The sequence below is a fragment of the Diospyros lotus genome, chromosome 7 (assembly GCF_014633365.1).
Source record: "Diospyros lotus cultivar Yz01 chromosome 7, ASM1463336v1, whole genome shotgun sequence".
NCBI classification, from domain to species: domain Eukaryota; kingdom Viridiplantae; phylum Streptophyta; class Magnoliopsida; order Ericales; family Ebenaceae; genus Diospyros; species Diospyros lotus.
This window is the reverse complement of record NC_068344.1, coordinates 10331493-10475671: the sequence shown is the minus strand read 5'-3', so window position 1 is coordinate 10475671 and position 144179 is coordinate 10331493. Positions and strand designations below refer to the sequence as shown.

The 144179-nt window shown below is 38.3% G+C and overlaps 2 protein-coding genes across 3 annotated transcripts; both read left to right on the top strand.

The window, feature by feature from the left end:
* Positions 1–23145: 23145 nt before the first annotated feature.
* LOC127806835 (uncharacterized) lies at positions 23146–130346 on the top strand. Its single transcript, XM_052344370.1, has 9 exons — positions 23146–23320; positions 28720–28868; positions 30821–30889; positions 56094–56123; positions 86429–86461; positions 89477–89547; positions 129018–129099; positions 129821–129912; positions 130047–130346. The coding sequence occupies exons 2-9, from the start codon at positions 28764–28766 to the stop codon at positions 130096–130098; spliced, it is 534 nt and encodes a 177-aa protein (XP_052200330.1). The 5' UTR covers positions 23146–23320; positions 28720–28763; the 3' UTR covers positions 130099–130346.
* Positions 123108–125713, top strand: LOC127806834 (histone chaperone ASF1-like). Of its 2 annotated transcripts, none has more exons than XM_052344369.1 (3): positions 123108–124792; positions 124886–125272; positions 125388–125713. In XM_052344369.1, the coding sequence occupies exons 1-3, from the start codon at positions 124567–124569 to the stop codon at positions 125570–125572; spliced, it is 798 nt and encodes a 265-aa protein (XP_052200329.1). In that variant the 5' UTR covers positions 123108–124566; the 3' UTR covers positions 125573–125713. Both variants share the same exon structure in this region; 1 of them encodes a protein (XP_052200329.1).
* Positions 130347–144179: the final 13833 nt, after the last annotated feature.

Genomic DNA, 144179 nt, shown 5'->3' with positions numbered 1-144179 from the left:
GCTTTGAAAGCATCACTTTTATTTCCAAAGAATAGCACCCATGTAAACCTTGAGAAACCATCTACTATAACTAGGGTATAGGATTTTTCTCCCAAACTTTGAGTTCTCCTAGGGCCAAACAAATCTAGATGAAGCAATTCTAAAGGTCTAGCTGTGTTAACTGAATTTATGGATTTAAATGAAGATCTGGTTCGTTTTCCTTCCATACACATATCACATACATGATCATTTTTAAAGTTGATGTTAGGTAAGCCTCTAACTAGTTGTTTTCTAGCCAATTTGTCACTTAAGCTCATGCTTGCATGTCCTAGTTTCTTATGCCATAACCAAGACAAGTTTGAATTTGATACTATAAGGCAATTTTCATGTTTAAGCACAACATCATCAAGCCAAATAACATATACATTTCCATGTTTATTTCTAGAAAAAATAAGTTCATTTCATTTCAAATCATAGACTTTGCATTTGCTTGATTTAAAAGTGACTCTATGTCCTTTATCACATAATTGGATTATACTTAACAAGTTGTGTTTTAAACCTTCAACTAGACATACATTTTCAACTTTTGTTCTACTTAAACCAACTGTACTATAGCCAAGGATTTTATCTTTTGAGTTGTCTCCATAGACAACATTACCTCCTTCTTTGTAAGGGGGAGAGACGAATTGATCCTTGTCTCCCGTCATGTGCTTAGTGCATCCACTATCAAGATACCACTTCTTCTTTCCTTCTTTGGATTCCAAGCTTACCTACAAGAAACACATCATATTGGTACTTTTGGTACCCAACTCTTTTTGGGTCCATCAATGTTAGTAAACACATCATTGTTAACTTTTGAAAACCAATTCAAATTTAATCTATGAGCATTCTTTCTATAAAAACATTGCTTGATATGTGCCCTTTCTTATTACAATAATGACAAGTTAAACTTGTTTTCCTATAGAGACCTTGATTATGCTGGACAACATGTTTTCTAAATGAATGGGGTTTGTTCAAAGCCTTTTCTTTAACAAACTTAGTTGTTGAGGTAGATGGTACATCATCTATATATCCAAGACCTCTTTTATCTCCAAATGATTTTTGATTTCCCAAAATCATTTCCAGTTTTTTCTTTCCATCTAATAATTTTCAAAAAAGTCTAATAGGTCATTGTTTTTCTTTTCTAATTATGAAAGTTTGATCTTTAAGTTTGTATTTTCATTTTTCTTTTGTTCAACAATTTGCTCTAAGTCATCATAAGCAATCTTAAGATCATTGCATTCTTTTTCTTTGATTGTTAAGACATTTTCAAAACTTTATTTTTAGCCAACACTTTGTTATATGTTTCTAAAAGTAAGTTGTATTCATCTTGTAAAGAACTAAATGAAATAGAATTGGTACTAGATGAACATGAAGTTACCTCTTCTTGTTGACTTGAATCGGAGGAGAGGGTTCTTCATTCAATGTAGCTAGTGACTTCTTCTTCTTGTTCTTTTTCAGCTTTTTGTACAGAGGGCAATCTGCCTTGATATGTCTTGGTTTCTTGCACTTAAAACATTTTAATTCATAAAGAGCATCTGATGTTCTACCCTTGTGTTTAGTTTTGATGAGAAAAACAATATCGTGTTTTATCCCCAAGTCATGAGTCAAGTTTATGGTTTTCAACAAAAATCAATTTCAAATACTTTGTTAAAATGAAAACCAAATGATTTATATTCTTATACATGGAGATGTGAATAAACATGTATTATGATAAAATCTCCTAAAATGTTTTTCGAATTAGCTTTGAAGTCGTTGGTCAACATAGAGCTAAAATTGTTCTAAGGCAAAAGACCAACTAGAAATTCAAATGAAAGGTTTTCAATATAAGTTTTTCATATTTTGAAACATGCATGAAAGGTTTTGGCTTGAAACTTAATCGTATGAAAAATCCTTTAGTTCATGCATCTTGTCTTGAAACTCATTTTGATATCGTTTCAATATTTTTCTAAGTCTGGAAAACTAGCACCTTATAAGGAGACATATATGAAAATGTTTTCTTTTTAGAAAACTAACTCCCGGTAATTCAATAACTAACATTCATTAGTGATAAAATGATTTTTAACGAATTTTTCAAGAAATGAAAAGTGTATATCTTGGAGGTGGTAAAATCGCAAAATCCTAAGTTTCTGCTAAAATCCAAATTCTACTTTTTTATTCTTATGGATTTTGATTTTTTTGATATTTTTATTGAATCGAAATGGGGGGTACTTCCTTATTTACATTTATGTATTAAAGTAAATGGAAGGTAAAATATAAATTAAACAAAATGAGGATACTGGTGATGTTTTGTATTAATCAAGTGTGCTTCTCATGTTATCTGTTAAGTTTCCAGATTTTCCAAGAAGATAGTCGACTATGTTGTTTAGTGCTGTCGATTATGTATAAGGATAGTCGACTATGCTGATTTGATCTGTCGACTATTTAAGGCTTCTGTCGACTATTTTTGTATCTGTCGACTTTCAAGTAAGGATAGTCGACTATGGTTTTTCATCTGTCGACTATTTTTGTTCATAAAATTCAAAATTTTCTTCACATTTTTACAATAGTCAACTATGCATATGTATCTGTCGACTATGAGATTTTTGTGTTATAAGATAGTCGACTATGCTTTTCTGTCTGTCGACTATGACTAGTTTTATTTGATAAAATAGTCGACTAACCTATTTTCTCTGTCGACTATGTGTTTCGCAGAAAGCTTCAAACGGCTATTTTTTAAAATCCCAACGGCTCCAAACGGCTATATTTCTCTTCAACTTTGTGGGACACTTATATATACATGTCATGGATGATCAAGAGAAGGCTAATGGATGGGAACGAGTTGATCTAAAGAGTTCAAATCATTTTTACTCGAAGCTTACAATCTTTGTGCTTTCACTATTGTATTTTCTCTCCAAGGCTTTGTTCTATCATTGTAAATCCATTCAATTAAGCCTTGTTTAATCTTGAGAGACATTGTAACTAAGAGATTCATCTCTTAGATTCTCTCATATTCTATATTTCTAAATTTTTCCTAGCTTTGTGCTAGAAGACTTGGTCGTTGAAGCAAGTGGCTGTTTTTCCTAGCTAGGTGCTAGAGGGCTTGCTTGTATGAGCAAGAGGTTGTATTTCCTAGTCTTGGACTAGAGGACCTACTTGGTTTAAGTAGGGGGTTTTAGTGGATGGTTTGAAAAATCCTTAGTGAGGAGCTAAGGTAGTGGATTAGGCTTGGTTAAGCCGAACCACTATAGATCCTTGTGTTTTCTTATGCTTGTGTACTTTGATATATTTATCATTGCTAGCATTTCATTATCCTCACTTGCATTGAATTTTTACTTTCAATCAAAAGGATTTCAAAGTTTTAAATCAGGTTTTTAAAATAACCAATTCACCCCCCCTCTTGGTGTGTGCCATAGAACCTACTGTTCTAACAGCATCTTTCGAAAATTTCTTGTTTTCATATGGTTTCTCTTGGGAAATTTTCCTTTTCTCGCAAACTAGTTAAAACGCTTTGTGAGTAGAGTAAGTTCTTCATTTTCATCACTTGTTTCACTTTCATCTTCTTCTTTGGCCCTGGATGCTAAGGATTTCATTTTGAGCTCTTTTGATTCTTTTCTATTTAAATTAATCTCATGAGTTAATAGTGAGCCTAATAAATCATCCATTATAAGTGTAAATGTGTCTCTAGCTTCTTCTATGGCTGTGACTTTAGGTTCCCAACAAGATGGTAAGCTTTCGAAGATCTTATGAACCTTTTCTTCAGTTGTTATTGTTTTTCCTAAAGCTTGTAAGTTCATTACAATGTCATTAAAGCTTGTAAGTTCATTACAATGTCATTAAACCTTGTGAACATCTCCTTAATGGATTCACTAGCATTCATTATGAAATTTTGATACTCACTAATGAGGATTGCAATTTTAGTGCTTTTCACTTTCTTGGTTCCTTCATGTGTTATTTCTAAGTGATCCCAAATTTCTTTTGCCATAGTACATGAAATTATTCTATTAAACTCAAGTGGACTTAATGCATAATGAAATCAACTGACAGCTTTAGCATTTATCTCATTAATGTGTTTTTGTTGTTCATTCCAAGTTTCCGTAGGAGGTTCTGGAAGTGTTACCTTACTAGATATACATGCATACAGTTCAGTATTTTGCATCAAGAAATACCTCATTCTTGTTTTCCAGTAGGTATAGTTCAAACCGTCAAAATAAGGTGGCCTTGAGGCTTTTTGTCCTTTCAACTTGAAGTCGGTGTCAAATGCTATTTGGATCTTTGCTCTTTGGTGGTTAAACCTACAAAACACTTACAGACCTTGCGCTCTGATACCAATTGCTAGTTCTATATAATGACAAATATATACTAAGATGGGGGGTGAATTGAGATTTAGGTAAATTTTTTATAATCAAAAAACTTTTGCTTGCAGGACATTATCGTTCGAAATCTGAGGAAGTATGTTCGAAACTAACTTTTCTATTAAGTATGTTTCGAAATCAAACTTACTGTCAGGTATGTTTCAAAACCTTACTCTCTAATTGTAAAATTTGAAACTCCTTTAGTTTTTCAAAACCAATTCTTTTGAAAGCATGAACAAAGATAACAAGAAGTAAGAATGAGAAATCAAGTACACATGAGATTTATAGTGGTTTGGCATCCACCTACTCCACTACCTTCAAGCTTACCCACTTGAAGGATTTGCAAACACAATCACTTTCACTAGCGATCAACGACACCAAGGGTTTTACCATGATTCACCCTAAAACCTTACACAATGAGTTTTTACTGGCTCAACTCAAACCTTACAACAAGATAAATAACACTTATCTTTTACAACCTAACAATTTGAATGTATTTAAACACCTTACCAAATAGTTATTACAAACCTATTGGTTTGGAGTGATGAGAGCTTAAAGGAATGATGGTTTCAGTTTACTTCTCTTCTTCACACCACAATGCACAGCAAGGAATAATTGAAGTGATATCCTTTGAGAGTTTGTTGAAAGAGCTTTGATTTCTTGTACTTGTGTATGTGGCAATATCTCTTGTAGATGTGTAAACTTGTGTATGCTTGTTAGAGATCAATCTTGTCTTCAAAGAACTGATATATATATATATATATCAAAGAGATAGATTTTTGGCTAATTATAACCATTAGATATAAGAGAATGAAGTAGGTTTTGAAACACACAATGTAGGTTCCGAAACACCACATTTTTACATAGAGGTTTCGAAACATACATACCATGTTTCGAAATATACAGTATTTACAGCTGGATATGCACCAAGAGACAAAATAAGTGGAATACATCTTTTAAAAACAAAATGATTTGGTTTTATTCTCCACTTAGAATTTATCTGAAATTAAAACATCAACGTATGGAGATTACTTAAAAAATAAGCCTTTTAAAATGGCTTTTGAAATAAAGTGCAAAAGCATGACAAATTTTCAAATATTTTTCTAATAGAGTATGATGTTTTGAAACATGAAATGAAGGTTTCAAAACATACTTCAGAAACTTGTTTCAAAACATGTTAAACGAAAATGTTAAATACACTACTGTCAGAGATGACAAAGGTTTCGAAACATACTATATATGTTTCGAAACATATGCTTAGCTTTCAAACAGGTTTCGAAATACAACATATAAACTTAGTAAAATTTGAAACCTTATCAAATTACATTTCGAAGCATGTATAGAAATATAATAGAATGATGTTTCGAAACATAGAAACTTACTTTTGAAACATGATGCATAAACATTGAATTTTCAAACATGACAAAGAACATTTTGAAATATGTATAGAAACACATCAGAAGTAAGTTTCGAAACATAGAAACATGGTTTCGAAACATGATACATGGACTTTGGATTTTTTAAACATTTGAACTTTCACGCCAAAATACTAATTGTGCATGTTTCGAAATATGAAAAACTTATTTTGAAATACTAGATTTTCATAAAAAAATTTCATTTTAAGGTTGGTTTTTCATCAAACACTTTTTCTCATATATCAAAAAATATGATACAATAGGCATAGTCCTCTACCTAGTTCCATTGACCTTACATTAAAAGCCCAACACAAAATAAAAGACTCTAGAATAACTAAAAAATTGTGATTTAGCATAAAAGGAAAATTCAAATGGCGAAAAAACATAATTAGTAGCTGCAACTTAGCTCTTTGCATCTGTCTCGTCGAGCTACCATAAAAGCATATATTATGAGCTGAAATCGAAGTCCGTTAGAGAATTCTATGCCCGTTTCTTCGAAGACGCACAATCGAACTTTTCCAAATACGCTAACATTGTTTCAATTTCATTCGTTGCCCGGGCCTCATCATATTATTAGAGCAACATGATCTCCTTTTTAAGAATTTAGTTGGATCTAATTTTGACTCTATCGAATAATTTCTCATGGTAAATGATTTGAAAGCTATCTTATTCATTTTCCTCTTCTTAAAATTAATTCTTCAATTGTGTATTGTATATATTGGAATTAGTGCTGTTGTGAATTAGTGGTAAGTGAATTGATGGTGGTTGAGATAAATAATGTAAAACAACAACAGCACAAAAGATGCAAGTATTGTCTTGGAACTGATATGCATTTTAACAAATCCTCTTACTTTTAAGATATCACCATCACTTTAATATCCATTTTTGAATATTCCCTTTATCTAATGATTTAATCAATAGCCTAACAAGCTTCAGTTTACCTTATTGGGATTTGAAGAAGAGGTTGAAAATGGTTGTGTTGCTTCAGTTCATTATTCCTGTCTTCAAATTTTTATTTCATTCATGTTAAATCTAATTGGTGGGAGTCCAATTCCTTGTGGAAAACCCAACCGAAAAACCACTTTCACTTGGTGATCTGACTGTTGTCGTGTGATTAGACAACATTTTGTCCAATTTGAAAGCCTAATATTATGGTCCTTACACTGCCTAAGAAGAAGAAAAGTGTCCATGGTACTGTGCATGTTCTTGATCTTAGTTACGTGCAGTTTACTTCTAGCAATTTTTGTTAATGTTTTTTTGCGTTTTTGTGAGTTAAAGTTAGGTTCGTTTTGGAATTTGCAAACACAGATTGTGTTTATGCTTTCTTTCTTTTTTTTGTTCTTTTTCTCCTCATTCTTTCTTCTCCTCATGCATTGCCACACTAACCGTCGGCCACCTCCTCATGTGCCACCGCCTGTCACTAACGTGGCCTCTGCTGGCTGCCGGCCACCTCTGCATACCATTGCGCACATGTTGTACCACTGTCGCAAGCCATCGCTAGCCGTCAACCTTCTGCCCACAGCAGTGCTGCCATGGTCGTTGTTGGTCGCCACATTCCCCCTTTTCTTTCATCTACCGATTTCATATCCAATTTCATCTCCAATTTATAGCAGTTCTCTGCCATGGCCATTACGCACCTATATGCATTTTATATTCCATATCTATATATATATATATAATATACTAGTAAAGAAAATTACCATTTAAATCTCAAATTCCCTCTTTACTTCATTTGGGTATTTCTTTAATTGCTACCACACCCTTAAACATTGCATTAATGTTTATTGAGATACTTAAAATTCAAAATTAATTACTCCAAATTACTCAATAACTATGTTTTTGCCCCAACGTCCTCACAGAACTATCGTTTCGTCTTAAAACCACTTCAGGGTTGATCCTTACATAAAATCAGAGCCTTCTTAAGGTTCCGTTGGCTTTTCGGAAGTCTCTTACGATCATTCAGTTTTTCAAATTGTATTGTTATTGTACCAAAAACTATCTTTGTTCTGATTTCTTTCAGCGTTATAAATTTTGTCTTGAGACGCTTGTCGATGACATACCCTTCTCTTTAGACATTTACATTCTAGGTACTTTTTTCCTTTTATTCAGTTGTTTATAATTATTAAACTGTATTCTAGATCCTTAAACTTGACTCTTCAAATATCACAAAATATGGGATATTCCGATATAATACTTATTTTTGATTTGGGGTATTACATTCTCCCCTTCTTATAAAAATGTCATCCTCAAAATTTGGCTTTTACTCATAACCTTAAAGAACTTTCATCCCAATTTCATATATCCTTCCTCAAATCCTATAAATGTTACTTCGCATCCTGAATTACCCTGTTATAGGCTGGTCATACTCATTTACTCATAGACTTATATGCCTCTTTTCTCTCTTTATTAGATTCAGCTGAACTATTAGGTTGACAATAAGGTCGGACAATCCTTTTAGCATTACTTTTATGATCAATAGGCTAAAAGCCTCTATCAGATGCCATTTACAGGCCATCAACCCGATCATATTAATATGCATGTTCCCACTTAATGCATCAACCACTTCATTGGGATGCTCCGAGTAACATAACATCATTATATTCCTTGAGGAAACTCCACCTACCATTGCTACCTCATATTCAACTCTTTAACCATCTTGTTACTTAGGTAAGGCTTTCACATATATTATCATTGCTAGCACTAGGTAGTTTTCCTCGTATCTTTTCCCTTTGACCATTATTGCCTTTTTGGCATGCCACTCATGTTGGATCACCTTTACCACATTGTTTTGGTTTCCTGGAAGTTGGATTCTTGCCTTAACATAATATCCACAGTGCTGCCCAAACTTCGGCACATAACCGTCTCCTACAACATACTATGCTGCTTCGCGAGCCAGCTTACAGTCCTTCTACTGTGGCTGCTTCAATCATCGTTCATCGCAAGCCAACCCCAGTCCTCTGCCCTGGTCCTTAGCCTCAGGCCCGTCGTTATAGATCATTCACTTATGGTGTTATCGATATGCTGAAACTCCTTGTTCTGTCCCTGAGAGCTATAGTGGTTTTACCAATACTAAGCCAAATCCCTAGAATCACGAACTTGATAATCTTCTCAAAATTCTCAGGTTCTATCTTTAGAATAATCCAAGTATGCTTATAGAACCATCCTAGGCTTGTTATCTTAGCTAGTATCTCTAGGATCCCTGATTTACACCAAATCATACCTACACTCAACCTTGATGATTCATATCATCTTATTCACAAACTTATCTTAGAACAACCTAAGAATGACTTACCGTTATGTAACTCAAAGCATTACTTCAAGTTCTCAAATGTATCTTTTTCCTTAAATTTTTCTATGCCTTACCTTAAGTCACCTCAAAAATTGAATCATTGCTTGATTTTACTGGTGCTAACCTATTCGAGGTTTCTTTCAGACTATTGCTTCCCCATACTTGTAGGTATTCATCACTTGATTTCACCACAAATTTCTGTCGATTGTCCATAATCGTTGTCATAATACTATTTCATCAAAAAACCCTAAATTCTTACCTCAAGATTTTTCCAAATTGATTTCTCAAAATAACATTCTTTGTAATCAAATTAATTTGTACATCATTTAATCCTCAATATTCAGCATCATCAAACTAATCCTCGCATCATTTAATCTTCAAAACGTCCCTCAATATCAATTGACTATCGTCATGTTTAATCCTCAAGGTAATATCTTATGTTAATGCTTAATCCTTAATTAATTTCTCAAAATTCTGTCCTCGAATCTCACTTTGCCTAGCTCTTTTGCGTGAGAAAATTTCATCCTCAAGTATTTTCATAACACCATCATTTCATGGCTTTGCCATTTCCTCATGCTAGTATGCTCAAGATCTTACTTAGGCTATTCATCATTTATTTCTAAGGATATTCTTCTTTCGATATCATTTCAATTTTTTGCTACAACTTGTATTTACTTATTAAGCGTGACTTTGAAACCTACGATAACCATTGGCTCAACAAATTCCATATGTCTTCTAATATTTTGCGATTGACTTCTTGTTTTTAATATTGACACAATGATGCCTGTTCTGCCATTTTTTTTTTCATGTCAACAATATAACCTACTGACCATTAACATGGATTTTGTGTCGTTCCTACTCTGTAACCTCCCATGATTATGATAATAACATTCTGACTCTATTTTACCATAACTATTGTTGATCTGACATCCAAACACCTTAGTATGTTGTCATCCAGTCATTTCTATCAATTGCGTATATCAATTGAATTTATCCTCGAGATCAGGTCTGATTCTTAATCATATCGACTTCCAAGACAATATCTATATAGGACGCAATCATAAGACCTTTTTTTTTTTCCATAACTAATCGTTCTGTACAAAGTCTGTTATCTTGACCGACTAACTATTATTTGTCATTAAGCATAATCGACACCTTTTATCCATCATAATAAGCGATTTCATTCCTTTGTCATCAATGTGCACTTCCTAAGTCCATACCCCAAGTTTAACTATGTACGTGCCATAATACTCTTCATTAGGGGTTCTTTTCTCCATTCATCAGAGATGCCATCTGTCAATCCATACTTATGAACTCTTATTGGCAATTTCTTCCAAACATTTTGTATCCAGTCCCAAATTCACAACCCATTTTGGATCTTTTTTCCACTTACCTAAGTGATTCTACCTTCAGCATAGTTTTGACTATAATCCGTAATCGTGATAGCTCGTAACTATCAGGCGATCATCTACCCATTGATCTTTTATTGACGAATCCTCAAGTTTGTCTACGATTGTCTAATTCATTTGTTTAGATCTGTGTTGCTAGACTTGCAAATACAATATTCCTCAAGACATGATCTCATCCTATTTGACTATAATCATCTTCGTGCCAATTGACCTTAATCATGCCAGCACTATGTCTCCAAATCTTGGATTATTTCTTTATGATTAATCTTACAGAATTCCAATTTTTCTCAAATTCCTTGTGTCTTTTACCTCTATTGAGCCTACATCATTTAGTCAGTAGCCACATTGGCTCTAAAGTCAGCATAGACTTACTAACCAATAACGTAGTCGTTAAATATACTAGCTATATCATTCATAGTTAGGTGGTCTAATTACCACCCAAATTATCTTTCAAATCACCTTAGCCTCAAATGTAAATTCCACAATTTTAGAACTCACGATTCCACTTCATGTCATAGGACTCATTTCCTTACTCATGGCATTCGCCATCACATTGGCTTTTGCTAGGGAGTACCTTACGATGGTTGTAATTTTTCTAAGAAATCCATCAACCGTTGCTTTCTCATAATCAGTTTTGCTTGGGGGAGTCATTTCAAGTTACATTGGAGTTGCTTATCCTTTATTCTCATCTTCGAAGTAATATTCATTTGAGTTGTATATCCCTATTCCAACCAACTATCTTTTGAGACTTGGATCACTTTATCAAAATTCATCCAATTTGATCTCCAGATATTGCTGAACTTTGAAGTTGGTGGTAGTCGCGGGAATCAACTAAGGTTTATGTTCACAGTCCTTGAGCCACATGCTCCCATTATTACTAGTATGGGTGTTAACAATTAATCATGTGTCATCAACTGAAGATCCATCATCAATTGCAAGTCCATCCAGTGTCATCAATTGGAAATCCATCATTACCAAAAATCTGTATCTATTGGAAATCCATCCAGCATTATCACACAATGACACATTTTCGATCCACACTTGACCATAACCCCTTACAGAATCCGTAACCTTGCCATATGCACATGTTCAGCCTATCACAATTCATATCACAACTTTTAGAGATCTCTACACACTTTTTAGCAATCTCAACTCAAGGTTAGCTTTTATCTCGTAAGTATCACCCTCCATGGCACTTACTTCCCAGATCATTTGACTTCATATTGGATCCATAATCTCAATTAATCAATTCTAACCTCTTGCTCCTCACAATCCATTCATACCCTTGATTAGGTTATCTTATCGGTATTCCCAACAAAATCTCGTGACTTGGGCGCCTACTTATCCTCAAGCAACATTATGAGTGTCTACTTATTTTTCATCTATCTATTTGGTGTTTAAGTCATCACATGAATGGTGGCTTAGTTTATCGTTTCTAATTCTATGACTTTCACACGTGTATCAATAGATGCTCAACTAATTATTTCCCCAAGTCTCCAAGTGGGGTTTTACCTTAACTCAATAGTCTCCTGACTCTCCAAATCAATAATCCTTTAGAAGCAGTTAGCCCCTCTAAGTCTCCAATTGGGGTTGTTCCCAACCATGCTTTCACCCAAGTAAAAGATCTAGTTAGAAACCTCAAGCTAGGACATGTGTTCTAGTTTCAAGCAACTGACTTCTTAGATTTAAGTTTGAATATTCTCAATCAACCTAGGACTAAAAGCTCTATCCTAAGTCTGTAATCAAACTTCCTAACTTAGCTTGCTCTGAATTCACAAACCCTAAGTCTCTGAGTAGAGTTTCGTTATATGAATCCTCAAACTGAGATAACAGTTAATCTCCAAGAGTACATGGAAATCTCTCCTAGTAGCATCTCATACACAAAATTTTCATAGCTCAAATCTGTGTCATTCTCCAAGATTTGTCCTAAATCACAAATCTCTGTCATCAGCAATCCTTAAGTCTCCAAATCAGATATTTTCTAAATCTCCAACTAGAATTTCACTTTAATACCAACTATAACACCCCGCTTTTTTAGACGTGTTATAACTTAGAAAATTTCGGGCTAAACTATTCCAACATAACACAAAACTCCCAAAATTTGCAACTATCATTCATCTACCTCGAATGAGAATCATCACAAACATCAAATGCAGAAGCTAATAATCAAACCTCAAAATAACATAGAATCATAACGATATTACATGATCATTTCTTAAACATAATTCGTATTGCATAACATTCTTTTATTTTACAAGACTATTCATCAAGCAAAGCATAAGTTTCTCAACATGACTAAAACATATCCAAATCTTCATGAAGAAGTAAAACACATGAACAACTTGCCAAACCCATCTAACATGACATCTCGTGCCGCCATATCTCAACCACTTCCTTGCCTTTGTTACAAGCCCCAATTGGAACGTTTGAATATTTCAGGGGTATAACCCAAGTTAGACATTGAATCATTTTAGTAAGGTTTTATTTAATAAAATCCCATGTATGACATGCCAAGTTCAAAATGCATCATATTTCATTTCATGCTAATTATCATTTATGCGACCCTACTTCCAAGGGCAGGATGTGCTTACAACATCCATGATAGATTAGTAATATCATCATTCCACATGCAATATATGCCAAGAAATATTAAGAATGTACATATGCATTACAACACATCATATGAATGCATTTCTAAATATATGAGGCATCACAACACATGACAATATGACAATTAAAGCATTTATGTATTATTTTAGAAAACAATCCTTACCTCAAAACGTGTGCCTAGACAATTTCCTGGCCTCGGGTAAGTTCCTCTAGCCCCAACTTAATTCCAAGAATTTATTTTTCTTTTTCTCCTCTTTCTTCATCATCATTCCTCCTTCTTCCTTCTCCTTCTCAAGCACTGCCATACCAACAGCCAACCACCTCTACGTGCCTGCTGAACCACTGTCGTATGTTGGAATACCCCATTTTAGCATAAGGTTTCCACGTAATTTAAGTGAGATTAAAATACCAAAAATTGGTATGATAGTAAAAATAAGTTGTCGAATCAACTATAGGGAATGCTCTGAAACTTAGATATCAAAGGAAAATGATATAGTATCAACACGCATCTCGAGACATAATTTTTAGCTTCAAAAGAAATTGAATCAGAAATGATTTCCGATACAACAAAAATACAGGTGTGATTTAGGCTAAAAAATTGAATAATTATAGGGGGCTTTCGGGAAGTCAATGGAACCTCAGGGAAGGTCATATTTCGTATGTAAAACAATTCTTCAGTGGTTTCAAGAAGAAACAAAAAGGTTTTCTGCCAAAGCGACGATTCAGGCTTAAGTATAATTTCTCAAATTTGCTCGAGGGAGGTCGAAATGAAAAATTTTTGGAGTCTTCAGGGATGAAATGAAGGTTTTAGAACATGAGGGTCTCAATGGAAATGATGAAAAACTCAAGGGCTGATGAAAATGGGCAAAGTGGAAAAAGTCAAAATTGGATGGGCAAAAGTGCAATAAACCAAAAGAGGAAGCTGCCATGGCCGACCAGCAGCTTTGCAGGCTGCCAATCGATGCCTCTGACCGCAAGGAACCTTAGGAGGTGGTCGGGGAAGCTTAAGGACTAAGCCCTGGCTGACGGCGAGCTCGAGAGTGCTTGGATTTCAAGATTTTCGATCGTGTCTTGGTCAGTAATGTTAGACCTTGTAAATGGGATTTCGGGTTAGTTGTTGGTGCTTTAGGATCATCCAAGTGGATCTTGAGGTGTTTAAGGCATCGGGTTATGCAGCCAAGGACGATTCGAGGAGCAATTTCTCCTCTAAATGGAGATCGAGTGGCTGAGGGTTTTGCAAGTTTGGAGCTTCAAATTGAGGGCATTAGAGGGTGAATCGGTCCGTAATTGAGGGCTTTTGATCTTGGGAGGCAGTAGATCAATTCTAGAGAGTTTGGTGATCAAATGAGAAGGATCGAGTGGGTTTCAAACCTCACCGAAGAATTGAGGCGGTTATACTAGCCAAGGCTTTAAGCCTCCGGTTGAGGGACTTCCGACCATCCTTTCAAGCGTCGGGGCACGCCATTAGGATTGACTAGGGGTGAGGATCATTGAGGTGCAAAGATCCAGCAATGCCGGTACGTCGTCGCCGGAGAATAAGGTCGGAGCGTGGCTTCACGCGCAAGTTGTTATGCACAGGAAGCGTAGAAGACACGTGGGGGCGCATGCTTATGAGGTATTTTCTGATTTTTTTTCTAAAATGCTTTGAATTTTTTTTAGATATTGTGGTGAAAAAATATTTGGAAAAAAGTTTGTGTAGATATTTATTTTAGAATATTAGTGAGGAAAAATGGGAGAAAAATAAAAAAAATGTGAGGAAATTAAGGAAAAAAATAGATTTTTGATGTTTATTGAATAAATATGATGATTTGGGTGCTTGAGGCTTAAGGTGAAGTGACTTGTGCAAATTTGGAGATTGACACAAAAATTGGGGTTGTGCACGCAAATCGAGGCATTCTGAAATTTTGTCAAGTGTGAGTTATTATCCCAAACTTGATTTATTGTGAGTGGTTCTTTCCCCAAACTTGATTTATTGCAAGTGTTCTAATTTAAAAACTTGGTTTACTGTGAGTATTTCTATCTGTTGTTACCAAAATACAAGAATTAAAATTTGTGAGGTGGGGTCCAGTCGAGCTCGGTGTCAGGTGAAGTTGGGTTGCCGTAAGAGATATCGCCTCAAGGGAGGTTGCCGTTAGGATGCTCACCGCAAGGATCCACCACTAGCTCTTGCCACTAGCTTTCGCCACAAGCTCTTGCCTCAAGCTCTCGCCATTAGCTTTCGCCATAAGCTCTTGCCGGAGGCTCTTGTCACTAGATCTCGCCACAAGGTCTTGCCTCAAGCTCTTGCCACTAGCTTTCGCCACAAGCTCTTGCCTCAAGCTTTCACTACTACCCTTCGCCACAAGTTCTCACCACTAGCTTTTGCCACAAGCTCTCGCCTCAAGCTCTCGCCACTAGTTCTTGCCACAAGCTCTTGCCTTAAGCTCTCGCCACTAGCTTTCTCCACAAGGTCTTGCCTCAAGGATTTGCCACTAGGTCTCACCGCTAGGATTTGCCACTAGGTCTCGCCACAAGGATTTAGCCCTGTTGCTGCTCAAAAAATGGGTTAGATGGCCCGCAGGAATCTTCCCCCGTGAAGACCCTCCGATGCCAAAGTCAGTCCCGAATCTCAATGACTATTTATGAAAATAGTAAGAGTGTATTCAAAGTTGGAAGTCCTCATTAATGTCTTGTAGCTTGGTATTTATAGGGCGTGATTTTCAAGGGTGGCTGGTGTCGACACGTGGCACTTGTCGAGTGGGACTCTTGGCTTTTTCGGAAGACGCATACTGCCGCAAGCCTTTGGGCATGCTGCATGGTCGGGTTGGCCACAAGGCCCATGTAGCCGGTTGGGGGAGCTCGTGGCAGCGTGCTGTGAGCTTGCGGCACACTACCCCCGAGCTCATACGGTCGGTTGGGGGAGCTTGCAGCACACTGCCACGAGCTTATGTGACTGGTTGAGGGGGCTTGCGGCACAATGTCACGAGCTTGGGCGAAAAACTTTATTTCTTTCTCCCATTTCTTTGGCACAACACTATCGAAAACTTGGTTTATTTTGGGTGGTTCGACCCTACACATGATTTATTTATACAAATGAGTTGACCTATGATAGGTTGTTTGCATGTGGATGGTTCATCCAAAGTGCTTATTTACATGTGCGTTGAATTTTATACTTTAAGTTATGTGCACGGAAATGTTGGTTTTTATACGATGCATGGTTGGTGATAGTGACATTGACATGTTTGTGTGATGTCCATGTGGGATGTGGGTTGTCAACCTATGAGTGGTACTTGAGTGATAGCACTCAGGATGCGTGCTAAGGATTAATGTTATGTGACCTACTTGGGACGGGGCTGAGACGGACTTTACCATACTGTGCTCAAGTGGCAGGGCTGAAAGTGGACACCACCCCGGTTGTTGGCTCAAGTGGTAGGGGCTTAGAGTGGACACCACCCCATGTGCTTTTGAGAAATAGCATTATTGCCTGGTAAGACGTTGATTCCAGGTTCTTGCATTGAGGTTGTCCCTCTTAAGTAGGATTGTATTTTGCCAATGTGTCGATGTGGTTGTGTTGCCTTTAGAGATATTGTATTTTCCCCGTTAGGGTTAAGTGTTGTGTGAGATTCTGTTGGGCTGGGACGTGTTGGGATTGTCGGTTTATTTCATAGTCTTCATATATTCACGAAAATGTTTTTGAACTCTCGTTTAGATGATTCATCATTTAATTTGGACTATGTCTCTGGAATATTCAACGTTTCAGGTGAAAGCAGCGGCATTAAAGGAAATGAGGTTCTCGAGATGCAGCCGTTAATTTCGTTGGCAATCATTAGGATATATTTTGTCTATGCTCGAGGTGTTAGTAGTTGTTGTTAAGAGATGAGACTCGATGTATTTAGTTTTGAAATGTCTTGTTAAACGATTTCTACGTTATGAATAAAGGGAATTCGATTATGTATTTTCAAGGTTTCGATTCTGCTTTCGCTAATATGATGTTATTACTAGTCTTAGCTTATTCTTTTAAGTTAATATGCTGAGATGGTAGATTGGGATTATCGGGGTTTAACTTACGCTAAGTGTATGTTGAAAAAAAATATCCCCGAAATTCTGAGTTAACGCCCCACTTGAGAAAACGAGGCGTTATACATGCCACAGTTAGCTGCCGGCCTTCCGCCCACTGTCACGCTACCATAGCCACTGCTCTCTCTCTCCCTTTCTTATTTCATCTACCACTTTCATATCCAATTTCATCTCCAATTTATAGCAATTCTCTACCTTGGCCATTACGTACCTATATGCATTCCATATTCCATATCTATATATCACACATATTGCAGATTCTTGGTTAAGAAATTTGAAGCATTCTTGGCCATCAAGTGCACGTGCACGCGCACACACACATATATATATATATTATAATATATATAATATACTAATATGAAAAATTACCCATTGAAATCCCAAATTCCCTCTTCACTTCATTTGGGTATTTCTTCAATTGTTACTTCACCCTTAAACATTGCATTAATGTTTATTGAGATACTTAAAATCCAAAATTAGTTACTCCAAGTTACTCGATAAGTATGTTTTTGACCCAGTGTCCTCACAAGACTATCGTTTCGTCTTAAAACCAATTTAGGGTTGATTCTTACATAAAATCGAAACATCCTCAGGTTTCATTGGCTTTCTAGAAGTCTCTTACGATCATTCAAATTTTCAGGCTATATTGTAGCTATACCAAAAACTATATCTGTTCTGATTTCTTTCAGTGTCATAAATCTTGTCTCGAGACGTTTGTCAATGACATACCCTTCTTTTCAGACATTTACATTTTGAGTACTCCCTTCTATTTATTCGGTTGTTTAGAATGATTAAACTATCTTCTAGGTCCTTAAACTTAACTATTCTAATATCACAAAATATGAGATATTCCGATATAATACTTATTTTGATTTGGGGTATTACAATGGTTCCTTTCCCGGAGTACGAAGCACTACAGCAGCAAGACGTTGAGGTGGTGCAAGCTCTTCGTGAAATGGCTGGAATTTTGCAAGGCTTTGTTCCTCATGGATCAATCCCAGCCACATTGAGAAAGTTTATACCAGAAACAACTCCGTCCAATAGGGCTTGACAGGGGGTACTAGAAAATGACTCATATCAAAGGCCACCCCCGAGACTCATGCTCGATTTGCCCCTCTTAGAAACAATCAACCAAGGTCTTCTAAGAGAGGGGCTCACACCCAAGCTTCTCCCCATCAAGGAAATCAAAAAGGGATTGATCGTCGAAGAGTAGATAAACGAAGCCCTCAAAGGGGGAGATACTCTGAAATAGTGGCTAGCACCCCCACAGAAGGAGGTTGAAATTCTCCTAAACCTGTAACAAGGCAGAATGATGAGTCTGACGATAACTCTATTGCCTTTAGTGCTCGAAAGGCAGCGAACATAAAGAAAATGATTGAGTGAGTGCTATAACAAAATAAGTTATTACTGGTTTCAAAAGAACAATCTCGATGGAGACTACCATTTGTGGCAAATGTAATGGAAAAGCCCTTGTCAATGAAATTTAAGATACCCTAAATAACCCCTTACTTAGGTAAGGACGATTCCTATGATCACGTTCAGAATTATGAGTCTTTAATGATGCGATGGGATGATGAGATAATGTGTAGGGCCTTCCCATTAACCTTAACTAAACATGCTCGGGCTTGGTTTAATAGTTTACCTGAAGCATCAATTTTCTCATTTGGGCAGCTAAATGCAACATTCATTAAAGTGTCCATTATTAATTGCCAAGGGAAGAAAGATGCAACATGTCTTCTTAGCATTTGACAAGGGAGCAAAGAGACCTTGCGCCATTATGTGGATAGGTTCCGGAATGCCATATTGGAGATTGGTAATCTATTAATTGAAATGACAGTGTTTGTTATGTTCCAAGGGACGCGACTAACTTTCTTCCAAGAATCCTTGTCTCTAAATCCCCCCAAAACCTTAGTAGACTTGTTTGTTAAAGCAAATAAATACATACATTATATAGAAATAATGAGGATCGTGACAATAGATGAGTACAAGAAGAGAAAAAGAAAAGAGCGGGATGTTAGAGAAGACCGTAATCGGCGACAAGAAAGCCTCGAAGGCTGAAGGATATCAAGCTCCAATTCAATCACTACATTCGACTCACCCAACCTCGATTTTCCATATCAGTACCCATAGAAGGATCGGGCCTCATCAAACTTTCGAAAATTGTGGATCAACCTATAGGGAAGAATCAAGATGAGTACTGTTGATGCCATAGAACTCATGACCATTCCATTGATCAATGTCGAGAGTTGAAAAATCAAATTGAGATGCTTATTTAAGAAGTAAACTACGAAGAATGGAAAAAAAACCTGAATGACAAGAGAGACATAATCAGAGACAGTAAAAGAGGGGCAACAACTATTGATAGAATTCCCTTCTAGAGAATGAACTGACACACTAAACTATACTCGTCATTTCGAGTGGCGAAATCCCACGTTGTATTGTCCCTCTTTATGAATTGCATGTTTGACAATTGTTAATAATATGAGCCCAATGCGAGACCGTGGAGGTAGGCACATTTGGCTGAACCGCGTCAAAGAAGAAATGCTTGTACTCTCTTGTGCAATACATTATCCTTATTATGTTTATTATAATTTGTCTTCATTTTTTCTAGATGAAATGAAAGATCAATCAAAAGTTCTTTTCAAAAAACTTGTTACCTTGCACATAGCCCAGCAATGAGGTAAAAACCAAAGACTCGTTGGCCCATTATCAAGCCGACAATGAGTAAGATAAGAAACTTGTTACCCCGCGCATAGCTTGGCAATGAGGAGAAAAGAAAAACACGTTGCCCTGCTCATAGCCCGGTAATGAGGAACATAACAAGCCCATTGTTTTAGACGTAGCCCCGCAATGGGGAAAAAAGACATTGTCCTATACGTAGCCCAAAAATGTATATTCTTTCTAATCACGGATGTATGCATTATGCTGAACCGCAAAAATAAAATATTGATGCTTTTTAATTGCGGACATAGGTGTCACATCGAACCTAAAAAATAAAATATCGATGTTTTTTCTAATTGCAGGCATAGGCATTACATCGAGTCCCGAGAACAAAATGTATTGCAAGTATAGACATTACACCCACAATACCGACAGGCGTATACACGCGAAACTAGGGAGTCGCGACATTATAACAAAAAAATACCCATTGCCTCACTCACAACCCGACAACGAGGAGACAAACACATCCCATTGTCTCGCATGTAGCCTAGCAATGGAGGAAAAATAAAACGGTTGTCCCGCGAGTAACTTGACGATGAGAAGGCATAAGTCGTTGTCCCACGATTAGCCATGCATCGAGGAAGCATAATACCAATGGCCTTGCAAGTGACTTACGCCGTTTCACCTAGTGACTGAATGGCGCAATAACCATTGTCTTACAAGAAGAGATGTCATATTCGTCATTCCGCAAGTAATCTGATAACCAAGAAATGGAACACCAATCATCATGAACACCCTCAGATTCGAAGAAAATTCCCCCAATATGCCAATACTTCTCTCAACGAAATGTAGATGCATATATGAGCCAATAATGACACGATTACTCTTGAGTTGATTTGAAGAGCTTTAAGGGGCCCCTCCATCTCGGGAGCTAAGAGCAGATGAAAGAATTGTGTATATGCTTCTTGAGGATGAAGAATTGAATACGCAAACCCCTGTTGTGAAGGTAAAAGCTTTAACACGTCATGCAAAACATTTGCCTCGTCATTTTTGCGCCATTGGCGCTTATGAGAAGTTGAAATACAAAAATGCCAAAACTACAAATGACACGTGGACTTTGAAAAATTGAGTGCATGGAGGAGAGCTAAAAGTGAAAGAAGTAAAAGGAAGGCATGTACGAGATTAATAAGGTAAGATACTCTTTCGTCCGAGGCACCTAGACAAAAGAGTAGTGAGCAATTGATGTGCCCTGTAAAAATAAATGGACGAAGTGGATTAGCGAAAGTAAATGAAAGAATTAAAAAAAATGTGATAGTGCCACATGTCTAGGTAGAAGCCCCCGCACGTATGGTCGCGACCCACCATGCAGCTGCTACAGCACCCCAGCGCACGCCCAATCCCCGCATAATCGTGCATGGCCCAGAACCCGCACCCCCCTGTGACCTTGTAGCCCTGCATGGCCTTTCGCGACCACGTGCTTGAGTGCCTCATTGCTCGCAACGGCACCCTCAAGTAACCTTACCCAAGGATGCCCTGCACACCACATCCCCGTGTGACCCTCACTCGGGGGTACCATAGGCGCACCCTCGTGCCTATGCCTGCGATTTGCATGCCATCACCATCATGAGACCTGATCAAAACTAGCTCTGAGTTACTCACTGAGAAATTTGGGTCACCTGACACCTGGTAGCCTATTCCATCACTATAAATATAGGGGTCTTCCCCCTCATTCAGTACGCGGTCTCTCACACTGGCGTTTCCTTCTTGCATTCGATTATTTTATATTTTCAAAAGGCTAACTTAGGCACTGGAGGGTTTGCGTGGGGATCCTTACCAGCGCCCTTAACCGATATTCTTTTTAGACAGATCATCCATCAATCACTCGGGGGAGGGGGTTCATCCATCACTCTCAATCTACCCAAGAGACTCGTCCATCGCTGTCACTACCCCTGGACGAGTCATCCATAGCTGGCGCTCCACCTCGAGAGACTCATCCATTACTCCCGATAGCCACCCATCATTCAGATAATCCACATGTGAGTAGTCCTAAGGTAATTTTTTATATATAAATTAATTGTTGTAATTGAGCAACAACAATATTTATTGATAAAAATTTATTGAATCTGAATTGCATGTGACTTATCTTGCAATTTTAGGGACAAGTTTTAATATTTTATCACTTTGCGGTCTTGGATTGTTGATACTCTAAAAAAAATAAAGAAAATTAGTATTTTTAGTGCATGGACAAGTCTTGTTTCTGGTAGCTATAGTACTCTTTAAACAGAGAGAAAATTAATATAAATACGAAAAATTTATTTTAATATTTATTTTTAATATTTTTAATGATATTATATATCAATATATTGTATATTTATATTAATGTGATATAAAATATAATATATTAATATATACATATCATTAAAATATCAAAAATATATATTCAAATAGCATTTTCAATATGCATAGGTTTTGAAGCACGAAAATGACTCAGAGATACCATTTCAGTATTTTTGAACCGTTTCTCATTTCGAAAATAGCAAAGACTGTCCCAAATGCTTTTCGAGCCGTTTTCTGTAATTTGTGAAACATTTCGAGAGCATTTAACAAATTACAGAAAGTGATTTCAAGAAATGAGTTATGGTTACAGTAAATGAACTATGATTTTCTCTCTTTCTCTCTCTACACACGCAATGACGGAGAAGTGGGCTATCTCTCTTTCTATATCTAAACCTAGATTTGGATTTCTTTATATATGCACATATACACTAAATGATAAATGGATGAAGAAGGAAGTGGGTATTTTCCAGACAAATATAAAATTTTTGATGAATTTTTGATGTCTAAGAAAATAAAAGAAATCTAAGTCTATCATTTTTTTTAAAAAAATTGAGCATATATTAGGAAAATCAACACCACTTTTAGTTTTTCTCTCCAATTTTTTAACAACTGGCAGTAAAATCAACAATGCTGCAAATTATATTTAATTTATTATTTTTTTATATTAAAAAATATATTTACAAAAAAAAAATACTTCTTGGAGAAATCTTTTTAGGACATAACAATAAAGTGTGCTAATAAAAAAAATTTAATAAAACAGAATTTTTGAATTATGACAAATCTATGAACTCAATAATTATATTTTTAAATAAATATTAATTTGATACAATAGTTTAATTTAATTTATTATTATATTTTAGATTATTAACATAAATTATTATTTAAATTATTTTATCAATTATAATAATATTAATTTTTTATTTATTAAATAATTATTAATATTATTTTCGTAAATTAATTTATTTTTTATTTAAAAAGTAAATATAAAAAAAAGCCAAAAACAATGGCGGGAGATGCCCGCCTCTTTCCCGCGGCCAAATCCCCAAATCCCCCCATTGTCTAGTGCCTTCGTCTCCCTCGCATACTTCCGCCTCCTCGCTGCCTCAACGCCGCCGCCGCCTCCAGCTCCATCGCAGCCTCCTCGCCGCCTCTGTTGAATCACCTCCGTCGCCTCAAATAACAGTTCACGTTGTAAGTTCATGAAACGCCTCTGTTTATTTTATTTGTTCCGAGTAAAGGTATCCCTGAATCGAAGAACTTGCCCTTCAAGGATGTTGACGAGGGAAGGGGAGGCTGGACCTCAGTGCTTGGCCGTCAATTTATACATATTGCTGCATTTTTACATAGTGCATATGTATAGATACAATAGTATATATTGCTGAGTAATGCTAGACGTATATAGTGATGGATTCAGTTTTCAGTTTAAAACAGGAACTGAATCGAATTGGATCAAAGATAGATTTTTAAAATTTTTCAAACTGAAGTTATACGATCTTAAATCACATCAGATTTTTTGATCTATAATCTAATTTTGTAACCTAAATCAAAATTTAAATCACATCAGATTTTTTCCAGTTCACGGTATATATGTATTTTGTGTGTGTGTGGGCCTCAATATATGTATTTTGTATATTTTTTGCGTGGGCTTCAATATATGTATTGCCTTCATCTCACGGTATATATATATGTATATATGCGTATTTTGTATCTCCCTTCCTTTGGCTTCAATATAATTAAATTTTACCACTCTATATATCCAAAGGTCTCCTCCTTCCTTTTAATTTATTGGGCTGTTTTATCTTTAATTCATAAAAGTTTAATCATTTTTCAAAAAATGTTTTAAAACCTGAAATTGATTTTTTCTTTTATAGAAATTTTGATGTGCAGTTTTAATTTGTGTTAATTTAATTTAAATTTTATTTGTGTTAATATATAAATAAATTATGAGAATTGGTTTCTTTGAACTATGATTTGATTGCTTCTTAAAACACACTAAAAAGAAACAAAAAATATATTAGATAATCATATGACATACTTCTTTTGGTAATGTCATTTGAATTTATATTTGCAAAGAAAATTAAAAACACCTTTTCATAAAATTATTAATAATTTCTCAAAAATTATAAAAACTTTTACTTTTGTAGAAGTGTTTAAAACTTTTGAAACAGTTGATAATTTTTTGAAAAAAGGTTGTTAATTTTTTGAGAAAGTGTTTATAATTTTTTGAGTATATAAACTTTGCATACAAATACTGTGTTTAAATAACATTGTTAGACAATTAAATTATATGGTTTTTATTAAGTTGATATTTTCTAAATAACATTGATGCTAATTTATTTTTAGTAACAATTACATATGCCCATACATCAACCAGGTATGTATCATGGGTTTCGTTGTTATTTTATTTTTATTATTTGACAATTTTAAATTGATTAATCTTTTTATTTAATTATTGTAAATATCCCTTTTCTAACAGCAATAGGTAAGTCCAAATCATTGGGAATAGAATTGGGAGGAGTAGGTGACTAGGGAATTTCAATACCTGGATTAGGAGCAGATGTTGGCCCAAGCTGGGAATCTGGAATAGGTTGAGATCTTTTCTTGGAGACATAGGGAGAGCCTTTAAATTTGACAGGGGGTGGCAGCAGTGGCTGTGCTGTAGGAGGGACCACCCTTCTCTTGTGTGTCCTGCTCACTAGAACCTGATTTTAAGGAATCAAGAATAGGTGAGTCAGGTTCAACTTGAGGTTCGGCTGTGGATGGCTTTGTTTCCATCTGTGTTGAAGGAGCCAAATCCAAAGTGGGAAGGTCCCCATTGACAATCTCCCCCGGGTGACCATGACGAGTAGATTCAAGAAAATGTTGAGTTTCAATAAAAGTGACATCCTTGGATACAAAATTTTCGAGAGGGAGGATAATAGCACTTGTAGTCCTTTTGGGTAAGAGAATAGCCAAGAAAGATGCACTTAAAGTGCCTGAGGATCAAGCTTGTCTCTGTGGTGTTCAGGAATATGAACAAAAGGCACATAGCCAAAAACTTAGAGGGGAAGAGAGGTATGAAGGTTGACATCTGGAAAATGTGGAGAAAGACACTACAATGAACTTTGGTTTTTGAGAAGTTTAGAGGGAACACGATTAATGAGGTAGGTAGCAGTTAAAACTGCTTCCCCCCAAAAATGTTTGGGAACATGATGATGATGTAGGAGGGCTTGAGTAACATTGAGTAAATGCCTCATTTTTCTTTCAGTAACCCTATTTTGTTGAGGGGTACCAATGCGAGGATTTATGAACAATGCCTTATTGCTAAAAGAAATGATGAAGGTGTTGATTGAAATAGTCCCTTACATTATTGGTACGAAACCTCCTAATAAGGGATCCAAATTGGGTAGAAATCATCTTGTAGAATAATGGCATAATTGTGCCAATGGCTGCCTTATCCTTTAAGAAATACACCTAAACCATCTGAGTATAATCATTAATAATGAAATGAGCCATCTAACCCCGAAAAAATTAGGAACCCTAGATGGTCCCTACACATCAGAGTGCACCAAAGAAAAAGGAATGGAAGAAAGTTTATTACTAATTGGATAGGACATTCGGTGATGTTTGTAGAATTCCCACACATCACAATGTAAGCTAGTAACATTTAAACCCTTAAACAAAGAAGGAAACATGGTTTGCAACAAACTAAAAGGAGGATGGCCTAACGAAAATGTTGGAGCCAGATTTCAGTCATGGTAGGAGTAGGTTGTGATGAGCAGGCAAGGATAGATTGATCCTCTTTAGGATTCTCACAGCTCCTCCTCAGATAGTATAGCCCATTCCGTTCCTTAGCAACACCAATCATCTTCCCCGAGTCCAGTTCCTGAAAAATACAAGCATGAGGAGAGAAAACAACACGACATTTAAGATCTTTGGTGAGCTGATGAACATAAATAAGGTTGGTGGAGAGGTGAGGGACATGAAGGACATGTTGAATAGGGAGTGATGGATTGAGAATAACTCTTCCCTGACCTGCTATAGGAACAATGTGATCATTGGCTACAATTATTCTTTTGGGACTAGTCATATGTTTATAGGTTTCAAAAACATTTGAGTCATAAGTCATGTGATCAGTAGTTCTTGAATCCAAAATCCATAAGCCATACTTACCTGTTTGTGAAGTAGTAAAAAATTTCAGAATTGAGACATGTACCTGTTTGTGCGAGAGAGTAAGATCCATTTTCAATAGTTTTCAGGAATGATTTTAGCTTACTATTTCTTCTACATTTAGTTCACCTAGCTCGGAAGTTGCAGTAGGATCTGTTTTTTCTGTAGTTCCCTCAAGTTCCTTGGTTGTGAGACGGGCTTGTGCTTGATTTATAGGCTGTAAATTCTGGAAGCCTCCCATCCTACTTAAAACAGCCTCCTTTCCATGCAACTTAAAACATGTCTCTCTATGGTTTCTTGCAATATGAACACCACAAACCTTCGCGGCTTCGTTACCTAGGGTGAGAGTCATTCCTTCCTTGCTGTGGCCTAGAATGTGAGACATCCATCTTGTTGGAAACCATGGCTGATCCCTCAAGATTAGGCTCATCAAACATAGCTATTCTTCTATGTTCCTCACTATGAATCATAGAAAACACCTCATTCAAGGATGGAAGTTTCTCCTTGCCAAGAATTTGAACCCTCACTTGATCATACTCGGGATTGAGACCAGCTAAGAATTCCATAATCCTGTCCCTTTCAAGTATGGAAGTGAGAGTGGCAACATCTTCACTGCATGCCATCTTTATGTCTTGATAGTGATCCAATTCAAGTCAATAACCATTCATCCTATTGTAATAATTAGTCACTGACAAGATCCTTGCTTGGTACTACTTATTTTAGTTTTAATATCAAAGATAACAGAGGCATTTTGCACTTTAGAGTAGGTTCTTTTAATTGTTTCCCAAATGTCTTTGGTTGTAGATAAAAACATGTAATTTCTACTTACCTCTGGCAGCATAGAACTCCAAAGCTAGGACATTAGCATTGAGTCCTCAACGTCCCATGTAGTGAATGCTAGATCGAAGGCCTGGGGTGCTAGTCTAGTTAAATGGGCTATCTTTCCTCGGCCCTTCAAAAACGTCCTCACCTGTTGAGACCATTGGATTTAGACGGTATGAATTGTGCATCCCTGGTAGCTCATTGATAGGAGTACTATCGGTTGGTTGTTCAAATGGAACAACATCTCCCGTAGCCGTAGGAGGTGTTGTTTCGGAAATTTCTGACATGGTACAAGGCAGTAACGGCAAAAAAAAAAAAGAGTAAAGCAATGAAGGCAACACTGTGGCGATGAAGACACATAGTAACCAGACAAGGCAATTGGGGAGAGGGAAAAACTAAGAAATTGATACCATGTGAGAATAAACTGTTTTTCAATTATTTACACGAGTGGTACAGCCCTATTTATAGGGTTGGAGATTACATCATAAGAAAGATTACTCTTGCTAAAACTAGGAAAGATAGGCTATAAAAAAATTAGGAAAGGTTGACTGCACAAAGGATAGGAAAGTATCCAAAAAACAGTCACTGAACAGTTTCTAAACTAGGGGTAGGATCAGTTTCTAAACTAGGGATGATTTGACCAATGAATCTCTTGAGATTTCAGTCAATTATTCCTCATCTTTTTACCCAGGAATCAGCAGAAATAAATTTTGTCACACTTACATAGGGACCCCCCCCCCCCCCCCCCCCCCCCAAAAAAAAAAAAAAAAAAAAAAAAAACCCATAGATTTAACAGAAGTAATTTGCTTACTTCCACGGGAGGAGGAGCATGATTCACTATATGAATAATGGATTACAATAGAGATAAACTATCTTACTCTCAACTCAAGATCTCATTCACCCAATCTCACAATTACACTTATCTCACTGAGATTTCTGTAATGCTCACAACTTTGCATTCTAATCTGCACACTGAATAATCTGCTATGCAGAGCTATTTCCAGAGAAAGGATAAGACAGATATCCCAAGTGTAGTGAGCTTTGAACTGGGTATATAAATCCTATCTCTATCATGGGTTGGGTAACCTGAATCAGAATTCGAAGCAATCTCAAAAGTAAAAAAACATATAAAATGTAAGGAACACTAAATTTATCCCAGAATCAAAATATATTGGCAGAATTGAATCCTAACTCGAATAGAGAAATTAATTGCAAAGTTGAAATTTCCTTAAAAAAATCCCAAAATTTGGCAGGGTCCTTAGCAAAGCATATTCCCAATTAAGTTATTAATTTTCATAGTATTCTGAGTTCAACTTTGTGAATTATACTGCCATGTTTCTCGTATCATTGTCCTAGCTGTAGAGAATTTCCCTTGAGTTTTTGTATATTCTCCCACCGTTGATTAAACTTGTTCATTTCTCCATTTTTGCTAGAAAGTTAAGGTGTTTGAACAACTCTCTTATTCAAAAGAAACACATCATTTTCTTTTTTAAGAGGCGCACTACTAAAACGTTAACTCCTGATTGGCATCTTAATGTCCCTCCTCCCCCCCCCCCCCCCCAAGGGGGCCGTTTGCATCTTATTGTGCATCTCTTAATATTGGAAATCCTTCATGACAGTTTTGCAGTTCTGATAGATATTCTGGCACCTTTTACTTTATGAAATGGAGAAAGGAGATCCACCTTCTCTTCCCGGATCACGTCAATTAAATTTGAAGAAGTCATTTAAGCTTGGCATTCGTTCTCTGCTAACGACATGTTCGAAGGAGGTGACTAGTGCAGGATATTAACTACTTTTCTTTTCCATTGTGTGTAAAGTTTATATTCAAAATGTTTGGCAGTGCATCAGTGGCCTGATCTATGGTTCTCTTTTCATGCCATGCTATGCTAAAGGACAGGATTTAGGAAAATTTACTGGATTTTGTCATGTATGGTACAAATTCCTTTTGAGTCAGCATATGGACTTGAGCAATTGCAGGATCTTAAAATTCAACTGTTTTCAGAGAATTTCTTACAATCACCTTTTATTTAGTTTGGCTTCAATGTGGGATTGATCGCTCGTTTAAGAAGAATCATCGTGTGAACTTTTGGTTATTCATTTAACACAGACAGAGAAAAAGAGAACTGAAAGTTAATTTTGTTTAGACATTTTATGAAGATTTTTTTTCTTCTTTCTCCATATGTCTCCCTCCCATTTGTTCTCCTTCCCCACTTGAAATAGCTGTTGAACGTTTAATAATATCTGCATCTAAAATTACCTATTGATACATGTCATTGATGTTGATTCAAATTTGGAAGCGTACTGGCTGCAATCCTTCAGCCAGGAGACACAGAAAGTGAATGAACAAGAGGAGAAAATTGGTCTCATAAAACTGTTCTCACTTGATGAGATGACTGGCCTCATTGGATCTATTATCTTATTTAGGCATTTTTCTAATAAATAAAGCTTTTCATTTTTGAAGTGTCTATAGTCCATTTGTTGCCTCCCCTCGAAGCATCTTAGTTGACTTGAAGCTTCTATATCTTGCTTTTCTTTAATCTGTATTGTTCCTTCTCTTCTTATCATTTTCTTTTTGAATGTCTACTCTAATTCTTTGAGATAATTGCATCCTATTAGGAAAATTGTCAATGGTGATGTCTTGCTAATAGGTAGGCCTGACCACGGTTCTGAAACTGGCAGTTCCGGTTTCACTTTCTGGTGGAACCGGAACTGAATTGTCTATAGATGGTTCTGGTTTTGGTTCCCTGACGGTTCAGTTTCGGTTTGAACTGATTTAATAAAAAGAAAAAAAATAGCTTGGACTTAATTTATATAAATCAAGTTGGCTACGTATCATTTTGGGGTTTAAAGGAATCAAAGCCCATGTACACATACCATTTGAATTTGTAACCCCTTTATCTTAATTAGAATTATTTTCATAAGTACTGGTCATTGTGCATTGTATTATATATTTTATATTTATTTAATTTATTTTTTTATGGTTTGAACTGGTTCCTGTTCCGGTTCCTTATTTTTAGGAACCGGAACTGAACTCTAAGTTTCGATTCCTGTTCCGGTTTTTGAACTGAAATTGAAAAGACGGTTTCGGTTCAGTTTTTAGAAGAACAGTTCTGGTTTGGTTCACGGTTCGAACCAAACCTTGGTCAGGCCTACTAATAGGCCAGTAAAGCAACATAAAGGCAATAGAAATCCTAAGTATGAGACAGGATAGGCAACCTATGATTGTGCAAACTGCAAAGGTTTTTACATCATTGATAACTGATGTTAAGAATACGTGTATAGCTGGCATTAATTAATTTCAAGTTCGAGGCATTGTCTAATTGAGTATGAATTTTTTTCATTTTAAATATTTTACATGATCTTAAGGGCAACATTAATTGAATGTTAAATAACATGCCAAGTAACTAAAAGAGGTTTGATGTCTTCTGTCTAGAAATTAGGTAAAAAATATTAATATAGTTGGACCTTGTTTACCAACATTCTACCGTAGGTATATCTTTTTAAGTGTCATACTGCTGTCTGTCATTTAAACTCTGGGCACCTTAATTGAGTGTCATATTGCTATCTGTATGACAATAAACAAGTAATATTTTGGCTAGACCTGATAACTGACATATTATACAGACCCATACGCATATAAATTCCTTGGCATATGTGTTATGGTAATACTTGATTTTAGAGCCAAAAACATAAAAGGATTAACTAGTGTTGTGCAAATAGGAAATCTTCAAAGCATTTGAGGGGTTTAGTAAAACCGAGCAAGAAGCTTTGCATCAGCTTTTTATTCAGGTACATATTTCATGTCCAGACTCTATTGAGCTTTTGTTATTCTTGGATGCTATTGTTGTTTTCTTCTGTTATGCTTGAGTTACTTTAAGAATTTTACTGGCATAAAAAATTATTTGGTATCTTTCCTATATAGCATGTTTAGTTTAATGATATGACCTCCAAATTTATGTTGAAGTCAAGTGATTACGTACATTGTTTGAAAAGAAGAATTCATGATAAGAAAAACAGAATCAAGAAAGAACCAGTTTGGAGTTCTTTTAAGGTTGCACCCATGGATTTAAATGGGTTCCCCAATTAAATTCATTTATATATGTGTTTTAATAAATGTTCAACTAAGCCTTATACCTATATCCTCCAATTACGAATTTTCATATGTTTTCAATTGGGGGATTTTAGATGAGGTAAATTGGGGACCCATTTACTTCCGTTGTTTCAATCAGGGGCAGATCTGGTCAAATTTTGATACTTCCAGACTGGTATTGCTTCCTTTACAAGTTTGAATTTATTCATGTTTTATCTGGTTTCTTAATTTTTCTGATAATTGAAAAATTGTTCAAATGGATTGTAATGGCCAAGTTTTGTACATGTTAAATAAAGGTTTTATTTAGCCAAAAAGGAAAAATACGTACTGTAGGAATTCTTGGAATTCTTGTATATTCACAACATAGATTTACAATCATACTTAAGGTGAATCTTGACACCTTCATAAGGAAACTACCAATCTATCTTCTAAGGAAACTAGCTATTAAGGAAACTTATACAATTAGGAAACTAACGAATTAGGCAGCTAATTAATACATAAAAAACTAACTGTACATTCCATATCTACATTAGAAAACATAATCTTCTTTATTCAATGGTGAGTGGATATTTTCCATTTCCAGCTTGCCAACAATCTCTTGAAACCTAGAAGTGGCTAACCCTTTGGTTAGAACATCAACCAATTTGTTTTTTGACGTCACATGAAAGGGATAGTAATAAGTCCATTATCAATTTTCTCTTTGATGAAGTGTTTGTCCATGTCTACATGTGTAACGCCCCACTTTTCCAAGTACATAACAATGTGAAATATAAGAAAACTTCACCTGCGGGCGTTATAGAAACCCTTATCAACGGAAACATTTGGATCGAACCTGAGAGCTTAACCAAAGCTAAATAAAGGGGTTTTTCACTATAGTTCCTTTACAAGTATGAGAAATGCTCACGACCTCCAATACTCCAAAAGACAATACATCACTGAAGGTACAATTACATGACACCCACACACACACTTCTTACAATCTTGAGTATCCTAGCTGCTATTCACAATGCATCATTCGAAAACTTCATAAATCCAACAAACAACTCTTACCATGTTCATAGTACATAGTAACCCCGACTTACACCCTCAACAACATATAAGGTGAATCCAAGCCTTACATAACCCTTTCTTATACAATTATAATACACAAGTCTCAAATAAATCCAAAGGTTACATAAGATCTATAGCACATGAATAACATGAAGTTAAACTAAACATCAGCCTCCTCGTAGCCTTTTCTCCTGCTTGTTTTCGGGGTACTTGGCATGCTAATATACCTGGGACATTGAATGTCCCAGGGGCATCAACCCAAGTTAGATATTGACATCTAAGTGAGTGCATCAAAGAAGGAAAGCGTGCATGTAAATGAGTTATGCAAATGATATGAAACCGCCCGTGTGGTAGTGACGCCGAGGTGTTGCAATCAGCCTCGCTGATCCATCATGTTTTCATATCTCCATGACTTTTCACCAGTCTAACATGAGATCTTGACTTCAATTAGCCACACACACCAAGTGATGCATGACAAAGAAAGAGAAAATGTTCGTTTTAAAGGAAAGTCATGCTTATGCAAGTAATTACCCTTACCCGTGTGAAGACAAAATGTTCGGTATGTAGCATAAGGATGCAAGAAGCACTCACCTTGCTAGTTTGGATGCGTTAGGGTATTGTTCACAGGGTTCGATAATGGTTTTATGCAAAAATTACATATTTTCGTAACTCAAACTTAGAATATTTTTATATAGGGTCTTAGGCAAGGTTGTTAAAATCGGGATTTTAAGTGGGATCGACAAATGGTTCATAAAATCGTATCGTAAAATCGAATCGTAAAATCGTAAGATTTTAGAGATAATTAAAAATACCCTTTAATTTTTGTAAATATATGTTTATAATAACATAATTTTGTAGAAAATGAATTAATATCATTTAATAACCTAATTATTCCTTATTATAATTCAAAAGATGATATTTCCAAAATATAGCTCAAAAACTAGCAGGTTGGTATAGGCAATTTAAAGGCAAAATATAGGTAATTTAGAGGTAAAATATAGTTTAAAATTCTTTAGAGGATGCTTCCAACGTCTTCCATTAGATTTAGATTGCAATTTTTTCTTGATTTAACATTGATTAAATCAAGTAATATCCCGATTTGGAGTTGGGTGGTCCATTAATTAATTACTTGTTTGTCTTAATTTACTTATGCAATCAATGTTAAATCAAGTAAAAATTATAATTTAAATCAAGTAAATTGGAACTTATACAATTAATGTTAGATGCTATGTGACATTGGAACTTATGCAATCAATGTTAAATCAAGTTCCAATTTAGAGGCAAAATATAACAATTCATTGCATAAGTTCCAATGTCAGATGCTATGTGACATTGAGACGTTGGAAGCATCCTCTAAATTACAACTTAAATCAATGGAGGTCTTTGAATCGTAAAATCGTTTGGGGATCTCTGAAGCGTAAAATCGTAAAATCGTACATGTAAAATCGAGATTTTATAGGATTTTATCCCAAATTGGATTTTACATGGGATTTGAATCGTTTGGGGGTCTTCGAATCGTAAAATCGTAAAATCGTACGCATAAAATCGGGATTTTAACAACAATGGTCTTAGGGATAAAAAAGAGAACCAAATCTGCAAAATTGTGGGCTAGGGGGGCCCCACACTCGCTAGGGGAAGGACCCCCACGCGCTGCACTTGCAGCAGGCAGGTGGCGCGTGAGCTGCACTCTCCGCCCCTCTCGTTTTGACCGCTTGCAGTTTTTTGGCCCGTTCTCCCTCGTCCGAACTCCGATTTGACCCCCGTTTGATTCCACACGACCCATATTCAATTCTCGATCAAACCATGGAAAGAAATTGGACTTATCTCACTGTTTTGATGTTGTTTCACTTCTTTTATGGTGGCGGTCCAAATTTTCCGGCAAAGTGTTTTTCCACCTCCTTTTTTGGCAAAGTTTCTCCTCTCAAACTCACCTTCTTTTTCCTCTCGTTTAATGGTGAGAATGTCCCTTCTAAAGGCTTAATATTTATAGGCATCCTTGGCCAATCTGGGTGTGCCATGTGTCGCTTGGATAAGTTAGGAAATCATTGCTTTCGTAGGATCGCGCCACGTGTCCCTAGAGATTTGTGCCATTTCATACGACAAGTGTCCATTGAGATATGTGCTACCACATGTTTAATTAGATTTTCAAGATTCCCCATCATTACATCTCACATGGTAAATTACATTTTCTACATTTCCCATCATTACACCTTTAATTAACAACTACATCTCACATGGTTAATTGCATTTTCCACATTTCCCATCATAAGACTTTAAATCTTATCTCCAAGTGGCTAATGAATGCTTGCCACATGCCCTTAAGGATAAGGTTTGGAGACTTTAGCAAACTTGGAGGCTAAGTAAGCTTTTCTTGACTAATCACGCGATGCCACCTCAGGGGGTCATTATGAGCCATCATGTGACCTTATCTTATCTTCCAAGTGGCCAATGGTTCATTGCCATGTGTTCTTGACGATAAGGTTTGGAGACTTTTGGAGGCTAAGTCTTGGATTTCAAAATGATCAAACAATGGATTAAATTTCATTTGAGATCCGCAATCATGACTTAAACTACATTGGAATAAGTTTGGAATCCGAAATCATTACTCCCAAATGGTTTAGTTGGCCCAGTTCAATATTCCAATGATCAAGCTACAGGTTTCAAGAACTACACCTTGGCTCGAACTTTTCGGGTAATTTGCACTTAGGCCCTTGCAACTTGGTCCCCGGTTCATTTTTAATTGCACTTTTTGGTCCCCAGAAAATGGATAAATTACGCTAATACCCCAAAGTTTTTAGGTAAATTATATTTTTATCCGAACTTCAGTATTTATGATTTTTCCACTGGCTCAAAAACTGAACCTTTGTCTCAAGGCTTCTATAATCCCTTGAAAGGATCTATTTTCTTTAGTATTAGAACCTAATAACCTCAGGTATTACATCATATTTGAGTTTGAAAATCCGGGATATTACAACATGCTTCATTCGATCTGTCAAGAATCAAGGCTGTGATTGTTGTCAAGAATCAAGGCTGAGAATTCTGGAATTAAGTATAGAGATTTAAGGCTAGAATTAAGGATGTAATTAGCCTCCTGTATATAGAATCTTACCTTAATTAGGTGATTAGGAAAATCTGCTCATTTTCCATATCTGTAAATTCTCTACTGTAAATTAATTGGATATACATAGGGTTAATCTTATGTTAGAGCCCGTGGCCCATGGCCCGTTTAGTATTTTGTATATATATATATATATATATATAGGTGTATAGTCTTTGAGTTTAATTAATTGGATATACATATTAAAAGCTAGGGTTTTCTTCCTAAGCTTCACAAGAACATCTTGCTGAATCGAGAGGATTCAACATAATGTAAGGGACTATTTTAACAATCACTCGCATCAGTTTTTCCAACAAGGGGGGATAATCCATGAATCTTCTTGCATGGATACTCCACAACAAAATGGAGTAGCTGAACGGAAGATGAGACATCTCCTTAATGTGGCAAGATCTCTTCTCCACCATCACCATGTCCCTAAACATTTTTTGGGGGAAGCTGTTTTGATAGCAACATATGTGATTAATAGGGTTTCCACTAGGGTCCTCAACAACCAAAGTCCTTTCCAATGCCTAGCTTTCTTTTTTCCAGATTTGAGTTTGCATTCTCCTTTACCTCTTAAGGTGTTTGGTTGTGTGTGTTTTGTTCACATTCCTATAGCCAATTGAGACTTAATCCTAGAGTTCATAGATGTGTCTTCCTTGGGTACTCTCCTACCCAAAAGAGCTATAAGTGTTACAACCCTATCTTGCGGAAGTTCTATGTCTCTAAAGATGTCACCTTCATTGAGTCTCAACCATATTTCAATTCTTCCCTAAGTTAGACTTTAGGGGGAGATTGTAGGAGGTGATGATCGTGACCCTAGGCATTTCTTTCCATCCCTAGAATCAACAACATCAAGCTCTACTGATACAAGTCCTAACCTCATTTTTGTTCTCTTTCCTCGACATATCTCTTTACCTAATTCCACTCCTCAAAGTGAAGGCTGCAATGAACAAGTAAATCTGAGGCTATTATCCCCCGTGAGATTTACAGGCTCTCCTTATGTATTTAAAAGAAGACAGCTTGGTGATGTACCTCGGCTAGCCTCACCATCAGCTCCTGACCCTGGACTAGAATTAACACCTCAAGTGGATGCCATTCCAACAATGCCTACCCCTGAGCCTACTGATCTAGACATACCCATTACGGTACGGAAAGGGGTCAGAACCTGCACCAAACACCCTCTAGCCAATTACCTATCTTACCATCACCTTTCCCACAACCATAAAAGTTTCCTCACATCCTTGGATACTATTGTTATTCCCAAATTCGTGGAGGAGGCTCTAAATGATCCAAAATGGAAGGAGGCTATGTTGGAGGAGATGGAAGCCTTAAATAAAAATCAAACATGGGAAGGTTAGACCTAAGGGAGTCAAACCAGTGGGTTGCAGGTGGATCTTCAATCTCAAATACAAAGTTGATGGCACCCTAGAGATGTACAAGGCATGGTTGGACGTCAAGGGCTATACTTAGTCTTATGGCATAGACTATCTGGTGACCTTTGCCTCCGTGGCAAAGATGACAACAGTTCGCATCCTTATATCCTTAGCAACTACGTTCGGGTGACAGTTGTAGCAATTAGATGTAAAAAAGGCCTTCTTACATGGAGATTTGGAGGAGGAGGTCTTTATAGAATTACCTCTAGGATTGCAATTAGGAGGAGTAAGGAAAATCTACAGGCTCAAGAAGGCTTTGTATGGACTCAAGTAGTCCCCTTTTGAGCCTGGTTTGGCTGGTTCTCTAAGGCCATGAGATCTATGGGGTACCATCAGAGTAGAGGGGATCATACCCTTTTTATCAAACACTTGGGAGAAAAGCTAACAGTCATACTAGTTTATGTAGATGATATTGTGGTGATAGGAAATAATGAAGAACAACACCTACTCAAGGAGAATTTAGCCAAGGAATTTGAAATTAAGGACCTTGATATGCAGAAATATTTTTTGGGCATCGAAGTAGTGTACTCTAAGATAGGGATTTTCTTGTCTCAATGAAAGTATGTATGTGATTTACTAGTTGAAATAGGTATGATAGGGGGCAAGGGTGTTGGCACACTAGTGGATCCAAACATTAAGTTGAAGGAGAACCATATTGGAGAGGCAATGGATAAGGGCAAATTAAAGGTTAGTAGGGAGTTGATATACCTCTCTCGCACTAGGCCTGACATAGCCTTTGCTGTCAGCCTAGTGAGTCAATTCATGCATAATCCCACAGAGGAACACATGCATGCTATGCGGAGGATCTTGAATTATCTAAAAGTTACACCAGGCAAAGGTTTCTCTTTACTCCAGGGACTGACTTACAACTTCATGGATATACAAATGTTAATTATGGAGGGTCCTTAGTTGATAAGAGATCCACAACATGTTATTGTGTGTTTTGAGGACGTAACTTGGTGTTTTGGAGAAGCTAGAAGCAGGGAGTAGTGGCTCGATCAAGTGTTGAGGCAGAATTCAGGGCTATGGCCCTTGGGTTGTGTGAGCTCTTATGGATAAAATCATCTTAGAAGACTTAAAGGTACAAGTGCAGAGACCTATTGAGCTATTGTGTGATAATCAATCAGCTCTTAGTATTGCCCAAAATCCTGTTTAATATGACAGGACCAAGCATGTAGAGATTGATCGCCATTTCATCAAGGAAAAGTTGGATTCAGGACTCATTCAGCTGTCCTATGTACCATCCAAATAGCAAGTGGCCGATATTCTTACTAAAGGCTTGGCACTCAATTAGTTTGAGGATTTAATTGGCAAGCTGAGAATGATCGACATTCATTTTCCAGCTTGAGGGGGAGTATTAATATTGTTGGAAAGATCCCACAATCTACGGGTGATTATTAGTCCCAATGATCCCACAATCAATGGGATTGATTATAATCAATCTTATCCCATAATCCATGGGATTGATTATAATCAACTTTAATTGTTGGGATTGATTGATTGATGTAAATTAATAGTTGATGTAATTAGGATTCCTTCATCTTTTCCTTTGTTATAGGGGTATGATTGTTTTCTTTCTCCTTTATATATTGTAATCAGTCCTAGTGAAGAGTAAGTGAGAAATATACCAAGTTTTTAGTCTTGTTCTACATTTTTTAGTTTTGTTCTACAGGTTAGATAATAAGCAGTTTCCTTGTGAGATTTGTGAACTTGCAAAGCACAAGCATGCTACTTTTCCTAGCAATAATACAAGATGTCGTTTTCCCTTTGAATTGATTCATAGTGATATATGGGGTACTTTAACCATTCCAAATATTTCTGGGGCACGATGGTTTGTTTCCTTTATTGATGATTGCATGAGAGTTACTTGGTTGTTTTTGCTTTAATCCAAATTTTATGTGAGTGATATCCTTCCCACCTTTTTTTCCATGATCCAAAACCAATTTTGGGTACACGTCAAATGGTTTAGGTCAGATAATGCCAAAGATTATTTCAACCAAAACTTTTTCCACATATTTTCACCAACATGGAGTTATTCATGAATCCTCCTGTATCTACACTCTACAACAAAATGGCGTTGCAGAGAGGAAAAATAGCCATCTCCTAAACACTACTCGAGCTTTGTTGCTTTAGAACAATGTGCGCAAACACTTCTAGGGGGAAGTAGTCCTTATAGCCACTCATGTCATAAACCGGTTACCATCCCGGGTGTCAAACTTCAGAGCCCCATGGAAGTCTTATCTCAGTTTTATCCCGATCTTAACATATCAAACCCTCTTACTCCCAGAGTCTTCGGGTGTGTTTCATTTGTTCATTTCCACAGTCACAATAGAGGGAAATTGGATCCTAGAGCTACCAAGTGTGCCTTTGTGGGATACTCTTCAACACAAAAAGGGTACAAATTCTATCATCCATCCACTAAAAAACTCCTTATCTCGCAGATGTTACCTTTGTTGAAATTGAAGCATATTTCACGCAACCTGTGTTTTAAAAATCGGCCTAGGCGGCCGCTAGTTGTTGCAATTATGGCCTAATCGGCCCCTTAGGCACTAGCCCGGCTAATTGGTACCAGGTAGCGCTTAGTTGGCTAAGGTGGCCGCCTAGCCGCATGAACCGCTTGGGCCGATTATGGCCTAACCGATCGCTTTACCCCTTATCTCTTTCTCGCACACCACTGCTAACCGTCTCTTGCAGAGTCGCTATCGTCGCTTGCCCTTTTTGTCTCAACCTCTCTCGTCGCACGTTGTTGCTGTCTCTTGCGGAGTCTCTCCAGCCGTCTCTCTTGGCCCCGATTTTCCTTGGCCGTCGCTGCCACCGCTCATCTCTCTTGTGTTCTTCCTCCTGAAGCGAGAGCTTTAAGATCGAACAAAAAGAAAACCGAGATGAAGAATATCTCGAGCAGATTGATATTAGGAAAATAGAAAGTTACAATCGCTAATGACAAAGGACTTAGAATGTCCTTATATACAAAATGAAAGACAAAAGCAACCGCCTAACAAAAAACAACATGACTTAACAAATAACAGAATTTTAGATAAGAAACAAATACAAGAAGCAATAGTAACTACTCTTCCACATTCCCCCTCAAATCAAGCTCCCTTGGTAACATCGAGCTTGTCAAACCATCTGCAGCTGTTGTAGACAACAACTGTATTTTAGAATTAGCACAATCAGCAGACTGAGTATAACTTATAGGTGACTGCTGAATCTGTAACTTATTACTCAAAAACAGAAACCAATCTCTTGACAAACCCTTTGTAAAGATGTCAGCCACCTGATGAAGAGTAGGAACATATCGAACTTCAACATCTCTGTTTTCAATTTTCTCACGAACAAAGTGCACATCAATCTCAATGTGCTTTGTTCTAGAATGGAAAACAGGATTTTCTGCCATACTCTTGGCTGCCAAGTTATCACACCACAAAATAGGAGTCTTCTCACAAGGATACCCCAGCTCTAACAATAGGGATTTCAACCATAAAATCTCTGTAACGCCTTGGGCCACTGCTCGGTATTCAACTTCCCCTACTGATCGAGCCACCACCGATTGCTTCCTAGAAGCCCAGACTAGTAAATTACATCCAAGAAACACACACAATCCACTAATATACTTGTGAGTCACCTTACACCCGGCATGATCCGGATCCATAAAAACAATGAGGGACATATCTTGAGGAGAAGGTGTAAATACCAATCCCAGATGAAGTGTACCCTTAAGATACCTCAATAATCGTTTGCAAGCCTGCCAGTGTTGAATTTTAGGAGTTAACAGAAATTGGCTCAAGTTATTGACTGTAAATGCAATATTTGGCCGAGTGTAAGTCAGATATTGTAAAGAGCCTATTATAGTTCGATAAAATGAAGGTTCAGAGAAGAGATCGCCATCATCAGTCAAAGACAAACCCGAAGTTATTGGTGTTGGACAAGATTTACAGTTAACCATATTTGCTTTCTTTAACAAATCCATAGCATACTTGGACTGTGTAAGATAAAGACCAGTGGAGTTTCTATATACTTCAAATCCAAGAAAGTAATTAACAGATCCAAGAGTTTTAAGAGCAAAATTCTTGTCCAAATCTTGAATACACCCATGAAGAGCCAAGGAATCCGAACCAATCACCAAAATATCATCAACATAGACTAAAACAAACAACACATAACTGGAAGTCTTTTTAATGAAAAGAGAGGCATCAGAAACTACCTTCTTAAAACCCCACTGCTGTAATGCTCCCTTTAGTTTATTATACCAAGCCCGAGGAGCATGCTACAGGCCATATAAGGATTTGTTCAATCTACAAACATGAGTAGGAAACTCAGAACTTACAAATCCTTCTGGTTGCTTCATAAAAACTGCCTCATCAAGATCACCATTCAGAAAAGCTTTATTGACATCAACCTACTGAATATCCCAACCAAAACTGACTGCCAAAGAGAATAAAACCCTAATGGTGGGAGCCTTAACCATTGGACTAAAGGTCTCACTATAATCAACACCAGGGTTTTGAAGAAAACCTCTTGCAACCAGCCGAGATTTATGTTTTAAAACAGAACCATTAGAATTATATCTCACCCGGAACACCCATTTGCAATCAATCAAATTCATATAAGAAGAGAATGGTACCAAACTCCACGTCTGATTGCGTTGAAGAGCAGTATATTCTTCATTCATAGCTCTAACCCACTTAGGATCTAAGAAAGCCTCTTGAACTGAGTTTGGTTCTGAGGTATTGACTAAAGCATATGGAGTGGAAGTAGAAAGATGTTTGGCTTTGGACTGGGTAATCATAGGATGAATGGAAGGAGTAGAAGCAGGTTTAGAAATCAATGGTTTAGAATGACCGGATAGAATAAAAGGTGAAGTCTGCCTCAAACATTCGGAAGATTGAGGTGAGGATTGAGTTGAAGGATTATTAGGTATGGGAGACAGAACAGTAGAGGACAAAGGAGAGATTGTGCTGCTTGAGAAGATAATGAGGGTAAGAAACTAACTGGAGAAGATGGAAGATTGTGAAGTGTTGCAGTAGATGGACCAGAACAATCATTAGAAACAGAAGACATAGAAGAACAACTTGAAGAAGAAGTCCACAACTTAGAATAAGGAAATTCTTCAGAATTAAACTTGACATGATGAGAAATATAAACTCTTCTTGAGGGATGTAGACACTTGAAACCAGCATGCACATGGCTATATCCTATAAATACACATTTGGAAAACAAGCAAATTTGTGCTTGTTATAGGGTCGAAGAAATAGAAAAGAAGCACAACCAAATGGTTGTAACTTCATATAATTAGGCTCTTTACAATAAAGAACTAAAAATGGTGACTGAAACTTTAAGGTAGAAGCTGGTAAAAGATTAATGATATGAACAACAGTAGCAAATGCTTCTACCCAAAACTTTAAGGGCATATGGACATGAGCTAATAAGGTAAGACCCATTTCAGCTATGTGGCGATGTTTACGTTCAACCACACCATTCTGTTGATGTGTATAGAGACAAGTAAATCTAGGTTGAATGACACAATCAGTCAAATAAGGTATGAAAGCTTTGAACTCACCACCATTATCAGTATGAAAGGCCTTGAGTTTGGTATTATACTAAAGTTCAACAAGCTTATGAAAGGTTTTGAAAATGGCTAAGGCATCAGACTTTAACTTCAAAGGATATAACCATGTGTACCTAGTGAATGCATTGACAAAAACAATATAATATCTAAATCCCTCAGTAGAAAGCATTGGTGCTGGTCCCCAAAGATCAAAATAAACAAGTTCGAGAGGAGTTTTAGCTGTAATCATGCAATCATCAAAAGGAAGTTGATGCATTTTGCCTATTTTGCAAGAATCCCATTTTGCAAGAATCCCAAAAAGATATATTTGAACTTGAACAAGGAAGACCAATTTTATTCAATACAAGTCGAAGTACATGTAAAGAAGGATGCCCTAATTTGGCATGCCACTGCTGACAAACTTTAGAAACATATGAAACAATAGGAACAGAAGACTCAACAGACAAAACTGGTCTTTTACATTTATTTGAAGATAGACAATCTACAGGCGAAGAAGCAACTTGAATCCTTGACAAGGAAGCTGTTGGTATACTTGACTTGAAAACAGACTTAGACACTGATTTAGAATAGGTAGAACTGGAAGCTAAAACAAAATGATATAATCCATCTCTAAGAATCCCTCGAAGCAGCACACGACCTGACTCCTTGTCCTTAACAAAACAAGAATCAGCATGAAATTCAATAATCAGATTATGATCCTTAGTCAATTGAGAAACGTTGATAGGATTTCGTTGCATAGAAGGAACATGCAACACATTAGATAAAGACAAGGAAGTTTGAGGAGAAGTTTGTGTGCGTAAGTGACTAGAGCCAACATGAAATATAGGTAACTTCTTACCGTTGCCAACTGCAACTCTATCATTGCCACCATAAGGAGAATGAATGGATAGGTTGTTTAAATTGGAAGTGATGTGATTTATAGCACTAGAGTCCACAATCCATGAAGCATTCCACAATCCATGAATCATCACCATGAGAGGATGATGTAGGAGAGAATTGAGGAGAAGAAAATGAAGAGGACATATCTGAAGATGATGGCAAACTGCCATAGTAAGTCTCATAATTATCAGCTAAGTAGGCTTCATTAGATCCAATGGGATGAGCCACGAATGATTGAGGATTGTGAACCAAAGCACCATTTCCTCTACCAAACTGAGAGGAACCAAAATTAGAATTCTGATTAGGAGATAATAAAGAGCTCCTTTGAAAATTTTGATCAAACCGATGATAACAACGGTAAGCCAAATGACCAGGCCGTCCACAAAGCTGACAATACATCCTTCGACCAAAGGACCGGCCACGTCCTCGTCCTCTATAATTTCCACCTCTATAATTTCCTCCTCTAGAGCTACTGCCACCTCTAGACGCTCTAGAATTGTCCTTTGTCCATTGTGAGGTTAAATTGACACTAGCAGATCCAATGTTATAGATGGAGGAAACACTAGAGGCATTCTTAACAGCAAGTTGTTGTTCATGCATTAATAAGAGATATTGCACTTTGTCTATATCGATATCATCCATCTAATATGTGATTAGACTTACAACAGTCTCAAAATCACTATCCAAGCCATGCAAAATGGCCATCAATTCTCTATCATTCAATGGTTCTCCAATAGCAGCTAAAGCATGTCTGATACTTCTAAGTTTCAGAATATAATCATTAACTGACAAATCATTCTTCTTCATAGATCTTAATTGTTGTTTTAATTGAAATGATTCTGCAACTGTTTGTTGTGAATATAAGTTTTCGAGAACACTCCAAACATCAGATGAAGACTCACAGTGTATGACTTGCACCAAAACATCCTTTTCCATAGTCGAAAATAACTAGCCTAAGAGGAGTTAATCTGACCTGATCCAACTGATATAGTTAGGATTCAACACCTGAGCATCACGATCTGGATTAGTTGGATTGCAAATGTATTACGCAGGTGTTGGAGCCTTGTTGATATATTGTTGTGAGTCAAACGCTCTAATCGTCGTTGAAATTTGAGCTTTCCAGAACAAATATATAAGAATAAGTTTTTATTTATATATATATATATATGTAAGTTTTGTAGAAGAGAATGTTGACTTAGAGTAGCTGTTATCATATTTCACTTTGTGTATTGTGTTGGTTATTTGTTGGTTGTATTATTTTGTTATGCTTATAGCTGTAGCTGATTGTATCTCAAGTGTTGTTGTATTAGCTGTGTGAGGAGCGGCTAGAGTTAGTATATAATCTAGCTCTATTTCTGTTTTGCTGTGAGGTTGAAATCATTTTAATCAAAGTCTTAGAATTCCTTTCCTTCTCTGTTTTCCTGTTCGACTTTATCTTTCGTTTCATGGTATCAGAGCCCTAGCGACTAACGTCCATGGCTTCTCGTGATTCAACCTCGTCTTCTTCTTCATTATCAACTGCGTCTTTGTCTGATTTTTCATCAGTCGCTAAGAATCTTAGTTTCACTCCTACAAAACTAGATTCGAACAATTATTTGTATTGGAAGGCGCAAGTTCTAGCCACAATTAGAGCATTTGATCTGTTGTCTTTTATTAATAAGACAGATCTTCCGTCAAAATACATCTCCTCTGACAATGATGAGCCTGTTGTCAATCCTGAATACTTAAAATGGATAAGATCTGACCAGCTCTTGCTAGGATGACTATTTTCGACTATCGACAAGGAGGTTCTTGGTTAGGTAATTCAATGTGAATCGGCAGCTGAGGTATAGACTACTCTTGAAAGTCTTTATTCTAGACAAACAGTTGCTAGAGCCTTTCAGTTGAAACAACAACTTAGATCTATTAGGAAAGATGACACTTCGGTGACTGATTATATTCTGAAGATTAAAACTATCAGTCATTCTCTGGTAGCAATTGGAGAACCTATAAATGATAAGGATCTGTTGATGTCTATTTTACATGGATTAGGTGAGGACTATGATACCGTTGTAAGCTTAATTACATATCAAATGGATGATATAAACCTAGAAAAGGTTCAGTATCTACTTTTGATGCATGAGCAGAGGTTAGCTGCGAAAGATGTGGTTAATATGTTGCTAGCTAATACATTTGATAATACTGCTGTGAATGTTAATTTTGCTTCACACGTAAATAAAAGCAGTAATGGAAACACTGGCTGAGGAGGTTTTCCTGGAAGAAATGGTGGAAACTTTAGAGGTAATGGTTTTCGAGGAAACAGAGGCAGAGGTAGATCTTATGGGAGAAGGATTTATTGCCAACTATGTGGGAAACCTGGACATCTTGTTGACAGATGCTACCATAGGTTTGACCAAAATTTTCAGAGATAGTCTTTTGGTCGTGGTGGTAATGATTTCCAATCTCAAGCTTTAATGGCTAATCATGAGGCTAATGGAGTTTTCTTAACAGATTTAGGGTTTACACCAGAGACTCACTATGGCTCCTCGACTCCATCTTTTGACAATCAATCTTATCATTCTTTAGTGTCCTATCCATCTTCATTCTATCAGTCTTCTTCTTCCTATCAACCTGGTGATAACTCTTGGTGTGTAGATTTAGGTGCTACAAATCATATCACCTCAAGTTTGAACAATCTTTCTGTTCATACTCCATATGGTGGCAATGATAAAGTGGCAGTAAGTAATGGTAAGATACTTCCTATTGCTAATATTGGTGTCAGTAAAATAGTTACTCAAACTTCTCCTACATCTGTCATGTCTTTACCTCAAGTTCTTCATGTTCCTAGCATGACAAAGAATTTAATTAGTGTATCTCAACTCACTAATGATCATAATGTCATTGCTGAATTTCATTCTACTTTTTGCTTGATTAAGGACAAGGATTCGGGCAAGGTGTTGCTACGAGGAATTCTTAAAAATGGCCTCTATCAGTTGGATCCAGCATTTGTGCATGCTGCATCATCAGCTGTTCCTACTTCTTCGTCTATGGTTTCCCCACCACAGTTTTCTAAGTCATTTGTAACTAGCCTAAATGTTTGTAATAGGCAGGTTTTGTCTTCATTTCATAAACCTAGCATGTAGTCAACTTGTATGGATAGAGTTTGTCAACAATGGCATGCTAGGTTGGGTCATCCTTCATTTCGTGTATTGCAACATGTTATGAATAAAATCAATCTTCCTTGTTCTTCTACTAATCTTTCTTTTTGCGAGTCTTGTAAGATGGGAAAAATGCATCAGCTTCCATTTCAAAATTGTCAAATTACAGCTTTACATCCCTTGGAGCTAGTGTATTCCGATTTATGGGGGCTTGCTCCTGTTCTTTTTAGTGAAGGTCATAGATATTACATTGTGTTTGTGGATGCTTATACTAGATATACATGGTTGTATCCAATGAAACTTAAATTTGTAGCCTTATCCATTTTTCAAACCTTTCATAAGTTTGCTGAGTTGCAATATCAGTCTAGACTTAAGGCTCTCCAAACTGACAATGGTGGAGAATTTAAGGCCTTTTTACCCTATTTACGCACTTGTGGCAGTCAACCTTGGTTTACTTGTCCATATACACACCAACAAAATGGTGTTGCCGAAAGAAAACATTGTCATATAGCTGAAATGGGCCTTACTCTTTTAGCTCATGCCAAAATGCCTTTAAAATTTTGGGTAGAGGCATTTCAAACAGCTGTTTATACTATAAATTTGCTGCCAGCCTCACCACTTCAATTTCTTTCTCCATTTGAGAAACTTTATAACAACCAGCCCAATTATATGACTTTACAGCCCTTTGGTTGTGCTTGTTTTCCTTATCTTAGACCCTACAACAAGCACAAGTTCAATTTTCATTCCATAAAGTGTGTGTTTCTTGGTTACAACCATATTCAAGCTGGGTACAACTTGTATGCATCCCTCAGGTCGGGTTTATGTGTCTAGACATGTTAGTTTTAATCCTGAGGAGTTTCCTTTTTCCAATTTATTTTCATCTATTCATACTTCTCAGTCTAAGTCTAGCATGGGTTTACCCATTGCTGTTTTGAACTCCTTTCCTTTTGCAGTAAAATCTGGTTGTTCACCTCCAGCAGCACCGACTGATTCCTTAGTCTCCTCTGCCACTAATTCAATTTCGTCTGCCACTAATTCAAGCTCTGCTCCCTTATCATTACCTGTATCTCATCCTGCTACTGTTCGAAATATTCCTGCACCTTCTATTCATCCTATGCTTACTAGATCTAAAGCTCGAGCGCTTTCTTTCACTTCTCCTCATGCCTTAGTGAGTTCTCTAGAGCCCAGTTCTGTTCAAGAAGCTCTCTTAGATTGCAATTGGATCAAAGCCATGGAAGAGGAATTTTCAGCCTTAAAGAGGAACCATGCCTGGGATCTTGTTCCTTTTTCTCCCGATATGAATTTAATTGATTGCAAATGGGTTTTCTTGGTGAAATATAAGTCTGATGGTTCTATCCTCAAATACAAGGCTCGGCTAGTTGCTAAGGGGTTTCTTCAAACACCAAGGATAGATTTTGCTGAAACCTTTAGTCCAGTTATTAAAGCACCTACCATTCGGGTGTTATTTTCCTTGGCTGTAACTTTTGGATGGGAAATTCAACAAGTTGATATGAATAATGCATTCTTGAATGGTGATCTAAATGAAGCAGTGTTTATGAAGCAACAAGAGGGCTTTGTTGATCAGTCTTTGTCTTCTCATGTGTGTCGGTTAAAGAAATCTCTCTATGGTTTAAAGCAGGCTCCAAGAGCCTGGTATACTAAGCTGATATTAGCCTTACAAGATTGGGGTTTCGTAAGAGCTGTGTTTGGTGCTTCTTTATTCATAAAACGAACCTCTACATTTGTGTTGTTTGTATTGGTGTATGTTGATGATATCCTGATTACTGGATCAAATTCTGCTGCTTTACATAAGTGCATTCGGCAGCTGGACACTCAGTTCTCTCTAAAAACTCTTGGTGCAGTGAATTATTTTCTAGGGTTTGAGGCTTATCGTGATTCTACAGGCCTCTATTTGACTCAATCTAAGTATACCCTAGATTTGTTGAAAAAGGCTGCCATGTCTGAGTGCAAACCGTGTGCTACTCCTATGAGTGCAGCCACTTCTCTAACTGATGATGGAAATCTGTTCTCTAATCCTTCTCTTTATCGAACTATTGTGGGCTCTCTTCAGTATCTCACCTATACTCGCCCTGATATATCATTTGTTGTGAACAAATGGAGTCAGTTTTTGTCCTCACCTAAGGATCAACATTGGCTGGCTTGTATACATTTACTACGGTATCTTAAAGGAACTATTTGGCTGGGTCTGATTTTTACTCCTTCATTTGATTTGCCATTGTCTGTGTGTACTGATGTTGATCATGCCGGCTATAGGGTTACAAGAAGATCTACGAGTGGTTTGTGTGTTTTTCTTGGCAATAATCTAATTGTTTGGAGTTCTAAGAAACAATCGGTTGTTGCACGATCTGTGGGTGAGGCTGAATATCGTGCTGTAGCTCAGGGTGTTTTCTGAGCTTGGATTTTCATGCTTACATACTCCTATTTTTAGCGGCAAAATGTATATAGCTGAAAATCCTGTATTTCGCTCAAGGACTAAACATATCGAGATTGATGTGCATTTTGTAAGAGAGAAGGTTGAAGCAGGTGCAGTTGATATTAGATATGTTCCTTCTTTGCATCAAGTTGCTGATATATTCACTAAAGGATTGCCCAAAGATAGGTTCTTATTTTTGTGTGATAAACTGAGTTTAAAAGTTCCTCCTATATCTCAGCAGTTACCAGTTACAACTCCTATCTTGGGGAAGTCCAAATTGAAGGGGCATGTAGAAGAGAATGTTGACTTAGAGTGGCTGTTATCATATTTCACTTTGTGTATTGTGTTGGATATTTGTTGGTTGTATTATTTTGTTATGCTTATAGCTGTAGCTGATTGTATCTCAAGTGTTGTTGTATTAGCTATGTGAGGAGCGACTAGAGTTAGTATATAATCTAGCTCTATTTCTGTTTTGCTGTGAGGTTGAAATCATTTTAATCAAAGTCGTAGAATTCCTTTCCTTCTCTGTTTTCTTGTTCGACTTTATCTTTCGTTTCAAGTTTTTGTTTATATAACAGATTTATTTATATATATAAATATATTGTTTATATATATAAATATATATAATTTTTTGATTTATATATATAAGTTTTATTTATCTTTTTAACTTTTATTTATCTGAAAATAATATCAAATTACATTAAAAACTAAAAGAAAAAAAAAAAAAAATCCGCTTAGGCCCCGCCTAGGCGTCCTAGGCGCTAGGCTCCAGTCTGATGCCCAACTAACGCCTAGCGCGTTTTAGAACACTGCACGCAACCTTATTTCTAGAGGGAGACATCATTTGTGGAAGATAAGGATCGTGATTTTTTCCTCCTTGACTTATCACCATCATCTCCTAAGCCTTGAACTTGCTACTACCCCAACACTTGCGCCCGAACCTGAACCTTCAGAATCCCAAAATGAGCTCTCCTTACAACTTGATTCTCAACCAGAAGGGGTAAAGATCATTACTAACAATCAGTTCTCACAAGTTTACTTAAGAAGGACAAATCCAGAGCCCGAACCATGGCCAGACCAGTCATCAGACCCAACTTCTGGAAATGAGATAATCTCCTTTAGCCCAACTTCTGGTTCCTTTTCTAACCTTGATTTGCCCATAGCACTCAGGAAGGGAACCAGAGAATGCTATGAATGTTGAAATGCATACCCCGGAGAAAAACAATACTTGGGAGATAATGGATTTGCCAAAAGGAAAGAAACCGGTGGGATGTAAATGGGTTTTCACTATCAAGTATAGAGTAGATGGGACACTTGAGAGGTACAGAGTTAGGTTGGTGGCTAAAGAGTACACTCAAATATATGGAATCGATTATCAAGAAACCTTTACCCTGGTTACCAAAATGAACATGATAAGAATCCTTTCGTCCTTAGCAGTTAAATTTGACTGGCCTTTGCAACAGTTCAATGTAAAAAATTCATTCTTGCATGGAGATCTTGAGGAGGAAATCTACATGGAAATACCCCAGGATTCAATAGCAACATAGCTGCAATTAAGGTTCACAAACTCAAGAAGGCACTATATGGCCTGAAACAGTCACCAAGAGATTGATTTGGGAGATTTTCCAAGGTAATGTATTTCATGGGGTGTAAGCAGAACTAGGGAATTTCTCTTTGATGAAGTGTTTGTCCACGTCTACATGCTTCATTCGATTTGTCAAGAATCAAGTTTGAGAATTTTGGAATTAAGTATGGAGATTTAAGGCTAGAATTAAGGATGTAATTAGCCTCCTGTATATAGAATCTTACCTTAATTAGGTGATTAGGAAAATCTGCTCCTTTTCCATATTTGTAAATTCTCTATTGTATATATATCTCCATTCCATTTAATGAAACATATAGAAGTTCTTACCCTAATTCTCCACATGATCATGTTGTACTGGGTTGTGTGCTATACTGACAGCTGATTTGTTATTACAGTATAGTTTCATCGATCCACTTTCAATCATCAAATCTTTTAGAATTATTTTGATCCATAGAAGTTCACAAACATCGAGAGCCATAGCACGAAATTCTACTTTTGCACTTGATTTGGCTATCACATTTTGCTTCTTGCTCGTCCAAGTAACCAAATTTCCTCCTATGCAAGTGCAATAGCTTGTAGTTGACCTCGTCTATAAGAGATCCTACATGGTCAGCATCGGTGTATGCCTCTACTTTCAGGTTACTTCCCTTTTTAACAAAATTATTTTTCCTAGAGTAGCTTTTAAGTACTTAAGAATTCTGTGAACTGTTTGTAGATGTTCTTCCTTAGGATCATGCATGAACTAACTAACTACTCTCACAACATAAGCAATGTCAGGTCTAGTGTGTGAGAGATAAATCAATGTTCCTACTAGCTTTTGATAACACCCTTTATCAATGATTCTTGTCTCGTGTCTTTGTTAGAAACTCATACCCATGTGTCACTAAACAAGAGCTTGAAGATGAATTCCATGTGTTTGGAGTTATGTGTAGTGTTTGGCTTGCAAATAGGTTGCCAGGTTATGCTTTTGTTGACTTTGGTGACCACAGGGATGCACATGATGCAATTTTTGAATTAGATGGTAAGAATGGGTAGTGAGTTGAGATGTCTCACAACTTTAGAGGTAGTGGTGGTTGCCATAGTAGTGGATGTGGTCATCCTCAGGTAACTAATACAACCCTTAGTAGGTCTTTTTTAGTGACTATCTCAAGGTAAGAGTATGCTTAGCTCTTTTAATTTTGTGCAACAGAGCACGACTCCTTCATTTATAGCATCTTTTGCTCACACCCGGTAGTCCCATTACTTGTTTTACCCAATCCTCTTCTCTCGATCCCTAAATTTTTGACTCAGGGGCTAGTAACATGTTTGGTAATAATTCTCTTTTCTCTCACATCCAATGTTCTGGATCTTTACGTATTGTTGCACTGGCTTATGGTTCTCAAGCATCAGTCAAGGGTTTCGGGAGTGCTAAACCCCTTTCTACTCCAGCCTTACTCTCTGTTCTACATTTGTTACAATGTCTTGTTTAATTTACTTTTTGTTAGTCATCTCACTCGTGATCTTAATTGTTCCATAACCTTTTTGTTTAATTTTGTCTTTGTTCAGGGTGGGAGGACTGGGTGGACAATTATCATGGAGTATGAGTCTTGGGGATTGTACTATCTCTCTCCGTTTACTCCATTTGTGGCTTGCACTACTAATGTTTCGCCCCTATGAGTACAAGTTGATTAGGACATCCATCTTGGTCTAGTCTAAAGAAGATGCTTCCCAATTTGTCCAGTCTTCCTATCATAGTGTGAGTCATGTCAACTTGGGAAACATAGTTAAGAGTTCATCCCCAAGTAGAGTCAATAACTATTCGAATTCTTCTTTTTGAATTATTCATTTTGATGTATGGGGTCCTAGTCGTGGTCCTTCAAAACAAGGATTTTGTTATTTTGTCACATTTTTTTTTTCTATAAGTTTTTTTGGTCACATTTATTGATGATTTTTCACACACTAGGGTGTCATGAAAAAAAAATATTTTAAATTATTTTCAATATTTGCCACCTTTTGTGCTACCTGTTGGAATCCGCACTCAATTTGATGTGCCAATTCGTGTTCCTTGTAATGATAATGCACTTGAATACTTGTCTACGCCTTATAAATCTTACATGGCATCCAAAGGGATTCTTCACCAAACTTCTTACTTTAGCACCCCATAACAAAATGGGATCACTGAAAGGAATAATAGTCATTTAATAGAAATTGCTGGCACTCTACTTATTCAAATGCATGCCCCTCTCTAATATTGGCAAGATGTTGTTTTAATAGTGTGTTATTTGATTAACTAGATGCCTTTATTTTCCCTTAATGACCAGATCACTTATTCTATTCTTTTTGCTTAGGTTGACATATACTCCGTTCCTCCTATATTTTGGTTAATCTCTCAAATGTGTTTTTATTGATTATTCATCTTCAGAAAAGTCATCAATGCTATTCTCCCAAGTTAGCTCGATATTTTGTCTTTGTTGATGTTACCTTTTTTGAGTCCTTATTCTTCCCCATTGTTTGAGTTGTCTAAGTTAGCGTCAGCTATACCTTTGATTATACCATTTCTTGATCTTCCATCTTATACTCCGCCTCCATCTTCATCTCGCCTTGATCATCCCAATCTTCAAACTTATTAGTGTCATCCTCGACATGCTAAGCTAGTAGCAGACAAACAATGGAGCAACTCACTGATTCATCCTCTGTGCCAGTTGAGCTTTCTCCCTTTGGTTCATCTCTCTCACCTCTTGATCCTGATCTACCTATAGCTCTTTGTGAAGGTACTTGATGTACTCAACATCCCTTTTCAAACTTTATTAGTTATCATTCTTTATCTTGAATTTATTGTTTTTTTCTTTTCTTTACTCTGTATTTATTCCTAAGATGATTATAGAAGCCCTTTGTCAACTAGGGTTGAGCTACTATGTTTAAAGAAATGTTTGCTTTACATTTCAATGGGACTTGGTATCTCTCCCTTTGACCAAGTTGATCACCTCAAGGCTCGCTTTGTTGCTAAAGGGTATACTTAGATTTTTTTCCTTGATTACGGGGACACATTTTCTTTCATTGCCAAGATATCCTTTGTTGAACTATTCTTGTCTCTAGTTGCCATGTTCCACTAGCCTCTCTATCAACTATATATTAAAAATGCCTTTCTTCATGGTGACTTATGGGGGGGAGTTTTTATGGAGTAACCCCTTGGTTTCATTGATCAAGGGGATTTGGGGATGGTGTGTTGCCTTTGAAAATCCCTATATTGCTTAAAATAGTCTCCTCAAGCTTGGTTTGGTAAACTCAATCAACTATCCTAGAGTTCTGGTTAACTCAAAGCAGCGATCCTAGAGTTTTGGTTAACTCAATCACCTATCCTATAGTTTTAAACCAAGGATTTTGGTCAACTAAAATATCTTCTAGGTATTGAGGTGGCACTATCAAAGCAAGGAATTTATATTTCTCAAAGGAACTAAGCTCTGGATAGGTTGGAAGAGACAAGGATGCTTGGGTTCAAGCTAGCAGATACCCTTATGTATCTAAATATCAAGTTGTTACTAGGATAGAACGAGTCTATTTTTGACCCTGGGTGCCATTAAGGTTTGGTTGGCAAAGTTAACTACCTCACAGTCACCTATCCAAATATTTCATTCATTGTGGGTGTGGTAAGTCAGTTTCTAGATTCACTCTGTAACATTCATTGACATGTAGTGATTCACATCCTTCAGTACATTAAGGGTGTCCGTAGTTGAGGTGTGTTATATCAAGATTATGGTCATAATCAAATTGTGGGATATATAGATGCTGATTGGGTAGGATCTTCTAACGATAGGCATCCGGATTTGGATATTGTGTATTTGTTGGTGGCAACTTAGTCTTTTGAAAAAGTAATAAACAAAGTGTTGTTGCCTGGCCCAATGCAGAGGTTAATATAGGGTAATGATCCTAACAACATGTGAGCTGATGTGAATTAAACAATTGATTGAGTTAGTAGTTAAATCAAGTCTATGAAGTTGATTTGTGACTATCAGCCTGCAATGCATATAGTTTCTAAACCAGTGTTTCATGAGAGAACCAAACATATTGAGATTGATTGTCATTTTGTTTGGAAAAAGTTGCTTTTTGGTGATATTGTCACAATGTTTGTGGTTCTAATGATTAGTTATCTGATTTATTCACCAAGCTTAGCTTGATCAACGTTTATGCTATAGCTTGAGAGGGAGTGTTAAGAGGATTATGATTTGATTATAATCTTCATATTAAGTAACTATATATATACTTAAGATGACTTGCCAATATCTTTAGAATTTATTGTTTCCTTAGAATAGGATGCATTTATACAAGTTTTAGAGAACCAAACATATTGAGATTGATTGTCATTTTGTTAAGGAGAAGTTGCTTTCTTAAGGTATTGTCATAGCGTTTGTGGGCTCTAATGATCAATTAGCTTATTTGTTCACTAAGTTGCTCAGAGGTCCTCGTGTGAGCTATAAATGCACCAAGCTTAGCATGATTGGCATTTATGCTCTAGCTTGAGGGGGGAGTGCTAAGAGGATTATGATTTGATTATAATCTTTATATTAAGTAACTATATATACATTAGAATAGGATGCATGTATATAAGTTCTTGTACACCTCATCTATGGAATAGATATACATTTTTCTCTTTACAAGGTCAAGCAAAAACAGGTACAGCCCTGAACTGGTGCTGAGCAGAAAGGGGAAACTTGGGATCTGGACTGGTTTAAGGGAGGTTTTGAGACAGCCAACTTCCAGGGCTGTTTTGATTTAAAGGTAGGAAAAATCTGGAAAAAAAATGGAAAATACTCTCATAGGGTATTGTGGTATGAGCTAGTAAAGTTTTTAAAAATCCTCAAAGAACAAACTACGAGGTGATCTGAAACTAGGTAAGAGGGTTTCCTTTGGTAACCAAAATTATAGTGCTGTGGAAACGTGAGTTGGCTCCCAAACTAAATTGGAAGAGACGTAATATGTGTGAAATGGCCATTATCTAATTTTGAAAATGAGTTGGGAGAGGTTTAAAAAAATAGATAATTACTTGTAGTAATGTCGTTACAGTAATGGCTTTGGGTCATACTTATATTTGGTGTTCAGTAGGTCCTGAAGTTTCCCATTTCAAGTCTTTATTTTAACTGAAATAGAATTCCAAGATCTTTGAATTGATTAATGTCAAACTTAACCTTAGAGGGCCGGACCTAACATATGCTAGGTGGGTTGTCCAGATTTTTTGTTTCCTCTCCTTTTTCATCTTCTTTCCATCATAAAGTAATGAAGTTACTTTGCACTGCTTAATGTTTAAAAACTCAGAATAGCCCCATCTTATATCCATTGTCAGCCCTGCTCCTCCTTTCCCTTCCTGGTTTTAATTTAGTATCTCAAGTCATCAATTACTTTTGGCAAGAATTTCCAGCAATCCTGGTTTTGGAACTCCTTCAAATCGAACCTCTTGAGCAAGCAAACTTTCTGTTACAATTTGTAACTATTGCAGATTTTCTCCTACCTCCTGAAATCCTAAACGCATAAGATTTCTGTAGGTGGAACCACAACAAAACCCAGCCATAGGTTGTGCTATGAAAAAGTTCACATAATTGTAATAATGACGGAAACAGAAAATTTCTACTGCTAGATTTTTTGCATTATGTTAATAAGGATAATTTTCATGATTGTCTATCTTGCAATTGTTTTCTACTCTCTTTAGAATTAATATTAATCTAATATTCCGTACTTTTTTTTTCAGGTTATTACTTCTTTACATGAAAATTTAAAGGTACATATTCTTCATTCCAGTCTCTATTTATTATATTTTTACTTCATTTTCTTAAAATATTTGTTTGCCATTAATTGTAAAACTGTGCATTTTTTTCTTTACTGTAGTTTGTGCTTCTTAGAAATAAAAAGCGGAGTAAACTGACCAGACACCTCTAAACTTTGGTCGTTTGGCCCAGACATCCCTTGAATTTTAAAATTTGTCCAATCAATCAGGGGGTGTACGATTTATTAACCCTAAAAAGTTAATGGCTAAGTAGCACGCTCACGTCTATGGCATCCAGAATCAATCTAGAATTGTCTTTAACTCATATTTTTATATTAATAATTCAAAACTTTTGACACATGACCTGAAATCAAAGGCTGTTTTGAAGTAATTCGCCAAATCTCATCTTATTCATAAGCTGTGATAAAATTTATAGCCAAAGGAAGACTATAAGTAAGGATTTGATTTAGGAAACAATAACTCCTCAATCTCTAAAATAGGAAACAACAGAAAAAAGGAAGCAAACTAGAGAAAGGAAACAACTGAAAACAAAAACAATTCTCTAATAATAATCCCTAAATCATGGGATATAAAAATCCTAGATTATTCAGAATCTTATTTTCCAACACTCCTCCTCAAGTTGGTGAATAGATGTCAATCATTCCTAGCTTGCTAACATTTGATTCAAAATCAGACTTCAACAGGGATTTTGTAAGAATGTCAACTTCTTGTAATTTTGTTGTCAATTTTTGACTTGATAACATTTTTGTCAATCCTCACATGCTTTTTCCTATTATGTTGAACAGGGTTATGAACTATGCTTATGGCAAATTTGTTATCTTCATATAACTTCATAGGTTCTTCCATTGGAATAAATAGATCTTGTAGCAACCTACTTATCCAAATTAGTTCACGCGCTCCTTGAGCAATTGCCCTATATTCTGCAACGTCTGTTTCTTACTTCTCGAGATCACCACATTTCCCTATACCTTTTTGCAATGCCCAATGGTGGATTTTTTTATCTTCAACTAAGCCTGCCCTATCTGCATCTACATAGCACTCAACACTCCAGTGGTAATTTTTCTTGAATAGTAAACCTTTCCCTAGAGTACTCTTTAGGTAACGTTAATGAAGAATCTGACTCATTGCTTCTAAATGTCTCTTTGTGGGAGAGTGCATGAATTGACTTATCACACTGGCACTATAAGCAATATCAGGTTTGGTGAGAGATAAGTAGATCGACTTCCCTACTAGATGTTGATATCTCTCTTTCAACTAGTGGATCCTTTTCAGTAATTTTGTGCTTCCAATTTTGGTCTAGGGGTGCTCCTACAGGTCTGCACCCCAGTTTCCCTATCTCCTTCAGCATATCAAGGATGTACTTTCTTTGGGAAATAAAAATGCCCTTCTTGCTCTTAGCTATCGCCATCCCAAGAAAGTATTGTAGGTGCCTAAGGTCTTTTACTTTAAATTCTGCCTACAGTTTGTTGAATCCTTTGGATTCAGCAAAGTGTTCTCTCGTTTTGTAGAGAGAACTTGGTGGGAATTATGTAGGGGAGAAATGAATTAGAGAAAGAGGGGGGAAAACTAGAAGATGAAACGAGAGAGAGAAAGAGAATTGAGAGGGAAATATGTAACACCCCATCTCGCCAGGCGTGTCACTATAAGGGTATCCCCGGGATTTTTTTTTAAGCTCAACACGTGCAGTGTATCAAGAACTATCTTCACATGCAGATACAAACCCCGAGAACCCCAGCCTTGCCCGTTTAACTATCAAGATCAATAATCTTAAACTAAACGAGACATAATACAATGCAGCGGATATATTAACATCAAATACCGTAGTTCTTACATGGTATTCTCTTAACAACATACGTAATACAGATCTGATGACAACTTTGCTACTACACAACTGTTCATTTACAACCTGAAATACATTCTGAAGCCTCCAAACGTTACAACGACTATCAAACTAAGCACCATAGGCCCCCAACCGGCCACATCCTAGCCCTCGCAGCAGTCTCTGGCTGGAACATTAAACGTTCCAGGGGCATAGCCCATGTTAGATGATAAAACATCTAAGTGACGGTATGAAACAGTTTATGTAATGCATGAGAGACACACGAGCATGGCATACTCAGAGAAGTGACAACATGCAAGACACGTCTAACTTGAGAAGTTTCCCTGACATATTTAATCCCTCGAATGCCCCACTGTGACACCCGTTCACCTGGTCTAACGTTAATCCCTCGAGTGCACCGTCGTGACACCCGTTCACCTGGTTTAACATTGTTCCCTCGAGTGCCCCAGTGTGACACCCGTTCACCTGGATTATCATTGTCCCACTCTCAAGTAGACTTCATCCTGACCCACACGGACACAACATCGACACGAAATATCAATACCCCGATGATATGAAAATCACAAGCCATGCACCGACTCTTTTATAAGTAAAAACAGTTGATGCAATATACCACATGTTCAATATGCAAATGATGCCACAAATACATAAGTAAAATGCTTTTGCAAAACAACCCAAATTCCGGAGGGTAAAACCGCTCACTAGAATTGGTCCCAATTGCGTGTAACCTAAGTTCGGGAGGGTAACACTGCCCACCAGAACCCACTTCACACCTTCCAACATATTTTTAAGATAAGGTAAAACTAGAGCCAAACCACTCACCTCGAACGTATTCAGAACACCTCGAATCTTGTGCCCAACCTCAATTTTCATGCAACTCCTCAAGTCTTTTAACCAAACCACCTCCTTACACGTCCTCACGCACTGCCCAGGTGCTCTGCGCGTGTGATGCTTCGCGTATGCTTAAAAATCCCTCTATCCACTAAACCCGAAGCACTCTTGTCCAACACGAACTTCTCATAATTTCGAATGAGAGAATCCTTAGCCATGAACCCCTATTTATAGTTTTTGGAAACTTAGCCACCAAGAAACATATATTCTGCAATCATTTCAAATCTTCCAAAATCTTTTCCAATCATTTCAAATCTTCTAAAGATCTTCTGCAATCATTGTAAATCTTATAAGATTTTCTATAATCATTTCAAATCTTCTAATATCTTTTGCAATCATTGTAAATCTTCAAAGATATTATATAATCATTACCAAATCTTCTAAGATATTCTGCAATCATTCTAAATCTTCTAATATCTTTTGCAATCATTGTAAATCTTCAAAGATATTATATAATCATTACCAAATCTTTTAAGATATTCTGCAATCATTCTAAATCTTCTAAGATTTTATATAATCATTGTTATCCAAATCAAATCTTATTCAAATCATATCCAATAAAATCTTATCCAAATCTTATCTTATCCAATCAAATCTTATCTTATCCAATCAAATCTTATCCTAAAAGTTATCATGAGCCTTCATCTTATCTCTAACGTCATCATAAGGCTTCATCTTATCTCTAATATCATCATGAAACTTCATCTTTATCATTAAAGTCATTTATGAGGCTTTTTCCTGAATTTTCCAAATGCCCCTAGTAAAAAGGTTTCAATAATTACACTTTGATCCGAACTTTTGGGTAATTGCATTTTAACCCTTTTCAACATGGTCCCTGAACTAATTTTTAATTGCATTTTAGTCCCTAAAAAAATGGACTAATTACGCTAATGCCCCTAATTTTACACTTTTACCCCAACCTCAAAAATTACGATTTTGCCCCTGGCTCAAAAACTAAACTTCTCTTTAAAGACCTTTATAACTCTTTGAAATATCTTAAAACATTCTCTTTAAAATTCCAAAAAAATATCGTTTCGACCTCCCTCTATCAATTTCGGAAAACTGCACTTAGTCCCGAATCTTCGTTTTGGCTACAAACCCTTTTGTTTCTTCCAAAAACTACTGAAGGGTTACTCTACATGCCAAATATGAATTTCCTCGGGGTTCCATTGACTTCCTGGATGCCCCGTACGATAATTCGGTATTTCAGCCTAAATCACAATTGCCTTTTTAGCTGTACCGGGAATCGTTCCCGATCCAACTTCTTTTGATGCCTAAAATCATAATTCGAATCACTTGTCGATACTATACAATTTTCTTTGGCTATCTAAGGTCCGGGTTACTCCCTCTGACTGATTTGATCGTCTAAAACTGCGTTAGTGTGTCATATAGCCTTATTCTTTTGATAATTCCAGTTATACCCTTTATTAAAAATCATTTATACTTTTAATAACTTCCCGGGTATTACAAAATAGAACAAGAAATTTTTCAAATGATATTCGATATCTTCACAAGGAGGCAGGCCGAGCTTATATACTCGTCCCTAGCGGAAGTTGGTGCCAGAAACGGTTGCCACTTCCGCATGTAAATGTCTAAATTCCTCACAATTACAATTACCTACCAGCCTTTATTGTTTATTACAATTATTCCCCCTTAGGTACACAACAACTCCTCTCCCCTTAAGCTAATTCTTGTCCTCAAGAATGCTGAACAAGTTGGCTACATTTGGGAATTGTTGGAGGAACTATGGCAGGTATTCCCAAGTATTATTGTCGGAGTGCAGTAAGGACCACTGCACTAGCACTTGGGTGATTGGGGCTCCTTTCTGAAAAATCACTCTTTTGTCCAAGATGGCTACTGTGGTGATTGCTAGTTCTTCCTCCCTGAATGGAATGGGAATGGTTTGACTGGTAGTTTGGTTCCCAGTTGCTCCCCTGAGTAAGGACACGTGGAACACAGGGTGAATGTGTGTTCCCTCGGGCAGTTGTAGCTTGTAGTCTACTGGTACCACCTTGGCAGTAATGGCATACGGTTCAAAAAACTTGAGGCTTAGTTTAGTAACAGGCTGCCTCGAAAGAGTTCTCAGATGGGGCTGACTGAGTTTGAGGTACACCTTTTCTCCTACCTCAAACGTTCTCTCACTCCTCTTTTTATCCGTTAGTCGTTTCATCCAGTTTTGAGCCTTGGCCAACTCAGTTTTCAAGGTGTAGAATCTCCTGCCTGTTTTGTAGATAGGTATCTGCGGCTGCCATCGACATTGGCTCCCACATAGATGGTAATAGACTAGGCTTGTATCCATATAACGCCTCAAATGGGGTCATTCTAATGGATCGGTGGTGGCTAGAATTGTACCACCATCACGCCAAGGACAACCACTTGTGCCACTCTTTGGGCTACATAAAGCAGAAACACCTCAGGTAAGTCTTGAGGCATTGATTAAGTCTCTCCAATTGGCCGTCAGTTTCTGGGTGGTAAGCTGTGGACATGTGGAGCTTAGAGCCCAAAGATTTCAGTAAACCTTGCTAAAATAAACTAGTAAACAGCTTGTCCCTGTCTGAAATAATCGTTTGAGGCACCCCATGTAACTTCACTACATTGTTTAGAAACATTCTAGCCACCTCTTGTGCCCTGAATGGGTGGGACAAGCTGATGAAGTGGCTGTACTTGGTTAATTGATCCACCACGACTAGGACACTGTTCCTCCCCTCTTACCGTGGCAAGCCTTCGACAAAATCCATAGTTATATTAGCTCATGCTTGATCTAGAACCCCTAATGGCTGCAGGAGTCCAGGCTTAGCTACTGATTCATGTTTACGCCTCTTACAAGTGTCACATTGCATCACGAACTCTGTTATTGATTTCTTTAATCCTGGCCAATAAAACACTTGTTTCACCTTGTGGTAAGTGTTTTGGATGCCTGAGTGTCCCCTTAAGGCCGAGTTGTGCATGGTTTGGAGAATTCTTTTCTTCAAGATCTCGCAGTCTCCTATCACCAATTGCCCCCGATACCTCATCAGGCCATTGCATATAGTGTACCCCTACCTGCTGTTGCTGTCCAGACTCAGCTGCTCTAGTAACTCTCGTGTCCAAGCTCCTTTATCATAGCTTGCTGTCACCTCCTGGTACTAGTGTTGTAATGGCTGTACAGTCTCCCTCCTCATAACGCCTTAATAAGGCATCCGCAGCCACGTTTTCTTTTCCTCTTCTATACTGAATCACAAAATCCAGTCCCATCAGCTTTGCCATCCCCTTTTTCTACAAATTAGTGTGCAACTTTTGTTGGGTAAGGAACTTGAGACTCTCATGATCTGTTTTGATTATAAATTGTCCCCTTTCCAAATAGTGTCTCCATTTTTCCACTGCCATCAGCACAACCAATAACTCCTTGTCATATGTGCTGAGCCCTTGATGTCTTGAGGCTAAAGCTTGACTCATGAAAGCTAAGGGTCGGCCCTCTTGAGATAACACAACTCCTACCTCGGTTCCACATGTGTTGGTCTCTAAGAAGAACGACTTACTAAAATCAGGAATCCTCAACACTGGCACTTCGCACATGGCTTGCTTCAACTGCCCAAATGCATTTTCTGCCTCTTCATTCCATCTGAAGTTATATTTTTTTAATAATTTTGTCAGTGGCTTGCTTGTCACTCCATAGTTTTTCACAAAATGCCTATAGTAACCCGTTAGCCCCAAGAACCCCCTTAAGGACTTGATGTTCTCTAGTTTAGGCCATGTTACCATAGCTGAAATCTTCTTGGGATCAGTGCTAACTCCAACACTGGAAATCACATGCCCCAAATACTCCACCTGCTTCTGGGCGAAGTCACATTTGGACCTTTTGATGCATAGCCGATTGAGTTTAAGGATGCTAAATGCAATTTTAAGGTGTTCTAGGTGTTTAGAAAAAGTTGGGCTATAGATCAATATGTCATCAAAAAATACTAACACAAATTTTCGAAGATAAGGTTCAAAGATGTGGTTTATTAGTGCTTGAAATGTTGCTGGTGCATTAGTTAATCCGAAAGGCATTACTGTAAACTCATAATGCCCATGGTGGGTTCTAAAGGTTATTTTGGGTATATCAGTTGGGTTCATTCGGATTTGATGATAGCCCGATCTTAGGTTTAAGTTTAGAGAAAACGGATGCATGGTTTAGTTCATCTAGGAGTTCTTCAATGATGGGAATGAGAAATTTGTCTTTAATTGTGATGTGGTTAAGTTGGCGCTAGTTGACAAAAACGCCAGGTTCGATCCTTGTTTTTAACTAAAAGGACGAGGGATGCAAATGGGCTTTTGCTGGCTCTGATTCTAGAATTGTCCAACATTTCTCTTACTAATTTCTCAATTTCAGTTTTGAGCTTTGGTGGGTATCTATAGGATCTTATATTAACTGGTTTGGCATTTGGTTGTAAAGGGATAGAGTGATCAAATGGTCTTTTGGGGGGCAGGTCCTTAAGTTATGCAAATAGATCCCTAAACTCAATAAGTAATGCATCAAGGGAGGCCAGCTCATGTACCTACCATAGGTTTGTGGTTGGCTTGCAGGTAGTTATTGAACATTGGCCCTCTTGTTCTCCTTGTTTCGCAGTCTCCTCACTGGTCTCAATCGAGAATAATTGAGCCACTTGGGAAAACTTACTCTTGAGCAATTTGTGCAGCCTCTTTCCCTTGATCAGCTTGCAGGACCCTGTTTCTATATTTCCTTGAAGTGTAACTCTCCTGCCTCCCTTTTCCAACGTAACCTCCATCTTATTAAAGTCGAAGTTGATAGGACTTACCCCTCTCATCCAATCAACTCCCAAGACTATTTGGCACCCCCCCTAGCTTCAGCAGCCTAAGGTTGGCTTCAAATGTCTCCCCTTGCATTGTCCAACAAAACCCCATGCATGCTGATCTGCTTAACACCATGCTTCCATTAGCCATAGTCACTGCTAAAGGTTGAGTGTTAGATAACTCACATTTCATGTTTTTAGCTGTCCCTTCATCAATAAAGCTGTGGGTACTCTCACTGTCAATTAGGACCATGAGTGTTCCTTCTTGCACCGTTCCTTCAACCTTGATAATCTTGTTACTAGCCACTCCTTTTATGGCATGGAGGGATATTGCACCATTGTCTTGCTCCTCCCAATCTTCCCCTACCACCATTGCTTCTTCTCCTGCATCTTCCTCAACCTCACCTCCTTCCAACAGGAGCAATTGCCTCCTGCATTGGTGTTCGGGGAAGTACCTATCCCCACACCTGTAACATGACCCTGAGGGTCTCTTTTGTTTGTTCCTTCTGCTTCCTTATTGCCCCATGCTAGTAGGTGGTAGTAGTGTGTTAGGCCGCCGATACTGCAAACATACCAAAGGCGCAACAAGAATCAAGGGAATATTGGGGACACCGCGAGAGGGCGTAACGGCCAGCATGTGCGCTAGGGGTAGAGTAGGCATTTGGCTGGTTTGTGTAACAAACCAGCATGTGCATGGGCATAATCAAATACGGTTATGGTGGAGGGATAACAACCTATAAAAAGGAGGTTAGAAGAGAGAGAAGGTGTGAAGAATTTAGAGTTTTCTTGCAGGAGAGTCCTGGGCCTCTCGAATGCCCAGCTTTGTTGCTTGTTTACATTGTTTTTTCTTGTAATTGAGAGTTGTAATACAACCGAAACTCACCTTATTCACTGGAAATCCTACCTATTGTGTTGAATCCCATCAATTTTGGTATCAGAGCATTCGTCGATCACCATGGTAAACCTAACCGAGAGAGTGGGGGACCTGGAGGAGAAGGCCGACACGATGAGGGGAGAGATTCAAACCATAAACCGGAACGTAGCAGAAATGCTCGAACAGTTCGCCATCATGCGAACAAGGTGGGACGAACAGGAACGGGAGAGGAAAGCTAAGGCCCATGGGAGCGAATGGCCAACGGAGTTTACCCCAGATTCCGAAGTGACATCGGGGTGCGGCATGAACCAAAGAATGGAGGGAGTCATGAGCGCTGCATCGCGACAGGAAGGGAGAGGTCAGCGACTGGAAATGCCAACCTTCGTGGGAGACAACTTGGACGATTGGATTTTCAGGGCGGAGAGGTACTTCACGATCAACTAGTTGTCCGATGATGAGAAGATCGAGTCCGCAGCGTTGTGCTTCGAGGCAGGGGCCCTCGCTTGGTTCCAGTGGGAGTCTAGGCGTAGGGGGATCTGCAGTTGGGGAGGGCTCAAGCAGGGAATTCTCAACCGATTCTGTCCAACTCAAGAGGGGTCGCTAGAGGAGAGGTTCCTAGCTCTACGACAAGATGGTATTGTCAAGGATTACTGGATGATGTTTGAGACTTTGGCCGTGCCAGTGTTGGACGTCTCTGAGGCATTCTTGGAGGGCCATTTCATCAACGGCCTTAAGCCAGAAATCAAGGCTGAGATTAGGGTACTACAACCTAGGGGGTTGGATCGGATCATGACGATGGCGCAGTGTATCGAGGATAAAAATGTAGCCATGCTCAACTGCTGTAGGGCGTTCGGACCAGCGAGGAGTAATTTCCCTACCCATTCTACAACCAATGTTGTTCGACCCCCTCCCATACAATCAAAAAGCTCGACTCCGCTTTCGAGAGTCTTTGGTCAGGTGAGCAACAAGCTGCCAGTGGCTGGTAGTGGCAGCAATGGCTCTTTTAAACGACTCAGTGAGGCTGAGTGGAAAGCTAAAAGGGAGAAGTGATTATGCTTTCGATGTGATGAGAAATATTTAGTTGGCCACAGGTGCAAGAACAAGGAGTTGCATGTTATGATGATTTATGATGAAGAAAGGAAAGAGGAAGGAGTCGAGGGGGAAACAGGAGAAGGAAGGGAAGTAGAAGAGGAAGTGGGGCAAGGCAGCGAGGTCATTGAACTCTCCTTGAATTCAGTGGTGGGGTTGACAACACCGCAAACAATGAAGTTGCAAGGGGATATAGAAGGGCAACCAGTGGTGGTACTTATTGATGGAGGGGCGACCCACAATTTTATAGCAGCAGAACTGGTGCAACGGTTGGGGCTGCCACGAGCAGAAACTACCGGATATGGGGTGATTATGGGGACAGGAATGGCGGTGCAAGCGGCCGGCATTTGCAAGGGGGTGAAATTGCACCTACAAAACTTACAAATCGTGGAGGATTTTCTGCCCTTGGAGTTGGGTAGTTCTGATGTAATCCTTGGGATGAAGTGGCTGGCAACAGTGGGGAAGATGAGAGTGGATTGGAAGGCTTTAACTATGAAGTTTCAGGTTGGGGGATTGGCCGTGACCTTGCAAGGAGATCCTAGCTTGAGCAAAAGCTTGGTATCCTTAAAGGCTATGATGAAGGCCTTCAAGGAGAATGGAGAAGGAATGTTGCTTGAGCTGGGAACGATGGCAGCTAAATACAATGACAGCCAGGTAGAGGTTCCACCATTCCTAAAAGAGGTGTTAGCTGAGTTTGAGGAGGTGTTCACAACACCTGAAGGGCTGCCTCCTTCCAGAAAAAGGGATCATGCAATCAACCTACTACCAGGCACGGTACCGGTTAGTGTTTGGCCCTATCGTTATCCTTACCTCCAGAAAAACGAGATTGAGAAGATGGTAGGAGAGATGCTAGCGGTGGGGATTAAACAGCCTAGTTCCAGCCCTTTTTCATATCACTGAAAGTAAAGCAAGATCGCTACGGGGCAAACAGCATAGTTCAAAAATTTGAACTTACCCCGATCCCGGCAATTGGATCAACGTCGAAGTCAAATCATTCACAAACAAATAAATAAATCTAACCTTTAGATTATCGAGTCGTTCGCGGATTCGAGCCGTCCAAGCGTCCGGCCTCTAACTCGTGATACGCGGCACGCATCCGTTGGCAATGAGAGCGGAATATGAGTGCTAGCTCCTTCTCCTTTGCGCGGCTTGTGTATGGACGGTAAAAGAACACCCACGTTTCAAATCGATGCAAAAAGAAAACAGGGAGAGTGAACGGCAATACGTTTTTCAACTCTTGAAAAACGACACCAAAAACACTTCAATTATGGGCAACCTATAAAAGGATATTTATAGAGAAGCAACCTCCTAGGGTTTCCCAAACCCTAATGGACATGGATTGGGCTAGCCCATTGATCCTAGTCCAACTAGAAATTAAAGTGGCCCAAATCCATTTATAAAATATGTGGCCCAAATCTAATTCAAACCAAATATTTAATATTTAATATTTGGCACAAATCTTATTTAGCCAAAATATAATATTTATTATTTAATATTTGACCCAAATCTAATTTAGCCCAAATATTTAATTTAATTTAATATTTGGCCCAAATACTTTATTTAGCCCAAGTATTAAATTAAGCCCAAATTATTAAATTAAAAACTTCTTTCTAATTTAATCATTAAGTTAGAAACTACTTTCTAATTTAATGAATTGCTATTTTAGAAAACATTTTCCTTTATGACGACCCCTCGTTATATCGACGTCATTACGTTTGTTTGTTATTTTCCTGTGAGAACCTATGACGGCACAACTTCTTGCCAAAGTGTCCCACTTAACCATACGTCCGCTTTCCTGGTTTAAGCCAGGGACCGTGCCTATTGCGTATGACTCATTAGGCTCCCGAATATGTTGGCAATGTGTCGGTACGAACACATAAGACAAGATTGGCCTCTAGCAAGGCATCATGCCTACCCAATTATTCAGAAGGATTCATAATCCGCAAATAACCTTTCACGAGCATGGTTACCGTGTAATTCGATCCTCTCGTCAATGTATCTTATGTGATCTCAAGTATGACGATGTGTTGCTTGATAGCGATCACATGAGTTTTCTTCGGTCTTTCGGATATCTTCACTTAATTAGAAAGTAAATCAATAACTCCTTATTGATCTCTTTCACCATGGCCATGGATTTAAAGTGAATAACCACCGAAGGCGCCTTAGATACATCATCCTCTATCAAGGGATAGACGAGTCCCATCTTGGCTATGCACCCATCTCTATAAGTCTCACGATATACCCAACGATCGCCCACGTGCAGCCTTTGTCTAGGCCCATCGAAACGATGTCAAAGCATACCGGTCTTCTTATGAGATGACCGTGATAACCTCAGGTCCAAAGATTAGTTACACCCATCTCGTATGAGAATACCATCAACATATAACCAAAATGGATTCTCATGACGAGTCATGTCCAGTGACATGTTCTCCAACATTGGTCACCTATGTACTTGTCTAGGCATCCCCATGCCTATGGGTGTGAGACCCCCATTGCCATCACATAGCAAAAACATAGCACATACAAGTTTTACCGCAATTGTCAATGTCCATTCTTGACATTGCTACTACTTGGGACGTTTAATGATGTCTAGAAACTGTGATGCATCATCTCACATCTTTATAGATTATTCACAGTACACATCATATGGACTTTTATCTAGTTTCATTCGGTTATTACAATAATAACAAGAAACTAATAGAATGACTTCTTGTGAATTTGAATAACTCTTTATTCAAATAATAATATGATTACAATTGTCAGTGTACAACATGCCCAATTTGATTGGGTCTAGAGCACCTACACTAACAATCTCCCACTTGCACTAGAGCCAATCATTCATGTATCTTATACCTGATGATCGAACATGACTTTCATGTTTCTCCTGGGACAGAGCTTTAGTCAAGGGATTTACGACGTTGTCATCTATCGATACTTTCTCTACATATGTCATTGTCAAGAAGAAGGATGGAGGGTGGCGTTTTTGTGTGGACTATAGGGCTTTGAATAAGGTGACTGTGCCTGACAAGTTTCCAATTCCAGTGATCGAGGAGTTGTTGGATGAGCTTCATGGGGCCAAGGTCTTTTCCAAACTCGACCTTAAATCTGGGTATCATCAAATTCGCATTAGGGCTGAGGATATTCCAAAGACAGCCTTCCGGACGCATGGAGGCCATTACGAGTTCCTCGTAATGCCTTTCGGATTGACTAACGCGCCAGCCACGTTTCAGTCATTGATGAATGACATCTTTAGGGAGCAAATGAGGCGATTTGTGTTAGTCTTTTTTGATGACGTATTGGTTTTCAGCAAGGATTTTGAACAACATGCACAACACTTATGTTGTGTTCTGGAGGTGCTGGCAGCTAACCAACTATTTGCGAATAGGAAGAAGTGTTTGTTTGGACAACTGGAACTGGAGTACTTAGGCCACATTATATCGCAACAAGGGGTTTCAGCTGATTGTAGCAAGATAAAAGCTATGTTAGATTGGCCCACTCCTACCACATTGAAGGAATTGCGTGGTTTCCTCGGTCTCACGGGATATTATAGGCGCTTTGTTAAGGATTATGGCCGGTTAGCATGGCCTCTCACGGAGCGACTTCGAAAGAACAATTTTTTTTGGGATGAGACAGCTGAGCAAGCTTTCCAACGGCTCAAGGCTGCCATGGTATCGTTGTCTGTTTTGGCTTTGCCGAATTTTGACAAGCCATTTGTGGTTGAAACGGATGCGTCTGGACAAGGTATGGGGGTTGTTTTAATGCAAGATCATAGACCTATTGCTTATTTCAGTCATGCCTTTAATCAGTTGGGAAGGAGTAAATCAGTTTATGAGAGAGAGTTGATGGCCATTGTGTTTGCGGTGCAAAAGTGGCGGCATTATTTGTTGGGGCAGAAGTTTGTGGTCATGACTGACCAAAAGAATCTCAAGTTTCTGATGGAGCAAAGGTTGGTGAGCCCAGAATATCAGAAGTGGATGATCAAGTTAATGGGATTTCAGTTCGAAATTCAATATAGGCCTGGACTGGAAAACAAGGCAGCAGATGGATTGTCCCTCATTAGCCACTCTGCTGCCCTCTTAGCCTTAACCGTCCCTCAGGTTCTCCAACTTGATCAGCTGGTTCGGGAAGTAGAAGAAAATGAGTGGCTGCAAAGTGTGGTCAAGGATCTCCAGCTTGATCCTACTTCCTGACCCTATTTCCAGTTGGTGGACAGCCACCTCCTCTACAAGGGTAGGTTGTACCTATCGAAAGGCTCTTCTCTCATTCCATTGCTTTTACATGAGGGACATGATGGGAATGTGGGAGGACACTCGGGATTCTTGAAAACCTACAAGAGGATGTAGCCAATGTATATTGGCCAGGTATGAAGAGGGACATCCATAGGTATTTGATGGTAGTGGATAGACTCAGTAAGTATGGGCATTTCATCGGGCTTAAACACCCTTTTACAGCTGGAGAGGTGGCAGGAATTTTCATAAAGGAAGTGGTGAGGCTTCATGGTTTACCATGGTCCATTGTATCCGATAGGGACAAGATCTTCATGAGCAAATTTTGGGAGGAATTGTTCCGCCTCCAAGGCACCAAGCTCCACCGCAGCATAGTTTACCATCCACAAACGGATGGTCAAATAGAGGTGCTGAATAGGACATTGGAGACATACCTTCGCTGTTTTGCTTCCTTTAAACCTAAAGCTTGGTTTGTGTGGCTGCCCTGGGCTGAACTTTGGTACAACACTTCGTACCACACAGCCTCGAGAATTACACCATTCCAGGCAGTTTATGGGCAAGAACCGCCAACAATATTGAGGGTTGAAAGGGGATCCACTCATGTTTCAGTAGTGGAGCATCAGCTGATTGAAAGAGATCACATTTTGGAGGAACTTAAGGCACAACTACTAAGAGCTCAAGCAGTAATGAAGATGGGGGCTGATATGAAAAGAAGAGCAATGAAGTTTAAGGTTGGGGACTTAGTTTACTTGAAACTAAGACCCTATCGTAGAAAGACATTGGTTGGTCGTTCTAATGAGAAGTTGGCTCCTAGATTCTATGGTCCATTTGAAGTTGAAAAGGAAATTGGGCCTGTCGCTTACAAGTTAAAGCTGCCTTCACACTGTAGCATTCACCCAGTCTTCCATGTGTCCCAACTATGAGAAGCCAAGGGTGCTTTGCAAGCCACTGTGGAGATTCCTAATCAGTTAAGTGCAGATTTGGAGATGTTGGTTGAACCGGAGGCAGTGTTGTGGGTCAGGCCAGGAACAAGGAGTAATTTACAGGGATTGGATGTCCTACTTCAATGGAAGCGGTTACCTCCTTTGGAAGCCACTTGGGAGCCTTATAGCCTAATTCAGTAGCAATTTCCCTCTTTTCACCTTGAGGACAAGGTGAAAGTTGGGGAGGGGAGTAATGTTAGGCCGCCGATACTGCAAACATACCAAAGGCGCAACAAGAATCAAGGGAATACTGGGGACACTGCGAGAGGGCGTAACGGCCAGCATGTGCGCCAGGAGTAGGGTAGGCATTTGGCTGGTTTGTGTAACAAACCAGCATGTGCATGGGCATAACCAAATACGATTATGGTGTAGGGATAACAACCTATAAAAAGGAGGTTAGAAGAGAGAGAAGGTGTGAAGAATTTAGAGTTTTCTTGCAGGAGAGTCCTGGGCCTCTCGAATGCCCAGCTTTGTTGCTTGTTTACATTGTTTTTTCTTGTAATTGAGAGTTGCAATATAGCCGAAACTCACCTTATTCACTGGAAATCCTACCTATTGTGTTGAATCCCATCATAGTGCTGGTGGCTTTGGCATTGCGCCAACCTTGTACATCTCCCTTCCTGGCAGTGAGGAACCCAAGCTGTTTCCCCTACTTTGATTCCTCTGTTTCTTTATCAGTGCTTCCACATTTAATTCCTGGAGTAGAGCACTTTCCACTGCTTCCTGGACCGTCCTTGGCCTTATCATCTTGATTGCGGATTTGAGTTCCTCACCCAGTCCGCTGATAAAACTCGACACGAAATAGTCTTCGGTCAAGTGTGGATTCCTATTGAGCATAAGAGATTTTAGCTCCTCAAATCGGAGCTGATACTCCTGCATTGATCCACTCTATTTCATTTTGTTGAACTCCTCAACTATATCCATAGTCCTCCTTTCGCTGAACCTCTCACATAATCCCTTCACAAAGTCATCCCAGTTACATTCTTCTCTCACTCTTGACCATCCTTGATACCATACATTTCCTATGTCGTTCAAGTAGGCCACTGCCAGATTAATCTTCTGCTCCTTGGCCACTTGATGTATTTTGAACAACTTCTCACATCGTCGGATCCACCATCGTGGCTTAGCCTCATCAAACACTGGTAGTTCCAATTTTGGAACTGGAAAGTTATGATGGGTAGAATTGACCTGGATCTCCTGTCTCCTATCCACTTCGTTGTTCCCCATTGCCATTGGATCAATCTCCACCTCTGATGATCCCACCATCCTCTGACCAGTGTCGATTCCCGGCAATATTGGCTTTGATCTCTCTCACGAGGGAAAATCAAGAGGCATTCTCATCTGCGCTTGGCTAAAAAACATGAGCATAAACTGTTGCATCTGATCACGTAGCATATTGCTTTGTTCTCTCATCTCATCTCTGATTTGATTGTGCATATCCTTGCGCAATTGTTCTGAGGCTTTCTCCATCTTTCTGTCCACCACCACTTCAATAGAGTCCTCTATCGATCTGACTCTAGCCTGCACGTCCATCACCGTGGTCGTCACCTGCTGAAGTTGCAGTTCCATCTGCTTCATACGAGTGCCATCTGCCATTGTATAACTTGTCAAAGTTCTGGGGCCAAGATCATTGCTCTGATACCAATTGTTGAATCCTCTGGATTCAGCAAAGTGTTCTCTCATTTTGTAGAGAGAACTTGGTGGGAATTATATAGGGGAGAGATGAATTAGAGAAAGGGGGGGAAATTAGAAGATGAAACGAGAGAGAGAAAGAGAATTGAGAAGGAAATAGAATAGGAAATTGTTCAAATGATATTCGATATCTTCATAAGGAGGCAGGCCGAGCTTATATACTCGTCCCTAGCAGAAGTTGACACCAGAAACGGTTGCCACTTCTGCATGTAAATGTCTAAATTCCTCACAATTACAATTACCTACCAGTCTTTATTGTTTATTACAATTATTCCCCCTTAGGTACACGACACAATTTACTTTTAAGTATGATAATTTCTTAAGTATCATCACTAATAATAACCATATAATCCACATAGACTATAAGTATAGCCCTTTTTCATCCTTAGACTTCTTCACAACTAGAATGTGGTTAGCCTAACTTTGTGTGTAATCGAATTGCTTCATAGTTGTACTAAATCGGGTAAACCACACTCTAGGGGACTGCTTCAGTCCATATAAAGATTTCTTTAGCTTACACGCCATGCCAACTTTGCCTTTTTCAAATCCCGGAGGCAGTTTCATATATAATTCTTATTCCAAGCTTGCATTCTTCATATATAGTTGGTATAGTTCCTAGTCTAGATTGGCAGCAAGAGAAATAAGAAATCTAATGGAATTCAGCTTGGTAACAGGAGCAAAGATTTCCTCATAATCTATACCATAAATTTGAGTGTACCCCTGAGCAACTAGCCTTACCTTTTATCTATCTATATTCCCATTAGCATCCAGTTTTGTGATAAATATCCATTTGCACCCTACATCCTTATTTCCTTCGAGAAGAGTAACAATATCCCAAGTTTTCTTATCATTCAATGCTGTCATTTCCTCCATTATAGTTACTCTCCATTTTTTTTATCCTGGATTGCTTCATAAACATTATTAGAATCTCCACGTGATCAAATTTTGAAGTAAATGCCTTGTACTTTGGAGAGCTTAGAATAAGTAAGATAACTGGATATGGGGTGTTGAGTGCAAAACCTTACTCATTTCCTAAGGGCAACAGGCGCATCAAGATCATCAACTGTACACTTACCTTCCCAGACTGTGTCTCTTCCACTAGATTTGGCTTCGGATCCAGTTGTTAGCTTTGTAGAGGAACTCACCGTCTTCTATAGTAAACTATTAGTTCTTCTCGGGATTTTTTCTCAGATTCTCCCCCTTAACCAGCCCCTTATATGGGTTCAGATTCAAATTGTTGGTCATGGATTTCCTTTTGTGCTGGGATGGACAACAGATGTGAGATTGGAAGGGAAATAGATGGATTCCAATTATTTTCTTTGGTTGAGTTCTCCCCCAAAAGAGAAGCATTGGGAAAGAAGGGTTGATTTTCTAGGAAGGTGGTATCATAGGAGATGTAGAACCTTCTGAAAGTATGGCAATATCATTTGTATCCTTTTTGAGTAGGAGAATAGTTAAGGAAAATACATTTATGAGCCTTCGGATCAAGTTTTCCTTGTGTGAGACTGGAGTTATGGACAAAGACAATGCACCCAAAAATTTTTAGGGGAAGAGAATCAAGAATCCTAATAGAAGGAAACACTTGCCTCAAACAACTGAGAGGAGTTTGGAAATGAAGGGTTTTGGATGGAAGTTGATTGATAAGGCAAGTAACAATTAAAATAGCTTCTCCCCAAAAATGGTTTGGAACGTTAATGGTAAACATAAGAGAGCAGGCAACTTCAAGAATATGCTGATTTTTCTGCTCAATAATACCATTATGTTGAGGAGTATGAGTACAAGAACTCCGATAAAAAATACCATTTTCAACCAGATAGTTATTAAACTCATGTGAGAAATACTCCTTGCCATTGTCAATATGGAGAATTTGCATAGATGACTAAAAATCCAACACACACATGTATGGTCATCTATAAAGGTAATAAACCATCGAGCTCCAGTAATATCTGGGAATCGACCAAATGTCATTGTGGATGAGATGAAATGGTTTGGATGCTTGATAAGAATGATCTAGATGATGTTTCTAAGATTGTTTAGCAAAAATACAATGTTCACAATTGAAAGTAGAAACATCTTTGTTGATAAATAAGTCTGGGTACAAGTATTTCAAATAACTAAAATTAGGATGACCAAGATGGTTATTGTCACGACAACCATTCATATTAGCAATCATTTTTATTTTTGCCGCAATTTGTAACTATTTACTGTTTGCATTTACTAGTTATTGCTATAATTTCTAGAGAAGTTGTTAGTTGTTTGTTAGCCATAAATTGCCACATGTAAAGGGGCTTGAATAGGTCAAATTATATTGTTACAATCATTGGACAGGAGGGAATCCCCTGTGGCAATGCCTATCCTACTGAGTATATCACCTTCCAAGTCTCTCTTGGAACGACAACTTGAATGACTATTAAATTTCTAAATTCCTCCCTACATCTCTCTCTCTCTTTCTAAATTCTTTTAGCTATCTCTCTTTCTTCTCTCCGTTTTCTCTGTAAACTCGATTGCATCTTCCTAATACTCACTAAATTTGGAGTGCGATCCTCTTGTCACCTCATTTTCGTGACAAATTGGTATCAGAGCATCGGTTCTTGGCCGAAGCTGCTAGGTGGTCGCGATGGCGGAAGGAACCTATATGAAAAACTTCGAGACAGTTGCAGTGAGTTAGCTCAACTGTGTCGGATGTCCAGAGTAGGATTGACCAACTGGAGATTGGGGGAGAAAGAAATCATGAGGCAATCATGGCGATGGATTGCAAGCTAGAAAGTTCGTTGGAGGGAATGAAACAAAGACTAGAAGGGTCCATGGCCAAGCTGCGAGAAGACATGGGGGCGTAGATGCAACAATTCATGATCATGTTTACTCGCCAAAACGTGGTAAGAATGGCTCCTAATTTTCCTCCACGTGAAAGAGACGATCCCATATTATTGAGGAATAGAATGAATAGGATGGAAGGGACCTCGGAGATTGAGGTAGATCTTGAGGAAGGATTGGACAGAGCTATGGGCGGAGAAAGGAATGAGCAGCCTCATGCCCATCCCTTGGGGTTTCCCATGCCTCGAATGGAGATATTGACATTCGAAGGGGTTAACCCCCGGTGGTGGTTGAGGAAATGCGATAGGATATTCAATTGGCACAACATACCTAGAGGGAAAAGGGTGACGTTGGCCACTGCTTACTTCAATGAAGCAGTTGATGCTTGGTTCCTGGGGTGCCTTAGCGTGAGGGAAGATTACACATGGGAAGAGTTTTCTAAAAAATTGTGTGAGCGATTTGGGGAGTGGAGTATGGTGGATATGAGAGAAGAGTTTAATAAGCTTAAGCAAACAAGGAGCGTTGGGGCTTATTTGCAAAAGTTTGAGGAATTAAGATTGTTCACGATTTGCCACAATCCTCACTTATCAGAAGCTTACTTTGTGTCAAGCTTCATGAGTGGCCTAAGTGAGGAGTTATAACCAATGGTAAAGATGATGAGACCAAGGACGGTGGAGAAAGCCTCTGAAAGTGCTCGACCACAAGAAATGTCGGTAGAAGCATTAATGAGGAAGCAAAGACAACAACATAGAGGAGTAGTGTTGGAGACAAGCCTTGTTCCCTACGGGGAGCAGTTAAGAGAGCAAAGGAGATTGGCTAGTCTTTGTTTTCGATGTGGTGACAAGTACCACCTTGGGCATCAATGTAAGAGGCAGATTCTGCTACTGGAAGGGGATGAAAAGGAGGACCTCGAGGAAGCAGAGAGAGAGGACACTGGGGAGGATGGAGAGGAAGATAATGGGGAGATCTCAATTCATGCTCTGAAGGGGGTAACTAACAATAAAATCATCAAGGTAGAGGGATAAACTAACAGATGTAATTTGATGATTTTAATTGATAGTGGGAGTACCCACAGCTTTCTTGATGAAAGCATGACCGAAAGACTCAAGTGTTAGCTCACGGGAACCCCACCCTTGAGCGTGACAGTGGCCAATGGAAGTTGGGTGATGAGTAATTCAGCTTGTAATGGCTTTGGGTGGGAGATGCAAGGGGAAAGGTTTGAGGCAGACCTGAGACTGCTGTAGCTAGGGGGTTGTGATGTAGTGCTTGGCGTAGATTGGATGAAAGGGGTGAGCCCCATTAGCTTTAACTTCAATTAGATGGAGGTCTTCTTTGAGAGGGAAGGGAGGAAGACGAAGTTGACAGGAGGAAAAGAAATGGGGGCGTGCAAAATGATTTCAGGGAAAAGATTGCAAAAGGTGATCAGAGGGAAGTGGAGTCAATTGGAAAATCTATTCTCAATTGTGGCCCTAGAGGATAGCCATGTCGAACCAAGGGGGCGAGGAGACGTATTCCTGACTGTCGGCACACCCCAAGGTATGTCTGACCAGGTACATCCCTTAGATTCTCTTAATACATTGCTGGAAGTTTATGAGGATTTGTTTGTTGAACCCACATCCCTTCCTCTTACCTGAGTTTTTGACCACACTATAAACCTAAAGCCAAACATAGAACCTGTTAACATTAGGTCTTATCGATATTCCCCAATTCAAAAGAGTGAGATTGAGAAAATGGTTAGGGATATGCTTTAACAGTCTATTATCCGCCTGAGCCAAAGCCCTTTTGGCTCCCTTGTTTTACTAGTTAAAAAGAAAGATGGATCATGGTGATTTTGTGTGGATTATCGCCAACTCAATGCCATGACCATCAAAGATAAGTTTCCTATACCCCTTGTTGAGGACCTTTTAGATGAATTACACAATGCCCAATTCTTTTCTAAGCTTGACCTACGCTCGAGTTATCACCAAATTAGAATGAGGCTCGAGGACATACCAAAAACAGCCTTTAGAACCCACCATGGGCACTTTGAATTCTTGGTGATGCCATTTAGGCTCACCAATGCCCCAACTACTTTTCAATCCCTCATGAATAGAATTTTTAAACCCTACCTTTGAAAATTTATATTGGTATTCTTTTATGATATACTATTCTATAGCCTTACTTTTGATTAACACCTATCCCACCTAAAGACTTCCCTTGAAATTCTCAGGTCGAACCAGCTCTTTATTAAGAAATCTAAGTGTGTTTTTGGTTAAGGGCATGTTGAGTATTTGGGTCATATCATATCCCGAGAAAGTGTTAGCATGGACCCAAGAAAAGTAGAGGCCTACAACGATGAGAGGGCTAAGAGGATTTTTAGGATTAACCGGTTACTACTGTTGGTTTGTGAACGACTATGGGGCCATCAGTAAGCCCCTAACAGACCTCTTGAAGAAATGGGGGATTCAATTGGGGCCCTTTGGCTAAAGAGGCCTTTAAGAAGCTGAAGGGGGCCATGAACAGAGTGTTGGTCCTAGGGCTGCCCGACTTCACAAAATCTTTTGTTCGAGAAACTGATGCAAGTGGCACGGGCATTGGGGCGGTGTTGGTACCATTATCATTTTTGAGCCAAGTCTTGAGCCCTAAGCATTTGGGACTTAGTATCTATGAAAAGGAATTGATAGCGGTGTTGATGGCTGTTAATAAGTGGAGGCATTATTTGGAAGGGGGTAGATTCATAATTAGGATTGATCATGAAAGCTTAAAGTTTCTGGTACAACAGAAACTACATACTTAGCTATAGAAGAAAGGCATGTCTAAACTGATGAGCCTCGATTATACCATATAGTATAGGAAGAGGGAAGATAAAATGTCGTGGCTGATGCTATATCAAGGTGCCATGAGGAAAGGAGTACATCAACCATAACCCTGGTGGTTTCGGAGTGGTACCAAGAGGTGGTTGACAGTTATGAAGGGGATGAGAAGATAAAAGGGCTGCTAGAAAGGTTGTCTATGGGATCCACTGAGGTAGAAGGGTATACCTTAGTGGAAGGAATGCTGAGATATTAGGGAAGAGTGGTGATTGGGGATGAGGCAAAACTCAAGGGTAAAATCATGCAAGCCTTGCACGAGTCTCTCTTGGGAGGGCACTCAAGAGTACAAAACACTTACTTGAGAGTGAGGCAGCTTTTCCATTGGCCGGGAATGAGAACAGAAGTTAAGAGGTTTGTGACAGCCTGTGACCCTTGCAAGAGGTGTAAATTAGAAACGGTAGCCTATTCGGGACTATTATAGCCATTGCCGATTCCCAGCCAAGCTTGGTTAAATGTGTCCATGGATTTTGTGGAAGTGTTACCCAAATCAGAAGGGAAGGACAATATTTTGGTTGTAGTGGACCGTTTTACAAAATTTGCTCATTTTATAGGGTTGATTCACCCTTATACAGTTTAAGAGGTGGCTAGGGCTTTCTTAGATCGAGTGGTTAAGCTGCATGGGACTCCTAAGTACATTGTTTTCGACTGGGACAAAATTTTCACTAGCTTGATGTGGTAGGAACTCATGAGGGCCTTAGGAGTAAAACTGAGCATGTTTATAGCATACCATCCTCAATCAGATGGGTAGTCTGAGCGAGTGAACCAAAGCTTGGAGACCTATCTAAGGTGTAATAGCCTTTTACAGCCTAAGGAGTGGCATAGGTGGTTATCTTTGGCTCAATGTTGGTATAACACCAACCACCATTCTTCTATTAACATGTCCCCCTTCGAGGCCCTATTTGGATACAAAGCACCTATCCTACTAGCCGTGGAAGGAGGCTCTAAGGTAGCAACAATGGATGACTATCTTCAGCAACGAAGAAGGGTATCACAACAATTGAAGCAGGAACTAGCAGCTGCCCGAAATCGAATGAAACAAACAGGTGATAGGAGAAGGAGTGAGAAGGAGTTTGCTGTAGGGGACGAAGTGTACTTGAGGCTGATGTACCCACATTTAAAGTCAATTACTCATGGAAAGGTAACCAAGCTTAGTCCCAAGTATTTCAGGCCTTTTCCCATAGAGGCTAAGGTAGGAAGAGTGGAATACCGTCTAAGGCTACCAGCCGGGTCCCAAATCCATCTGGTATTTCATGTGTAGCTAAAGAGTTCAGTGGCAGCACAACTGGTGAGTACTGCCTTACCCATACTTCCTAAAGAGACTAACAAGCCAGTGGAACCAGAGGCTATTATTGAAAGAAGGGTGATTTACAAGCACAGGGCTCCATTGATTTAGGTTTTGGTCAAATGGCAAGATAGTTCGTCAGATTGCAGCACTTGGGAGTACCTCCTGGACCTTAACATTTCTTGAGGACAAGAAATCGGCTAAGGGAGGGGGAAATGTCATGACAATCATTCATATTAGTGGTCATTTTTATTTTTGCTGTAATTCGTAGCTATTTACTGTTTGCATTTACTAGTTATTGTTGTAATTTCTAGAGAAGTTGTTAGCTATTTGTTAGCCATAGATTGCCATGTGTAAAGGGGTTTGAATAGGACAAATTATATTGTTACAACTGTTGGACATGAGAGAATCCCCTGTTGTAGCGCCTATCCTACCAAGTATATCACTTTCTAAGTCTCTCTTGGAATGACAACTTGAATGAATATCAGATTTCTAAATTCCTCCCTACATCTTTCTGTCTCTCTCTCTTTCTAAATTCTTCTAGCTATCTCTCTCTTTTCTCTTCGTTTCCTCTGTAAACTCGATTGCATCTTCTTAATTCTCACTGAATTCGGAGTGCGATCCTCTTGTCACCTCATTTCCGCGACAGTTATGCCAAAGGAAAACATTAGAATTTGAAACACTGGACAAAGAATTTTTTAAGTGAACTAGGTCTTGAAGGAGAATCAGAGAAATAATAAAGGCATTTTTGTTCCTTAGCATTTCCAATCATCGTCCTCGTAGACAAATCCTTAAATTCACAATGAGTAGGAAAAAAAGTTACTGTACAATTTTGATCTTTAGTTAATTTACTGGTAGATATGAGATTATATTTTAAGCTCAAAACATGTAGGACACATTTCAATTTTAACCCAAATAGGTTTAGATTTCCAATTCCAGCCACAATCGAAGAGCTACCATCAACCACAGTAATTTTTACCTCTCCATCACATTATATGACGAGAAGAGAGTGGATGACCCAGTCATGTGGTTGGATGCCCCTGAATCAACAATCCATTCTATGGTATTTTCCTGTTTTGACAAGAAGGATGATTGAACATTACCTTTGTTATTTTGCCTTTGTTATGGTTTTGATGATGAAAAACAAATATTGAGTTTAAGTTAAAATTTGATTGGTGCATCTATCTTTCTTTTCAAGCACCAAAATGAAAATCAATTTATCATGCAAATCAATTTCATCCAATGTCAAAAATCTTGTTCTCAAATATCTTGATGGCATTTGGAAAATCATATTTTTATGATAAAAGAATCGTTTAATTTTATTTCATCAAAATGGTTTTGAAATGCTTGAAAATTGAGCAAGGCTAAGCTGTCGACCGTCTGTTCCATCTGGTCGACCGTTTTAGGCTAAGTTGTCGATCAGCTTTTTAAGCCAGTCGATTGGTTCAAAAGCAACTCTCGGCTGTGTGTTGTTGATCGCCTCTGCATCAAAATCAGTTGACCGTTTTAGCTATCTATCGACTGTCTCCTTTGTTTTTAAGACATTAATCATTTTCTAAGTGTCCCTTTAAGGCATCTTAGTACATGAAAAACAACATTCATATGCCTTTGAGTAGGAGAATGCATGTACTGACTAATTACACTTATTGCATAGGCTATGTCTGGCTTGGTAAGTGACAAATAAATTAACCTCCCAACCAACCTTTGGTATCTTTCTTTTTCTATTGGAGTATCATCATCTTTTTCTCCAACCTTCCAGCCTTTGTCTAAGGGAGTTCCAACAGGTCTGCATGCCAACATTCTTGTATCTCTTAGTAGATCAATTGTATATTTCCTTTGTGAGATGAATAAGCCATCTTTTCTCCGAGCCACCTCTATTCCTAAGAAGTATCTCATGACTCCTAGGTCTTTGACTTCAAATTCAGCCCTCAATTGCTTCTTCAAGTTGTCAATTTCTTGCATATTATCCCTTGTCACAATAATATCATCAACACAGACAATTAGTATAGATTTCCTTCCATTTCCTGTGGGTTTTATAAACAAGGTATGGTCAGCTTGTCCTTGTTTATACCCTAACTGGTTTAGGGTTATGCTGAATTTCTGGAACCAAACCCTTGTTGACTGCTTTAAACCATATAGACCTTTTAAGTTTACAAACATTTCCACTGCCAACTTTATGTTCAAAACCTAGGGGGATCTTCATATATATCTCCTCATCCAAATCACCACTAAGGAAGGCATTTTTAATATTAAATTGAAAGAGAGGCCAATCTAAATTAACAACAATGGAGAGTAATACCTGAATGGAATTAAGCTTAGCCACAAGAGCAAAAGTCTCCTCATAGTCGATCCCATAGGTTTGTGTAAACCTTTGGGCCACCAATTTAGCCTTATTAGTGTTCAAAAAGGCGGCCTTATGCCAATCGACATCCTAGGCGCCAACCTCAATTAAGCCCCATTTCCCTTCCACCTCAGCTACCACTGGCATTGTTAATCTGACTGCTGCTGCTATCGGCGGAGTTGGATTCGAGCTTCTCAACATCCATATAAGTGCATAACAGATCATCCTTCGATCCAATCTTGTCGAAGCTCCCTGGCAAGACATCGAATGGGTTGGAGATGAGATCCAAGTCATCAGCTAGGCAGAAGTTCACCTCGGAGTGGGCTCGTCGGTGGTGAGCGGCCCTGAAGACGCTGAAGGGGTTCCCAAAGGATGTTGTGGGAAGCTTAGGAATACTTTGGGAGGCGGAATTAGGGTTTGAATTAGAGGGATCTTGCATTTTGACGGCCCCGCCTAGGCGCTAGGCCCTAGGGTGACGCTTGACTAGCGCCTAGCGCATTTTAGAACACCGAGCCTTATATCTTTCAACACTCCCATCTGCATTATGTTTCACAGTAAATACCCACTTACATCCAACTAACTTCTTGTTTGAAGGTAGTTTCACAATATCGCAAGTATCATTTTCAACTAAGGTAGTCATTTCTTCCATAACAATAGCCTTCCACTTAGGATCATTCATAGCACCTTGGATATTTTTGGGAATTTCAATGCTGTCAATTTTTGCATTAAACCCTCTGAACTGAGGAGACAATTTTGCATAGGTCAAATGATTAGACATAGGGTACTTGACACATGATCTTATCCCTTTTCGTAGAGCTATAGGCATAGCCCAATCCAGATCATCCCCTTTTGCAGCACTGCTATGAGTGATGTGAACAACAATGCTATCCTTTGATGGACTAGCCTCTGGAAGGGATGGTTGACTATGCTAAGGCTCTGGATAGCCTTTAGGTTGTCTGGAATTAACAAGCAGAGGATTGTTGCCTACTGGATTTTGAGGATAATGGGGATAGGGACTGTAATCTCATGCTTAGAGGTAATAGGAGAGGGAGAAGAAGGATTAGGGGCATGAGGATCAAGAGAATTAGAAGAGATAGGTTTTGCCAGTATGTTGTTAGGAGTTGATGCTGAGGATGCTCCCCCTTGAGAACATACTGGCAGTGTAGGATCAAGAGAGGGAAGAGAAATAAGAGGATCTCGTTGTGGACTATCAGTCTCTTCTAGAGAAGTTGTAGACTGATAAAATGGAAGATCCTCATAGAAGGTGACATCAGTGGACACAAAGAATTTTCGGTTGGTAGGACAATACCACTTGTATCCTTTTTGGGAAGGAGAATACCCAACAAAGATACACTTAAGAGCTTTGGGGTCTAATTTGGTCCAAGAGAGATTATTGTTGTGAACATACACAATACGCCCAAATACCTTAGGATTAATTGAAGATAGAAATGAAGCATTTGGATATAGATCACAAAAGGTATCAAGAGGAGTTCTAAATTTCGGGGTTTTAGAAGGGAGTTGATTGATCAAATAAGCAGCTGTAAGAATAACTTGCCCCCAATAGAAATGAGGAACATTGGTAGTAAACATCATAGCTCGAGCCACCTCCAGGAGATGTCTATTTTTTCTTCCAGCCACACTATTTTGTTGTTGTGTGTATGGACATGAGCTTTGATGAAAAATACCATGTTTGGACAAGTAGTTAGTAAAGTTATGAGAGAAATATTCTCGGCCATTATCAGTTTGAAGGATATGAATAGAAGTTTGGAACATATTCCAAATGAATTTGTAAAATCTTTTGAAAATGTTGCTAGCTTCTGATTTTTCCTTCCTAAGATACACTCAATAAGCTCTAGAATGATCATCAATGAATGTTATAAACCATCTAGAATCATAGATATTAGGGTGTTTAAAAGGACCCTAAATATCACTATGGATCAAATGAAATAGTTTAGATGGCTTATAGGATTGAACATGATGGTGAGATCAATGCTATTTTGCAAGAGTACACTGCTCACATGAAAAAACTTATTCTTTATTGATGAAAATTTGAGGATATAAGGATTTTAGGCAAGGAAAACTAGGGTGTCTTAAACGTTTATGCCATAACATAACCTTGGCATTGGTTGTTACATTTAGAACAACCTTATTAGTAGAAGAATTTGGAATATCCCCCGCCAAATAGTAAAGGCCATCCCTAGCCTTAGCACTGCCAATCATCATCCCCAATACTTGGTCCTAAAGCAAACAATAGGATGGAAAAAATGTTACACTGCAGTTCATATATTTGGTTATTCTACTGACTGATAATAAATTGTACTGTAATCTTGGCACATGTAGGACAAACTTAGTTTTAGTTTTGAAATACATACTGTTTCAAGTCCCAAGGCAGGGGAGGTTGTGCCATCAGCCATAGAAATATTAATAAAGGTGCTACAAGAGGTATATTTAGTCATTGAATTAGCAGAACTTGACATATGATCTGATGCAACCGTATCCACTATTCACACATTCTTAGGAAGCTTTCTTGAAATTAGGGAGGAGTGAGGATTTCCTTGCAAGGCTATGGATGTTGTAGGTTGGGGATTAAGAGGACTTGAGGGATTTATACCTTGATTTAGCAACCTGTATAAGGCTTGGATCTGCTCTTCTGATAGGTTTAAATTTGTGCTGTTCTCGGCTTTAGTAGATGCCTCAACTATATCGGTCGATCTTGTGATTTCCCTCTTGTTTTGTTGCTTCCAATTAGTTGGTTTGCCATGAATCTTCCATCATGTCTCCTTTGTGTGGTAAGGTTTTTTTCACAGTGGTCACACCACTGCTTCTCCCTTCCTAGATTCCTAGATTCTTTGTTAAGGTCTCCTCTTGTTTGACAGTAGTAAGTGCCGAATTTTGATGGTTTAGGATATGATCATTTAGTTGATGAAGCATTACCTTTCATCTGCTTTCTTCTCTCATTACCTCTGCAAATACTTTCCTAAGTGACGGTAAGGGTTTTGTACCCAAAATCCTTCCACAAACTTTATCCAAATCAGGATTAAGACAATGTAGAAAATCAAATATACGATCTTTTTCAACCATCTTATTATATTTGGTATTATCAGCTGAGCATTCCCAATTGATAGTGTAGAATAGGTTCATTTCATGCCATAACTCAACCAATATGTTAAAATAATCAGTAACACTGAGATTACCTTGTTTGTTTTTTCTAATGGTTGACCTGATTTCAAAACATTGGGAGGAATTTTTCAACTTTGAGTACATCTCTTGGACTAAATCCCATATCTCCTTTGTTGTCTTGTAGAATAGGTATGTTCTACCGATCCTTGGCTCCATAGAATTTATTAGCCACACCATGATAGTTGAGTTTTTTGCCTCCCAGGTGCCATAAGTGGCTGCAGTGGTTGGTGGAGTAGGAATGAAACCAGTCAAGTATCCTGCTTTGTCTTTTCCTTTGATTACTAGCATCGCTGATTGAAACCATTCTCTAAAATTACTCCCATTCAATTTGTGGTGAGTAATTTGTGAGGATGATTATCAATAGGATTTGTGGAAAAATTTGGTGGAGAAGGAGAAGGAGAAGGAGAAGGAGGAAGAGGGCTCGGAGAACATATGGCTGATGCTTCAGTTAGGGTTGGGTTTGGTTGAGCTTCGGCCATGATCTTGTAAACAACCAATACTTCAATTGCTGTTAGTGATCGGAACAAGTCTCTAATACCATGAAACAAGCTTAAAACTCTTGGAAGCTTGAATAATTTTATTGAATTCAAGATAAGAAATATATATAGATTACATCCTGCTTTTTCTCCTATAAAATAGGAGAAAATTTAGGTTATTTATCCCCTAGAAACTAGGACTCTTTATCTCCTTAAAAATAGAAATAAATCAGACTCAAAAAACTTAAAACTTAACTCTAGGATTATCTACTCAATCTCAACTTCAAACGTCTGCCCTTCCTTTATCCTCTATCCATCTATCATTCTCCCTTTTTAAAACTTCTCTTTATCCTTCCTTTTTAACTTTGAATCTTTAATCTCGTCCAACAATTGTCATTGAGAAAATGCATTGTCAATGTTTTAAGCAAGCCTTGGGGTTTTACAGTTAGGTCATAGAAGTTATTTACAACTGCATGAAGCATTTCTTGTTTCTGGGATAGCTCTCAACTGGAAAGCAAAATAGTTTCCTTTTAGCAATCTTAATCTTATTTTTATAGAAGCAATTATAAATTAAGTTATAACAAATTAAGTATTTTAAGGATTAGTATGACACTGGTAGCTTCTTAGATACGGTCACCTTGGCAATAGCAGCAGCTGTAAATTAAAATCAGAATTAGCTGACAACCTAGGTAGCTAAATGAGCATTTCAGAATTTTAAAGATGTTTTCTTGTTTGACTTGGAGGGAAAGCCTTGGTAGTAATAGCAAGGTTGCTCCTTCGCGATTGGAAGGCCAAGGGTTCAAATTGGGAAAATAGCCTCTTTGCAAAGCAAGGGTAAGGCTGTGCACAAAGATAACCCTCTCTCAATACTCGTGAAGCATGGAGCCTCATGCACTAGGGACACTCTTGTTTGATCTGCTGTTTTGTCATGTGATCGTAAGTTGCATTCTGTAGATTGAGGGTTAACTACTTTCTTTCTATTGACAGGAGGAATTTGAGTTACTATGTCTTGAGACACAGGTTAGCTTCTATAACCCCGTAATTACATTATAAAGTTATTGCTTGAGGTGTGGCAGAAGCTTCCCTGCATTTGGAGTTAGTGCAGATATATGTTTCTCACCATCCATACTATGATGTCAAATTTCGGCCCCAGTTTAGTGCCCTGATTATAAAGTCATATCATAACTTGAGATAAAAATTTAACCATAAATATTTCAATTATTTACTGTTCTAATCATTGCTGGTTTCAATGATAGTGGATCAGAATTTCAAAGAGGAAAACTCCTGTTCTTCAGTAACTTCTACACTCGTATTTACTATTTACAATTGCTTTATATATCATGTATAGTAGTGCAGAGGAAGAAAAGAGAAGATGAGAAGAAAAGGATTCAACAATTTCTCTAGTGCTTTTGGTAGATAGGAGGACACTTCTTGTGATGAACAGTTTGGAAGAAGAATACTGATGACTGCTATAAACAGTATTAAAAGTTTGCCAGTTGTTGGTATCAAATCATTGAAAAAAGTATTCTTGGGAGCTTTTCCAGTACTTATTTATTTGATATTGCCAGCTTGCTCTAAAGCCTTTTGGCCTCAGGTTTTTGAAAGTCACTAAGATAAAATGAAAATGTTTTAACTTTTTTTTTTTTCTAATTATGTATACAAGGAAAGTAGGATGCTTTCCCACATTAAGAATAACAGTTATTTGATTGGCATGATCCACTGTTGAACTTATTCCACTTTCCAAAGTATGGAAGTTCAAGTTTCAACATATAATATGGAGAACGCTCTTTAAAATGGCAACTCAATGATGAAGCTCATATTGAATTGATATGTGAATGAGAATTCTTGATATTATGCCTTGAAAAGGAGTGGAGCCTCCACTCTTTGGCATGAGATTTTGAGTCTTGTAGATGTACCATTTCACCACGTAGGAATCTTAAAAGTGTTGTGTTCTATGGATATGAATCTATCTGTGGTGTGATAAATGGCATAGATGACAAAGGTGGGGTCTTGGAGTATTGCTGTTGATCAAAGAAACATTTTAAAATATAAGTTCCTTGCCAAAAATTTCATAATGTGAATCAAGGGAGCAGTAAAATTCATCCATTGAATTACATTTGAAAGTCTACCAAGCCTTCTCGTTTGCTAGTTGTAATACTCTGTATTTTGTCGTGTTTTGAGGTTATCTTAATGAAAGTGGAAGTTCTCATTTTGATACATATTTGTGAATTTTTGAGAAATTCATTTAATTAATTGATTTGATTAAGAGAAATCCAAAGATCAGGAGAAATGAGCTAAACAAGGGTAGGGTGTTAGCTCACTAGTGAAGCTTGATCAATTGGGAAAATGGCTTAGTCAATTGAGGCAAGAAGGAAATCGACATGGCATTTTGGACTTTTTGGTAGACCAAATGAGGCAGGCACCTCAATCAATCGAGAGCAACCTGACAATGCCATGATTGGGTTACATATGATCATGCAATTTTGAGCAAGAGGAGCAACGAGTATGCCAGAGTAACACATGGGTTACGTAATGGTTTTCATGACAAGCCTAAAGGTGTGTTCAGATTGGGAAATGGCTAACCTAAATGAACACCATAAATTCCAATATAGTTATGGAATATCAAAAGATTATGGTGTAAGTTTGTGATTCATCTGGAATTGTTAAGGAAGGTATGTAAGTCAATTTCTTGAATGACCTAAAGACACCTCGTAATCCTTGTGGGATTAGGGTTCAAAAGATAGAAGAAAAAATATATAATAATGCAAATGGGAAAACAGTGGCCAAATTGTTTAAATTTACTTGATAAGATTGCCACGTGGTTAATTATAGGCCTGCGTTGAAAGCCTAAACATGTGGTGTCATTGGCTTAAGGGGTGATGGCCATTAAATTTTGATGTGCCACTTGGAAATGTAATGGAAGAGATGAGATGCTAAAGTGTAGCAATTAAAGAACCTATGTAGCCATGAATTTCTTTGCTAGTTTGGCTAAGTGAAGAAAATTAAGAGTGGGATAGAGAGATGCTAAGAGGAAGTAATTACAAAGAAGGGAAAATAAGAGAGAAACCAAATGTGAAGAAGGGAATTGAGGGTGATCTTGGCTAATTTGGATTGTGACAAGGTAGAGACAGTGAGCTAGTTCTACTTCAATATTGTCTACTACGAAGGTAAGGGTTCATTGTTAATTTCAAAATGTATGACATAGCATGGTTAATGTAAATGCAAAGTTTATCTATATTATAGCATGCTAACGAAAAGAATGCATTAAAAGTGTTTATAGCATTACATGAAAACTATGTTCATAGGTAAGTTTATCATGTCTTGGTTGTTCAGGTAACCGTTCATGTGGTTGTGTTTGGGTGATGTTGAGATGATCAAATGGGGGAATGAACGGTTAAAGAGTGCTAGAAATCTTGACATGGAAACTTTTTTTAATCATACAATGCACAAGGCATTCATGCATAAAAATGTTTTCTAACCCATGCTGAGTAGTAATAATATTCATTAGTCCATATTCAATGTGCCAGATTTTAGAGGTAGGTTGAAGGGGAAAGAGCTTTTCAAAGAATGATGCTATTTCATTAAATTATGCATGTGGAATAGCTTTGGTGTAATGATATGAAGTTTGTGTTATAGTGTATTTGTAAAGCATTTTGAAGCCTGTGAAATGTGAAATGGGTTAAGGTGGAATAGGTAAATGAAATGGATTTATCTCTCAGTTTAACAAACCATAGCGCCCTGGGGAGGGCGGGGCGTTACACTAGTGATTGTGAATTGCATATATTAATGAAATTATATTATTAAGTGATTGTTGTTGCTTGGCATTATTTGATATGTTGCTACTCAGAAAACCATGTTACTTTTTGGTTCATTGTTTATTGTTTAATCATGTAGTCTAATTCTATTTGTGTTGCAATTGTGCAGTCCTTTTTCTTTTTAAGAACTGCAAATTTTTGTGTTCACTGTGATTTAATTTTGTTTAACTTTTACATTCAGTTATTGTTTTTTTTTTTTTTTGTCCCCCTTTGTTTGTAGGTAGGCACCATTCTTGATACTGTAGAACAGCTTGTGGAAGAACAAAGCTTGGACTCCTTATTTTCTGATAAGTAAGGCATCTTGTCATGTGAATCGCCATGTGATTTTAAATTTTTTGCTTTAATTGTTGCTATTATATGTTTGTTACATCTAAGGGGTAGTCATGTGCAAGTGGTTACAACCATAGAAGGGTGTGGAGGCTGGTTGTTATCAGTGTTCTAAAGGCGCTAGCGCTAGTCGGGCGTCAGGCTAGGGCCTAGGAAAACTACTATTTTATTTTTTTATTTTTTAAACTTTGTGATGTAATTTGATGTTATTTTCAATTAAATCAAAGTTGAAAAGCATTAATAATGCAACATAAACCAATTAATAATGCAACATCTAAGGGGTAGCCATGTGCAAGTGGTTACAACCATAGAAGGGTGTAGAGGCTGGTTGTTATAACCATAGAAGGTTATAGGAGATGCCTTGGCGCGAATCCTCCCTTCCAGCAGCTTGTATAAAACCCCATTAATCCTTTCGGATTGGGGCGTTGAGGAATTAATGAGAATGTTCATCTCCTCCTTCTAATCTCTCTCTCTTTCTCTCTAATTCTCTGTTTTACTTCTTGTGTCTTCCTAATTCACATCGAATTAGGAGGAATCCATTGTCAGGCTTAAGCTCTGACAATTTTTGGTATTAGAGCCAGGTTCTCGACTGTAATCCTTTAAGATTAGGATCGATGGTAGAAGGGATTCATATGAAAAACTTCGAGTCGCAGCTACAACAATTCAACTCGACTCTGATTGAATTCCAAAACAAAACCGACCTATTGGAGATCATATCTACTCGAAATCATGAGGCTATCATGGTGGTGGATCGCAAGTTGGATAGTTCCATGGAAGGATTGAAATGAAGGTTGGATGGGGCCTTTTCACATATTCGGGAGGAGATGGGAGTACAATTTAGGGATTAGCTGAAACAGTTCATGGTGATGTTCATTCGCCAGAACTTGGTAAGAATTTCTCTGACTTTCCTCCTAGGGAGAGAACATATCCTATCTTACCTGGACATAGGATGAACACCCGTATTACCGGTATCTTTGAAATTGAGGTGGATATGGGGGAGGAAGGAAAGGCAGAAATGGATAGGAGATGGGAGGGCCATGCCATCCACAATCAATCGGGGTTTCCTATGCCCCAGATGGAGATCCTAGTGTGAAGGGATCAATCCTAGATGGTGGTTAAGAAAATGTGAACGGTTATTTAATTGGTATAACATACTCGAAGGGCAGAGGGTAGCCTTGGCCACGACATACTTCAACGATATAGGGATGCCTGGTTTCAAGGGTGGTCTAGAGTAAGAGGAGATTGTACTTGCGAGGAGTTTGCTGAAAAGCTTTGTGAACGATTTGGTGAGAAGAGTATGATGAATGTGATATAGGAATTCAAGAAACTCAGGTAGTGTGGGGAAGCGAGGGCCTATTAGTTTAGGTTTGAGGAACTGAGATCACTTATGATTAATCACAATCCTCACCTATCAGAGGCCTATTTTGTGTCAGCTTTGTGAGTTGTCTGAGTGATGAGCTTCGACCAATGGTCAAAATGTTGTAGCCCCAAATGGTGGAGCAAGCAACCGAGAGTGCTAGGTTGCAGGAGATGGTGGTGGAGGTTGTAACACCCTGTCTCGCCAGGCGTGTCACTATAAGGGTATTCCCGGGATTTTTTTTTTTTTTTCTTCAAGTTTAACACGCGCGGTATATCAAGAACAGTCTTCACATGCAGATATAAAACCCCGCGAACCCCAGCTTTGGCCGTTTAACTATCAAGATCAATAATCTTAAACTAAACGAGTCTTAATACAACGCAGCGGATACATTAATACCAAAACACCATAGTTCTTACATTGTATTTCCATAGCAAATTACGTAATACAGATCAAATGATAAAATCGCTATTATACAACTGTTCATTTACAACCTGAAATGCATGTTAAAGTCTCCAAACGTTACAACGACTTAACAAACTAAGCACCATTGGCCCTCAACCGGCCACATCCTTGCCCTCGCAGCAGTCCCTGGCTGGAACATTAAACGTTCTAGGGGCATAGCCCAAGTTAGATGATAAAACAGTTTATACAATGCATGACGGCATAAAACAGTTTATACAATGCATGACGGCATAAAACAGTTTATACAATGCATGAGAGACACACGAGCATGGCATACTCAGACAAACGTAAATATGCAAGACACGTCTAACTTGAGAAATCACCCTGACATATTTAATCCCCGGGTGCCCTACCGTGTCACTCGGTTACCAGTCCCGGATGCCCTACCGTGTCACCCGATCACCAGTACCGGCCCCGGATGCCCTACCGTGTCACCCGATTTCCAGGACTAACCGTGTCCCATTCTCAAGAAGACTCTATCCCGTCCCACACAGAAAACAACATTGACACGAATATCAATACCCCGATGATATGAGAATCACACGCCATGCACAGACTCTTTTGTAAGTAAAAACAATTGATGCAATATATCACATGTACAATATGCAAATGATGACATGAATAAATAAGTGGAACGCTTTCGCAGAACAACCCAAGTTTCGGAGGGTAAAACCGCTCACTAGAACTGGCCCCATTTGCGTGTAACCTAAGTTCGGGAGGGTAACACCGCCCACCTGAACCCACTACACACCTTCCAACACATATTCAAGATAAGGTAAAGATAGGATTAGACCACTCACTTCGAACGAATTTGGATTGCCCCGATCCTCGTGCACGGCCTCGATTTGCGTGCCAAACCCCAAATACTTGAACTTGTGCCCAACCTCAAGCCAAGATACTTCCTAAACATCATATTTAATTAAGGAAGCATTAAAATCTATTTTCCTCAATTTTTTCATAATTTCTTCTATTTTCTCCCAATTTTCACCTCAATAATTCCAAAATAATTATTTCTTCAACTATTTTCCAAAATATTTCAACACAATAATTCCTAGAATAATTAAAGATAAATATTGGAATTAAAATTACCAAAATATCCCTTCGCATGCGCTCTCACGCGCCTAGCGCGTGGCTGCGAGTGAAAGCTGGCGCGTGCAGCCACGCGCATCGTCTTCTTCCTCAAGACCGGCCGGCGACGACTCCTCCGATGACTGATCTGACCACACCGCCTTCAAGCCTTCGATTAGTCGATCCAAATGGCACCATTTTTCGGCCGAAAGGACACCGGAAAAGGGCCCAAACGGCCAGTTGCAGGTGGCGGAAGGCGGTCCGCCACCTTCGATCGGCCAAACCCCAAACGGCCTTAAACGAACACCAAAATCCCTCAAACTACTCACAAAATCTTCTCCGTTTCATAAGGATCGAAAGCCCCTTATCCATTCTCATCGATTCATCCTCTAACACGATCGATTTGAGCTCCAAAAAGTCGAAACCCTCGGCCTCTCTTTTATACCCGAAAACCGACCAAAATCCGGCCAATCACCGACCACCCTTGCTCCTCAAGAATCCCACGGTCGTATACAACCTTCCTCAAGCAAGCCTCGGTCGTACCATTGCCGGAAACGGCCTCCACGTGCGGTGGCAGTGCGGCGGCCGAAATCCAATTGTGTTCACACTATGCCACTTTTGATAAATTGCAGTTTAACCCCCCTTGCTTCTTCCTTTGTCATTTCAGCCCTTTTTCTTGTGCCCCTAAACTATCCAAACATACCACTAAGTCCCATAAGTTTAGTACATCTCATTTGATCCTCGAAACTCTTGAAAAATTACCATTTTGACCTCCCTCGGGCAAAATTAGAAAACTGCACTTAGGCCCGATTGGTCAAATTGACCTTAAATCCATTTGATTCAACCCGAAATCCCTTAAGGGTTGTTCTACACATTAAATACTAGTCCTTGACACGCTCCGTTGACCTTCCGGACGTTTTCTACGTCGATTCGGTTTTCTTAGCCTGGTCGACAGCTATACCGAAAACTATCCCCGATCCCTCTTCTCTCATCACTAAAAATCATAATTCTAATCACTTGTTGATACTGTACAATTTTCTTTGGCTATCTAAGGTCCGGGTTATTCCCTCCGACTGATTTAATCATATAAAACTGCGTTAGTGTGTCATATAGCTTTATTCTTTCGATAATTCCAATTATACCCTTCATTAAATATCATTTATACTCTTAATAATTTCCCGGGTATTACAGAGGCTCTAATGAGGAAGCAAATGCAACAACCAAGGGGAGTGATTCTGGGAACAACATCCCAGGGAGGCAAGGGCTATAACGGGGAGTTAGTTAAGGGAAGTTCGGGGGTAAAGAGTTTGATAGAATTGAACTTATATGACACACACCAAGAGGGGAGGGGTGAATTGGTATAATTAAAAAAATTTCTTTTGAGAAGCAAAGATACTTTCAAATGGTGAAGAGTAAATATGGAATTTTATCAATGAACATTCAAAGTTAGTAGAAACAGAAATGCAAAGGAAGCAAGAAGAAATATGGAAAGCAGTGAAGACACGTATTTATAGTGGTTCAGCTTTCCAAGCTTAGTCCACTACCTTAGCTATCAACTAAGGATTTTTAAAACCAATCTTTACTCTCAAACCCCCTACTCAATACGAGCAGGTCCTCTAGTCCTTGACTAGGAAACTTACAACCTCCCAACTTAATGGGCCCTCTAGCTACCGCTAGGAAAAATACAGAGAATGAAATGGAGATTCTAAGAGTACAACTCTTAGTTACAAGCTCTCTCTTTAAATGTAAGATCGAGGCTTAAAAGTAATATAACAGTAAAATATCAAAGCCTCTTAAATGAAAATACAGAGAGAAAAGTTAAAGCTCGATGAATAGTGAAGGCACGATCGTTCAAGATATTCAATGTGTTTCAGCAGCCTTCAATGCATCTTCAACCACCTATTTATAGTTGATGGTGGGTAAGTTTGAATTTTGGACCGTTGTGGGTGGTTGGGCGAGCATTTAATGCGCCAAAAACTAGCCGTTATAAGTTTCTGTGAAACACATAGTCGACAGAGAAAATGGGTTAGTCGACTATTTTATCAAATAAAGCTAAGCATAGTCGACAGACAGAAAGAGATAGTCGACTATCTTTTAATACAAAAAAATCATAGTCGACATATGCAAGTGAATAGTCGACGGATGAGAAAATGTGAAGAAAATTTTGAATTTATAGAACAAAAATAGTCGACAGATGAAAAGCCATAGTCGACTATCCTTACTTGATAGTCGACAGACTAAGAAATAGTCGACAGATGCCTCACGTAGTCGACAGATCAAACCAGCATAGTCGACTATCCTTATACATAGTTGACTATCCTTAACAGCATAGTCGACTATTCTAAGGCATAGTCAACATAATGAAACACATAGTCGACTATCTTTTTGAAAACATAGAAAACTTTAACAAATCCACATTTTGATCTTTTTGAAGGCAAGTTGAGATTATCAAAAATATATTTTTAAAATAAATATCACTCAACCAAACTCAATATTTCTTCTATAGGATTTCATATCTTGCTTCAAAATTCATGTATTACAAATTTGTTTTCTCATTCATATAATCCATACCTTACTTCACAATTCACATATTAAAAGCTATTTTCTCATTTACATAATCCATGCCTTGCTTCATTTTATAAAAGTTATTTTCTCATCTATGTAATCCATATTGTAGAGATTGATTTTCATATAGTCATTATCAAAACCATTTTATTACTAAGAGTAAAATATCAATTTCCCCCTTTTTGATGATGACAAAACAACTATGAACAATTATGAAAATCAATTTATCATTTTATCTCCCCCTTTTTGAAACACACTAAGGCTCCCCCTTAAACCAAGCTGCGCATAGAAATTTAACTAAACCATTCAGCCAAATTGAAACATACATTAAATAAGAGAAAAATGTCAAAATTAAAACATTCATTCATAAAGTGATGCTTGAGTTCAACAAACCATAGAACAAGAACAACTAGTAAAGCTGCTAAAATAAGCATACATAAGGCAAAAGTAAAGTGGAATGTATGATGAGGGCATCATCTAAACATCTGGAGAGATGGAAGAAGGAGAAGACTGAGCTGATGAAGGAGAAGCAACTGATGGAATGGATGGAGATGCAGCAGGTGGAGGAAATTGAAAGGAAAGCATCTGAATAAGCTGCCCCATCTGAGACGATAGATCTTCTTGCTGCTGATAAAGACTCTGTAGATCTATCCTGACTTCTTCTCTGAATTCTTGCAGACTGGCTTCAACTCTAGAGATATCTAATTTGAGATCTGCCATACCTTGAACCACTAGATCTTCATGAGATGAAGATGGTCCTTCTGATCTTCTCTTCTTTCTAGGGGTTTTAGGTTTGTCAGCTTTAACCCATTCACCATCTTTATTTGCATAGCCAATTCTAATGGGTGTCTTGTCATTTATATGTTGAGAGAGACTGAGATATACTTTTCTAGCACTGTCCATGTTCCCAACCAGACTATCCAGTAAAACACTGACTGCCATATCATAGGGAAGTGACCTAGTTTTGGTGGAAAGTGAGTCTATCATCAGATTTATCATTAGTAAACACAGATTTGGCCTTCTCTTAGCCTTAATGCATTGGAGTAGCCATAAGTCAAGTCTTGTAACAAGAGAGAAGCTTCCATTTCTAGGGTAGATCATCTGATAACAAATAAGATGGAGAATCCTAGTGTTTAAGTCCATACTTGACGTGTCAGTGATTTTAGTTGTAAGAGAGTCATCTCCTATGACTTCTTTACTAGCCTGCACAAAGTCTTGAGTCCAAGAAGCATACTCTTCTCCTTCTAAAGGAATTTTAAACTGATCGTGGATTAATGTCAAAGTGATTTCCATATGAGAGTCCCCAATGTTAGTCCTAAACTTTTTATCCGACTTTCTTTTGTGATAGGTATTGTCAGCATTGGAATAAAAAGCCCTAACTGCATCTTCATATATGCATCTATGAATTGTTAGAAAATCCCACCAACCAAAATCCTTAAACGTTTGAATGTATGGAAAACCAATGGTGTCTAGAAATGATAAATCCAAATATCGACCGACAAGGACTTCGCGGGACTCAAAATGAATGGAATACCTTTCTTGTTATCCCTCAGAAATGAAAAGCTGAAGTTGAGGCCTCGGTTGAGATGGAGGACGGCTTGAAGAACCTGATACCTTCTCTTTTCCTTTTCCTTTTCCCTTATCCGAGTTCTTGGTACGCGCCATTAAAAAAAAAACTTGAGATAGAGAGAGCAAGAGAGATCTCGGAATATGACCGAGAAAACGATTTCCGAATGTAGTCGAGTAGAAGCGGGTGATTTTGAGAGCTTTGGCACTTTAAAGAAAGAGATGGGCTATCGGTAATGCCAAGAAGAGATGGAAATCGACACTTTCAAAGAGAGAAGGAGAGAGCAAATCGGCCACAAGGGAGAAGTTAGGGTTTTAAGAAAGCCGATAGTCGCCTATTCTTTAAATAGGCGGGATATGATAGTCGACAGATGAGAGAGGTATAGTCGACAGATACAATGAAGTTGTCGACTGATTTTTGCTTTATACTTAGCGCATAGTCGACTAGGCTGAGCCTTCTGTCAACTATCTTAGCAATCTCACAACATCTTAGTCGACAACAGCACAAATGCTGTCGACTATATTTAAGATTTAAACAGATTAATTTGCAGAGATGTGCCCCAAACATCACATATAAATTTTGGCCCGAAAGCATTCTGTCAATAGATTTTATATTGATTTGACAGATTTGAATCTTGGCCGTATCAAATATATATATAAACAGGAACAAGAAAGGAAATCAATTACCACACACTTACTCATGTTATAATTAGTCCCAGATCACTCCTAAAATATTCAAACTTTTCTCTATCAAGAGGTTTTGTAAAGATGTCTGCCACTTGATGATTTGTATCTATGAATTCAAGACTTATGTCTCCTTTTTGAACATGGTCTCTAATGAAGTGATGTTTTACTTCTATATGTTTAGTTCTTGCATGAAACACTGGATTTTTTGTTAAAGCTATAGCACTAGTATTATCACATTTTATTGGGATGTTATGAAGTCTTATGCCATAGTCTTCTACTTGGTATTTCATCCACAATATTTGAGCACAACAATTTCCAGCTGCTACATACTCAGCTTCAGTAGATGATAGAGCTACTGTATTTTGCTTTCTACTTGACCAAGATACTAAACAATTTCCTAAGAATTGACATGAACCACTTGTACTTTTTCTATCTATTTTACATCCATCATAATCTGCATCAGTGTATGCTATTAGATCAAAAATATTTGATTTTGCATAAAATAGTTCTAGATTTGCAGTTCCTTTTAGGTATCTCAAGATTCTTTTAACTGCTTTTAAGTGAGATTCTTTGGGATTGGATTGGAACCTTGCACATAAGCACACACTAAACATAATATCAGGTCTACTGACTGTTAGATATAACAAAGAGCCAATCATGCTTCTATAAAGCTTGTTGTCCACAGCCTTGCCTAACTCATCTTTGTCTAGGCTTTGAGAACTACTCATAGGTGTAGCCATAGGTTTACAATCTTGAATATCAAACCTCTTGAGAAGATCTCTTATGTACTTTTGTTGAGAAATATATATACCTTCTTCTTCTTGTTTTATTTGTAATCCTAGAAAGTACTTAAGTTCACCCATCATACTCATCTCAAATTCTCCTTGCATAAGATTTGCAAATTGATCACATAGAGATTTATTTGTAGATCCAAAGATGATGTCATCTACATATATTTGAACTAATAAGATGTCCTCATCATGACTTTTTATAAATAAGGTTGTATCTATTTGGCCTCTTTTAAATCATTTTTCTAAGAGAAACTTACTAAATCTCTCATACCATGCTCTAGGGGCTTGTTTTAGACCATATAAAGCTTTAGACAATTTGAACACATGATCTTCATACTTGTGATTTTCAAAACCAGGGGGTTGTTCTACATAGACTTCTTCATTAATATATCCATTTAAGAAAGCACTCTTAACATCCATTTGATATAGCTTGAAATTTTTGTAACAAGCAAATGCTAACAACATTCTTATGGCTTCTAATCTAGCAACAGGGGCATAGGTTTCATCAAAGTCAATACCTTCTTCTTGGCTATAACCTTGAGCCACTAGCCTTGCTTTGTTTCTTGTTACAACTCCATTTTCATCCATCTTATTTCTAAAAACCCATTTTGTGCCTATAATAGGATAATCTTTTGGTCTTTGCACTAATTTCCAAACTCCATTTCTTTCAAATTGATTTAATTCTTCTTGCATGGCTATAATCCAATTTTCATCTTCAAGAGCTTCTTTGATATTTTTGGGTTCAACTTGAGATAGGAAGGCAGCAAATTGACATTCATTTCTAATTGAAGATCTAGTTCTAATGCCTTTGGATGGATCTCCTATGATTTCATTCTTTTTGACATATTTCCTTTCTCTTGGAAATGTTGGTTCTTTTTCTACTTGCTGCTCTTGTTCTTCTTCAAATGGATCATTTTCTTGAGAATTAGATTCATTTTGTCTTATTGAAATCCTTTCAAAATTTTGAGTTACATCATTTTCACCATCTTCTCTAGGTTTTGGAACCCCAATGCTTATGTCATCAACTATTACTTGAATTGTTTCTTCTACTACTAAGGTTCTTTTGTTGAATACCTTATAACCTTTACTTTGAGATGAATATCCTAAAAATATACCTTCATCACTTTTAGCATCAAACTTACCTAGTGATTCTTTTCCATTATTGAGAATATAGCAAGTACTACCAAAGACATGGAAATGACTTATGTTAGGCTTTCTTCCTTTAAATAATTCATATGGAGTCTTTTTCAATAATGGTCTCATTGAAACTCTATTAAGGATATGGCAGGCAGTATGCACAGCTTCTGCCCAAAAGTATTTAGGAAGATTTTTATCACAGAGCATTGTTTTAGCCATTTCTTGTAAGGATCTATTCTTTCTTTCTACTACACCATTTTGTTGGGGAGTCCTAGCACAAGAGAAATTATGATTTATTCCATTTTCTTCACAAAACAGTTTGAAAGATTCATTTTCAAATTCTCCTCCATGATCACTTCTTATTTTTGAAATACAAAAACCTTTTTCTCTTTGAATTCTTTTACTAAATATTTCAAATGACTTAAAGGTTTCATTTTTGGATGCAAGAAAGATAACCCATGAGAATCTAGAATAATCATCTACTATTACCAAAACATATTGTTTACCTCCTAAGCTTAGAGTTCTCATTGGACCAAACAAGTCTAAGTGAAGTAGTGTTAGAGGTCTAGATGTTGATACTTCTTTTATTGATTTGAATGAAATACTGATTTGCTTGCCTTTCATGCAAGTGCCACAAATGTGATCTCTTTCAAATTTAAGCTTAGGCAATCCAATAACAAGATCATGTTTTACTAACTTGTTTATTAGGTTCATACTAGCATGCCCTAACCTACTATGCCACAACCAGGAATTTTGAGTTGAATTTGCAACTAAACAGTTCTCCATTTTTGGTGATTCTAGAAATGTGAGATAGATGTTTCTTATTCTATTTCCTTTTAATTTTGTTTCTTTTGTCTTGGAGCATACAACTTTACAAGAATTAGCATCAAAACAAACTTCATAACTTAAATCACACAGTTGATTAATACTAATCAGATTATGTTTAAGACCATCAACAAGAAATACATTTTCTAATGTAATGTTTTCAAAAGAAATAGAGCCCATACCTATGATCTTACCTTGAGAGTTGTCACCATAGAAAACCTTACCTCCTTCCTTGAAAACGATGTTGCTGAGAAGATCTTGATCTCCTGTCATGTGCCTAGAGCACCCACTGTCAAGGAATCACTTGCTCCTTGAATCATTTGAAACCAATGCAGTCTACACAAGAAATCATTCATGTTGTTCCCTTTGGTATCCATATCATCTTGGGTCCATACTTGTTAGAAGATACTACATCTTTAAGAACCCAAACTTGTTTGAATTTTTGAGGAAAATTTCGTATGAAGCATTTGTTGACTGAGTGACCATCTTTTCCACAATAGTGACAGTTAATACCTCTTTTTGAAAACGTTGGTTTGAAAGATGATTTTCTTTGAATAAATTTTTGGTTTGATGCTTTAACAAACACTGTTTTACTGGAGCTTGCTTGAAATAGATCGAATCCAATTCCTTGTTTATTTCCAAAATTTCTTTGAGCTCCAAGTATCATCTCTAGTTTATTTTTACCTTCAACTAATTTTTCTAAAGATTCCTTCATGTCTTTGTTTTCTTTCAAGAGATTTTCCTTTTCAGTATATAGATTGTCTCTTTCATTTTCCAACATTCCTATTTTGATTTTCAGATCATTTACCCTATTTTCTGAGGAATTTAATTCTCTTTTTAAAACACTGTTTTTCTCATTCATATGCTCACATTCACCTAGCAAATCATTGAATGCATCATGAAGTTCTTCAAATGTAAATTCAGAAATTGAATTTAGATGCTGAGAGCTTACCTCGTCTTCAGTGTTGGCCATAAAACAAATGTTGGCAACTTCTTCATCTTGAGATTCATCACTTGATGAGAGCTCTTCTTCACCCCATGCAGCTAGAGCCGCCTTCTTCATTTTTCTTTCCTTGCGATCCATCTTTTTCAGTTGAGGGCAGTCACTTCTAATGTGACCTAGCTTCTTACATTCAAAGCATCGAAGCTCATTAGTTGGATTAGACTCTTTTTGATCTTTTTCTTTCCGAAATATTCTCCTTTGATTAAACCTACCTTTCTTCATAAATTTCCTAGCTAATAGTGCAAAATCATCATCTTCACTTCGAGAGTTTTTATCTTCATCCTCAATTTTAAATGCTACATTTTTGTTTTTCTTGGAATCATCAACTTCATTTCTTTTCATCATTATTTCATGTGTCATTAAAGAACCTAGCAAGTTGTCAAATGGAGGTGTATCTAAGTCTTTTGCTTCTGTTATGGCAGTGACTTTAGATTCCCATGATCTAGGTAAACTTCTTAAAATTTTTCTAACTCTTTCTCCATTTGTAAATGTCTTACCTAAAGCCTCTAAAGTAATAACAATGTCATTGAATCTAGTGTACATATCTTTTATGGATTCGTCATCTTTCATAGAAAATAATTCATAATCATGGACAAGAAGATTGATTTTCGTTTCTTTTACCTGATTTGTTCCTTCATGTGTTACCTTTAATTTGTCCCAAATTTCCTTAGCTGTTTTGCACGTTGACACTCTGTTGAATTCCTCTGAGCTCAGTGCACAGATAAGAGTATTCATGGCTTTAGCATTAATCTCCATATCTCTTCTTTCTTCTGGTGTCCAGGTCTCAATTTTCTCCATGTCAGCTAACTTGATGTCCTTATAAACTGCTTGCATTAAGCTTGAATCCTGCATCAAATAAATCTGCATTCTTGTCTTCCAGTAATTATAGTTAGTTCCATCCAAGAATGGGGGACGAGTGGTGCTTAGACCCTCGGATTGGGATGATGATGCAAAATGAGCCATATGATAAGATCTTTTTCCCTAGGTTGTTAAACCGATAAAAACAAGGGAACTTGGCTCTGATACCAATTGATAGAATTGAACTTATATGACACACACCAAGAGGGGAGGGGTGAATTGGTATAATTAAAAAAATTTCTTTTGAGAAGCAAAGATACTTTCAAATGGTGAAGAGTAAATATGGAATTTTATCAATGAACATTCAAAGTCAGTAGAAACAGAAATGCAAAGGAAGCAAGAAGAAATATGGAAAGCAGTGAAGACACGTATTTATAGTGGTTCAGCTTTCCAAGCTTAGTCCACTACCTTAGCTATCAACTAAGGATTTTTAAATCCAATCTTTACTCTCAAACCCCCTACTCAATACGAGCAGGTCCTCTAGTCCTTGACTAGGGAACTTACAACCTCCCAACTTAATGGGCCCTCTAGCTACCGCTAGGAAAAATACAGAGAATGAAATGGAGATTCTAAGAGTACAACTCTTAGTTACAAGCTCTCTCTTTAAATGTAAGATCGAGGCTTAAAAGTAATATAACAGTAAAATATCAAAACCTCTTAAATGAAAATACAGAGAGAAAAGTTAAAGCTCGATGAATAGTGAAGGCACAATCGTTCAAGATATTCAATGTGTTTCAGTAGCCTTCAATGCATCTTCAACCACCTATTTATAGTTGATGGTGGGTAAGTTTGAATTTTGGACCGTTGTGGGTGGTTGGGCGAGCATTTAATGCGCCAAAAACTAGCCGTTATAAGTTTCTGTGAAACACATAGTCGACAGAGAAAATGGGTTAGTCGACTATTTTATCAAATAAAGCTAAGCATAGTCGACAGACAGAAAGAGATAGTCGACTATCTTTTAATACAAAAAAACCATAGTCGACAGATGCAAGTGAATAGTCGACAGATGAGAAAATGTGAAGAAAATTTTGAATTTACAGAACAAAAATAGTCGATAGATGAAAAGCCATAGTCGACTATCCTTACTTGATAGTCGACAGACTAAGAAATAGTCGACAGATGCCTCACGTAGTCGACAGATCAAACCAGCATAGTCGACTATCCTTAACAACATAGTCGACTATTCTAAGGCATAGTCATCAGAATGAAACACATAGTCGACTATCCTTTTGAAAACATAGAAAACTTTAACAAATCCACATTTTGATCTTTTTGAAGGCAAGTTGAGATTATCAAAAATATATTTTTAAAATAAATATCACTCAACCAAACTCAATATTTCTTCTATAGGATTTCATATCTTGCTTCAAAATTCATGTATTACAAATTTGTTTTCTCATTCATATAATCCATACCTTACTTCACGATTCACATATTAAAAGCTATTTTCTCATTTACATAATCCATGCCTTGCTTCATTTTATAAAAGTTATTTTCTCATCTATGTAATCCATATTGTAGAGATTGATTTTCATATAGTCATTATCAAAACCATTTTATTACTAAGAGTAAAATTGTAATACCCAGTATTAAATATCAGGAGAAGTTTTGGAAGTTATGGGATCAAAATGAAATTTACAATAGTTTCGGGTCTAAGTGCAATATGCTAACATAAACAGAAGGCGAGGGACTGTGTCAAGTAGATCAACAAAGGTCAAAATGGTTCAAATAAGCAATACTCAACACAATCAAGGGACTTTCAAAGGATTGAAGTCAAAAGCACGCAATTAGGAGCATCCGGGCAAAAGTGCAATTTTTGTAAACTGCCCGAGGGAGATCAAGATGACAAGTTTTTCAGAAATTCCAAAGGGAAATAGGAAATATAAAACCTGAGGGTCATGGTGAAGGTGCTAGATAGTCTAGGGGTATCAAGAAATAAAAGAAAATTCAATTAAAAGTTGGCTGGGGGCTAAAATGCAATTTTTGAAAGTTGCTTGGTGTGAAACCGACCGGCCGCCTATGGCCGCCGGTGGCCGTTTCTGGGGCATCGGGCAGGTCACCCGGAGGCTCTAGGCTAGCCTCCAGGCGACGACGAGGCCGTTGGGAGCTCCCATTGGCCGGAAAATGGCCTTGATGTGATCGGAATTAATGGCCAAAAGATTTTCGATTTGGCCGAATTTTTCGAGGGATCTAGCGCTTGATTTGGTGTTTTTCGATTGGTTTAGAGGCGAGATTTGGGCTTAAGGGATAAGGACGAGCCGGATATGGTAGGGAATCGGGTCCAAAACGAGTATAAAAGGAGGTTTTCGGCCGAGGGTTCAAAAACGAAATCGCTCAAATTTCTTGTGTTTTTGCTTGAATCGAGCTTGAGGGATAAGGGGCTTTTGTTCCTTGGGTTTAGAGGATCATTTCTGGAGCATTTGGGAGCGTTTGGTGTAGATTTAGAGGGGTTTTGGAAGTTTGGCCGGAAAACCGAACCGCCGCCACCGCGACCTGCAACTGGGTTTTAAACCCACCTCCGGCCACTTTTTCCGACGATTAAGGGCACCATTGAGGTCGCATTGAAGAGCTCTACAAGCCCCTATAAGAATTTAGGGCATTGGACATCGCCGGAATCGGAGAAGACGACCGGAGAAGAAGACTGTGCGGCGGCGCGTGGCAGCCACTCGCGGGACCTCTGGGTGGCGCGTGAGGTATGGTTTTTCTTTGATTTTAATTTCAGAATTTAGGTAAAATTATTTTAAGAATTATCATGGAAAAATATTTTGTGAAAATTGATGTTAGGTATTTTTAATAAATTTCCGAAGATAGAAATGTTTGAAAAATAAATAAAAATAGAAAAATTGTGGAAAAATAGAAATATTGATTCCAAAGGTCTTAAATGGTGAAATAGGAATCAATTGGGTCATTGGAAGAAGAATTACACAATTTTTGAGGTGTGGCACGTTTTTCGAGGCAAAATCCGGACTTTTCCGAATTAAGGTGAGTGGTTTGATTTTAGCCTTACCTTGACTCGAAAGTGTCTTAAAGTGCTTTTGGTGAGTTCTTGTGAGTATTTGTACGCTCCTGGACTTAGCTTATTTTACAAGGCATTTACTTACATTCGTTGTGTCAATATTGCATTAACTGTTTATTTTTAAAAGTATTGGTGCATGGCGTGTAAATTTTCATATCATATAGGGTCAAGTCTAATTGCATCGTTGGGTCCATATGGGGCGGTAAGGGGTCTACTTGAGATTGGGACAATGTTAATCCAGGTGAACGGGTGTCACACTGGGGCACTCGAGGGAATAATGTTAAACCAGGTGAACGAGTGTCACGACGGTGCACTCGAGGGATTAACGTTGGACCAGGTGAACGTGTGCCACAGTGGGATATTCGAGGGATTAAGTATGTCAAGGTGATATCTCGAGTTAGATGTGTCTTGCATGTTGTCGTATAGTATGCCATGCTCGTATGTCTTTATGCATTGTATATCTGTTTCATGCCTTCACTTAGATGGTTTATCATCTAACATGGGTTATGCCCCTGGAACATTCAACGTTCCAGTCAGGGACAGCTGCGAGGTCGATGAGACGGCCAGTGAATCTGTGGTGTTTATTTGATAGTTGTTGTATTATTTTGGAAACACTAGTATTCTTAACATTGTATGTATGAGCGATCGCTCGACGGTGTTGTAATCGTTAGTATCAGTGTTGTATGCATATATCGGTGTGGGAACATTTTGCGTGTAGCAGGTGGTAGGCCTCGTCATTTTGATTAATTAAGTATTCCGCTGTGTTTATATTATCTCGTTCAGTTAAGATTTGTTATTTCTAACTAAACGAGTAAGACTGGAACTCTCGGGGTATATATCTGCATGAGGAGTGGTTCTTTTGATCACCGCGGGTGCCGGATGTAGTTTTACGATGAGTGTTTCATCTGCATGTGAAGATTGTGCTCACAGGCGCCGCGGGTATCAGACAAAAAAAAAGAAACCCCGGGAATTTCCTTATAGTGACATGCCTGTATAGGGCGGGGTGTTACAATTGGTATCAGAGCCCTAGGTTAAAACCCTAGGATGACTAGGCTAGGTTATTGAACTTAGCACGGTTAGGTTTGTTAACTTAGAACAGGAATATGGATTCTAGGTGTCATATGAAAACTTTAGGAAACACTTGTTTGAGGTTTCTGAGAAAAATCTTTGTGTATTATTAGTAGAAAATGGTGGATCAAGTACTGCTGACACATTGGGCAAATAGGATCGAAGCTCGAGGAAACCCGCAAAATGAGGACATGAATGTGTTTTTGCTTGCAATGGAGGAAATTATTGATGATGTGCCCCCTAGTTACCGACAGATGGTAGATTTATCAGAGTTTCAGATCGGATTTCTTATTGACCAGCTGGAGGGGGAATGGAAGACTTTTGCGCAATGGTTGTGGCAGGACTGGGAAGACGACTCTCTACGTGAATTCTGCGCAAGAATGCGGAACGAGCATCAGGATCTACTCGGGGACGTTATGGATGAGGAGGAACAGGCAGAGATTGCTGCAAATCTCGCGGATGAGGTCATAGATATTAGCTCTGATGAGGAATCAGATGAGGAATCTCAGGAAGTCCAAGATGATGACGAAGGACCCCTGGTAGCATCCGACAGTGACGGGGACCACAAGGAGTCATGGGTCTGGAGGCCGAAGAACTACTGAGTAGGGCCGAAGAGATAGTTGTTGGACGAAGCGATATGTAAATATAATATAAAATAAAATAAGATGTTATGTCTATTCTCCTTTTCGGTTGTACTAAGTTGTTCTGTTTGTGGGATATTATAAAGAAATCAAACTGTCCCCTTTGTATAGAAACAATCTTGTCTTGAGTATAATCTATTTCCGTGATTCACTTCAGATGGTGAATACACGAAGGCTACGGGACGCAGCTCATGACGTAAGTGGAAGAAGAGAAGGAAATAATCTCGAAGATCAGGATGATCGCAGGAATCACTCAGGAGGGAACAGAAGATACGTCGGGGAATCGAGCTCCAGTGAGGACCGATTTGAGCGAATGGAGCGATTTTTAGAAAATATGCTAACATACGTGAGTCGAGAGGAGCCTACGCGGCACACGACCACAGCTTTAGAGCGATACCGACATTTGAGACCCCCTGTGTTCAAAGGAAGGACAGGCGATGATCCTAGCTCAGCCGAGTATTGGCTGGAGCAGACTGAGAAACTACTTCAACATCTCCAATGCAGTGAAGAGGAGAATGTGAGGTGTGCAACCTACACACTGGAAGAAGAAGCAGGTCGGTGGTGGCAGTCTACCGAACGATCATTAATAAGGTCTCAACAGGAGCGTGAAACTGAGAATGAGGATGTACCAACCTATACTTGGGCGGGATTCAAGGAGGAGTTTAACGCCAAGTATTTTTCCAAGAGTTGGAAGGAAGAAAGAATTTGGGAGTTTATGAGGCTCAAGCAGACAGGAGAGATGACTGTGAGTCAATACGATAATCGGTTCATTCAACTGATTAAGTATGTACCCATGTATGAGACTGACGAGAGTCAGAAGGCACAAAAGTTTGTTTCAGGAATACAAGAACATCTCCAGCAAGTTTTAAGTGGATGGGACGTTGAAACTTACAAAGAAGCATTGCACCGAGCTTTGACCATTGAGAGAAATCTGACACGAGCCAAGATCATCAAGACAGAGGAAGGAAGTAAGAGCGGTAAACTAGGCAGTCCGACGACTCAACCAAGGGATGACGGGAAGTGTCCTCGATGTAAGAGGAAACACCTTGGGAAGAGATGTGTCTTGCGGTGCTATGGATGCGGCGAAGAAGGTCACATTGGGAGAAATTGCCCAAAGATCAAAGCAATGCCCCAGGTTGGGAATCAGGGAAAGGTGGTGTGTTACAATTGTGGTCAACCAGGGCATATCTCGCGCGATTGCTCAAAAAGACAGAAGATGGAACCACCGAGTGGAAGTGCACAAAATGTTCGTCCAGGCCGAGTGTACAATCTGACTTGTGAGGACGCTGAGGCCGATCCTGCAGTTATTGAAGGTACACTGTTCTTTTCGAATATTCCAGCTCATGCTTTAATTGATCCAGGTGCTACGCATTCATTTGTGTCGCATGCATCATTAGAAGGTTTAAAATTAGAACCTAAGGAATTGGGTTATCAAATGGTAATAGCCACTCCTATGGGTTCAACTCTAAGAACTGCAGTAGGGTGCCGCGAGTGTATTTTTAGTATGGGATCGGAAAGTTTTAAGATTGATTTAGTGGTATTAGACATTCAAGATTTCGACATAATTATCGGTATGGATTTCCTATCGCTACATGAGGCTAAAATAGATTGTAAGAGTAAGACCGTGAGCTTACCCAAGCTTAACAGAGAATGGGTTGTGTTCCAGGGTCAAAGTAGGAAGACTAAGAGAGAAAATGGCGTGATTCTGCACACATTGCAATCAGCCAAACCCGAATCAGGAAAGAAAAGTCTCGAGTTGGAATCAGTGAGGGTCATGAATGAGTATCCTGAGGTATTTCCTGAGGAATTACCAGGATTACCTCCCCAAAGAGAAATTGAATTTTCGATAGATCTTATACCAGGTACACAGCCAATATCCATACCTCCGTACAAGATGGCCCCAGCTGAGATGAGGGAATTGAAGGAGCAATTACAGGACTTGACCGACAAAGGATTTATCAGACCAAGTGTGTCACCCTGGGGAGCTCCGATATTGTTCGTGAAAAAGAAAGATGGTACCCTACGTATGTGTACTGACTACCGACAGTTGAACAAGGTAACTATAAAGAATAAGTATCCTTTGCCTAGGATTGAAGAGTTGTTTGACCAACTCCAAGGAGCTAGAGTATTTTCTAAGATAGATCTTCGGTCTGGGTACTATCAAATGAAGATCAAACAGGAAGATGTGCCCAAGACTGCGTTTCGGTCACGGTATGGTCACTACGAATATCTAGTGATGCCGTTTGGATTGACCAATGCACCTGCTGCATTTATGGATTTAATGAACCGAACGTTTAGACCATACCTGGACAAGTTTGTAATAGTGTTCATAGATGACATTCTGATATACTCTGCAAGTGAGAGTAATCATGAAAAACATTTAAGGATAGTCTTGCAGACTTTAAAGGACCACAAATTGTACGCCAAGTTCTCGAAATGTGAATTTTGGCTTACTCAAGTAGCATTTCTTGGACATATAATTTCTGCAGAAGGTATAGCTGTCGATCCAGCAAAGATAGAAGCAGTTCAAAAATGGCAAGCACCTAAGACCATTGGGGAGATCCGAAGTTTTCTTGGACTAGCTGGATACTATAGAAGGTTTGTAGAAGGGTTTTCAAAGATATCGGCTCCACTTACTCGATTGACGCAGAAAGAAGTTAAATTTGAATGGGATGATAAATGTGAGCAAAGTTTCCAAGAACTTAAGGCACGATTAACCACGGCACCGATTCTAGCAATGCCAACGGAGGCAGGAAAGTTTGTGGTGTATAGTGATGCTTCGGGAATAGGGTTGGGATGTGTTCTAATGCAAGATGGAAAAGTAATCGCTTACGGATCTCGGCAATTGAAAAGACATGAGCAGAACTACCCAACTCACGACTTGGAATTAGCAGCTATAATTTATGCTTTGAAGTTGTGGAGACATTATCTCTACGGGGTACAATTTGAGATTTTTACGGACCATAAGAGTTTGAAGTACATATTTTCTCAGAAAGAGTTAAACATGAGACAAAGAAGATGGATGGAGTATTTGAAGGATTATGATTGTACCATCTCCTATCATCCAGGAAAGGCGAACATAGTTGCAGACGCTCTTAGCCGAAGAAGCTCCGAAATTGTGGCTAACATGATGATCGAGGAATTTAGCCACCTAACAGTAGGTGTTAAGCCTAAACCAATCAAGGGATATTTGGCAAATCTGACAATTCAACTTGATGTGGTGAATCAAATCAAATCATAATCCGATTCAGTTACCATGGTGGTATACTTCGATTTCAAGGAAGAACATACGTGCCAAGGGATCAGGGTCTAAGACAAGTTATCTTGGGAGAAGCTCATCGGGCAAGATACACAGTACATCCCGGATCAACAAAAATGTATAAGGATCTTAGGGAAATTTATTGGTGGCCAGGAATGAAGAAGGACGTGGCACGGTACGTGGCACAATGTGACACCTGTCAACGTATCAAAATTAAGCATCAGCGTCCGGGAGGAAAGTTACAACCATTGGACATTCCCGAGTGGAAATGGGATCACGTCACTATGGATTTTGTAACCAATCTACCTCGAAGTCCCAAAGGAAACGATGCTATTTGGGTAATAGTGGATCGACTGACCAAGTCGGCACATTTCTTGCCTATTAAGATAGGGCAACCGACTCACGCTCTGGCTCAGCTGTACATTGAGGAAATAGTACGATTGCATGGAATACCTGCAAGTATAGTGTCAGATCGAGACCCACGATTTACGTCAAGATTTTGGGAAAGTTTCCACAAGTGTATGGGAACACAATTGAAGCTCAGCACAGCTTATCACCCTCAGACTGACGGACAGTCCGAGCGGACAATTCAAACGCTCGAGGACATGTTGAGGGCATGCATTTTGGAATTCTCGGGAAGTTGGGAAAAACATCTACCGTTGGTAGAATTTGCCTATAATAACGGGCACCACAGCAGCATTGGAATGGCTCCCTACGAGGCATTATATGGGCGAAAATGCAGAACACCACTCTGCTGGGTGGAAACTGGAGAAGTAGGATTAGTTGGACCCGAGATTGTTCAGACTACTACTGAGAAGATAAAACAAATACAAGAGAAAATGAGGATAAGTCAAAGTCGACAGAAATCGTATGCTGATCAACGAAGACGAAACTTGGAATTTTTGGTCGGTGATAAGGTATACTTGAAAGTCTCTCCATTTAAATCCGTGATTCGAGGAAAAAGGAAAGGGAAATTAAGCCCAAGATACATAGGACCCTATGAGATTTTGGAGAAAATTGGAATAGTGGCTTACAGATTAGCTTTACCTGTGGCATTATCAACCATTCACAACGTGTTTCATGTGTCTCAACTACGGAAACATGAGCCAGACCCTACGAAGGTACTTCGGAATGAGACCATTGAAATACGAAATGATCTAACATACCCTGAGGAACCAGTTCGAATCCTAGATCAAAAGGATCAAGTCTTAAGAAACAAAGTTATTCCCTTAGTAAAGGTACTGTGGGGCAACCATGACAAAGAAGAGGCAACTTGGGAACGTGAAGAAGAGATGAAGATTTCCTATCCGCATTTATTTAACATTGTAAATTAGTAATTTCGAGGACGAAATTTCTTTTTAGAGGGGGAGGATGTAATACCCAGTATTAAATATCAGGAGAAGTTTTGGAAGTTATGGGATCAAAATGAAATTTACAATAGTTTCGGGCCTAAGTGCAATATGCTAACATAAACAGAAGGCGAGGGACTGTGTCAAGTAGATCAACAAAGGTCAAAATGGTTCAAATAAGCAATACTCAACACAATCAAGGGACTTTCAAAGGATTGAAGTCAAAAGCACGCAATTAGGAGCATCCGGGCAAAAGTGCAATTTTTGTAAACTGCCCGAGGGAGATCAAGATGACAAGTTTTTCAGAAATTCCAAAGGGAAATAGGAAATATAAAACCTGAGGGTCATGGTGAAGGTGCTAGATAGTCTAGGGGTATCAAGAAATAAAAGAAAATTCAATTAAAAGTTGGCTGGGGGCTAAAATGCAATTTTTGAAAGTTGCTTGGTGTGAAACCGACCGGCCGCCTATGGCCGCCGGTGGCCGCTTCTGGGGCATCGGGCAGGTCACCCGGAGGCTCTAGGCTAGCCTCCAGGCGACGACGAGGCCGTTGGGAGCTCCCATTGGCCGGAAAATGGCCTTGATGTGATCGGAATTAATGGCCAAAAGATTTTCGATTTGGCCGAATTTTTCGAGGGATCTAGCGCTTGATTTGGTGTTTTTCGATTGGTTTAGAGGCGAGATTTGGGCTTAAGGGATAAGGACGAGCCGGATATGGTAGGGAATCGGGTCCAAAACAAGTATAAAAGGAGGTTTTCGGCCGAGGGTTCAAAAACGAAATCGCTCAAATTTCTTGTGTTTTTGCTTGAATCGAGCTTGAGGGATAAGGGGCTTTTGTTCCTTGGGTTGAGAGGATCATTTCTGGAGCATTTGGGAGCGTTTGGTGTAGATTTAGAGGGGTTTTGGAAGTTTGGCCGGAAAACCGAACCGCCGCCACCGCGACCTGCAACTGGGTTTTAAACCCACCTCCGGCCACTTTTTCCGACGATTAAGGGCACCATTGAGGTCGCATTGAAGAGCTCTACAAGCCCCTATAAGAATTTAGGGCATTGGACATCGCCGGAATCGGAGAAGACGACCGGAGAAGAAGACTGTGCGGCGGCGCGTGGCAGCCACTCGCGGGACCTCTGGGTGGCGCGTGAGGTATGGTTTTTCTTTGATTTTAATTTCAGAATTTAGGTAAAATTATTTTAAGAATTATCATGGAAAAATATTTTGTGAAAATTGATGTTAGGTATTTTTAATAAATTTCCGAAGATAGAAATGTTTGAAAAATAAATAAAAATAGAAAAATTGTGGAAAAATAGAAATATTGATTCCAAAGGTCTTAAATGGTGAAATAGGAATCAATTGGGTCATTGGAAGAAGAATTACACAATTTTTGAGGTGTGGCACGTTTTTCGAGGCAAAATCCGAACTTTTCCGAATTAAGGTGAGTGGTTTGATTTTAGCCTTACCTTGACTCGAAAGTGTCTTAAAGTGCTTTTGGTGAGTTCTTGTGAGTATTTGTACGCTCCTGGACTTAGCTTATTTTACAAGGCATTTACTTACATTCGTTGTGTCAATATTGCATTAACTGTTTATTTTTAAAAGTATTGGTGCATGGCGTGTAAATTTTCATATCATATAGGGTCAAGTCTAATTGCATCGTTGGGTCCATATGGGGCGGTAAGGGGTCTACTTGAGATTGGGACAATGTTAATCCAGGTGAACGGGTGTCACACTGGGGCACTCGAGGGAATAATGTTAAACCAGGTGAACGGGTGTCACGACGGTGCACTCGAGGGATTAACGTTGGACCAGGTGAACGTGTGCCACAGTGGGATATTCGAGGGATTAAGTATGTCAAGGTGATATCTCGAGTTAGATGTGTCTTGCATGTTGTCGTATAGTATGCCATGCTCGTATGTCTTTATGCATTGTATATCTGTTTCATGCCTTCACTTAGATGGTTTATCATCTAACATGGGTTATGCCCCTGGAACATTCAACGTTCCAGTCAGGGACAGCTGCGAGGTCGAGGAGACGGCCAGTGAATCTGTGGTGTTTATTTGATAGTTGTTGTATTATTTTGGAAACACTAGTATTCTTAACATTGTATGTATGAGCGATCGCTCGACGGTGTTGTAATCGTTAGTATCAGTGTTGTATGCATATATCGGTGTGGGAACATTTTGCGTGTAGCAGGTGGTAGGCCTCGTCATTTTGATTAATTAAGTATTCCGCTGTGTTTATATTATCTCGTTCAGTTAAGATTTGTTATTTCTAACTAAACGAGTAAGACTGGAACTCTCGGGGTATATATCTGCATGAGGAGTGGTTCTTTTGATCACCGCGGGTGCCGGATGTAGTTTTACGATGAGTGTTTCATCTGCATGTGAAGATTGTGCTCACAGGCGCCGCGGGTATCAGACAAAAAAAAAGAAACCCCGGGAATTTCCTTATAGTGACATGCCTGTATAGGGCGGGGTGTTACAAAAATATCAGAGTTTGGGTGGTTTAAGCTCTAGTCATAACCTGCCATCGCAAGGAGGGAGGCTGATTGAACAGATGAGACAAGTTGGGTTGTGCTTTAGGTGTGGGAATAAGTATTATCCCGGACACCAATGTAAACAGCAGTTGTTACTCCTAGAAGGAGAGGATGGAGATCTAATTGAGGAAGGGGAAACTAGTGAACCTGGTGAATATTGAGATGAAGACAATGGGGAGATTTCTATACACACTTTAAAAGGATTAACAAATAACAAGTTTATCAAGGTGGAAGGAAGGGTGAAGGATTCCAGCCTCATGATCTTGATAGACAGTTGGAGTACCCACAATTTCCAAGATGAGGGAACAACCAGGAGATTGAAATGTCAATTCATGGGTACACAACTCCTAAGTGTGACAGTAGCTAATGGAAACAGGGTGGTGAGCAAATCAACATGTACGGGCTTCTGTTGGGAAATGCAGGGAGAGGAATTCGAAGCTGATTTGAGGCTCCTAAAACTAGGAGGTTGTGACATTGTGTTGGGAGTAGATTGGATGAAAGGAGTGAGCCTCATAAGTTTTGACTTTAATAGAATGGAGGTTTCCTTTGAGAAAGAAGGGAGGAAAATGACTCTTACAGGAGGAAAAGAGGCTGGAGTTTGTAAGATGATCACGAGAAGAAGATTACAGAAGGTGTTCAGGAGTAAATGGGCCCCATGTAACACCCCCTCAACTCAAATATTACATGAAGGGATATACACATAAATTGCCTAAGGGGTGTTAGGAAACCCTGGCCAACGAAAGCTAAGGATCGAACCTGCCAAGAGAATTGAAAGAGTTTCCTAGGCTAATATAAGCACATACAAGTCTTTTCTTTCAGGTAGTACCTAAGTTTAACATTAAATAGTACATCCATTAAGCTTATACAATGCGTTGAATACATCTCGAACAAGACTACATATTAAGCTACAAGATCTACAAATAACATTAAGCATCCATAACTTCCTTGCCACTTACGTCCTCAATTCCTAACACGTTAAACATATTTGGAATGTGGAACGTTCCAAGGGCATCAACCCAAGTTAGATATAATTATCCAAGTGAAATGGTTTCATAAATGAAGTAGAACATGTATGTTATGCACATATGCAAAGTGAAATCCCTTTTTTGTGGAAGCCATGCCAAGGTGTTGCAATCACCTTTGCACACGTTATGCTCACATCAAACACAAGTATGTGACCCCACAGAGCCACTCATGATGGCCACTAGCTTGCCACAACGCCTCATGCCATGTAGTGAAGAAAAAGTAAAAAAAAAACATGTTATACAAGGAAATCAAGTGAGTAGGTTTACATCCAAGCACAAATGACTCAATAGATGATCAATATGTAGCAAGGAATATGTAAGAAACCATTCACCTTGGTCGTTAGCCTCGCCGAAGTACTGTTCATAGGGTTTTTGGTTCGGTTTTGCTGCAGTTTCACAAAGTTTGTGTTACCAATTCGAAATATTTTTACATAGAATGATAGATAGTAGTTAAAGGGTGAAATCTGAAAAATTTCAGAGGGAAAAGCCCTCTCACGCGCCACCATGCACCACCAGAAGGGTAGCCATGCGCGGTCACGTGCAACAGCATGCTAGCATGTGCAGTGCACGTGCCACCTTCTTCCCTACGCCCGGTTTGACGGATTTTCGCTACCAAAGTTTAAAAACTTCATATCTTGGTCATTTTAGCTCCGTTTTGGGTCTCGTTTGAACCCACGGACTCCCCTTTTCGTCCTCTACATGATTATTCAAAAATATTGAACTTACCTTGACGTTTTCCAGCAGCTTGTACCAGTTTTCCGGCAACTCGTTGAATTTTTCGGCGGGTCCTGGATCTCCTTTGTTTCTCACTGTTTTTCTTCATTTCTTCCACCAGAATCTTCCCCACTTTTTGGAGAGTCAAATCTACCTCACGCTCTCATCTTATTTATAGACTTTTTTGGCCGTTGGATGTTTGCCACTTTTCTCTTGGGATTTGTGCCCTCATGATGACTTCTTGTCACCTCTTGCCACTTGTATGCCTTGGGAAGTGTGCCTCATGATTACCCTTAACGAGCCGTTTGTCCAGTTTAGTTATTCCAACGGTCTAGTTGCGAGTTTCTAAAAATTACACCCTTGCATTGAGGTTTCATTCTAACTACTTTTTGGCCCTTTCTTAAAACCTCCTAACCTTCCTTTAATTCCTCCAAGCTCCCCCAAGGAAAGGGTTTCTACCATTATTCCCTAAGTTTCCCATAATTACACTTACACCCTAATAATTTCGAGATATTACGCTTTCACCTCCTACCTTTGAAAGTTGCTTTTCAAATCAAACTCCATACTTCCTTTATATACACAAGGTTTACAAAACATTTCTTCCGGGGTATTACAACCTAGATTACACAGTTTCTCTCTATTGAAGTAGTGGAGGAAGGCAGTGACCACAATGCAGTGCAGGGAGAATTCCTCATAACTGTCAGTGCACTTATGGGAAGACATGATGAGGTACACTTTCTAGACCTACTTGATAAATTGCTGGTAGAATTTGAGGATATTTTTGTAGAACCTACAACCCTACCCCCTACTCGAATGTTTGACCATTTCATCAACCTCAAACCTAATGTTGAACCCATCAGCATTAGATCATACCATTATCCGCCAAACCAAATGATAGAGATTGAAAAAATGGTTCGGGAAATCTTACACCAATCCATAATTAGACCTAGCCAAAGTCCTTTTGCTTCACCCATTTTTGTTGTCAAGAAAAAGGACAAATCATGGCGTTTTTGTGTAGACGATTGCCAACTTAATGCCATGACCATTAAAGACAAATTTCCCATACCCCTTGTTAAAGACCCTTTAGATGAATTACATCATGTCAACTTCTCTAAACTTCACATACGCTCAGGTTATCACCAAATTAGAATGAAACACGAGGATATACCTAAAATCGTTTTTAGAACACACCAAGGACACTATGAATTCTTGGTGATGCCATTTAGGCTCACCAATGCACTTGCCACCTTTCAAGCCCTCATGAACCGTGTCTTTGAGCTTTACTTGTGAAAATTTTATATTAGTGTTCTTTGATAATATACTTGTCTACAACCTTACATTTGATCAATACCTGATTCACCTAAGAATTACCTTCGAGGTCCTCAGGTCTAACCAACTCTTTATCAAGAGGTTTAAGTGTGCTTTTGGCGAAGGGCAGGTGGAATATTTGGGGCACATAATATCGGTGGAAGGGGTCAGTGCAGATCCAAGAAAGGTGGAAGCCATGATGGCTTGGCCCAGGCTTACTACAATGAAGTCATTAAGGGTGTTCCTTGGGTTAACTGGTTATTATCTTCGGTTTGTGAAGAACTATGGGGTTATCAGTAGACCCTTAATAGAGCTTTTAAAGAAGAATGGGTTCAGTTGGGGGCAAGAAGCAGAGGATGCCTTTGAGAAGCTAAAGGAGGCTATGAGTAAGGTTCTTGTCCTTGGGTTGCTAGATTTTAGCAAACCCTTATTCTAGAGACCGACGTGTGTGGCACATGTATTGGAGCAGTCTTGATTTAAGAAGGAAGGCCATTGGCATTTCTAAGCCAAGCCTTAGGCCCTAGACACATGAGGCTAAGTATTTATGAGGAGTTCCTAGCTATTTTGATGGCTGTGGAGAAGTGGAGGCATTACTTAGAGGGGGGGCTGATTTATAATTAGAATTGATCATGAGAGTTTGAAATTTCTATTGTAATAGAAATTGCATACTCAATTGCAGAAGAAAGGGATGGGGCTAGATTATACTATACAATACAAGAATGGTAGAGAAAATGTGGTATTAGATGCCCTTTCAAGGTGCCACGAGGAAGGAAGCTCTGCAGCTATAACCACTATAGTTCCTAAGTAGTGTGAAGAAGTAATGGCCAGCTATGAGGGGGATGAGAAGGTAAAGGAGTTGTTGGAGCAATTGGCAGTGGGGTCTAATGACAGGGATGGGTATGCTTTGGTGGAAGGAATGATAAGGTAACAAGGCAGACTTGTGATTGGGAACAATGAGGCACTCAAGAGGAAGATCGTATAGGCCCTACATGAATCACCCTTGGGGGGAACATTTTGGAATTCAGAATACCTACCATCAGGTAAGACAACTATTCTATTGGCCCAGGCTAAGATTGAGGTGAATGAGTTTGTATTAGCTTGTGGCCCATCAGAATATTCGACTGCTTGAGTATGACTTCTGTCCTCGTACAATAGTCCTCTACCTGGAACTCCCTTAATATGCCTGAGAATCTGGACTACTGTATCCCAGTGGCTATCGCAAGAAGACTGTAAAAACTGACTGACAACACTGATTGAGAAAGAAATGTCTGGGCGAGTGATAGTGAGATAATTAAGTTTTCTGACTAGCCTGCGGTATCTCCCAGGATCAGCAAGAGGCTCCCCCTATCCTAGTAAGAGCTTTATATTAGGGTCCATAGGAGAATCTATAGGTTTACAATCAAACATCCCAGTTTCTTCCAGAATGTCTTACACATATTTTCGTTGAGAGATAACAACACTAGAACTGGACTGAGCAACTTCTATGCCAAGAAAGTATTTAAGTAATCCCAAGTCCCGAAAAAGATATTTCTTTAACTGAACAATACCATCCTGGTCATTACCTGTAATAACAATATGATCCACATAGACAACCAAGTATATACACCTCCTCTGTGATGTGTGTTTATAAAAAATTGAATGATCAGACTCACTACGAGTCATACCAAAGTTTTGAATGACAGCACTGAAGCGAGCAAACCAGGCTCGAGGAGACTGCTTCAACCCATATAGTGAGCGACGGAGTTTACAAATCAAGCCAGACTCCCCCTAAGCAACAAACCCAGGAGGTTGCTTCATATGAATCTACTCTTGAAGCTCACCATGTAAGAAGGCATTCTTAATGTTTAGCTGATACAACAACCAGTGGCGCATAGTTGCTATAGAGAGAAACAAATGCATAGAGGACATCTTAGCAATAGAGGAAAAAGTGTCACCATAGTCAAGACCATAAATCTAAGTATACCCCTTGGCAACCAAATGGGCCTTAAGGCGATAAACCTGCCCATCAGGACCCACCTTGACACTATAGACCCATCGACAGCTGACAAGAGATTTCCCTGGGGGTAAAGGAACCAAATCCTAAGTACCATTGGAATGCAAAGCAGTCATCTCATCCACCATTGCTTGTAGCCACCCCGGATTAGAAAGTGCCTCACTAACAGTCTTAGGTACTGAAATATAGGATAAGGAAGACACAAAAGCACAAAAAAGAGACGAGAGACGGTGATAGCTAAGAAAATTATAAATGGGGTGAGGATTGCGAGAAGAGCGGGTACCTTTCCGAAGGGCAATAGGAAGCAGATCCTCAGAAGGCAGGACCATAGCAGGTGGAGAGACTAGAGCAGGATGTGCAACAGCAGGAGTCACGTAGTAGGAGACACTGGAGAAGGTGTAGGAACAACATCTCCACTAGGAGGAGACCCTGGCTGATGATGTCAATGATAAACCTGCAATGGGGTAGAAGAAGGAACAGGGAGAATATGAGCAGGAGGACTCGCGGGAAGAGGGATTGCCTCAAAAATGGGTTGACACTAGGAATGAGGCGAAGAGTAGAAAGGAGACGACTCAAAGAAGGTAACATCTACCGAAAGAAAATAGTGGCAAGTGTCAGGAGAATAACATCGATAACCCTTCTGAAGGCGAGAGGAACCAAGAAAAATGCACTTGATGGACCGAGCAGACAATTTATCTTGACTTGGAGACAGGTTATGGACAAAGCAAGTGCAACCAAAGACACGGAGAGGAAGAATATATAATGGTTGATTAGGAAACAAGAGAGAGTGAAGAATCTGGTGCTGAAGAATCGAGAAGGGCATCTTGTTAATGAGATAGCAAGTAGCAATGATAGCTTCAACCCAAAAGCGAAAGGGGACATGATGATGTAGAGGAAGAGTGCAAGCAGTTTCAATTAAATGTCTATTTTTACGCTCAGCAACCCCATTCTATTGTGGTGTATATGCATAAAATGACTGATGCAATATCCCCTGAGAAGACATAAAGGTAGTAAAGGCAATAGAAAAATACTCAGGGGCATTGTCACTGCGCAATATTTGAACAGATGTATGAAATTGCATTTTGATTTAACACAAAAGGATTCAAAAATTGAGAATAACTTAGAACAATTTTTTATTAAATATAATCATGTGCAACGAGAATAATCATCGATAAACGTTACAAAATATTGAAAACCCAAAATAGACACGACATGACTAGGACCCCAGACATCGAAATGAACTAAGGAAACGGGGACATAACCCGATTATTGACACGCTTTGGAAAAGAAGTGCGAGACTGTTTTCCAAGTTGACAAGACTCACAATGAAAAGACGACAAACTAGACAAACTGGGGACCATCTTCTGAAACTTAGCCAAACTAGGATGTCCCAAACAATTGTGGAGAAGAGCAGGAGACTCAGTCACCGAGCAAGCAACAGGAGATGTAGGAAGGTTGAGATGATAGAGACCCTATGATTCACATCCGACGCCAATCATCTGTCTCGTACCGCGATCCTGGATAGTAACAGAATGATCATCAAAGGTGATAGAACAATTTAAGGCACGCGTAAGTTTACTAACAGAGACAAGATTAAAGGGACAATGAGGAAGATAAAGAACATAATCTAAAGGTAGAGAAGGTAAGGGTTTGGCAGTGCCAACAGCTTTAGCAACCGCTTTGGACCCATTGGCTAATGTTATAGAAGGTAAAGAAATAGAATTAGTAAAATGAGAGAACAAATGGGTATTACCAGAGATATGGTTAGAAGCACCCAAGTCTAGGACCCATGATCCTAAAGAGGATGACTGAGCGAGACAGGCAGTGGAATCATCAGAGTGGGCAATAGAAGCAACTGTGAATGAGGATTGTTGGGACGTCTTATACTTGAGATACTCATCATAGTCAACCCCAATGAGAAGGATAGATTGCGGTGGATGATCATCAAAGGACTCAGATCGAGAACCATCAGCACGAGCAACATTAACATAAAGAGGGCGGCCATGCAACTTATAACACTGTTCCTCGATATGCCCCCACTTGTGACAATAGTTACACTTAGGGCGTTTGCCCTGATTACCACGATCTCCTACCTATTCGCCACTACTCTGAACCTGTGAAGCCAGAACTGAATGATCACCTGCAGAAAAGGGAGGCACTGTAGGAACATGTGAAACTCAAAGAAGACGAGAATATACTTCATCCATAGTAGGTACAGTAGTATTAGCAAGAATCTAATAACGAATAGGAGCAAGCTCAGGACCAATGGCAGCAAGAGTACACACCATGAAGAACTTATCTCACTGAGCTAGATCCTTTGCAACAGTCTTACTAGCAAGTAACAAGGAGTTAAATTCAGCTTTAATAGAGGCCATCCGACTAAGAAAATTAGAAAGAGTCAAACTTTGCTGTCGTAAACTGAGCAGATTAGACACCACTAGATACATGTGTTGAATGTCATTAGTGTATAGCGCCTTGGCCTGAGCCCAAAATTCACAGCACGTGGTATAGTTAGTATAGATCGGATGAAAAGAATGATCAATTGATTGCCACTAGAGACTGCACAATAGAGCATTAGCTCTCTGCTACTCAGTTTTATCTGTGGTCACATTCTTGGCTTTGGTAGTTAGATGATCCTGTAAACCTTGACCCATACATCATAGTTCAACCACTTTGGACCAAGAGATGTAATTGGAACTGCCCATCAATTTCTCAGTAGCTATGGCTGGAGAGGGAGACAAAATACCAGAGAAGGAGCCAGATTTACTAGTACCGATTGTGTTGGACAAAAGGGAACCCTACAAGATCAACAGATTTGAAACAAAAGGGGTTAAATAAGCCAAAAAGAAAGGCTGGATGATCCAACATAGAGAATGAAGTGTGGAGGCGCTAGAGCGACGACAGACGGCGGATGCCCGTGACTGGCGGTGGCAGATGGCAACGGATGGCGACGAAACCACCGGGACTGGGATGGACTGAAGGAGGTGAGTCCAATAGTGAAGACAACGTTGCGATCGGAGCACTGGAGAGAGATCGGAGCAAAAACGTCTCCGTGAACAGTGTGAGAGAGGTGACGCGTGGCGACGACAACAGCGATGGACCTCTGAGAGTCGACAGACCGGAGGCCAGCGAACGCAACAACGGTGGTTGTAGGTGTGATCGGTGGTCGGATGGTGAAGAATCGTTGCAAACCAGTAGCGCAAGCAGCTGGAATGCAGTGGGCGGTGATGGCAGTGGCACGGCATTGGCGACACGACTGACGGTGGTCGTCAGTGATGTGGGCGGCAACGACGATTGCTAGGGTTTGTATTTTGGCTCTGATACCATGTGAAACTTAAGAAGAAAATCCTAGCTTTTAATATGTATATACCATACATTAAACTCATAGACTATACACCTATATATATATAAAATACAACGGGTCATGGGCCACAGGCTCTAACATAAGATTAACCCTAAGTGCACTGTTGTTAGAATCGTGCGATTCGCGATGCGAATCGCACGATTCGGCTCGATTCAATGAGACTTCAAACTCTGTAACTTATGTTCAAGCCTTAAGGTGCGTTCACTGCGTTGCTTTCTTCTTTTGCTACTGCTTCTTCTTTCTTCTTCTTTGCTTTATCCGAAATTACACGATTATACGAGTCTGTCTTAAAAGTTAAAACCAGCTGAGACTCAGGTGTAGGCGTTGCTTAGCAGCTTTTGTTGACTTTGGGTTGTCACTGCCACTGGTTAAAAATAAAAGCAAGCTCACTGCCAAGCTACCAGCTGGCAGTTGCTTTTGTTGACTGTAGAGACCATAAGCAAGCTTACTACTTGCCAGCTCCAGCTTTTATTTTGTTGACTAATCTTTGTCAATCTATTGTATTTTTTATTGTTTTGTTTTGGTTTTTTTTTATTTTTCCTTTGCTCTACAGTGAGTGCTACTGCTACGTCTCTTATCTTATTTCCTTTGATTTTTTTTGGTTTGTTTTTAACTTTCTAACTTTCTGTTATGATTTGTTTTGATTTCCTAATCCAATTTCTCTTCAATTTTTTCTGTTTCTTTTAATTTTCAACTAATTTATATTATTTTCAATGTTATTTCTTTTTATATAGTGAAACTTTTAATTTTCAACTAGTTTATAACTTTATATTATTTTTAGTTTTATTTTTTTTATAGTATTCTACTGTTTTCTATTCCAAAAGTTTGACCTTATGTTGTTTTTCAATGTTAGAAGAAGAATATTACTTTCTTTCTCAGGGCGTCAAGATCAAAAAAGGGATCTACAACAACAAAGAGTAATGATTCTATTTGGGAATATTGCTCTTGGATTAATGGAAACAGAATGAACTTAAAGTGCAATTATTGTGGACTTGAAAGATGGGGAGGGATAAATCGAATGAAACACCATTTTTCGGGTGATCATGATAATGTGGCTCCTTGTACACAATGTCCGGATAATGTGAGGGAACTTTGTATTCAGATCTTAGGAGAATTAGAAAGACAAAAAGTGAATGAAAAAGAATATTTCCAAGAAGAGAAAGAAGTTCAAATGGTAGGAGGAAAAAGAAAAACTAGTATGGATGCCTTTGTCACTAAAGGTAAAGGGAAAGGAAAAGAGCAAACTTTAAATGCAATGGTTAAGAAAAGGGAGCCCGTTGTTCCTAGCATTTGTAGATTTTTGTATGGACATGCATTGCCTTTTGTTTTGGTCAAAAGTCCCCTTTTTACTTCAATGATGGAAGCTGTTGGTGAATATGGCAAGGGTTTAAAACTTCCTAGTTATCATGAGGCTAGAGTTACATTTTTGAAGAAGGAAGTTGACAATGTAAACTCAATGCTAGAGAAGTATAAAAAGGAGTGGAAAAGGACCGGTTGTACTTTGATGTCGGATGGGTGGACGGATAGGAAAAGTAGGTCTCTTACAAACTTTTTGGTGAACAGTCCAAGTGGAACAGTTTTTCTTAAATTTGTTAACACTTCAGATGTTATAAAAGATGCACAAAAATTATTTGAGTTGCTTGATTCATTAGTGGAGGAAATTGGGGAGGAAAATGTTGTTCAAGTGGTGACTGATAGTGCTTCGGCCTACGTAGCTGCGGGTGACTTGTTGATGGAGAAAAGAAAAAAATTATTTTGGTCTCCTTGTGCAGCACATTGCATTGATTTGATCTTGCATGATATAGGTGGGTTGCCTATTTTCACAGATACAATAAAGAAGGCTAAAGAAGTTTGTGTATATATTTATAGACATGCTTGGGTCCTTAGCATGTTTAGAAAGTTCTCTAAGAAGAGAGAGTTGAAGAGGCCGGGAGTTACAAGGTTTGCCACATCATTTCTTACATTAAGGAGCTTTGAGGAAAACAAGATTCCTCTTAGGGCTATGTTTGCATCGGAAGAGTGGGCTAAAAGTCATTATGCTTCTAAGGTGGATGCAATTAAAGTGGGAGCAATCTTGTTATCCGATGACAAGTTTTGGAAATCGGTCAAGTATTGCTTGAAGTGTGTAAGTCCACTTGTTAAAGTTTTAAGGCTTGTTGATGGAGATGTGAAATCGATAATGGGATACATATATGAAGCAATGGATAGGGCAAAGGAGAAAATTGCACAAAATTTCAACCATCAAAAGATAAAGTATGAGCGCATTTGGAACATTATTGATACAAGATGGGATTTACAACTTCATAGGCCACTTCATGCAGCTAGATATTTTCTTAATCCCAAGTGAGTTTCTAAAATCATGTTTCTAATTTCCTATAACCAACAGTTCCTTGTATATGCTTTATTGTTTCTTACTTGTATGCATTTTTTCAAGGTTTCAATATGATGAGTCTTTTAATGCGGATATAGAAGTTGAAGTTGGTTTGTACAAGACAATAGAAAATATGTATCCGGATATTGAAACAAGACTCAAAATGGATGAGCAATTAGAAAAGTTTAAAAAAGGAGAAGGATTGTTTGGCATGAGCATGGCTACCTTAACAAGAGACAAGAAGCAACCGGGTATTATTTTGATTTAAGTTTGCATTTTCAAATTTCAATTGCTAGCTCCTTCAAACTAATTAGACTAATTAGCCTTCTATTTTTCTGTCTTAGCTTTATGGTGGGAAAGCTATGGGGAAGAATGCAAAGAGTTACAAAACCTTGCCATACGAGTTTTGAGTCTCACATGTAGTGCTACTGGATGTGAAAGAAATTGGAGCACATTTGAGCATGACCATTCCAAAAAGAGAAATCATTTGGAACAACAAAGATTAAATGCTCTTGTCTTTGTGAAGTATAACATTCAACTTGAAATGAGGCAAGTTAAGAGGGAGAAAAAAGGTGAAAATTATGATCCTATTTGTTTGAGTGATATGGAGTCTGATGATGAATGGATCACCGAACAAGAAAACCCTTGTTTACCTGAGGATAATTCATGGATGGATGCTAATGAATGCTTTGAAGATGATGGAGGTACTCAGCCAAGTAATAATAGAAGAGGTATATATCTATATTCTATACTTTATAGTTTCCTACTTTCTAAAACTAAGTTAATGTGTTTGTAACTTTGTGTAAGTTTGAGTTGAATTCTAATATGTTATATTGTATAATATAGGGCCAAGGAAGTTGAAGCTAGATAGAAAAGGAAAAGGAAAAGTTGTTGAAGACAAAGTGGAAGAAGAATTGGATTTAGAAATGATTGATGACGAGGAAGATGTAGAGGATGGAGAGCAAGCAGATTTGGCTACATTTGAAGACAAAGAAGATAATGAAAATGATGAAGATGATGATGCTCTTTAATTTGAAGATGAATATGATTGATAATTAGTGAAGATTATGGACAATGGAATTTATTAGTAGCCTAATAGTTGTTTTTTTCTAGCTTGTTATTTTGAAAGTGGTATGATTTGATGCAATTTGAATATAAAGGTAATATGAATATATTTTTGGTATAATTTTAATATATTTTATTTATTTTATATGGATATATATTATTTATATTTAAAATTAAAAATGTCTACCGAATCTTACGATTCGATTCACGATTCAAAAAATAAGAATTTCGATTCTCGATTCGAATCTCGATTCAACAACTATGCCTAAGTGTACTATATAAATATAACCATATAACTCAACAGTTAAATTGCATGGGACTCCTTAGTTTATAGTATCAGATCGTGACAAAATCTTCACTAGCCTGTTGTGGCAGGAGCTAATGAAGGCTTTAGGCACCAAATTGAACATGTCCACAGTCTACCACCCCCAATCGGATGGACAAACAGAAAGGGTGAACCAAAGTTTGGAGACTTACTTATGGTGCTTTTGTTTCTTACAACCTAAGGGGTGGCATAGGTGGTTGTTCCTGGCTCAATGGTGATAGAACTCCAACCATCATACCTCCCTCAAAATGTCACCATTTGAGGCCTTATTTGGATGCAAATCACCTATCTTACCAGTTATTGGAGAGTACACTACCGTGACAACAATGGAGGAGTATTTACAGCAGAGGAAGAAGGTTTTGCAACAGCTGAAGGAGTTAGCTTCAACCTAAAATAGAATGAAACAGTTTGTTGATTGAAAGAGGAGTGAAAGGGAGTTTTTGGTAGGGGGAGGAAGTGTATTTAAGGCTGAGGTATCCTCATCTATAGTCCATCACACAAGGACTAGTGTCTAAATTGAGCCCACGGTATTATGAACCCTTTCCATTTGTTACTAAGATTGGGAGGGTGGCTTATCGTTTGCAATCGCCTTAAAGTTCACAAATCCATCATGTGTTCCACGTTTCTCTTTTCAAGAAAATTGTGGGGACACAATTGGTGAGTCCTACATTGCCCCTCCTTCCTAAGGAGGCTAACAAAGCTATGGAGCTTGAGGCCATATTAGATAGACGCGTGGTGTACAAACAAGGGGCACCACTCATAGAACTTTTGGTAAAATGATAGAATAACCATGCAGATAACAACACCTGGGAGTACTTACCTTATCTATTCAAGCAGTTTCCCTGGTTTGTGAGCTTTCTTAACATTTCTTAAGGACAAGAAATTTGTAAGGGGGGGGGGGGCATTGTCATGTGAATTGCCATGTGATTTTTAAATTTTTTCTTTAATTTTTGTTGTTATATGTTTGTTACATCTAAGGGGCAGCCACGTACGTGCAAGTGGTTACAACCATAGAAGGGTGTAGCAGCTGGTTGTTATAACCACAGAAGGTTATAGAAGATGCCTTGGCGGGAATCCTCCCTTCCGGCAGCTTGTATAAATCCCCATTGATCCTTTCGGATTGGGGCATCAAGGAATTAATGAGAATGTTCATCTCCTCCTCCCAATCTCTCTCTCTCTCTCTCTCTTTGCCTCTAATTCTCTGTTCTACTTATTGTGTCTTCCTAATTCACATCAAATTAGGAGGAATTCATTGTCAGGCTTAAGCTTGACACATCTATGGTAACCTTTGGTTGATGAATTGGTTTTGATCATATAGTTGCAAAAGGACAGTTGGATGGTTGTCAAGTAATGGGTCCTATGGGATCTGGAAGACCTTCCTAATTTGATTTATGAACAAACTTCCTTTAAATATAACTTCATATATATTAAAACTTGATTAATAAGTCTTTTGTGCTTTTATAGCTCAATGATCATGCCTTTCAATTGTTGAATTGTTGCTTAAATGCTTGCGCAGCAAATCATTTTTCTCTTCCACAAGCAAGCCTGTTGGGTATTGCTATGCTTTTTAAGCAGAGCAGTTTTTTTATCAACTTCTTTTTTGAAAATGCACCGTTTGATAAAGTATTGTCGTGCTTTTAGAGCACATCTGCCTTTTTCCAAAAAACAGGTTAAGCTGCTTTTAAGCAAAAGCATGGCACCCCCTACTTTTTATAAAAAAACGCAACAGCTTTTAATGGGACCCACAATCATTAAAATAGGCTATTTACTTTTTTTGACCATTCTCTTTCTTCATAATTATGCCACTTTACAAATAACTATTTAATATCCTAGTCTTTTTTAGTCATTTTACAAATCTACGTCACAGCAATAAAATATTAACCAAATACTTGCTACTTGTTTTTAACATTAATAAACACAGTTACCAAACACTACTTTATCAACATTACTTTCACAACACATCACAATAAAGCACAGCAATACCAAACAAGGTCTTAATCAGCATGACAAAGTATATACTATTATGTGACTTGAAATTCTTGTTGCATCTCCCTTGATGTGTACATAACTTTACCAGATTATTGAATTAATAATGGTTAAGATACAGAGATCTGAATATTTGCATTTATTCCAGCTTATACTATACAATACGATAATTTTTCCCAAGTTTTATAAGCAATCTACACAATGGATTATCCAGGGTGGTATTTAACTGTTCATTACCAATGGTTAAGATACCTATGGTCTTTTTGGTTTCACCCCTGCCCTTGGCCCTTGGCACACCCCCATGCTGTGCCAGTTCTTTCTCACTGATGCAATTGTGGGAGTCTATTAGCCCATGAAGACCTCATCTCCTCACTTAATGGTACCTCCAATTCCTTGACAATTTCATGTTTTACCTTTTTCTCTTGCCACTCATTCATCTCAGCATCCATTATTCATCCATGTTCATTTCAATTGCCAGCATTTTGTCCGCAAATCTGGTTGGTCTTGTAGGTGTAAATTCCAACTTTAAATATTTTTTAACTGGAACACACTGATTATATAACATTACTAAGAGAGCATTCTGCCATTCTATTAATCAGTTGTCATTGTTACCCTTGTATTCTTAAGAGACAACTTTTTGATATATGTGGTTGGTTGCATATGATCAGTAAAAGCTTGTAAAATATTTTAAATGTGCCCCAGCTACAGAATATCAAACCTTGCATGAACAATTGCTAGTAATTGAAGCTAAAAGACAGTTCCATTATGACCATCACGAAGGTGTATCTAAAAGGAATAAAGGAGAAAGCAGGAGAAAGCACAACTACTTGTAAAAGTTCAGATGGCTGCACAATGACTTATATTGCTTATATGGATAAAGGCTTAGCTAGCTACCCAATGATTTCTGTTGTGACCTTCCCATCATATTCTCTGTTTTGCCTTTTCCTCTTATCTGCTCCTTAAGCATTATTTGTTTATGTGCATGGTTGGGTGTTTTTTTTTTTTTTTTTTTGGCAAGTGCATAGGTCGGAGGTTGAGTGGAATGTTATTCATGTGTTTTGTGTTTTGGTATTTACCTATTTTGACCAACTCACATGCAGGACTGCTGTGGGAGATGTGTGTCAGGATCTAGCATCATTGAAGAAGAATGAGATCAAACATTTGATGATTATGCTGCAGAAGGTAAGTAATTTGGTTGGTCCTTCAAAATTGACAGTTATCATTTGTCTTAGGATATGGATTATTTGTGAATCTGTTCAAGTTATGCCACAGATAGGTGGTAAGAATATCATTGTCTTTTTGTGGATTTGAGCTTCTATATATAAAAGAATTCCCCATGACAGAACAAGCTCCAGCACGGGCATATTCGTAGTTGTAGCAGTATTAGATATTAAGCATTAATAAGCAAAGAATATTTATATTAAAGCTGGGGTGTGAACCGGGAATAACATTTGTTATGTAACTCAGGTACATTTGCCCCGGTGTATACTGCATTTAACGGGGTACTCTCAGCTCCTAGTACATGTGTCCGGTCATTGTTATTGTCTGGTTGTGTTGGTAGGCAAACCATATGCGAGCCTGCCTCCTGTACATTCATGTCTCATTTTATTTTATTAACCTTGGAAATCATAAAATTTTACCGCTCCTAAAGCAAGGACTGTTCATAGTCACCTTACGTGGCTAATGTTTACATGAGGCTATTTTGGGAAGCTTAAAACAATCTGGTCCAAGTTCTTTTGCTGGCCAGTGCAACCCTAATAACTGGGAGCCCAGGGAATTTGACAGAAAAAGTTTCACTATAAGAATAAGGAGATGTGAATATAGTAGAAGCTTTAGGAGCAAAGACAAGACGATTCCTGAACAATGTTAAGAGTTATTCTAAGCAAACAACTATGGTTATTAGGGAGAAGAAAGTAAACGCATCGCGAGAGAACGTGTTGAACGACTGAAGAAAGAAGTGCAAGGCTTGCCAGGAGCTGCAGATTTACTGAGGAGGTGCCAATGTCATTTTGATTTCTCTTGTGCTCATTAAGAAGTTATTCTTCAAATATGGAATGAAAATTTCTTGTTTTGGTTGAATTTGCAAGCATATAAAGACTAGTTAGTTCGTTGTTTCTCTAATTTTGCAGGTCGAGGGCTGGGATTTTGGATGATGGGAAAAGCAAACAGCTGACTCCATGATCCATTGCTGCTGTGAAGTACTTTTGTACACTGGTACAACTCCTGGCGATGGGATTCACCTTCTACTGGGTACCAATGAAACTTATTGTTTAATTCTGGCATATTCCAACTTCTATTTGTATGTATCTGGCATTCAGTTTGGTGGGTGGGTTTAAGATTGTATGCACTTATGTGGCATGTCATCGCTAACTAATATGAGATTTGACATTCCCTTTCACTTAAAGGATTTTATTTTGCTGTTGGTTTAAGATCTTATTTTATTAAAATATCACAATTGAATGTCTAAATAAGATATATGTGAAACTAAAATTGACGGGAAAGTAAAACATGATACATAGCTTCTTTGTGTGGAAACAAATGGGTAGGATAGGGGTGAATGATGCTTTTGGTTTTGCGTCGGATGATATGAGTAATTAATTAATTAATTGAGAATTTAGATGTAAGCAGCACGGACATATCGGAAAAGGAGACTTGTCCGTGTTCATGTTGTTGAATTCGAGCACAATATTGACACAATTTCGACAATGTTTGATATGTGATTTTATTAATAAAAATTAAAAAAAAAATTATGAATATGTGTTTGACATTCTAAACATGCTCTCCGATAATTATGGAAATTGTGTAGGTTTGTTTTTTTTTTTTTTATTTTTTTTGTAAAAAGTTGAGTAATTTTTAAAAGTAATTTATATTTTATATTATTATGCAGATTTAATAATGAACTCTTTGCAACTATTTTAATTATTTATATAATTGTATGGAGTTTAAATTTATGAATTATGTTTTTCATAATTATATAAAAATAATAACATAGCATATATTATCTTGTTCTCGTATTTTAATTTTTTAAATTTGTTTCGTTTCTCATGTCAGTGTCGTTGTCCGTGTACCTTCAACCTTGGTTGAGATATTTAAAAATAAGAAGAAATAGCTCTCAGGCTATAGTCCAGCGATTAAGGATCGATTCAGAAATGGGTATTCCGTCCTTATATTAGCGGGTGTACTTGAGATCGAAACTTGGTTGCAGGGTTTTTGATTTATCTTTCTTACTAAAATTGTGGGGCTGAACAGCGAGGGATGTTTGTGATGGTAGGTAAATTAAAAAAAATAAAAAATATATAAAAAAAATTAAAACAGTGAACATGTAACAATGTAGGTAGAGCAGAGTGGGTGAGCAAGAGAGCACTATTACACAAACACTGCTTGCTAGGGCAGAGACCCTTATTTATAGTCATTTCTCCGCGGCCGTCCCCGCTCCAAAGAAAGTTGAATGTTCATGCGTAGTGGTGAGTGACCATTGCAAGGCACTATATTTAAAAAAATAAGAAAAAAAATTAAAGTACAACTTACAATTTTATTTTAAAATCCATAATAATCTGTTGTAAGTCACAATTGTACCTTAAAATCCATTAAAAATAAAGCATATAGCTTAAAGAGATGACAACTTTCACTTACAACATCAACATTAGTTTTTGGCATAAAATTTAGTTTTTACATTGTTATATTCAATTATAAAATTATGCATAAAATACAATTATCCTTAACGAATCAATATTTTGAAAGATCGAACCAACAAATGCTTAATTATTACATAAATCTTTCCATCCTATGGATTTGGTGGCAAAATTTTAAATAAGTTATACAAAAATAAAAGATATTATATTAACAATTAACATTAAATTTATAAAAAAAAAACTTGTTCATTCGTGAAAATAATCTTAATGCTATAGATTTCTAAGTTATTTTCAAAGTATGAAATCTCCCAAGGCTTTTAATTTCTATTGCGTCTTGCTAGTGTTAATTTGAATAACAAAATCAACTCTTTCATTTATATTTTAAAATTTTATTTTAAAAAGATATAAATTTCATAAATTGCAGTATGAAGGTGTTATGGAAAATAGAAAATTTTAATATAAATTTTTTATTTATACACAAGCTATTACATTGGAACAATAAATTATTAAATATTGAAATATATTTTATCACTACACTTCATACTATTAATTAACTATATTGGAACTTTGCATAAAAATTATAGAATTTTGAAAGGTTTTGTTCCAATTTATGATACATCATATATTGTGAAGAAACGTTTAATAATATATTATATTAAATGCTTCATTTAGTATTGAAAGAATAAATCATTAAATATATTTTATCAAACCAAAGTATTAAATATAATATTGCCACTATCTTTCCTTTGATGTAAGTTGTGAAAGGAAAATATCTATTGTCACTTAACAAAATAATTTGACAAACTATCCTATTTTAATATATTAATAACATTTAAATATTTGATGAGTTTTATTTTACTTTTATCATAAATTTGTGTTAATATTGTCACATAAATTTTTAATTATAGAATAATTAATACACTTTTAAATCTATTAAGGGTTATGTGATAATATTTTAAAATTTTTATATCATATAACTTTAATTGATATATATTTTACTTTAATTTTGATTGGTAGCCTTTGTCACCGTCGCTATAGATGCAATCAGAATAAATTCCTATTCCATTAAAGCATTCACGTGCATCTTTTTTTTTAATCGGTAAGTAAATGTGTATATTGATCAAAATGTATAGGAAACACTAGGCATACCCAGACAAACAAATGATACAGAAATTATTGACCCAAAGCAATAGACTCATACTAGACTAAAACATGAGAATACAAAGTAAAAATGACCATGTATACATGTGTTTTATCCGTTTGATGATGTTGTCCACATTCGGTTTAAAGCCTTCAAAAATGAGTCGATTTTTGCTGTCCACATGTGGTAAACAGTGCAAGCTAGCTCAATTTTCTTGGCTTTGTTATGCCAAAAGCCCATCTAGCTTCATTCTTGAGCCATTTAAGGGCACTAGGGATTGAAGACATACTCTTTAAAGATGCCCAGTCACGCCCGGATCTGCCTCCAAATGTTTGCACTCAACACACACTATAAGAAAATATGTTGTACCGATTGATCAATACAACCAAAAAAAGCACACGAGGGATTAATCTCCAGATATCTTAGCTTGTCTTTGGTAAGTAGACACGATTTAGCTCCCAACCACAAGATAAACGAGTGCTTTGGGGTTATGCAGGAACTCCATACGTTTAGTGCCCAGGCTTCCTATGGCCTTCGGGTTGAAAATGCTCATATACACCGATAGTATCCAACCTACCCCCATTGTCCTAGCTGTTGAATTTTCGAATAGCCGCAATTGCTGAGCCTTTACCAAGGCACAACTCATCCTTTATGGTTGCCAACTCCTTGAGCAATGGAGAGTGTTCCTTCCTTGGAGACTATTCCCAAATAGAACCATCCCTAAGATACTCATGGCTTATCTACCGCACCCAAAGATAATCCTTTTTCATGTGGATATTCCATAAGACCTTGATCATCAGGGTCGAGTTCCAGCTCTTCAAGTTTTTGAGCCCTAAACCATTTTCCATCCTCAGAAGACAAACATCATTCCAAGTGACGAGAGGGTGATGTGATCTCCATAAGAAGAGCCTGCAAAGCTGATAATTCCTACCCATGACCTTGGCCAGGAGGGGGAGAATAGAAAGCTAAAAGCACTCCACCCCTTGCAACACTACTCGGATGAGTTCAGCCCTACTCGCATATGAGAGAGATGCCAACGTCCAAGCCTTTATCTGGTCTGAGATCTTGTCAGTGAGTGGCACATAGTGAATCACTTTGAGCCTTACAGATAGGGGTGAGCAAATGTTCGGATTAACCGAATTAACCGAACCGAACCGACCAATTTGATTAGTTCGGTTTGGTTACTTTTAATAACTGGTTCAGTTTGGTTATTTATTTGTAAAAAAATCAGTTAACTCGGTTAACCGAGTTAACCGCACGTGGCACTAACCCCCCCCACTGAACCGCATGCGGCACTACCCTCCCTCCCCGCCCCCCCCAACACAAACTCCCAAACAACCCTCTCTCTCACTCTTTGCCAACTCCTCCCTGCCATTGCCAGAAACTCATCCCCCCAAAAAACCCACCACAAACCCCCAGAAACCCATCCCCTCCCTCTCTCTCTCTTTCTCATTCCTTTCTTCCCCATTCGCCCCTCCCTTCCCCTTCTCCTTCTCTGGTTCTCCCCCATCCGCGACTGCAACTGGCCCACCACCACACCTCCCACCACCTCTCTCTTTCCCTGCCCTTCATTCCCATTCGATCGTCCCCTTCCCCTTCACTTTCTGTTCTTCATCACAAACTATCTGGCGCAACGGCGGAGGCGGCTGCCATTACTCTCTCTGATGAAGACACCGACGCTGTGGACTCCAGTCACTCCATCTCAGCCCTTCGTCAGGTAAATTATCTAGAAACTTTTTTTTTTTTTGTATATTTTTCACTATAAAATTAATTTTTAGATCTATAAAAAAATTAGCCTTTGGATCAACCTTATTTTTTAATATATGAGACATCGTTATTGTGGGAATCTGATGATCGGTTCCGATCATCAGAATTGTTGAGCGGCGGCAATAATGGTCGGTTAAATCGGTTTCAGTTAGTTCAGTTAGGTGGGTTTTGTCGGTCAGTTTGGTTCAGTTACAAATTTTTAGGGGGTTTGGTTCAGTTATAACTGAATGCTCACCCCTACTTACAGAAAGCAAGGGGAATACCAAGGTAACGAAAAGGCATCACACTGAGAGGGACTTCGGCAATCCTTTGAATGGACTCAAGATCCTGCCCCTCAACCCCCGCTAAGAAGAGACTGGATTTAAGAGCATCAACTCGCAACCCCAATCTCGCCCCAAAACTTAAAAGACACTCCACATGATTTTGATCGAGATAGGGTCACCCTTAGCAAAGAACATAAGGTCGTTTGTGAAAGCAAGATGAGTAATCTTGAGCTTGCCGCATTTCGGATGGAAATTAAAACCAGAATTGGCAGTGGCAGCCTTCAAAGGCCTTGAAAAACTCTCAAAGAAAAGGATAAAGATGAACTGTAAGCACCCCCGCCCGGATATCCCCAACCACTCGGACTACCCAAATGGGAGCGCCTACGGGAGGAGAAAAATAATGAAACACGAGACAAAGACCACCCCGGCATGCATACGCGAAAATAAGAACAGCGGAAGTAAAGCTCAAGACATGCATGCACTATGAGTACCCCGCTAACACAGCGGTCACAAGATAAATAAACAAAGACAAACTCCTGTGCCGACATACACAAGACTCGAGAAAACACATGGCACATTACAAAATAATAGAGTAAATTCTACTTAGACATCAGAGTGGATAGGGATTGACGAGACTGCCTGTACACCACACCGACTCTGCCGTTAAAGCTGACTCCCTTGCTATGGCCCACGTCGTCGCTACCTAGAATGATGGAAAGCAAGGTGAGTCGAGAGACTCAGCAAGCATAAGAAAGAAAATAAAAGCACATACCGGTCCTTGGGGCCCACATAAGACACTTGGCACCCAAGTCCCATACCAACCTGCCGTTGCCCTGAAAGGCAACAAATATCTGCAACAAACCTGCGTGCGCTGTCCCAGGCCGGTACTCCCGTCACCTGTATCCGTCGGTACTCCCGACAACCGAGCCAAAGGCTCCATCGGAACGGTACTCCCATCCGAGAACTAAATACTACAAGTATCCATGCAATGCACATAAAAATGCAATGGCGTAATGAGCATCAACGTGATACAAGGCGCCCATACATCCAGGCATCAGGCCATGCTCCGCCCACATAGTAAACCACACGCCATGCATATGCTCGCGTTGGATGCAACCTAACCAAACTAGAATGTCCGTGTGCAAGCATTCTCAATAAATGGATATCCCAATATGCATCCCGTACCCATGAGCATATCAAATCATGAACAGTAATACAATGTATCTAATCATGTAGTAAATCACATACCGGCAGAGCTAGTCAGCAGTGCCCGGCACCGGTCAACGGCCAGTGACTAGGGGTGTCCACCCGACGGTCCACATCAGGGCCGTACAATAGTCTACCCCAGCGTCACCAACAACCGACCCCTGCCCTACTGCTCGATAACTCTAACCGAACCATAAATAAATCCGAGAAAAATTGTAAATAAGCCCGATAAATTCATAAATAAACTCGCCCGTCTAGGAACCTAGTTCCCAAGCTGGGTCCGGCATCATTCCCAAAAGGAGTGGGGGCGGTACAAACCCCCATAGGCTCACAACAAATAAAATGCTAGAAGTCTCGGATTTAATTTAATTAAAACAAATGAATAATAATTCAACAGATAAGGCTAAGTGCCAAAACAAAGTAAGGGAGAAGACTGAATACGAGAAATCACGGGGTCTTTTACGAGAATTGAAAAGCACGAGGAGAGGGTTAGGAGCTTGCCTTTACACGGTCGTTTCTTCTCTTCCTTGCACTCCCGCTGCGAAGTAAAACGTTTAAGAGCGGTTAATAAAACCCGTAGATCGCATTAATTAAATTTAACCGTCTAAAATCCCACGTAGGCACACCGTAAATAAAATCCCAATAAATCTCATATTTATTTTAAATTAAATCATTCCTATTACTATTATTACTTATTTAGATAACTCAAATTATACTTATAATCTTTAAGCAACATTTACATAAATATATACATATATATAAATATATCACTTCAATTTCTCCCCTCATGAACACACCTAATGAACACACCCATTAATTATCTTAAGCTTCCCCAGTGAACATACACACGCACACCATCCCTGCTCACTGCACACACCTGCCCTTGCATGTGTATCAATATATATTTATATATAGGCATCCTCGAACACATATATAAACCCCCACAACAAGCTCCCCTGCCATGGCGGCCATTCGTGCAATAACAGAGCCAACATGAACCATATATGTATATCTATATAATCAGCCAAGACCACTGCTGCTTACATCGTTATTTATAAATATATATATATATATTTGCTTAACAGCATAAAGCATATCTTTTCCAATAGGCTTACACGGCCAGGCCAATCCTTTCATTTTCTTTGATTTCAATTCCCTACACTCACATACAATGCCATTCACACTCTCACACTGTGTTTCCATATATATATATATATATATAGATATATAAATTAGCTCTCGGCACACTCACTGCAACACAACCCTCACAATCAAAATATTATACACACAGAAAGCTCACCCTTGCACACAGTGCACTAGTGTAGAGATATATATATATATATATATACTTACACAACAAATTAACACACCCAACACAGCATAATCACCCAAATTAACAAAATCACACTTATAATTAAAATCGAACCGTACTAAATTATTAATACATAATAACTTACTTACCCAGCTAATTAAACCACAAAATTTTCTCCTAACTTCCAGCCCCAAAGCGTCTTCTTCTTCTTCTTCTTCTTCTGAGCTCTCTACTTCGCTCACTGTTTTAACCCCATTTTAGTTTCAATTAGAAGCATTTATAGCAGCAAAATTACCAGCCAATACCCAAGAAAAATCAGCCAAATACTTGGCCAAATTGGCCTTAAATTGCGTGCAAGGCAGAGGCGTGAAAGAGGCAGCCGCTGGGCGCGCCAGCGTGCGCCACCTGGCTGCGCAGTGGGCTGGCACTGGCGCCCCAAAACGGCGCCGTTTTGGGCTGCCTCTGCTGCCCAAAAATTAATTTTTCTTCCCAGCGTGCGCGTCGCTCCTTGGCTCGATCCCGCGCCTCACCTGCCTCCCTCGCGCCCGCGTGCCACTCGGCCAGCTGCTCCCTTCAGCATATAAACACACCAAACTAAATTTAAAGGAACCCTCAGCCACCTTCTGAAAATGGCATTCCAACGCCCAGAACTTCCATTAATAATTATTTTTTTCAAATAAATTAATATTTTCTTTTAACCCACAAATATTCAATAATCACCATAAATAAAAATTAAATCAATATTTCTCTTAAACCCAAAAATATTTAACAATTATTAATTATTCCCGACCAAATTAATAATCATTTATTTATTTTTTTCAATTTTCGAGATATTACATGAACGGTGAAAGTAGATCCCCTTGCCTCAGCCCTTTCTTACCTTTGAAGAACCCATGCATGTTTCCATTAACACCCAGGGAATATGATGGAGAAGAAATGCATTCCATCGCCCATTGGACAAAATTAGCTGGGTAACCCAGCCCCTCCAACACCTTCTTAATGAAAGACTAGTATATGGAGTCAAATGCTTTTTGGAGGTCCACTTTGATTGGGCATCAAGGCGAGACTCTTTTTTTTATTGTACTTCCTCATCAACTCTTGAGCCAAATGGATATTTTCCACCATGCAGCACCCCTCCACAAAGGTAAGTTGGGCCTTGTCCACAAGCGAGCCAAGAGTAGGAGCAAGCCTCGCCACAAGGATTTTTTAGATTACTTTGTAAACCATGTTACAGCATACAATAGGTCTAAAATCCCCTACATATTGCGTATGATTAGACTTAGGCACGAGCACAACAACAAAATGATTGAACTGTTTAAGAAGAGATCAAGAAGAGAAGAATTATACCACTGCCCCACAAAAATCCTCCCCCACAGTGGACCAAACTTTTTTGAAAAAGTTAGATGTGTACCCATCCAGCCTAGTGATGAGAGGACAATATTTTCTAAATCTTAATGAATTATATCCCTATTTTGACTTTATAATTATGTTTAAAATAAATAATTATTTGCATTACATATTATTACAGGATGAAGCAAGGAAGTTGACTTCTACAATTAATTAGGGGGCATAAATCGAAGACGTTGGATTATCCATTATTGTTGCTCAAATTCATGGGCCAACTATGGAGTTTAGAGGATGTTTCAAGTGCACTTGGCCCAACTATCAAATAAAATCCAACCAAAGGCCCAAGACTAACCAAAGGCCCAAGACCAATCAAAGGCCCAACAAAGCCCAATTTGTAGAAGACTTTTCTTTATTTTGTATTTTTTTTATGAGTGATTTACCACCTAAAGTCTTTTGTATTCTTATGAGTAGTCCACCACCTAAAGTCTTTTGTATCTTTTGTTTTTTACCTAATTTTCTTCCATTAGTTAGGTGAATGTTTCGTGAGTGCTCATTAGATATAATTATGTTTAGTTGAATAATTGTGTGGTTTGTATTGCATCTTGTGGGCTATAAATAGCTCACTTAGGTGCATTTGTAAAAAGTTGTTATTACTTGAATCAAGGTTTAGTTTTGTTCTTAGAGTTTCTCTTAGAGAATTGCTCTTATTCTCTCTCTTGTTTTTTCTTGTAATCTTACTTCCTTTCTTTTTTCTTTTAAATTCTTATGTCATTTATTGTTACTTTATTATCCATCGCCTAAATGGCCAGTTAATTTCTGTTTTTAAATTTATATAATTTTAATTCTTGTCTTTTAATTATCCACCGCCTAAATGGTCGGTTAGTTTCTGCTAATTTAATTCCTATCATTTAAATTCTGTTATTTAAATTACGTAATTTAAATTTTTGTCAATTAACTTTTAAATAGAGATGAGTAGCTAAATCTAATCTTGGGTTAAGGCAAGGACAGTGTCCAATACCAATGATTCTCAAAGAAAGCTGCGCTTTAAATGTGTAACATTAATTTAAATTTCAATATGAGTGTCTTAAATATTGAGAAATCACTAGGTTTGGATTGGAGCGTAAACCTAACTTAGAGCTTTCATGCCATGTATGGGAGTTACTAGAACTGGAAACGCTATTATACCCAAACCCGGATGATTAATTTAGTTGTTTTGTCGATTAATTACAATTAGATTTATGGTGGTTGCTTAAATTAGAATCCCGCATATCATATATGGGGATTGCTTAAACTAGAACTATCATCATCTCTAATTACTTTTAATAGCAAATCCTCATATCTGAAATTAAATTAATGTCGCTAATCTTTTCTTGCTAAAATTTGAGAATCAACGGGTTGGTGCTGAAATTGTCTTAACTCAATTGCTTTCCAATTTTATATTCTCACGTCTAGTATTTATTTCAACCTCTGTCTTGCTTTATTTCCTAGTATCTATTGTCTAAAAAAATCATAAAAAAAATCTTGTTGCCAATTCAAATGCGTGTGCGTGTGTGTGACATTCTTTTTCTTTTGCCATAAATAAATCTCTCAGTGGACGACCTGGACTCATCCAAAAAATATAAATTTAAATTTGGACTACAACTGCACTCGTACACTGACGAGTATAAATCTCTCACCAAAATAAAGAAAAAAAATATAAAATTTTTAATGTGTTTTTATTGTGTTTTAATTGCAGGGTGAGAGTGCAGCCAAATTTTAGCGCCGTTGCCGGGGAGATTAAGGCAAAAAGAAAAAAAATTATAAATTAAAAAATAAAAAATAAAAAAATATATTTAGATAACTATTAATTACTAAACAATGCAAGAGACTACGGTCAGATATGATTATTGAAACATTAATTGATTCATTAGTATCATTATCTGTCGTTGAATTGTCATTTTCATATTCTTCATGTCTCAGTATTTTAGCATTTATGTGTTTTCTAATGCATTTAGCCATTCCAATCCCAGTGATGAGAGGTTTTCTTTTAACCAGAGTCAGGGGGAGAATTCTTATCTGTCGGGCTACGACCCGGATCTTTACACTGATTACCCTAGTTCATATGACCATTGGAATTATCCTTGGAATGATGACTCTTTGTTCCAATCTCATGAACCTTTCTCTCCAGTATCTCACCAATTCGAGTTAGAACAAGGGGTTAGATCTAATACTTATCAACCCCAGGATGAAAATTTTTTAGAGGACACCCTTCAGGAGTTTATGCGAGGTCAAATGAGTTTTAAGGCACAAATGGCCGAATATCAAGAACAAACTACTAGGGCCATAGGTGACAGTTTAGAACAATTAATTGAGCTTACACAGACCTTGAGCGTGAATGAGCCTAGCGAGTTTCCGAACCAACCTAATCAAAATTTCGAAGAGGGGAAATTGTCATTCAATGCACCCATAGGTTAAGAGTTGGTCCAATTTACATCCATCCTTAGGAATGATGAGCCAATTGAGAGACTTGATGAACCTATGATGGTACAAGCAATCATTGAAGAAAAATTGGACCAAAATGAGGTGAGAAAAGAAGAAACCTGGGAGGAAGAAGAGGATAAAATTCGAGAGCCAAAATGTGAAGATGTCATAAGTTTATCCACATTTAAGCTTAAATTTCTATCTTTTAAGCTAGTCGATATTATTGGGGATCAAATTAAACCAAACATGTGTGAGGTGTTTGTGCAAATTAATGTGCCGTACTCTGATGTAATAAAACCAACACCTCCGGATGATATATTTTCAAAATATGTATGTGCATTCATGAGAAAAATCAATTTACATAATTTTAAAAATAACTTTAAAATTGGTGTAATGAATGAGAGTTATTATATGAGTAGGTGTGCAACCACTCATTTGATCCTTAACTGGAAGAAAAAAAAAAACTCTAAAAAAAAAATAAAATAAAAATATATAATAAAATAATTTTTTTTAAAAAATTAAATAAATAAATATATATACAAAAAAAAGAAGAAGAAGTATATATATATATATACATACATATAAGTTGTTCTTTTTCTGCATTACTTAAATAGTGTTTCTTTGCGTGTAGTCTAAATAAAACTTTTGCATATGAGTTCATGCACTGAAGACTGGCAGGTATTCCTATCTTCTATCCTTCTATTGCCGATTGAGGACAATGCGTAATTCAAGTTGGGGGGTAAGGTGTACTTAAGAATTGATTTATTGGTGTTTGAAATTGATCCATTATGTAAATAATTTTGTTTAACTCGATAATATTGTCTTGTGTGGTATATATATAATTTTATTAGGCCCTTAAAAAAAAAAACCTAAAAACAAATAATAAAAAAATTAAAAATAAAAATAATAAAAATAAAAATTTAAAAAATATATAATAATAAAACAAAAACAAAAAAAAAATTTAATTGAGAGAGACAGAATTGGCGCTGGTGGTAGCCATTTTTCTCGGGCAGTGCAATCACACTGTCCTATAAAGGAAGAGGCACACTGCCAAATGTTGAAAAATGAGGCACCAAGTGTTGAAAAAAGAGACGCGCCTGACCCTACAATTATGGCGTGCCTTGAGCTGAGTATAGAATAGTGATGCCCATTGCTCTATAAGAGACTCCATATCTGTATGAGGTAAGCCACACTTCTGCAAGCAAGCTCAGTCTCTTTTCCTTCGTGTTGTTCTCCGATCAGGTACTCTCGTTCATTTTGCAAGATTCATAGTTTTTAGTTTTATTTTATTATAGTTATGTTTTAATAAAAAAAAAAATGGATCTTCAACTCTTAAAAATTCGCAAGTACCATCCATCTCTCCCAATGAATGATTTAAAAAAAAATTATGCTGCTAAGTGTGAAAGACTTAGAATGTTGATGTATAATAACATCCCTGAAAATATTCGCTGGTTGATCGAAGCAAAAGTTCGATTACTAGGCGAAACTTCACATAGTTTTAAGCACTTTCCAGGTTTGAGGAAGAGTAGTTTTGCGAAGAAACGAAGAGCGAAAAGAGTGAATGGTTGTCACAAATGTGCTCGTTGGACCTGTAACACACGATGCAAATCTGTGGGGTTTACGTCCGTAAATCGAGAAGATAAAATTAGTTTCATAAAGGATGGACTGAGTAAGGAGTCATTGGATGATATTCGATTGACTCTTGAGACGCATCCATGTGGAATAGTGCAAAGAGAACTTCTTGCTTTATGGACCCAGTTCATAAGTGACCGCCAACGCTATAGTCTTGGGAATCTGACTAAAAACGACCATGTTTGCCAATCTATAAGAAAATTGGATGGGAAGCTTATCCTCGCTTCATAGAAAGTGTTTAAGTTATTTTTGGACGTAAAACCAGAGGAAGATGTGAGCCACAATCACAACTACTTGTACATACGCATGATTTTTGTTTGTATTTATTTCTTGTTGAATTGTTGTATAGCTACTTTTGATCGCCAAACCTTTTTCCAGGACATACAAAGAAATAAACATGGAAGGCCAGTTAGTTCGTCGAATCAAAACCATATGTGTACTTTGTGGCTCTTAACTTGTGAGTGATATTCGTTACGCACTTGCAGCAAGCGAACTAAGCCAAAAATTAGGAGAGAAAAAAATTAATTTGGTATATGGAGGGGAAAGTCGTGGACTGAATGGTTATGTTTCACAAGCTGCACATCTTAGAAAATCATATGTGGTAGGTGTAATGCCAATCCCTTTAGCTGAACCACATATTTATGGGATTACACACGGTGAACTTATAGAAACGACTTCTATGTCTGAGCGCATGGCTTGTAAGATTTATCAGTCAGACGTTTTCATTGCTTTACCAAGAGATTTTGGAACACTTGAAGAAATCTTTTGTATAATCTCCTAGGCCAAGAGTAATCTCCATACCAAACCCATTGGACTTTTAAATGTTAATCATTTTTTCGATGGGTTGCTCTCTTTTCTTGATCAGGCTGTGGATCAAAAGTTCATTTCTCTTTCAGAAAGAAAGATTCCCATTTCCGCATCCACCATTGATGAGCTGCTAGAGAAATTACATGCTTATGTTCCACAGCACGATCCTTATGAGCCTCGAATAGATTGGTGTAAGGTAAGCAGAAACAAACGCCAAAGGGGTCCGATTAATTTAGATTTATCCCTGTAAGACAAGTCTTTGATGAGATGGTTGAGTAAGGAGTACTTTTTGTACTCTTGAGACGCATCTCCTATGACTTGCATGAAATCTTTTTTTTCTATCTTGTGTTCTCTAAAAAAAAAAAAAAAAAACTGTGGAATGTTGTTAGGCAAGTCTATGATAAGATGGCTGAGTAAGGAGTATTTTTTGTACTCTTGAGACGCAATTTGTTTATCTTATGACTTGCATGAATTTTTTTGTGAAAATATAAATATATGTTATGCTTATTTGTTTGTTTGAGTTCTAGCAGTTCACAGTAAATCTATGGACTTGTGGAGTTATAGGTATTCCTAACAATCCTATTTTATTACTGCAATTTAAGTTGGGGGGTGTAAGGTTTAGCTATGAATGATCTGGTTCATGTTTAACTGTGAGTTTCCTATTATTTGTTTATAGTCTTGTGTGAATTGATTAT

Excerpts from the sequence above, each read along its gene's own strand:
- LOC127806835 (XM_052344370.1), top strand. The coding sequence starts at position 28,764 with ATGGAGAAAGGAGATCCACCTTCTCTTCCCGGATCACGTCAATTAAAT. Across the intron at positions 86,462-89,476 it reads TACTATGTCTTGAGACACAG|GTAGGCACCATTCTTGATAC; the intron begins GTTAGCTTCTAT and ends CTTTGTTTGTAG. Across the intron at positions 129,100-129,820 it reads TGATGATTATGCTGCAGAAG|GGAGAAGAAAGTAAACGCAT; the intron begins GTAAGTAATTTG and ends TATGGTTATTAG.
- LOC127806834 (XM_052344369.1), top strand. The coding sequence starts at position 124,567 with ATGCTTTATTGTTTCTTACTTGTATGCATTTTTTCAAGGTTTCAATAT. Across the intron at positions 124,793-124,885 it reads AAGAGACAAGAAGCAACCGG|CTTTATGGTGGGAAAGCTAT; the intron begins GTATTATTTTGA and ends TTTCTGTCTTAG. Across the intron at positions 125,273-125,387 it reads GCCAAGTAATAATAGAAGAG|GGCCAAGGAAGTTGAAGCTA; the intron begins GTATATATCTAT and ends TGTATAATATAG.